We start from the raw sequence: 138,185 nt of genomic DNA, 5'->3' as shown, positions 1-138,185 counted from the left end.
AATGAGTGGTATACATGTATGTCAATGTGATAACAAAACAAATAAAAAATTTTTTATTGAATATATTTTTATAATCATGGAATTTTCAGAATTATAAAAAAGCCAATATTAGGTACAATCACCCTATCCAATACATACCATAACGACAGAGACCTTTCAAAGATCCTTTTATGTTCCAAAACTGTAGATTTTCATCTTGATAGATATGGGATCTCATATGAGTCTATACAGGTGCAATTACCATATCTTTATATTGTATTTTAATAAAATTTAACATTATTATGAATCTTATTGTTTGATTTTGAACAGGGCGATGCAGGCATTATACCTTGTACATTGTACATGTAATAGGGATTGCTTCACTTATCACATACACTATGTTGTTTATGTTATACTTATAAATAAATAAGCTTTATTTAGAGTCAGCATATTATACGCACATGGACGTCAGCATCAATTTCGGCTCTACCTTGACACCATTTGCGAGTATGGTCTTGAGGATACGATAATAGTCCGTCGGAGGGGACGATCAATGGCTGACCCGTGTTAAGAGAGAGCCATATCTGTTACATGTTAAATATACCCTTGTATAATTATAAAAAAAGAGCAGGCTAATGGTTCTATAAGACAGCACTCGCACCCGCAAAGTGGAAAGAAATTAAGATAAGTTCGCGTCTGGCGTATATACTAAATTTGGTCCTGGAATCTATGATGAGTTTATTTTCAATAACTTGTTTTCCTATCCAGTCTATCAATAAATATGTTTAAACAAACTTATAAGCTAGTTTATGTAAACATGATAATCGGATAACACACATGTAGAAGAAAAAAAAAGCAAAAACAGCTAAAAAGTCCGACTATTCCCATTATCTCAATAATATATTAGTTTTGAACAAGATGTAGATATACTGATTTGGTCAGTTCTACCTAGAACTGATTTGGACAGTTCTAGCTAGAACTGATCCTGACAGTTCTACCCTAGAACAGTTTTAGACAGTTCTAGCTAGAACTGACCAAATCTTTGGTCAGTTCTACTTCTAGAACAGTTCTACAGTTAGAATTGATTTCAAATTCTACGGCTAGAATTGATTTATAAATTCTACGGCCAGAATTAATTTATAAATTCTACGGCTAAAATTGATTTATAAATTCTACGGCTAGAATTGATTTATAAGTTTTAAGAAATATTTGTCTTAATATTAAGGCTTCGGCAAAATAGCGATTAATATTACATAGAGTTTTGCTATTTTGCCGGTTTTATTTCAGATTTATAATCGGCAAGAGAACCGTGTTTAACCCCCGCCATATTCTGCATGTATGTGCCTGTTCCAAGTCAGGAGCCCGTAATTCAGTGATTTTCTTTTGTTGATGTGTAACATTAAATATTTGTTTTTCTTTCATTTTTTGTAACGTAAATTAGGCCGTTAATTAGTATTAGGGGGGGGGGGGTGTATTATTTGAATTGTTTTACATTTGTTATTCTGGGAGTCAGGATGGCTCGTTATCACATAACAAAATTATCTGACCTCATTAAGTTAACCAAATGTAATATCTGTTTACGAGTAGTTTTCATATCTCGGACGGACCTGTTTAACAAAAATCTTTTGACCACATCAATCTAAACTGACATTATTTGCTCTTTCTTTCTGCAAATCTATATAGCTGCACAGTACTTCAGTTTTAATTTTAGGTCAAGAGGGACTGTACTATACAAGTTGCAGCAATATTGGAAAACAATTTTGTTAGCATCAATTATAGTGCCAGCATGCAGGGGCAGATCCAACCATTTTAAAAAGGGGGAGGGGTTCCAACTATATGTTCCCATTCAAATGCATTGATCGTCAAAAAAAGGGGGGTTCCAACTCCTGAAACAACCCCCCCCCCCCCCCCCCCCCCCCCGCCGCTACTTGATCTGCCAATGAGCATGTCCTCAGAGTCTTTTTATTCAAAATATTGAATCATAAACAAATATCAGTAGTTTTCATACTTCAGACTGAGTCGTATAATAAAATCTTTTGACCGCATCAACCAAAACTTACCATATTTGCTTTTTTTTATGTAAATCTAAATAGCTGCACAGTAGTTCAGTTATAATTTTAGGTCAAGAGGGACTGTAGTATATAAATAACTACAATATTGGAAATCAATGACCACAATTTTTTTTTCTGTCATCAATTGAGAGTGCCAGCATTTCCTATTTTTATTCAAAATATCGCATCAGAAACAAATATCAGTAGTTTTCATACCTCAGACTGACAGTAACATGTAATCATGTAACAAAATTATTTGTCTGCATCAATCAAAACTGACCATATTTGACAGCATCAACCAAAACTGACCATATTTGACCGCATCAACCAAAACTGACCATATTTGCTCTTTTTTATGTAACTCTTATAGTCGCATAGTAAATCTGTAATATTTTTATGTAAGGATGGATTGTAAAATCATGAAAATACAACTGATAGAAATATTGGAACACAATGCTACCTAATTTCATTTGCATCAATTTAGAATGCCAGCATGTCCTCTTTTTATTCAAAATATTGCATCATAAACAAATATCAGTAGTTTTCATACCTCAGACTGACTGGTATAACAAAATAATTTGTCCGCATCAACCAAAACTGACCATATTTGCACTTTATTATGTACATGATGTCAATCTTAATAGCCGCAAAGTAAATCACGTATATTTTTATATTAGGATGGATTGTTTAATATAAATGAAAGCAATATTGGAAAATAAAATTATGCTCACATCAGTTTATAGTGCCAGCATGTCCTCTTTTTCATCAAAATTTTGAATCGTAAACTAATTTCAGTAGTTTTGATATCTCAGACTGACTCATGATGAATATAACAAAATTATTTGTCCGCATCAACCAAAACTGACCATACATGTATTTGACAGCATCAACCAAAACTGACCATATATGTGACAGCATCAACCAATACTGACCATAATTACACTTTGTTATGTAAATCTTGATATATATATAGCCGCATACTAAATCACTTATAGTAATACATATTACGATGGATTGTATATTTCAAATGACAACAATATCAATGAATATTGGAACACATTGGCTACAAAAAAATTTCCACATCAATTTAGAATATCAGCAAGTCCTCTTTTTATTCAAAATATTGAATTGTAAACAAATTTCAGTGGTTTCGATATATCAGACTGAGTGAGAGTTGTTTTAACAAAATTATTTGACCGCATCAACCAAAACTGAACTTACTTACACTTTATCATGTAAATATACATGTATATGGCCTCATTGTAAACATGGTAAACCAATATTATTTCTATGTGAGGACGGATCGTATGATAAAAATGACACCATCTTTGAAACACAATACACCTTATCGCTAATCCTGGCTGACCCGGCCTCTTGAACTTTTGAACCATACAACAATGACTTTTCCATTGTGGCGTCAGATATTTTGTTTTATGACGTCAAAATTTTACGGGAACCTGTGTGATATTCAGTAATGGCAGACAAATAGCGACAAGGTGTATTTATAAGAATTTAGCGCGCTGTTATTTCCTCTCTGTATCCATAATAATGAACCGTCATTAAACATGCTAAAGTGACTTTTTAACATGTTTAAGTCAGTAGTTTGTGATGGTTTTTTTTTAAAACAAAACTATTTAATGGCATCATCCAACACTCACATGACTGATTCATATACTTTATTTCAAAAATAAAATAAAAAGTACATGTATGGGAAGTTCTCTTCTTGGAATAGTATACTGTTAATATAATTTGAAGAAGGCAAAGAAAAATGCATATTTTGTTTGTAGCCGAACGTCCAGGGGCAAATGTTTCATTCATGTTTAGATCCAGTATATTTTTCTGAGTTGCAGACTCCCAGATATCATTTATAATCGTTATGGATAAGTCTGGCTAAATTGACGAGATGGTGCAAATGTATATAGACCTATAGCTTTTTTACGTTGTACAACACCTTTTTCATTAATATCCCATAATGCATCCACTGTACAATTTTCGTTTGAACATTTGTCAAAACAGAATCTTAAATGAATGTAAATCCAAGGCGAACAAGGTAAATTACGATTAAAATTCCATTAATTAAATGCAGATCGAGTTTTATTTAGGAAGAGACTGTTAAAATCGGGGAACGAAGAAACGTAAACAATGATGTTTCCGTATGCAATCTTATAAAAATATTTCTCCGATGAGTTGAGTAACATTCTATTCACTTCGATATTTGTACATGTAACGTAATAACAGTCATTTGATCATTAAAAAATATAGAAAATCTGCTATTTAATATATAGCAAAGTAATTGGAAGTGATTTATTTCTTCTAAATTCTAAAGTGCCCTTACTGCAGTGACGTCATTTAGAACTGTTCTACAGTCCTGACTGATTTAGTCAGTTCTGCTGACAGTTCTACGGTTAGAAGTGATTTGGGCAGTTCTACCTAGAACTGATCCTGACAGTTCTACCTAGCACTGATTTAGTCAGTTCTACCTAGAACTGATTCTGACAGTTCTACTTAGAACAGTTCTAGGGTAGAACTGTTCTAGGTAGAACTGTTCTAGGACAGGTTAGAACAGTTCTATGACAGAATATTCTGACAGTTGAACTACTAAATTACACATATTACAGTGTTTTGTCGTCTATGAGCAACTTCCATATGTGAAGCAGGATCAACTAACCCTTCCTTCTTACCTAATATCTTTGTTTCTGGGGTTTGTGTTAAACAGTCTTATATTGTTGTGTCTTTATTCTATATTTTGTCTATTTGGTATTATATCCATAGTGTTATCAGTTTATTTTCAACTTTTGAGTAGCCCTTTTGTTATCTTTTACCTCTCAACTGCGTTCAGTGAACCGTTTAATAAAGTACAATTATTATATCAAAAGATGGAATAATTTCTGAAGGATTCACATAACAATGAACATGTACAATCAGAAATTAGTTGATTTGACTGTAACCTCCTGCTGAATTAACCTAACATAAACATTTGGCTGAACTAAGAGGGATTTACAGACTAACTGAAAGAAATGCTCATATGTAACCACACAATGAATGCCCAAATATTGATGACGAGGCATTGAAACTGATGATATATAACAACCTATATGATGCCTGTGTGCCTATAACACTTGTATTCAGGTAGAAAATTAAGTTGAACCTTGAAGCATGCGACTTTGTTGTTTATTGGCCAGAGATTAAAGTTAGTAACTATGTTACGAGTATACTCTTAATTACAAACTGAATGAATTATTAATTCTGATTTTGGAGAACGTAAATCTGGGTCATCGTAAAGTCTTGTTGACCGACGTACTGTGTCGTCTGTTAGTAAGTTTATATCTCCTGGACATTTCTCGTCCCATGCTCTTTAAAATGAAAATGTAGTCTTTCATCTAAGGAAATACGGTGTAATATAGATACAATAAACGATAGTACTGTTCTATAGTGTTCTTCTTATCTTTTTAATATTTGATTGCATTAAAATCTATCATGGGAGTGCCACTTCCTATATACGTAGTTTAGAACGTGCCGCTGGAATAAGTCATCTGTTTGTAAATAGGAAATTTATCAGAAATACATGATACATGTGATATGTCAATAAAGTTCCAATAACACTTCGTCGACTGTCATCTTTCTTGGGGTTTCCAAAACCATAAAGTGTTGAAGTGTCCCCATCCCCAACCCCAAACCTATATCGATTTAAAACAAAAATAAAGCTTGCCAAGATACCATGGAAATCATGTATAATTATTGTATGTGTCTCGAGTCTAAGCTTGGAAGAAGATGCTTACACATATTAAAATTTAACTGTTCTATAATGAATTATTTCATAAAATGCATTTCTTTTATATCGGTACCTATAATCGCCGAATACAGGATATAATTTGAGGAAATAATAGTATACCACTATTCAATACTCATAACTCGATTTAGTTGTAACAAACCGCTGTGTTTTAGTCACTATTGGAGGCCGTTCAGTTGTCTTAAATCGCTAGCATCTACTTCATTTATACTTTGGTGGATAGTTGTCGCATTGACAATCATCCAACATCTTCGTTTTTATATTGTAGAGATTGGAGGAATAACTGCCGTTGGTTGACAGATGAAACAAAATAAAGTCTCACCTTTTATTATAATAATAATTTTAGTGTATTAATTTTTGGTCCTAGGATAAGGAAAAATCGATCATTATAATAAAACAACGGCTGCATACACTTCTACGGACAGGTTTTCTGAAATTTAAAAAAAAACATGACAGTTTAATCTTAATACAATAATAAAGGTAACGTTAGCTCAAGTTGAAAAAGGCTTAATCAATATAATTGAGTGGTACACAATATATTCGAGTCAATTCAATATACAAGAGAGAACGAAAGATACCAAAGGGACAGTCAAACTCATAAATCTAAAACAAACTGACGACAACGCCATGGCTAAAAATGAAAAAGACAAACAGAAAAACAAAAGTAAACATGACACAACATAGAAAACTAAAGAATAAACAACACGAACCCCACCAAAAACTAGGGGTGATATCAGGTGCTCCGGAAGATTAAGCAGATCCTGCTCCACATGTGGCACCCGTCGTGTTGCTTATGTGATTACAAATCCGGTAAATAGTCTAATTCGGTAGGTCACATTCATGAAAGGGAAGGGGATTGTAGTTACGACGTAAGGAACATATCCAATATCATTTGTGAAACGGTTATTCCATAACGGTCAACCAACTCGTGATGGCGTCCGTAAAATTTACGAAGGGATGATTTCAATTTCACCATTTGGAACTCTTGGTTTAATAGCTTCCTTGTGAGCAGCAACCCTCTATCAAGAAAATCATGATAGGAAATGCAAGCACGGGAATATCGTATCAATTGGGAGATATATACCCCGTATGCAGGTGCTGCTGGAATGTTGCTACTTAGAAATGGAAAGTTCACAATTGGAAAGCTGAAATCATCTCTTTTGTCGTAAAGTTTTATTTTCAAACGACCCTCATTGTCAATTTCTAGATGTAAGTCAAGATATGAAGCCGACGTATTGCTTGAATCGTTCAGAGCATACCTTACAATGATCAATATGCAGTTTCATATATATATATGTAGGGCATACAAAACAGTTACAGGGGAGGTAATGACGTTGCTAACGTAAAATGTTATTTTCACGATCAAACTATGACATATCGGGAAAAGATGCATTTTTCGACTAATTTTTATCGTTCAAACTGATTTAATTTGAAAACGAGTGCATGGACACCTATTTTTTTAAAACGACATTTTGTTTCATTTTGCAGGGAGATTATGTGGACCAAATTTTATAAAACTGTTAATAGTGTTAATTTTTTAAGTTATGATAAATATACAGCCAAAAATCACGGTTTTTCTCAATTCATGACCATTTGATAAAAAAAAAGTGCATAATTTTTAGGATACTTATAAAATACAGAAATTACAATTTTTTTAACAAAAGCAATTTGTGTTTATCTTTTAAAACAAAAATGTTATTGGTTTCTTTCGAAAGGAAACATTCGTCCAAAATCCGAATGTTTAGCAAATAAACAAAATTTCGACCTCATTTAACTCAAAAAGTAGCACATGAAGGTATATTTTTTATTACATATTTGATTTAATCAGGCAAACATTAGATATATAGAAATTTTCTTCAAACTGTAAATACGGGATCAAAACTGTATCGTATGCCCTTAATTGATCAAAGACTTTTAGAAAAGAAATAAGTAAGATGTTGTAACTTATTTTAACATTGAATTCTTACTTTGTTTAAAATCATTGTAAACGAAATGCGCGTCTGACGTATTGAATTATAAGCCTGGTACCTTTGATAACTATTCACTCCAGGGTTGATGTCCCTGTTGGTGAACGTTTCGTCCCTGAGGGTATCACCAACCCAGGAGTCAGTACTTCGGTGTTGGCCATTTTTGATAAATTTCCTGTTTACTAAATTATGAATTTTTGAAAAACTAAAGATTTTTTTTATTCCAGGTATATATTACCTTAGCCGTATTTGGCATAACTTTTTGAAATTTTGGGTCCTCAATGCTCTTCAATGTTGTACTTCTTTGGCTTCATAACTATTTTGATCTGAGTGTCACTGATGAGTCTTATGTAGACGGATTGCGCATCTGACGTATTAAATTATAAGCCTCGTTTCTTTTATAAATATTTACACCACTGGGTCGATGCCACTGCTGGTGGACGTTTCGTCCCCGAGTGTAGATTCAGCCCTGTAGTTAGCACTTCGATGTTGACACGAATATCAATTATATCATTGACATTTTAATTTCCTGTTTACAAAATTATGATTTTTTGAAAATACTAAGTAATTTCTTATCACAGGTTTACATTACCGTAACTGTAGTTGGAATAACTGTATGGAATTTTTGGTCCTCAATGCTCTTCAAATTTGTACTTCTTTGGCTTTATAACTATTGTGATCTGAGCGTCACTGATGATTTTTGTGTATACGAAACGCCGCGCGTCTGGCGTATGAAAGTATAATCCTGTTACCTTAAGCTTTGATACCAAATCTTTTGCAAACAGTAAAAACAATATTACGATGATTTTGATTATTGGTTAAGCACGTACTTGAGTCAAAGGTACACGAGTCATCTTGCTTAAGCATGAAAAAATATGATACAAAAGATATACTATGCTTAAGCATGAAAAAATATGATGCAAAAGATATACTAATACTAACCCTTGGAAATTCACAAACAAATTGATGAATGTCATTACAGTCGTCATTTTCCCAGCTCCAGATATTTCTATTGTCGATAAATCTTATTTGAACACAGGGTTTCCCGATATTACCAGGTTCTACTGTAAAAATGAAAAAAAAAATATTTACCTTACCATTAATGTTTAAGGTAGTGCGGGTGTCTTTCGCCATCTTAGATTGTACGTAATAGAGAATCTAGCAATATTTGATGGAGATAGCTAATGTGGATTGTCATTTAAAAGAACAAACTTATAAGACTTAAATTATAGATATTAATGACTTTACGAGCGTGCAATGCAGATTTTGTTTCCTTGATTCTTAATGTTTTTGAATTGGAATTTTACCAGGTCACAACAAAAATCGATTTAATTGCTTGATAGTGATCAGTGTGCACATCTTTAATTATTCGAAAACCAATGAGCTATTTTTTTCACTTAACATTCATGCATGCGATTGATTCAATACCATGTGCATCTATCAAATATCTTCCGGCGAATTGCAAGAACTACATTTGCATTTGTGTTGTGCTTCTTTTATGAAAACAACTAGAACAAAGGTATGAGGGAGAATGACAGAAATCGACACTACATATGTTATACAGTCATCATTAAAAATTGAAAAACCGATACAACATCTCTGTAAATCAATTTACTATCAGCGACCTGTGTGCAGTCTTAGATCTAAATAAAACAGAATAGTCTTCTTAAATGTTATTTACCGATTGTTTCCTATTTCTTACTTAATTTTACTAATCTTGCTCCATTTGTTGTACGTTTGAATGCGTTGATTGTTACCTAGGCTTATCTTCTGAATCGTATGTGTATTTACTTTTACCCTAAATACTGATGACCCGTAACAGCCTGTACACTGATTTTCCCTCGCCACAAGTTCATTTGTAAGTCCGAGTCAGTAATTTTGTTTGTGGTTTTGTTTTTGTAATTCATTAAATGTTTTTCCTACCTTGAGGAATCTGCTGGAATTTACAGGTCTTTGATTCTCTCAAGTAAAACTACTGATCTACAAATCTGGGCTCTGGACGATTTATTGAAATTGAGATTTGGAATGAGAAATAAGTCAAAGAGACAAAAACCCGACCAAAGAGCAGATAACAGCCGAAAGACTGTATCCTTTGAAGACTAACTGTTGACCTTATTGTGTTTATTGTGTTTGTTTATATTGGTAATTGATTCTTTGACAAATTAATTTCGTTTTATCTTCATAAATATTAAAGTATTTCTTGATTACACATCCAATAACACACGCATATTTATCGTATAAACAGAAATACTTACATTCTCCAAATGGAAGATTATACAATAAAAATGCAGTATTTTCAACGGCAAATACAAAATTCTCGTCACGGGTAGAACTATATGCGCCAGTATATACAATGTAACCTCCTTAAGAAGAATATAATTGTAGTTAGTATCATAGGCAGATTAATTTTCAAGTGCGTTACACAATACAGAGTTAATTGGAAGACAACTTAATTCGACACCACATACAAGTAAGTAATCACGACCACAGATGTGTTAATCGGTACGATTGGTAGTTTATGTTTGTGTCCACTATCCAAATTGTGATATACTGTTAAAGCTGACTATGTGATATGGGCTTTGCTCATTGTTGACGACCGTACGGTAACCTATAGTTGTTAATTTCTGTGTCAGTTTGATCTCTTGTATAGAGTTGTCTCATTTGCATTCATACTACATCTTCTTTTTTTATATGTTAGCTTATATTTTGACTTTCAAAGGTACGTTATTGTATATATGTGTTATAAGAATTAAAACAATTTTATTCGTTAAATTAAACAACATCAATTTGTAAATAATTAATATTTCCATTCTCAATTTTATATTGTAGCATTCGATAATAATGATGAAAACGTCTTACTTTCTGTTTAAAATCTTGAAAAAACTGCAGCCCCTCTTTGTATTTTTTTATTGATACATATAGCTTTGGGAAGTATTTCTCTTACAAAACAATGTACTTCAGAAGTTCTAGTATATTTTATAATTTGGTATGAGTAAGTATCAGCGAATCCTCTCAAACTGTTGAAGGAACTGAACCTTTCAGAACTTTTAATTCATGTACAGACTTTCTAGTGAGCACCTACTATTTAGTTTCTATCTGTTGTTTCTGGACGTGTAACATAATGGACTAAGCTGTGTTTTGTAATCAATTTGTTTGAAAAGGGGTATGCAAATCCTTTGGAACAACCTAATAAAATTTAATGAAATTGTCATGGATTAGCTATTTATAGTCGTATTGTTCTTTTTGATCCGACAGTTGTTTTTAGTTGGGATCCTTGTAACATCATCCAAAGATTACGCACGTATTAATATTTTGCAATTCCTTTTTGTAGATCCCACATTATTCATGTTATTCAAGATTTAGGAACTTAGTAATTTTACAGCAAAATTAACAAAAGTCGATACTTAATATTGCCTTTCAACTATCCTAGTATTTATAAACAAAGTTTCTTGACACTTTGAAGAAAGTTTGTACCTTGTCTCCCTTGAATGGTTATAAAACACAGTCGCTTCGAGTATAAAAAAAAAAAATAAAAAAAAAAAAAAAAAAAAAAAAAAACACTAGCAACAAAGCTTAGAAGAGTTGCATCTTGTTTTTCTTGCAGTTTTGACACTTTTTTACTCTTTAAAAAAAATCACAATAAGTGAGCAAAATCTGATGTCCATGATTCATCTATATTTTACGTGAAAGTATGTCAGTCAAATAGATGACAAAAAACTATGTGTCTCGTTACATGTATTTAATTGATATATGCTTGAAATTGATACAGATTTTTTTAAGGGTGTTTGTTAATTAATACATGGCATGGTCGATATAGGTTTTGATACATAAATGGACAAAATATTTAAATTCTTTACTCCTAACGTACCGATATTAAACTTATTTCTAACAACATCAGCTTTTGCTCGTAAATTTGGCCTCCATAGGTAGGCTCCTGGTGTGTCAGTGTTTTTTTTTAAATTGGAAAAATAAGATATATATATTATGCTGTTTCTTAGTTTGAAAAATATATTTTTATTGATATCAGATAATCCTCGAATCATGCTTCATAACTCAAAAACTGCTAAGTATTATGGAACAAACATTTGTAGATAAACATTGTGTTCATGAAAGATGTTTGCAACTCAAAGATGTAGCAAAGGGATACTAGGCGTATTAAACTTGATCTCAAGTGTCTTATTGTGTGTGAATACTCCACCTGGACGAGTAACAGCTGTTACATCAAATATCAATAAGAAAGTTCAAATAAACATTCGAAATAAACTATCATTTCGACTTCTATACGTTGCAAAGGAATAACAGTTAATAAATGGCAGTATCAAACGTGTCTGTAATGGATAACCAAGACAATATATGCTTCAGACTTGTACAATGAACACGATAAGAAAGATCTGTCCATTTGTTTATTCTCCAATGGATGATTAGACGAGACCAAATTTCATATATATTAAATTCGTTATCAGCCAATCAAAAAAAAAAGCCTACTATAACTAAGGGTAATTAGTATTAGATAAAATCTGATACAACATAAAACATACTCACCAGAGCAGTAGACCATATAAGCTGTGGATTTGTGTGTAGCTGTAACAATTAGGACTAGCAGTTTGGTCATTCAACAAGCTATATCTTGCAGGGCAATTTGTTGGAACACATGGTGCTATTCATATGACACAAAATAAGTTATTGTTTCCAATGAACAGCAACAACATGATATAAAACTAGTACATAAACAAATATTACAAAGTTAAACATACGCAATTCACATGATGCAAATTAGATTTAATTAAATATCTCTAACATGGAAAACACATTATCTGCAATTGAATCCTCTAGTTCATTTGACGACAAGCACACAGATATTAATGTATATAAAATGATTGTATTAAAAAGTAGATAGTGCAATAAATAGCTTATATGGGTTCGTCACAAGTTATAGATACTGCATTAATTTTGTTTATTGCAGCAGCAACCGTCACTGTTAAATTCCTTATTAGGCAACTGTGTTGAAATGTTTGAGAAAACGATCATTTTTTATGTATCGTAATATAAGATACAAACTATAAGGTAACCATAAAATATCACTAACTTAATTGAACACCTGTACACATACAATTATATATATACATTTTGTTTGTAAAAATGTTTAATAATTGTCCATACAAAAACATTTTGTATATCAAGATTTTATATTTCTTCAAACATGAAGAATGGTATATATACATATAATTTATATACCATTCTTCATGTTTGATGAAATATAAAATTTTGATATTCAAAATGTTTTTGTATAGACAATTATTAAACAATTATTACAAACAAAACATTACGAAAAACGTTTGGAATTGCACTAATAAAAGATGCTGAAATGTCTTCTCATCCAATTCTTAGTTCCAAAAAAATCAAGTAATGAATTAAAAAATCATATTTAGTCTTTCAAAAAATTGAAATAAATCAATATTCTTACCTCGTTATATTTCATTATTTATCTTTCAGGCTTACGTTTTGAATAAAATATATGGACCTACTGAAAGTTGATCATTATATAGTGTGAATAAGCAGGAACACACCTTATGTATTTCAATTGGGTTTGATAATTTACCAATCGAATTACTTTTCTAATCATGCTGTAATAGTCCTTTTTGATTGATTATTTATTTTTATTGATGAACCGGAGGTTTTGGATACATTGAACCTTTACCAACCATGTTTAGTTTGTGTGATCGATTACTTGAACTTGTATTTACAGCGGTTTATCAGAATAAAGTACTATATATATAATAACCAAAGGTCAAAGTTCATAGTGTTTATTTTGGCTAGTTAAGGTTTACCTATAATTTCGACAATATCTATAATGATATCACTACATGCATATTTCTGTATTGGCCTTGGTACTTGTCCAAAATTGCTGTATTGGCCTGCGGAGAAAACCGAACGCCAATACAAATGGCCGAGGTCCAATAAAAAGGCCAGTACAGAAATACTCACGTAATGATATCTTTATTAATAAACTGCAGTGTTAACATTAACTTTTGATATCACAATAATTTACCATTTTTACATTGAAAGTAGATTAATCTAATTCTGAGTTCTCTTTTTAGATGACCAAATGCTCTGCGCTTGTTTCCAGGTACCGTCTAAGTTTTCTGGTGATTGTGTTACCCTTCCTGGTCACTGTAAAATGTTACATTTTATATTTAGATGCAATATACGAATAGTTATTAGAAGTGTACCTCAATTGCTTGAGTAATGTAAAAACAAACGGATTATTAACAAAAGTAGGAGTGAAATATGATTCAAAAACTATATATAAACCAACTGACGAAGAATGAAGGTTTCGTACAATCACAGATCACCCTTTTCAATTCGTATGCCTTGTGCTTGTTGAAAAATAAATGACGCTTACAAAACATGAGAAACAAAAGTAGGTACCAGGATGATATTTTAATATGCCAGACGCGCGTTTCGTCTACAAAAGACTCATCAGTGACGCTCAGATCAAAATAGTTATAAAGCTAAACAAGTACAAAGTTGAAGATCATTGAGGACCAAAAATTCCTAAAAGTTGTGCCAAATACGGTAAACAGTAAATCGATTTGTACCTGAAACATTCAGTTCTCTGTTTATAAAATGCTTTTTTGAATGAATGTCACCATCTTCAGACTAAAATATATGCCACACTGAACGTTTCGGCATGTTTTTGAGGAGAAAATAAAACGACTGTTTACTTCAAGTTTCTGGTTTTTTTTTCATGACTTTTGATAAAAAATCTAGACACGTTTTGAAATCTTGTATTAGCCGGATCAGAACTCGGCCGAGTTATTTTGTATTGACTGATCAATTGACACTTTTGTTTTGCACAGGCAGTTATCATCATATTCAGCTAAATAAGGCCAACTAAAATTAATTAGTAGATTTTCATCCAAATTTTTGAAAAAAATGGGGCGGGTGGGAGGATTTTATTTTTTAAATTTTATTTCATATGAAACCCTTTTGCATGTTTTGTGACGAGTTCTCCATATATGCAAGTGTAATAATAAGCTTATATCATGTATTGTTAAGGCCGTACAGTGACTTGTAGTTGTTAATGTCTGTGTCATTTTGGTCTTTTGTGGATACATGTAGTTGTTAATGTCTGTGTCATTTTGGTCTTTAATGGATACATGTAGTTGTCTCATTGACAATCATACCACATCTTCTTTTTTATATACACAAGTATGAGGAATCTTACATAATTTTTCCAATCCTTAAATGCATATATCTAATTGCGGCTTTAAAAACTTAACAACAAAAACGTGTGAGAAATACTCTCTTCAGTTAGGGAGCTACCATTTGATTTTTATGGGGGGCTAGGATGAAAAATTTTGTCCTGCATTTTTTTTTAGCTGTAATCTCTGACCTGCCTTTTTTATTTTTCACTCTGTTCGGTCCTGCCTTTTTTTTTTTAGTTTATCCTGACTTTTTTTTACCTAAATTGTCGTCCTGACTTTTTTTTTTGCAAGTGTCTCATCCTGCCTTTTTTTTTTTTAACTCAAAACTCCTGTAAAATAATAGGGTTGGTACTTTATATGCAAGATGAAAATATAATTATCATGTAAAACATGAACTTTATAATAAAAAAAAAGTTGTTGTTTAATGACTCTTTTTGAGTGTATTGGGACATTTGCTGTTTGTCAACATAAAAAGACAGCCATGGGTAAAATCAAAGGGCTTGCATAAATAAAATGCATATGTTAGTCGACTTTTTAAATTCAATAAACGGTCATAAATCTGACAAGTTCGTGCTTGTGTTTCAATATCTATAATCCAGTCATGTTTTCTGTATCAATGGTTTCCACGAATCTTGTGCTTTGGGTATCATTTACAGTTTAAATTTCCTGGGACAAAGTCATTGCATAAATAAAAAAAGTCTGCAGTTTTCTAATCACAGAAATTTGTGACATACCGCGATTTGCAGTCTTGGAAACAGCGTGTTTCTCGTAACACCAATATTTCACGTCATTCTCGTTATCAATCTTTACTCTCGGAAGATGATGTTGTCATCATAGAGCAGCGGAAAGGTCGACTTAATCATTTTTGTTAGATTTACTTGAGATACAAAACCGAAATTTGAAACAGGAAGCTTTGAGGATGAAACGAAATTTTAACGGTTACCGGTAACGGGAATGAACGAAATCCGGAAATCGTAAATTTTATAAAATCAAAAAATTTGGGGCGGGACGATTTCAGAGGGGCGGGCGGGGATGAAAATCTATCAATTAATTTTAATTGGCCTAACAGAGAAGTTAATTTATAAATAAATACCATTGACTCATAAATCCATGTGCAATGGCTAGTTTGATGTTGTTATAGATGCATGTTATATCCAAGCGAGCGTTGGCAAGATTCTTTAGAATGTCAAACAATTGTTTCCCATCATGTAAATATGAAGATAGGGTATGCTTGTTACTGAGATAACTCTCCATTCAAGTCACAATGTATTAGACGTTAACAATTGTTGGTAAACTAACAGACTTTAATATAGAACCACTGATTTAGAGGTGTTTGGAAGACTTATTAGATTCATCATATTAAACATTTTATTGTCGGTTTCAACATGTAAACGAAGTCTACATGTTTACACACTTACCAATTGAGACGAAAAGTATTCGATTTTTAGGGAAGATCGAATTCATTTGTTTTTGCCTTTGGTGTTTTCGTATAAATCATGTTTTCAGCTTTGACCTTTTTCTACTATCTTCTACAAGAAAAACATGGTTCGAAAGATTGACCTCTTATCGTTTATCTTCCTATTTCGACCAAAAAGGTCAAGTTCTTTTTCTACGAAGGTTCAATTTCATTTGGTTTTGCCTGTGGTCTTTCCGTTTTAACCATGTTTTAGTTTGTGAAAATTTGTCTGATGTTTGTATCAAGTAAAACACGCAAGCATACAACAGAACTCTTATATTTCCTCTTCCTATTTTTTTAATGTAGATGTCAACATCCTTAAACTTAACATGATATTTCATACCTTTAACTCAGGGGATATTGCATGCTTCACGCTAATACAAAATATTCATTTAACATTAAACGTTCGGGACAAAGAACATTTACGTTTGCTGGAACGAATATCTGAACGTATGTATCATAATACGAGTAGATATGATACTTTTTTGTTAAACAGATTGTGTTTGTGGTTGGGGCCAATATTTGTAGAATTTCCAATTTTAAATATTTAAGAAATAATTGATGCAAGCTATACGTATTGTAGTTTTAACATGTGTAGGCATTGTGATACCCATGGTTGAACCTCCACCAGCACTGGTATCAACCAACACACAATTTTATCATAAAAGTATTCAATCTTAATTTTGATTTCTTTATTCAGTTGGGCAAATGATTATATGCATGCCCTTCACAAGGAGTGTCAAATTGTACAAATTTATATTAGATTTTTAGGTATTTTTGACATACAGCTCTTAACGATTTTAGGTACTTATCCATCTTCGGATTTCAAATGTTTGGCTTTGAGCGTTCCTGATGAAGGTCAATCAAGAAAAGCGCTTCGGACGCAATAAATTATTAAACGTGTTGTTTTCCATATTTTCTAATATGTTATAGCTTTATTTTTTATTCGAAACTTGAAGATATCTTCTCAAAGTTCAACGGAAATATGAGAAAAGAACCCGGACAGAACCAATAATTTGGGTTGCTATAACCAAACAACCCGGATGTTGAACAGTTACCATGGTTTCCAACCAAAGAACCCGCTTATATGTTATACTCCAGTTCACAATTATTCACTGTCATGTTGACTTTTAACGCAAAATCATATTTTCTTTTTAAATGAAATGTTTCTTTTTTCAGTTTTATTGCACGTATAAGAGTTGATCGAAGTACAGTTTCTATGAAGCGCGTAAATGCTTCATCTAAAATCGTGTACACAAAACCAATAAAATCAGTTACAAAAAAATCCTGTAATCATCATAACCGTACAATTTTCGAATGATACAAATACAGAAATTTACGAGTTCATTCAATTTTCTAATTATTCATTTGCTTTAAAGGGAAACTTTGCAAAAAAATCAAAAATTGATATTATGTCCATTCTGTATAAAAATTCTCAAATTTATAGATATTAAAGTTTTATTCCGTTAGATAAGAGATCACCATCGATTTTAAATTTTGAGTATCAATTCTCTGCGTTCCGCCATTTTGTCATCTTCTACGATCAAAAATCACGATATGTCTATAAACCACAAAGGACCAAAACTACAGTAACCGATGTAGTCGTAATTGCGTGTAGATATCTTATCAATCGTACGGTTGTTTTATCTGACTAACTAACTTGATACGGAAAATGTTCTTATTTTTTTTTAAATAACCATAGTCTGTTATTTTTAAACTGTTAATATTGGAATTAATTAAAAAGTCAAAGTTGAAATCATAAATAAGTGTTCCGTGAAAATTGTTTTCGAAAATGTAATTCGTTCATAATTCTTTAAAGTAATAAACTTTATTCAAATAAATTCGGATCTTCCCTCATCTAATCACCAGCATGGCTTAAGGTATTACTCCAAAAGGTATTGTGAGGGGTGTGAGGTGACACGTCCAGGTATTCAAGCGATTTCCTGTCGGGCTTGCAAGTTCATGCATCGTTTCACTTCTGTAGGTATTGATCGGTGTACACGGCCGATAACTTATAACTTTCCATTTTGAACTATCAGGTTTATAATATACATCTCTATCTTGCGTGTCCGAAAGTGATATAATATACTAGTCATTACTTAACTCATACGCTTGTTTATAAATAACATTTCTGGTGTAAAAAATATTATTTATAAAAATTTAAATTATACAAAAAAAAATTAAGATTTGAAGAAATAAAAATCTATTTACATATTTTTTCCAAGGGTTAATTTAGGAAAATGTAATATAAACTCGTTGTCAATAGTAAAGGACAGATTGGAACATACCAGAAATATTGATTTTAAAAAATGTACGCATTTGCCGACGATTCGTTTATACGCCTGGATAGAAAGTTACGGAACTATAGCGCAATTTAAATTATATACATGTATACATTGAACATAAGAAAGAAACATACATTTTGTGTAAATTGGGGTAAAAGTTTTGTAAAAAGACTAGTCCACGTATGCCAACAGTATGTAATCAACGAATTCGATAGACTATTGTATACCAAAAGAAGAAGAAAAAGAACGAACTATACAAATCAGTTGAAAAAGGCTTTAGTTAACTTATCAGATGGATAAAAATACAAATACTATAAATACAATTGGAAGTTTTCGTTTTTGCAATTTGAGAGTAAATGATGTATCAAACGTTCAAGAATACGCATGTAATATGTGTCACTGGATAAAAAAAATCATCCTCAACACCTACTTCCGTATGGGACTTCCCCTTTCAGTGACCTGCAAATTTAACAAATGATACACTTTCTACGATTTATATGTCCAACAACGACCCATGCACTGCTCTACATGTGTTACTAACAGCCTAAGATAGCAATTTTTTTGATAGGTCAATTCTCTTTCGTACAATACCAGAAAACATGGAAAATAAGTTCATTAAATTTTGACTCTGGAATTAATACCATTTTTTCGTGCGACAACCTTTATTTCTGGCGATGAGCAGACATGGGCGGAAAACAATAAAAAGATAGGTTTAAAATTTGTTCATTCATTTAACATGTATAATATGAATATCATTTAGTACACTTCGGTCTATACAAATGCAGAATATATCATGATGGTTTGATTTCGTCAAAAGATATAAGAGATCTGACAAATAGATTATCACTTCGATATTGCAAGACACCCATTTATAACTTTGCACTTTTGCATACCAAACTTTCGCAAAAAGATAAGTCATTTGATTAAATAAGAAGTTGTGGTTTGTTTACTTGGGAGACACTTACCCAAATGAAGTGGACTTAAGCAGTTATATAAGTCACGGTATGGCCTTCAACAGTGAACAAAATTAAAAGTATATTGTATAATTCAACTAAATGTGAACATGGCTGTGAGTTAGTACGTCTGGAGCTCTCCCTCTATGGCACTTGTACCTCGGAAAACTTATACAGCTTGTTTCAAGAACAACTGGGTTCAGACAAACTGTTCTGAAATCGATATTGTCACTAATGCATTCACCCAATTCAATATTACCATCAAAGAGAGTAAATTCGGGGCAACAAAGACATTCCGTCAATAACGGCATAACTATGCATTTAGTACACGAACACCAATCCGGCTGTGTTAAACTGGCGAGGGTTGCTAAGGATATCTTGATTTCGAGAACTTTCTGCAGCTTCCATTTTATGGAGCTCTTCTTCGGTATACTCTGGCTCTAGTACGTACCCAAATTGACCATACTTGTCAAAATCTGCCTCTCTTGACCGGACTGGAACCACTGTTAGTACTATCAACCTCTTTTTTTTTTTTTACTATCAACTTCCGAACAAGACATTTTTAGTTACGATTTTATGATTAATTTTGGGACAATATATACACTGTCCTATAGAAACAAGCACGCACAAATCATGAGAGAAATATATGTGAGTAAAAGTTAATTGAATTAGCAAAGTTATATCCTTTGGTCTCGAATGTATGTTAACTAATTAATGTGTTTTTATAGGCTAGCTCAAATCCTCATCCAAATAATATAATCTATATGTAATAATCCCTTCCTACCACACCAAGATTTAATGCCGAGCGGTAGACATATTTAAGGTACTAATTAAGTATAATTAAATGAACAATAGATAACAATAATTAATCATAAATGTGCAAAGATTTAAAAACATTTTTTTTCTTTATTCGTACAATTATATTCCGCTTCGGGGGTGTGTCTAAACACTGCTAAGGAGTCCTTAGTGCACTAAGGACTGATAACATGCCACTAAGAACTAGATGGAGAGCTGTTACATGCAATTTCTTTTCATATTACGGTAGAAATTGATATTTAATGCATAAATTTCAAATTTTATAGAAAAATAATAATAAATTAAGGAGATATTCAACATTATTTAGACACGTGCCTGTTTTTCTTTGATATGCCGAAAATCCATGAACCGTTTGACACGTGTCAAATTACATATTAATTGATTACACGGGAATCCTTTTGGTAAAGTTGGATACTAATAAATGAATTGTTGTTGAAATTTTATTAACAAAAAAATCTGAATGAAGAAGTATTTTCTCAAGTGTATATTTCTTGTAAATGATAAATTTGTCACCAGAGAAATATATCTAATGTCGGATTTTTATTTGATGTTCATATTAATAAGTGACTGAAATACAAATTTTTATAGATATTTAATTCACATTTATATATATTTTTTTTAAAGTACGTGTTGAAGTTTGGATAACCGGCAGATGCTTGTTGCGTTTTCATTAAATTCATCTTGTTATTGGGCTGTGATAAGCCCGGTAGTACCGAAAATTAATCTAATATTTCGTAGCGTTCTTTGTCTCTTGAACCAATTTTATTTTTCAGGTGGTCGGACACATTATCTATAATGTGTTTTGTACCCGTATCTCTATTCTGTTTATTTTTTCTTGCAAGCGTGCTTTAATGTGGTGACAGGCGACGACGGACATGCGTTTGAACAATAGACTGGTTTGGAGTTGGAACACTTTAGTTTATTTCTTATGGTGCACTGTTCAAAATTTATTTTCATATATGAAGACATTTTAAGAAATGTATAACTGGACAAAACGAAACCAATAAGATAATGCATTTTTACTACATGCAACACACTAAGTTCATATATGCCCGTTTGAGTAATATATTTCGGGCCTTCAACAGTGAGTAAAGCGCATAGCACATAGTCATTATTTCATAAATTATTTCGTACGATATGTTAAGCAGACAATTTGTTAAAAACAATACAAATCGGATTTCCTTCTGACGTACTTGCCACAGGCATTTGTCTCAGAAAAAAAATTCCTATATACCTTTTCTGAGACAAGTGCCTGTGATACTTGTTCTTCTTTAAGAAAAGTAGATTTAAAGAAATTATAGTTGAAAATATTTCTGTCGGCTTTTTCTTTTTTTCGCGTGATATATTTAGGTTTAAATATTCTGATTATATTGCATTACAAAAAATAATTATTTACACATCATGTGGTAAAGGCATATTTTCAAGGCATTCATACGAAGCATTCTCTTTCTCTGTCAGAATTATATCTTTAGCTCTAAATTTACACATACTGAAAAATAATTCGTGAATACTGTACTAAAAACTGTGGAACATTTTTAAAACATTTGTCTCTTTTATATATTTGAAAATGAAACTTAATCTGACTTAAAATCGGGAAATGATTTTTTTAACTTCTTTTACTTTTAGAAGAATAATAAAATGTCGAAATATACAAACAAATAAGTACCGTATGAAGCCTTTGTAAACAAATATCAAGCTGGTTGAAAACTAGTGGTTTGGATAAACCCCAAGAACGACACATAATTTTCTCTCTCTCAATTCCATCGTATTGTTTTAGTGAAACCATTTGTATATATACACGCATCTTTGTCGAAATTAAAATAAAAACAAAACACTTATCAATATATATATTTATTTTGTCTTCATATCTCTTGCATAACAAGCTGACCACACTCTAACTTATTAGTCATTTAGTAGGCGCACATCAAAGTCGTGCACCTGTGGCAAATAACTTTGTCGGGAAAGAAGTAAAACAAAAACAAAATTATTTGTTCTGTAATCATTTTTCATAAGAATAACACATTTAATTATAAATATTAAGCATACATTTTTTTAGATACAATTGTTTATTACCTAAAATAAAAAGATTATGATTGTTTAATGAATTGTTTTGTCATTTGGCACGTGTCAAACGGTTCATTGATTTTCGGCATATCAAAGAAAAACGGGCACGTGCCTAAATAATGTTGAATATCTTGTTTATTTATGATTATTTTTCTATAAAATTTGAAATTTATGCATGAAATATCAATCTCTAACATAATATGTAAAAATAATACACACAACAGCACTCCTTCTAGTCCTTAGTGGCATTGTATAGTCCTTAGTGCACTAAGGAGTCCTTAGCAGTGTTTAGACGTACCGCCGCTTCGGTAGAGTTATCTTCAGATGGTTTCAGATATTAATTAATACATGGGTTTCAAAAGTCTAAATATAAGTGTTCTCGTACATTTTTTTGCCTATAATAGACAATCAAAATGATTTGGTAAAGCTATTTCTAATTTCTAAGTTCCCCTTTTTTTTATGAGACTTAAATCAAGGACAAGAGGTGTATATCATTTTATTCTGACACATGAATTAAGTTTCCCGTCTTTAACCGAAAACTGTTTATTTCTTAGTAAATTAATTTATTTGAATTCAAATAAATAATAGCACCAAATATAATTAAATAATTCCACGGCGATCTATTTTTATTTGTCACCTGTATTTTTAATGTGTGTATTAAATGCTCCCTTGTTTTATAATTCACTGATCCGAATAGACAGTCACACCTGGCAAGGTGTGCCCTAGAGGCGTGGTTAAATACCGAAGTGCAAATAACAATTTACCTTTAAACAAGCCATCTACGTGTCTTGCCACAGAACCGTGAATACACACATCGTATAAACCTAGTCATAGCAGAGATAGTAAAAGGTCAATAAGAGTACACCAACATATTGTCTTTACAGATTATTGTACTTTAATTTGTTCACCTTATCAGTCCGAAAATGCATTAATTAAAAATAATTTTATAACTTTTTGTGTTGTCTAAAAAAATAATTCGAATATATACGTTTAACATAGAAAATTTATCTCATGAATGTGTACAATTGCACGTCTGTGCGTTTTATCTTCTTATTATCGGCTGGTTATTAGATAAAGCATAAGTCATCGGCGCGCTTACGATTACGTTAAATATGATTAAAAACCAAGACTTTTAATGATTGTATTTTAAATCCCGGCATGCAAAAACCAGGAGAAAACGTCACGATCTACAGGAAGTAGTTAATATTTTTTCATTAGTTATTGAATTTCTCCTTTATTACTGCACATTTAGCGATAAAACTTTGTGAATATATATATTATGTCATTATGAACATATTTAAACCATGAGAAAAAAATCGCGAATTTTCCCTTTAAAGCTCCAATAAAAATTAAGGACTTCTGTGAAGTAAATATATACATGCATTCATATTGTATTGTCCACTGTGTTGCTTGTGTTTTCTAATTTGTACAATGGAAGTTACTTATAGAAAAAGATATAAATATTTTAAAAGAAACAGAAGGGAATTTTTGTTTAAATTTTGTTTGAAGTTTGAATGTCTTTAGATATATCAAATGATTTTCTTATGTATTGTTGTCAGTTAATTATCGATTGATTTGACACAGTTAACCAAATCGCAATGGTATAAATTTCAATTTACAAATGAACTATACAAGCAAAAAATAATAAACAATGACTTTCAAATAATAAACAGAGAGTTATCAAAACTAAATATTTAAATGTTTACTTTTCATTTTAAAATGGACATTTAATCTTTGACATGCATAGGATATTTGTTGGAATGATCTTCATTCATATAGCTTCTTGTCAAGGTCCAAAAGGTAAATACTTAGATTTCTTGTATGTTCACCATTATTGGCATCTTTAAAAAAAAAATGTAAAAACAAGAGAATAAAAAATCTATTTTAAAAAGCGAATATAATAAACCAACCAAAATAAAATGGTAATTGAACGACATATGAATAGTACTAGTTTTATCAAGTCTATGTCAATAAATATCATTTTTTTTTTAGAAACGAAACATTGAAATTCTATCAAAATCAATTAGCAACTTTTCGTCTTATCTATTTTACTTGTGTCTATTGTTATTTTAGCATTTCAGTTGCACCGATTATGTACTACTAGTAGATGAAATTTCTTTTTTGTAAGTGATACGAGTTTGTAGATCTTTATTCATTTGTGTCAAACTACTTTTCATAAGTGGCATAGTTCATAGGCATAAACACGTCTGAATTCTTCTCGGTGGGCGAGTATTCTTGTTCTATACGTGTGTCATACACTTATCCAGGAATTACTCTTAACCCAGAAATTTACCTTTACCCAACTACCCTTAACCAGGGAAGAAACATATTCTGTGATATTTTTTCAACAAAGCAAAATTTGTTAAGTATTTCTTTTTAATTAGATTAACAGTTAATAAATAAGTATTTATTGGTATAGAGTATTTCGATTATTTTGAATAATGCACTAATATTTAAGTAATTCTTCTTTGCAAAGGGAGAATATATTAAAAATTTAATTTCATGGAATGGGAGACAACTGCAACTTATTACTCTTAAACGGAAACGCGTTTACTCTTATCAAGAAAATGTAATGTTATATTAATGATTTATTGTTAACTCAGGAGGGCATTTCCAATATTTAATCAACTAAAAATAAATAAAATAAATGAACAGTCAAATCAAACGTAATTTTATTTTTGGGGGGGGGGAGGGGGTGCAAAAAGATTTAGAAAAATATATGCCTGGCCAAAACAAACATAGGGCAGGAAACAGTTGTGGTCAAAAGTGGAAATTTTTTTCGGCCAACAAATGTAAGCCTGCATAACTTTATTATCGACTCCTAGGAGTCGATATTAAGAATTGAACGATGCACAATTAGTGCGTGAATTTTTCTTGCTACCTGATTGGAAGATATTACGAGACGTGAATAATCAAAGTTTATTGATTGGTTAGGACAATCCAAACCTAGTAAATGTCTTTCAATCCCGTAGAGTATCGGATTTGTCCTCTCTATTTTAGCAATTAGATTTTGCCTGGTCAATAATCATGCATATTCATGATATTGGTACACAAGTAACTTTTATCTATAAATAGTCGAATCTTCTGGAGTTTCGTAAACAACAACGTTAAACGATATATACTACTGCATAACGTGTGACCTCACGTGTGTGGTAAAATTTGTTGATTGATGCACGTGGCTATTCTAGTAAATGACTTAATCTACAAAGCGAGAGCACTTTCCATTTTCATCAGCTAAGAGTCGACTAGCCCTTTTTGAAAGGCAAATGCTTGTGATAGATTACAATGAATAGCCAATCTGCAAATATGACCACTTAATTTGAACTTTAGAAGATGGCTGTCTCAATTGGCATTCATACCCATGGTCAGAATACCAATTTCTACTTATTTACCAATTACACCTAATAATCAGATGTTTTTTTGAATGACTCCTTTCAAGATTGTCCCCTAAAATGATGATTTTTGACTTGTTCGCGAAGTGTGACTTTTATATAGAAAATTATGATCGGTTGGAACTATAAACAATTAACAATAAATCAAGGCTAGTAATATAAATAAAACAAAATAAAATCTGTTAACACTCCTCACAAATTATTTTACGTATTCAACTCACAATTATATGGAAAATATACTATCTGTTGATCCTATAACCTCCGTTTAAAAATACGTTCGAAATAGGAAACAATTTGATGCATATATACATTTTTAAGACTACCTTATTAATATTTAGAATATACTTTCAATTGAATTAGTCTGGCTTAAGTGTACAATTTTTCTAATTTTGAATGTCAGTACTCTTAGCCCGTCAATATTACAGTAGAAAAGTACATCATGAATGTATGATTAAGTAAAAGTTGATAGTTTCTTTGCTACTGTTGTTTTTCTCTCCTTTCTTTCTGAATGAACCAAAGTCCCTGGTATACTTATGAAACTGCTAGCATCTTATAAATAAAGTAAATGCGCCTTGAACTGCACATTAACACTGCTAATTGGTTTTTTTACTTATCAGTCTGAAAAATCATATTTCGGTACTCTTATCCCGGAATATGTTATGATTAGAGAACTTGTGATGCAGCGAGAAGCGTGCTGTAACTGCGATGCTTTCGGATGTCATCACCTCTCTTCAAAATAACATGCTTGTATGTATATATTCATATAGTTGTACTTTAATAGATATTTATCTGAAAACTTTCGAATACAATTTCATTTAATATGTCGGTACCCTTATCCCGGAAATATGTAAATAGATAAAATATGCATATGCCCCTTTTTTTAGTTTTTGCTCTGAGTTCATGGCCTTACAGTAACTTTGAGATGATGCAAACTAAAATCTTACTCCTTTGCATTTTTTTTTCGCTTTGCACATGTTTTTTGTGTCTTTGAAAGGTATCCCACATCCTATACTTTCTATCAGGGTAGTATCTCCGATGTGTAAGTTGTTTTCTAATAATCAGGTGCCCACATCATACATTTTTGAATATTTGTACGTTCTAAACGGACATTCGAGCAAACATAATATATTATCATTTACCTCAAACTGTGTTTGCAATACACAATTAAACGAAATAGCGACGAAACAGTGCTATTCTTTTTTTTAATTTCACCATTTTCCATATCAGTCTCAAAAATTTAGTCGGTAATTTTATATCATATTATGTTGGTACTCTTATCCCGGAAATATGAACATGAAGGGAAAATATGAAATGCAGGGAAAAGTGGCTAGTAACAGAAATGCTTTAATGTTATTGTAACATGTTTAAGATGCAAATTCAATTGTTATGTCTTCTAAATTTGTATTTGTGAAATTACATTTTTGTGTTACAGCATTTGGTTTGATTCCCAATAAACATTCATAAGGTGATATTCCCAAAGACGAGTGAACCGCATTATTGTAAATACTTTGTAAACTAGGAAGATTCGTCACCCAATCGCAAATGCCTCCAAATTTTGAATTAATTAGATCAAAACGAATTTTGTCTTTCCAGGTCCCATGAGATCTTTCTATTTTCCCCTGGCTCTGCGGATGGTAACTTGAACTATATATCAATTTAATGTCCATATCTTTACAGAGGCGTGTAACAACACCTTTGAACTCTGAAACTTGGTCACTCTGTAATATTTTAGGGTTTCCAAATTCCGAGTATATCTCCCGTAGCTTAGCAGCAACATTTTCCGAGCTCTTATCAGACAATGGTCGCAACCACACAAATCTCGTGAACACATCCATTGTTGACAGAATATATTTATAAGAAACATCGTCTTTCTCCACTATGAGCTTACGCATGTCCACAAGGTCAACTTGGTGTCTTTCCATTGGTTTTTTGGCATCAACAGGTATAAGTGGTGCTTTATTTGAAAATAATGGTCGTTTTTGTCTCTGCATATCATTATTAGATACGTACTTTTGAATCATAGGCTCCCCAATTCCAAAGTAATGTTCTTTAATTTGATGGTACAGTTTTCTTGCCCCATCTGCTTTGCTTAAAGCATAAAACTTTTCTATACATTTTTCCAATTCCTCCCACGGAAGAACAATTTTTCCATCAATAGTAATCCTGTTCATTTGTTTGCCTAAATACGGATCAATTATCGATTGCGTTCCAAAGTTGAAATGACTTATCTTTTTATAAAGTCTTTTTTCCAGACTATTCCTTTCTTTCACTGGTTTAACTTCTCTCCTTGACAACAGACAATAATTTGGAGTTTAGTATGACGTCCATTTTCACTGAACTAGTATACATATTTGTCTTGTGGTCAGCTGAAGAACTCCTCCAGGTGTGGGAGTTTCTCGCTGCAATGAAGACCTTGGTGGCCTTTATCTGCTTTATGGTCGGGTTGTTGTCTCCCACGACACATTCCCCATTTCCATTCTAAATTTAATTTTGCATACACATAGGCGTTGAAAAAAATATATAATATCATTCACATTGATTTCCAATATGAAGTACAACAATAGGGGATAAAAAGTAACTTCAGAGAAAACAAAAGACTAAATTTCGTTCGAAGTGTGCCGAAAATTTAACAATTTGATATTTAAATATACAAACCATTCAAATGCGAACTTTTGCTAATTGTAATTTCAGAAGGAGCAGCAATAAAACGATTGTTTATCAGGAATTGAAACATAAAATATCTTTTTTTTAAGTAGACAACTTTGGGATATGTTATGATTTTTCTATAGCATTTACATAGTAATTTAAAAACTGGGTTTATAAATTAAAATTTCAAACTACTACAGAAAATTAAGTATTACAAAGTAACCTTGCAGGCGATTTTGCTAAACATTTACAGGAATGCATATTTAACACTGCGATGTCAACATAGTAAGATTATATAAGTACACAGAATTTAAACTTGACACCTGTTTTCTTTTCGGAACGCATAGTGTATTTAGTTTTAATTGTATGATAACCTATTGAAGAAAGTTAAAATAAAATTGAGAATGGAAATGGGGAATTTGTCAAAGAGACAACAACCCGCCCAAATAAAAAACAACAGCAGAGGGTCACCAACAGGTCTTCAATGTAGCGAGAAATTCCCGCACCAGGAGGCGTCCTTCAGCTGGCCCCTAAACAAATATATACTAGTCCAGTGATAATGAACGCCATACTAATTTCCAAATTGTACACAAGAAACTAAAATTAAAATAATACAAGACTAACAAAGGCCAGAGGCTCCTGACTTGGGACAGGCGCAAAAATGCGGCGGGGTTAAACATGTTTGTGAGATCTCAACCCTCCCCCTATACTTCTAACCAATGTAGTAAAGTAAACGCATAACAATACGCACATTAAAATTCAGTTCAAAATGTTTGAAACACGATGCTAGATTACAAAGTCGTTAATGGCTCTCTATTCACATTATTTATTTGAAGGCTAATTAGTAAAGACTGGTTGTTGACAGATTTATTAATTTTGTAATGGTAGGTTCAGTTGCATATACTGCTTATTTCGATACATTAAAACAAACAAGGGGGGTTTAGAGCGGTGGTACCTTTATAGCTTAGCTCAAAATTGTTTTGTAAACACTGTTAGTATAAAATATACTATTAAATTATTTGATTTTTATTCTAGGAAAATACGAAAGTCCATTAATATCAAAATACACTTTTAATTGAGAAAACACGTTTTTAAGTAAAAAACATCCGTCGTTTTTGTAAATTGTAGTTATTGAGAAAGGAAAAAATGAATAATATACTAGTATATGAGTTTACCAGAAAGCTCAAACAAATCGATCTGCTATTTTCTTTTAATGTATAATCATATGTATTCACGGTGTACCCTCTAAAATAATATTATAAAATCACAGAATAAAAATAGAAAATGTGATAATTTTGGTGTTGCTGTACAGTATTTGAGGCTGTACTTTCTGATTGATTAATTGCTACAACTGTTTAATCACCGGCAAAATTGTAATATCGAGTTGAAGGTATTGTTTCCACTCCTATTCTCTTATCCACAAAGAAAAAAGTTTTAAGTTACACATATTTCAATCCCCTCCCCCTTTTACACCCTCGCAAAATAAAATGATCATCCCATTGTCATATAATGTAAGAGTTTGATGTTAAAAATAATAGATTGAATTATTTATTAGGTTTAGAACACTTACCTATCTAAATCTTATAGCTAAGATATTTTACCACTTTTTTTCCTCGACAAACCATAAAGTTTTTTTCTTGGACCCTCACAATGTATTTTCGGTATTTGAGAACATGTCAATATAATCAAATAGTATAAGTTGGGTAATGGTTGGAGCGTTATAAGTTACAAAAATGTATCTTGTTTATCTCTAATCATTTGGATTTAATTATTTTGACACGAGAGAATTTTATTTTTCAAAACGATTTCGGCATATTACTTGCACTAGTATGACGATTAATAGATCTGAATTGTGTGTGCAAGATTTTTATCAATTAAAAAATATCCACAAATTATTAATACATACCTTTTCTTTTTCATCTTTTTGAGAGTTGTCATTTTTCATCAGTAGAAATAATAAAAAGTTAAACAGCATCAATATTGTTGAAAACTTCATCTTGATATTACGGATTTCGGAAGTAGCGCGAACTAAAGCTGGTTCCTATTTTAAGTTTTCTAAGGGGGTAACAGATACACGGGAGACATTATTTTAGATCTCGGCAGCTATTATTCCTATTTCGGTATTATTTAAATGAATTTGTAACAATATTAATAGTAAATGCTTGAAACATACAATTCATCAATATAACTTACGATCTCAAATAAAAGAACCGCTTGTTAATACTTTAAGTATATTTATTTAAAAAAAAATGAAATTTCCAGGATAAGAGTATTTCGTAAGAGTATATTTTCGGGCTAAAAGTAATTCCTGGATAAGTGTATAACATACGTGTATGTGTATTGATATTAGCAGATTATAGTTTAAAATTAATAATCTTTATTTTTCTTACAGATGTTGTATTTGTTCTTGATAGATCTGGAAGTTTAGATGCATCTGACGTCACCGATGCTATTGAATTCATCTATAACGTTACAACATGGTTGACAATTGGAGACAACAATACATTGATATCATTAGTGACATTCAGTGATGATGTCACAGAAGAATTCAACCTAGGAAATTTTCCAAACAAAACTGACTTACTATCTGCAATAGAAAGTTTAAGTAACATGACATCTTATGGCGGTACTTTTACTTTTGACGCTTTGGAATTTGTTCTTACGTCATCATTTAATGAAAGTAGCGATGGAAGATCTGGTGCTGAAAGGGCTATTGTTGTTTTAACAGATGGTGCTTCCCTAAACTATCTTCAGACTGTAACCATGGCGGATCGTACACGGTCAGAACTTGGTGCCGAAATATTTTCTATAGGCATAGGTTCGACACAAGATGTTGATGAACTTAACGCTATAGCCAGTGACCCCGATAATTACTACGCATTATCTGCACAGGATTTTGTATATCTATGTAACTTAGTTCCTACTCTGGTTATAAGACTTGGTAAGTGTAGTGCAATGTATTTACTATGTAAAACACTGATTCCTTACTATACAAAAATGAGAATATATGAATTGAATGTCAATTTTCTAACAGGAATGAATACTATATATTCACTACGTTTAATTTAAAACAACAAAGTTTAACGGTTACATAATAACTTCATAAAGGAGTAAATGTATCTACTAGTATGTTAATTTTATTTTACCAGATATCACAGTCAATGCTACCTTATCTGAGGGATGTCCTGTGTTTATACCAACAACACTTCAGACAAAAGCACCACAGAAAACTACTACACCACCAACAGTTACAACGACAAGTAAAGAAGAACTATCGACAACCGAAACATCAACTGTAATGAGAACAACCATGGTTGAAACATCTACTAAACAACAGATAATTACTTTGGATAACACAACCATCACAGAAACAACTACTTCATTAGAAACTACAAGTGGTGTTGGGCAAACAACACCTGCCGAATATACTATTACTCCTGGGAAAATACCAACTACGTCGTTAGAAAGTACAAGTGGTGTAAGGCAAACAACACCTGCCGTATATACTACTACTCCTTTGAAAATACCAACTACGTCGTTAGAAAGTACAAGTGGTGTAAGGCAAACAACAACATCTAAATATAATACCACTCCGGAACAAATAACAACTACGTCATTAGAAACTTCAAGTGCTGAGCAAACAACAACAGCTTTAACTTCCACCACTCTTAGACAATTAACAACTACATCATTAGAAACTGCCAGTACTGCCGGGCAATCATCAACAATAGCTCCATATACTACCGCCACTGAAAGAACAACTACCACATCAGAAACCACTTTAGGCAAAGAAGCTACCGCATCAGGGCAAGACATAACTACGAAACAGGCTGTGCATATGACGACTTCATTAACTGCTTCATCAACAGCCATATCAACATTTCATAGTATAAACAGCCAAGGTAAAACTGGTTATGTTGTCTTTAAAACACAAAAATAACATATCCATACATGTAATAATTTTTTATGAATTCAAATGTAACAGGTTTAATCAGGCATAACTATATCTGATTAGAATTTCACAAAATCACACTATTTTGCAGTTTTCCTGATTGTGTATTTCTTTCTAACTAGTCTACAGTTAGATGTTTCACTTAATGAATAATAACTGCATTGTACTGATTATACCAGAGTTGGCCACCTGATTATTAAACATATTATCTTATATCTGTTGTTTCAGAAAAACCAGAATCTATAAGTGACAGTTCTAGCAGTTCATTCAGCACCGGAGCAGCAATAGGGATAATCACAGCATTTCTGTTTCTTACTCTCTTGCTCATACTTTTATTTTGTTTGCGGAAAAAAATACGGTAAGTTCGTTCCCCTTCATTTGTAATAGGAGTTTTTTTTATTGGAGCAACAAAATGGACGTCCTTTGCTTTTTAAATTTCATTTATGTTACATTTATGTTCTACACAATCAAACGAATATTAAAAACTGTAACAGGACATGAACAAAATTCATGATATAACTATGTATTTCTGATACATGTTTTAATTTTAATTTTTAAACGCATCATATATACATGAAACAGGCTCTCAATTGTGTGAGCTAGACGAGCGTTTACAAAAAACTCTGATAACTGACGCTGAAATAAAGTATGTTAAAACGGCCATCTAAAGTTGAAAAGCATTGGGAACCCAAAATTCCGAAGGTTTTACTAGATATACATGATATACATTGTAGCTGAATAAATGTTATCAAGTTATTATCATTCATTTATGCAGTACTTCCTATAATTGAATAAGGAAATAAGAAAATAAGACACGAGTGCATTTCTTCTTTAATGCATGTTGGTTACACAGTTCTTTAAAAATATTAAAAATGTATTTCAGTTCAAGGAAAAAAGCCTCACCAATGAGTAAAGAAGACTGTATGATAAGACAATACACTCAAACCAGCCTAGGAGCTCCAAAACCGTTATCGTATAGGGAGGCAACATTTACTGGTAAAACTGATACGAATGGCCAACTTACTAGACAGTCTAGCAATTTATCTATGTTTGATGCTTATGTATAATGTCTTAGGTTTAATAAAATAATCATATTAAAATTTTTAATTTGTTTGAAAATATAAAGGATATCGAATTATTTATGCCTATTTCAAGCAGAATTAAACATGTTATGGTGTTGTAAATATGTATCATATGTTGTATGTGTGTTATGTTTATCGTTTATGAGTTGCCTTGAGAGTTTTAATATATAAGCTTTACCTATTGCCAAATCAAGTTCAACTTGTGTTCAATAAAACAGTTTTAAAGTAATGCATTAAAAGAAATGTTTCTGCATACTAGAAAGCTATATTTACTAACCAAGTCATTAGAATCTAATTGGTAAAGTTGACGTCAACTCTGTGAAAGTTTTACTAACGCCATCACTAGTCTAAGTCTTCTGAGTGGTGTTTATTTGGACTTCTTTTGTCTTTTGTGTGGTTTATTTTGCCATAGCGTTGTCTGTCTATATATATGTCTTTGATTTATTAGTTTGAATACTCCGCCTCTATTTTTGCATTTCGAAACTGTTTCAAATGTTGCCTTTCATCACAAGTGTTGAGTCTTATGTCGACGAAACATCGTCTTTCGCAACAAATTATACGCCTGACATCTTGATTCGTTTTTAAAACTATTTTATTCAGAATAATACATGTACTATTATAATAATTGATAATTTACCAACTGAATTTCTTTTAAACTAATAAATAAAAGTATAATCAATATCAATTCAACAATTAAGTTATGTGTTGAGAAAAAAAATCGTTTAACACTATACCGCAATATAAGAAACTATGTGGTTTGAGTTTAGTAGCTATATAGGATCAAACGTACAACCTTCCAAATGAGATAAAATTAAGAATGGAAATGGGTATAAAAGAACAAATCTAAAGCACTTTAACAATATTATGTGAATAACGGTTTGTTTCATCATTTGGTACGCCTAACTGTATTTACATTAGATATTGCATCAGTCACAGGGACTTGGTTAGTAGATTAAAAAAAAAGATTTGTCAGTATACAGATATGGAAAGTAAACGCATTGCTAGAAAAAAGGAAAAATCTATACAAAAATATAAAATATCTTTTTTTTTAAAACTTCTAACCAAGTCTCTCTAGACCACTCTACATTGAGTATGAGTTGTATCTAATTACTATTATAATTTTATCTGTGTAATATAATATAATGAATATTTCTACAATCTGATTATACAGTAAGGGACAGTATTCATGTACATATATTGCACCAAGGAAAAGACAAGTTAAACAAAAGGAAATAACTACTTAAAATGCATGCACTGTAGCCGTAATTATAAATACACAATTTGCCAATTGTATGATACAATTTAATTAATTTTACTTCCGTCTTAACGAGTTAAGTTGTTGTTAAGAACATTAAACATCCCTAACTTACAAATATTTTATTGTGTGCAGTTTGAAAATGAGATTTTAAAATAGTTAAATTTACTGAATATACTTTACGAGGTTAACATTTGCACTTAAACTACATCCTAAATGAATATGCTTGATTTTTTTTATATGAAACAAATCACACTGAGCACTCTAAATCATTGTACATACAAAAATATATTTAATTGTACATGTTATAATTGCACATGTATCCTATTAATCGCGAAATTAAATAACTAAAAAAAAATATGAAATTGACTACTTCAATTCCCATTAGCGTTACAACTTCAGTTTTTCTCTTAAAATGTTTTTACTAATGATGGTGCAAACGACAGATGTTCCAGAAACAAATGTCTTAGATGTTTTGTAATAAAATGAGCGAAAAGTAGCAAAAAATAAATGTCAATAATTGGCTACGCGTCTTATTCTATCGAAAATGCATACATAAAATGGCTGAAATGTATATATCTATATGTATAGATATAACTCTAATACAATTAAGTTAATTTGATGACATAGCCAAACTTTTGTTTGAAACTTGCACTCTGGGAAAAAAACTGTTTGTTGAATGGTACAAATGCGATCGAAATAATAAGGTTAAATATGTCTCCTTAGCAGAACAGACTAAATATCATAAGGAAGACAAAATGTCATACGAATCAACAAACAAATATAATATGCTTGTTTACGTTTCTCTCTATCAGTATCCACAACATTCTGAAATTTGCAATTCCGAAATTAATATCTGAATCTATTTATAAAGTCTAATGTGTACTATTTGTTGAACTCTATATTTATTTTCCAAACACTTTCTTTTGTTTTAGTCCTTTTGCAATAATGCATTGGCCCTGCATTACAGATGGATATTTCAATTCAAGGTGGTCTGTGTCTTGATGCTTGGGTTTCTTTGGCTTCTGAGATGATTTCTTTGTAGATTCTGGACTCACTTTTTCATTTAAGTCTATTTTTTGCTCACAGTCAACTTTAATACATTTATCATAGTGGAATTTCATTGGCGGACAGTATGCAACCATCGTCCAGCAAATGTCTAAGATTTTTTCGAAAAAAATGTCAGTCGTTCCTTTTATATCAGTTTCTGCATATTGTTTCTTTATATCACTATATGTTGTTGACAGGGTAGTTGAAGGTGAACTGTTGTCTCGAAGTTTCTGAAATTGTATAAAAAACATCATTTTAATCTCTAAAAGGTCAGACAATTTCTTAATTTTGTATCTGTCTAATATTGGTATTAGTAAAATTTGTCAATTGTATGGCAACCTGATTGATTGCAGAGTATACTATTCACTTATATTTGATTGGGTTTTTTTTATTTCTTTTGGTAACGATTTTCTTAACTGTTTCTCTGAATTATAATGTTTTCCTGAATTTATTATCTGAATGTAAATGTGTTCATAAAATGTTACACTATGAGCCTTCTGTCAAGAAAACTATTGCTAGCAGCACAAGTCAAAACAATAGCATAGTAGCTATGTAAGTAAGTACCTGTTTACATATCTAATGGCTTGGTGTTCTTATAGTACCTGTTTACATATCTAATGGCTTGGTGTTCTTCAAGTACCTGTTTACATATCTAATGGCTTGGTGTTCTTCAAGTACCTGTTTACATATCTAATGGCTGGGTGTTCTTCAAGTACCTGTTTACATATCTAATAGCTTGGTGTTCTTCAAGTACCTGTTTACATATCTAATGGCTTGGTGTTCTTATAGTACCTGTTTACATATCTAATGGCTTGGTGTTCTTCAAGTACCTTTTTACATATCTAATGGTGTTCTTTCTAGCTTGGTGTTCTTCAAGTACCTGTTTACATATCTAATGGCTTGGTGTTCTTCAAGTACCTGTTTACATATCTAATGGCTTGGTGTTCTTCAAGTACCTTTTTACATATCTAATGGCTGGGTGTTCTTCAAGTACCTGTTTACATATCTAATGGCTTGGTGTTCTTATAGTACCTGTTTACATATCTAATGGCTGGGTGTTTTTCAAGTACCTGTTTACATATCTAATGGCTTGGTGTTCTTCAAGTACCTGTTTACATATCTAATGGCTGGGTGTTCTTCAAGTACCTGTTTACATATCTAATGGCTTGGTGTTCTTATAGTACCTGTTTACATATCTAATGGCTGGGTGTTTTTCAAGTACCTGTTTACATATCTAATGGCTGGGTGTTTTTCAAGTACCTGTTTACATATCTAATGGCTGGGTGTTCTTCAAGTACCTGTTTACATATCTAATGGCTGGGTGTTCTTATAGTACCTGTTTACATATCTAATGGCTTGGTGTTCTTCAAGTACCTGTTTACATATCTAATGGCTGGGTGTTCTTATAGTACCTGTTTACATATCTAATGGCTTGGTGTTCTTCAAGTACCTGTTTACATATCTAATGGCTGGGTGTTTTTCAAGTACCTGTTTACATATCTAATGGCTGGGTGTTCTTCAAGTACCTGTTTACATATCTAATGGCTGGGTGTTTTTCAAGTACCTGTTTACATATCTAATGGCTGGGTGTTCTTCAAGTACCTGTTTACATATCTAATGGCTGGGTGTTCTTCAAGTACCTGTTTACATATCTAATGGCTGGGTGTTCTTCAAGTACCTGTTTACATATCTAATGGCTGGGTGTTCTTCAAGTACCTGTTTACATATCTAATGGCTGGGTGTTCTTCAAGTACCTGTTTACATATCTAATGGCTTGGTGTTCTTCAAGTACTTGTTTACATATCTAATGGCTTGGTGTTCTTCAAGTACTTGTTTACATATCTAATGGCTGGGTGTTCTTATAGTACCTGTTTACATATCTAATGGCTGGGTGTTCTTCAAGTACTTGTTTACATATCTAATGGCTGGGTGTTCTTCAAGTACTTGTTTACATATCTAATGGCTGGGTGTTTTTCAAGTACCTGTTTACATATCTAATGGCTTGGTGTTCTTCAAGTACTTGTTTACATATCTAATGGCTGGGTGTTCTTATAGTACCTGTTTACATATCTAATGGCTGGGTGTTCTTCAAGTACTTGTTTACATATCTAATGGCTGGGTTTTCTTCAAGTACCTGTTTACATATCTAATGGCTGGGTGTTCTTATAGTACCTGTTTACATAATTTTTTATCTAATGGCTTGGTGTTCTTCAAGTACCTGTTTACATATCTAATGGCTGGGTGTTCTTCAAGTACCTGTTTACATATCTAATGGCTGGGTGTTCTTCAAGTACCTGTTTACATATCTAATGGCTGGGTGTTCTTCAAGTACCTGTTTACATATCTAATGGCTGGGTGTTCTTCAATTACCTGTTTACATATCTAATGGCTGGGTGTTCTTCAAGTACCTGTTTACATATCTAATGGCTGGGTGTTCTTCAAGTACTTGTTTACATATCTAATGGCTTGGTGTTCTTCAAGTACCTGTTTACATATCTAATGGCTTGGTGTTCTTATAGTACCTGTTTACATATCTAATGGCTGGGTGTTCTTCAAGTACCTTTTTACATATCTAATGGCTGGGTGTTCTTCAAGTACCTGTTTACATATCTAATGGCTGGGTGTTCTTCAAGTACCTGTTTACATATCTAATGGCTGGGTGTTCTTCAAGTACTTGTTTACATATCTAATGGCTGGGTGTTCTTATAGTACCTGTTTACATATCTAATGGCTGGGTGTTCTTCAAGTACCTGTTTACATATCTAATGGCTGGGTGTTCTTCAAGTACCTGTTTACATATCTAATGGCTGGGTGTTCTTCAAGTACCTGTTTACATATCTAATGGCTGGGTGTTCTTATATCATTTTCGGATTTACCTTGAACCAACACCTCTTTAACTAAACTATGTGCATTCCATACTTACTTGTAGCAAAGACTTTGACGTCTCCCCTGAAAACTGTTTCTGTAGTTGTGATATATCTTCCGTTTCCCTTGGATCCTAAAATATAAGGTTTGAACATGAGACATCTATACACCAAAGACCAAATGATGGGGATGTAAACAACATTTACTGTTATAATTACACGGCCTTAAACAATTAGCAAAACCCATACCGTATGGTGATGCAAAAGTCTCCTCCATAACATAACATGAAACAATAATAAAAAGAAAACCTACTACCTAATTTAACTGCCACAAACTACAACCCCCTAAACAATAAGGGAAACCAATACCGTATAGTATTGTAAAAGTTCTATCCTAACATAATGTGAAACAAAAATAAGAGAAAATCTACGACCTAACTGAACTAGAACAAACTACAACCCCCTGACTTAGGAAAGGCACATACAGAATGTGGCGATGTTCAACATGTTAATATTTGGGAGCGCTCAACTCTTTTCCAACACGGTACACTGCAGTGTCTTACATAATGAGTACACACTATAAAATCCGCTGGAAAAGGCTTGATTTATCAGAATAAAAGCACCCTATCACAAAGGACACAAAGCACCTCTAGGTGGTACTTGCAGATACTGAATGCTAGTTCTTTATATACATAATCCGTTACAAAAACAATGTTGTTCGAATGATTATCAAGTGTCATAAAAAGTAATTTGATTTATCTGCATTTATGAACCCCCGCCGCATTTTTGCGCCTGACCAAAGTCAGGAGCCTCTGGCCTCTTTTGATCTTGTATGTTTTTTTTAATTTATTTAAGTTCATTTGTTTGTTTTTGAGTTCCGTTTGATGTCCATTATCAATTAACGTGTACATATATGTATCAGGGGCCAGCTGGAGCTCTCCTTACGGTGCGTAATGTTCTTTCTGTGCTGAAGACCCATGTATTTGTGGACTTCGGCTGTTTTCTGCTCTTTTTTTGGATTGTTGTCTCTTGGACATATTTTCAATTTCCATTATCAATTTTATGTATTATGTATCCCTAAAAGGTGTGTATGTAAATCTGATCTTCTTAAACATAATTTAAGATATAAACATTTCAACATTTAAATTTATAAAAATAAAACTCACTGGTTTTTGTGATATAAGATTATCTTTGACCATACTATCTCGATTGCTTTTATGTAATTTCTCACAATGATTATAACATTCCTGAAATATATTAAGTACTTTACAAAACATGGGTTGTCAACAAACAATACAAAGAAAAAAAAAGAAAAAAATCGGGAATATATGGTGCATATCGTCAATTGGGGAGTGATTAATATAAAATCTGTATGAAAGGGGAAATCACGAAAAAGACCATACTTACAGTTGTAGGACATAAAAAAATACAAAAAGTACTCGATGTTCCTGTAATAATTGGACAACTGAGCAATATCAGGAACAGCAAATGCTTGAGAAGAATGAGCACAGCATTGCAAGCATTGCATTTCCTTGCCTAACATAATAGTAGCATTCGCCGTGCCGATCGCAGCATTGAAAATAACATAATAGTAGCATTCGAAGTGCCGATTGTAGCATTGAAAATAACATAATAGTAGCATTCGCCGTGCCGATCGTAGCATTGAAAATAACATAATAGTAGCATTTGCCGTGCCGATCTCAGCATTGAAAATAATGGTAACTATGATTGATAACGAGAGAAGACATTTGTTTATTACTGAAAATCATATTGGATCTAGGTAAAATACAACTCATACTGTGTAGTTTGTGTCGGTAGGTGGCTGCAATATTGCCGTATTTAATTCTTTTCTTTTCATTCTTAATCTTAAATCACTTTTTAGCATTTATATTTGAGCCGGTTTTGTTATGTCGCCACTAAAGGATTTGTGTTTTCCTTTTTTTTTTTTAATTTAAATTAGCATGTGCTATATCCATGTTGGTCAATATGTTATATGGATATTTCTTTCTCATAACAGTTCATTTTGGGATCCCCTTTTTTTCATTCAGAGGCAATGCTTTGGATTTAAACACATAACGCTTTCTTACCGGAAAATATATACATTGTTGGAAATATAAAATGTATTTTTACTCGCTATGAAACAGGAGTAAAGTTTGGCGAGTCTAGCTTTTCGCCCTGTTTCTAAAGCTCGTACAAATATTTTTACATTTTCCGACAATGTACATAATTTATATCGAATACGTATAACTACCGTATTTTGGTCACATAATTGTATCTATCATCTCTTTTCTTTAACCTTAAACATAACAAATAATAATTATTGAACTTTTATTTCGATACTGTTGCATTCTTGACTTTCAAACATTTGGCTTTGACGATTTTCGATCGATATATTCTTAACACACTAAATGGATATATATATATATTGCCGTAACGGTTGCATTTGTACCACATGAAAGCTTTTTGTTTCTGGTGTAAGTCGAACAACGAATCAAGTTAGATAAAGGAACAGTAAAATTGATTGCTTCTTCAATGCAAAAAGATACCTTTAAGATTTCACATGTTTTCTCGGCACTACCAAGTAACTCGCACATGTGCTTTCTCTCGGTCGCACAGAACATGATGTATTTTTCTCGGAACTGCAATCTGTCGTCTGCTTTTGGTTGCTCTTTTGATTTCGTCACAGACTGAAGCCTTTGGTAAAATAAGAGGGAAATGTATAGACAATGGTGTGATTACAAGAAATGTCTGCAAAATGGCATTTTAGGCATATTCCTTTTTATATAAATGTATGATTGTCAATGATAAAATTTAAATAACGAGATTTGGTACGTGTACGACTGCCAATGATACATAGCCAGTCACCCGAGTCCAGTTATCGTCATAGTGGGTGAAACAGACTAATATCCATATACCATGTGAACATATAGAGAAATTGTTTTGAATTTCCTTAATTTGGATATAATTGGTGTTTGTGAAACCTTCTTAAAAAAAGATGATAATATTGAAATTAGTGGTTATCAATGGTATGGCCATAATAGAAAGTTTAAAAATGCAAAAATGAAGAGAGGATCTGGTGGTGGGGGTGTGTTGATAAAAGATGAAGTCATGTAAAATGTTTGCTGACATTTTGAATAAGCGTTTCAATAGATGGCTTAATGAAAATGAAAGTTTATGTGATGAACACAACGGTTTTCAAAAAGGTAGAAACTGTTCAGATCATGTTTATGTATTAGATAATATTGTCAAAAGCAGAAAAAATGCAAAAAAGGATACATTTGTATGTTTTGTTGACCCAAAGAAAGCATTTGATACTGTTGATAGAGACTGTCTACTATTTAAATTGAGAAAAAAATTGTATTAGCGGTATATTTTTAAATTTTATTACTTCTTTTACAGTAATGTCAATTGTGCCGTCAGAGTAAATAACTTTATGACATCCTTTTTTCCTGTTGCTCTTGGCGTAAGCAAGGCTGTGTTTTATCGCCGACTTTACTTTCTATCTATGTTAATGATTTAGTCTCAGATATTAAAGAAGCAAATTGTGGTATTCAAATAGATGAAATAATGGTCTCTATGTTAGTATATGCTCATGACATTGCATTGATTGCACCTGATGCAGAGAAACTGCAAAAGCAGTTTGACATTTTAAACAAGTGGTGTGAAAAGTGGAGATTATCTCTTAGACTAAATAAAAACAAAATTAAAATTGTATATTTTAGAAATAAATCTATACAAAGAAGTAAATTAAATCTTCAGTTCAAATGTGGTGAACTTTGTCTTGAATATGCAGTTTGTTATAAATATCTTGGTGTACTTTTGAATGAATGTTCGGATTATTCTATAATTGCCAAAAATTGTATAAATCAGCTAACAGAGCTCTTCATGGTATTAAAGCAAAATTTTGTAAAACTCGTGGTATGAATTTTAATGTATTTACTAAATTATATGACACTTTAGTCAAACACATTTTTACATATGCTTCCGGTGTATGGGGCATTAATATACATAATTGTATAAATAGTTTGCAAAACAATGCTTGTAATTTTTTCTTAGGTTTAAGCAAAAGAAGCAGCAATTTAGCTGCTAGAGGTGATATGGGTTTTTTGTCAGGTGATGCACTACTAAAAGTTGAAGTTTTTAAACTATGGAATCGTCTTAAATGTGACAATACCAGCAATATTTGTAAAAAGGTTCATACCTGGGCGATTAGAAGAAAATCGTCATGGGATTATAGAGTTTTACAGTTAGCTCGTAAATATAGTTTGCTTCAAAATGTAGAAGATGAAATTAATATAAGTAATGTATGGGACTCTATACAAACTTTTGAAAAAGAATCTTGGCACCATGAAGTATGGAATGATAAAAATAATGTCAATGGTGATAAATCAAGATTTTATAGATTGTTTAAAAACTGTATTGGTACGGAGCCTTATGTAAAGGTTTAATAATAGATGTCACCGACGTACTTTGTCACTCTTCAGAACTGGTTTGTCACAACTTAAAGTTGAAACAGGTCGATATGATAGACCACCAGAACCTCTACAAGACCGTTTATGTATTTTTTGTGATAGTTGCCAAATTGAAGATGAAGCACACTTTCTTTTAAATTGTTGTTTTTACTCTGATATCAGACATGAATTATATGCAAAAGCCTGTCTTTTGAATGTTGATTTTGAGTATTTATGCGATATTGACATTCGTTATCTTATGTGTAATGAGAATATGGTTCCTCTTTTGGCTAGTTCCCTTTATCATATGTTTTATCGACGAAAACAGGTTCTTATGACTTTATGTGTATATGCGAAAGCAAATTTACAGATCTAACATTGTTGGGTTGATGTTTAGACGAGTTGTATATATATATATATATATAGATATTGTAATGGGTGGTGACACTTTAATAAAATAAATCTTACCTTATCATATAAATATGTTGACAATATTTTTTATATAAAATTAAGACATGCATGTAAAAACGCAAAATAATCTCCAGATTTGTGATATTTTTAGCTTCTGTCAACATTTATAGATTTATTAACAATCCTTCATTTTTCAATTAATTTCTGCTTCACTAATTTTTTTCATGTGTTTTTTTGTTTTAATATTCTAGTAATTTTCATGAGTTTTTGACAAAAGAATAAAAACAAATATCAAGGAAGACAAGTGTCGAATAATATGTGGTTATATATAATTTATTATGTATATTTCACATGGTTTATCAAGTCCTTGACATATCTAACATACCATCATGGTAGATCGCATCACCGTGTTTATGAGATTAACTTTATAGAATTGTTATGAATTAAGTGGTAAAAATGTTAATTGTCCATATAGTTGACATATGAACTAACTTACACAATCTAAAAAAAAAATCAATTTTTAAAAACTACTTAAATTATACCTCTGTCGTATAGTTTCAATTTCCATGGATTCTTCAGTAATCTGTTTCTCAATGTTATCCATTTTTGTGGTTTCTTTTGTCTTATGGAAAATAAAAGAAACTAATTAACTTTAAAATAGAATGTTATGGTGTGGTAATTATAACCCAAAATTTTGTCTCTACATGTAATCTTTGTGATGCTGTCTACTGACAGCAGGGCAAACGTAAATTCTGAGAACATCTAGAAGAAAACGTAAATAGCCTAATGTATTCCCCTCAATTTATATTCAGATAAAAACTTTTCTGCGTATTTATAAATATCTGCCTTTCAAATATTTTGATTTGACCGTTTCTGATGATGGTAAGTCAAGAATAGCGCTTCTGACGCAGGAAATTTATATAATGTGTTTTTTTCATCACATGGTCGAAACAAATGCTGATGGACTGTCAGTCCTTGTGTGTATCATCAGTTTAAAAAAACTTCTTACGAACACGGCGACATGATATATACCATTCTTTTTTCTCTAAAATTTCCTCGTTGATAAAGTAATATATAATTTATAAGAAGTTGATATAAGCTAAAAAGTCCCAATTCTACCAGATGAAATTAACCTTAGATGAATTTGGCTTCTGTGTAGGTCCCGTCAGGTAATATAGCTTATGACATTTTTATTCACCCCTAGATTTTAAATGTTTAGATTTCAAATTAGAGTTCCTGATAGATGGTAAATTCAGAAAATCGTTTCGGGTGCAAACATGATGTATAAAATTGAGAGTGGAAATGGGGAATGTGCCAAAGAGACAACAACCCGACCATAGAAAAAAACAACAGCAGAAGGTCACCAACAGGTCTTCAATGTAGCGAGAAATTCCCGCACCCGGAGGCGTCCTTCAGCTGGCCCTTAAACAAATATATACTAGTTCAGTGATAATGAACGCCATACTAATTTCCAAATTGTACACAAGAAACTAAAATTAAAATAATACAAGACTAACAAAGGCCAGAGGCTCCTGACTTGGGACAGGCGCAAAAAATGCGGCGGGATTAAACATGTACCATTTATATTCGTCTATTAAACAGAAAAAATCAAAACTAATATTTGGTTATCAAGATGTTTTGTTTTCAAATTATTGAAAAATAAAAAATAAACGTTATATACATGTAGGAATCATACCACATCTTGTTTTTTATTTATAGAACAGAAATAAGTACGTATCGTACTATAAGATTTTCTATTGAGGAAACAACGTGTTATCAATAGGACAACAATAGAATGTGAAGATTTTTATTTGTTCTGTTACAAAATCAAGGAAACTTAAATTATATAATGATGCTTTTGAGAAAAAAAAACAAATACTTGTTGATTTATTTGATGTCACAGTGACAGAGAGGGTGTGGCGTTTACATTCTTTTAAATCTGTCAACTTCCTTGTTCATTCGTTTCTTAAGTAATATTTTTATAACATTTTTTTAAACTAGTGTACATCTTTTTGAAAAATGAATACATATACCATGCTGAGTTTCACCGTTTTGGTTACAAATTTATATTACTTAATATGTAATAAAAGTGTGCATACTGAAACAATTTCAGTTTTTTATGTTTTGTATTGTATTTATTACAGAAGCATTTTCAATCGGATATTTAATTCAATATTCAGTTGTCTCTTAGAATTAAACTCCAATGTTGTGTATAGCTGTTGCTAAAGTTTATGTTATAGTTTTAAAACTGTGTTCTTTTCCAGAATAAAAGAAATCCTATACAGAATAGTACTGTACCAATAACTCCTGAGTGATACAAGTTCAAAACAAAATTTATCAACGGCATCTTAAAAAAGTTTGTTAAAAACAAACGAGTATTGTGAGATCTGTACTTTGTGTCTTTTGTTTTTAAAATAGCTGTTCTATCAATCTTTTGATGTAATCCAAGTGAGTTTTACAATATGCAATTATATTCTGAGCTGTACACTATTGCCACATGTGAGCGATTTCAATCTGTTTAACCGTCCAAATATTTTATGCACCTGTGCCAAGTCAAGAACCATTAATTCAACGGCTGTCGTTTATGCATGTCTGTCATATTTTCTGATAAATCAGACCATTGTTTTTGTAAAATGAAATTATCTAAATTTTGGCATGTCGCGAGCCCTTTTATGTGTATCATTGTTGAAGGTCGTGGTGACCTGTACTTCCTTACTTCAGCGTTATTTTGACTCTGGTGGAAAGTATCTCATCGACTATCATACCAATTTAATAAAAATCCTTATTGTATAAGTTTTGGTCATTAAATGAATAGCTTTTGTCCTTATTCTGTGAAATACGAAATTATATAACGCTTGTTAAATTCGGTATTTGACATAAACTTTTTTGGTAATGAATGAATGCAACAACTTTTTTGCAGTCCATATTTGAATGCTTTTTTTTCTTATCTCTTAGGTATCTACTTTTGCACAATTTTGTAGTTACGCATGCAGGATTTAAATATTTTAAAATACTACAATCTAAGACGTAATTGATTGTATTCGGAACAAGGTTGTGTTCTTAGAAGTACGAAGACGGCTTGGTACAATGGCGGATGATAAAACTAGCCATGATCCTTCAAATACAATATTCCTTAAATGTTAAGAAACTTTAATCAAGGCTAAAGCCCATGTCAAAAATCAGTTCCTTTATTTTTTTACAGGATCACACCACATGTGTGTATGTACTTATAATATTTAAAAAAAGAATTTAAAAACATTAAACAACAAAACAACAAAACCAAAAACAATACCTTGATTTCCTTGATAAGCTTCTGAAGATCTGTTACTTGATTTAAAACTTGCTCATTCGCATTGTCTGTATCAACACTTGCCAAATATTTGTCAAACGATCTTCTGGCATGGTCATGTTTTGGCGAAGAAAAGCCGCCATTTAACTCTCCGTGTTTGGAGGAGCGTATGTCTTTCATTTCCATTTCTGTACTAAAAAGTATATCAACATATTAGTAATATATCAATATCAATATATCAGTAGAAAATCAAATAAGTTGTATTTTTTTCCACCACCTTTTCCTGGTCAAAATCCTCATCATTCCAAATTCCTCGGGTTATTCTGGTGTGGTTCGATCATTAAATACATGTTCTTCCAATTAAATATTAATATATGTACTAACCAATTAATAATGCTCTTGTTTGTTTCCTGTTTTTTTTTAAAGTATAATTGGTATTACGGCCTTTAAAATGTTATTATTGGATTCATTAATTTCAAAATGGGATTTTTCTATAATAGAGAAGAAAAAAAATCCACATATTTTGTACAGAACTACACTAGTGGAAGAAGGGGGAATTTGTAGAATTACTACATAGTTTGATATTGTTTTACCTAAATAAAGCCCAATACAGCTTTTAAACTGTGGCTTTTTTTTTATTATTAATAAACAGAATTGTGAATTATTGTAGGTGGTCTCTTAATGTCTGCAGTCTAACTAACAGTTATGAAAATAAATAAAAATAGAATGAAATTCAAAACAGTGTGGCTGTGGCCATTGATTGACACATTAAATTCTTCCATTGACTGGGACAATTTGGATGAACGTTTGTATGTAACGACCACTGCTCAATATGTACTTTTTAAAGACACTTAAACTATGGGGTCACCAAAGGTTCTCGACACCTTAATAAAGTAATTCGAAAAATTAATCAGAAATAACACGATGTTTTGATTTATATCAATTATATAAATCAAAACATAAAGGTAATTCCAGATTAATTTTTCGAATTGTTTTATAATTAAAGGCGTTAAGAAACCTTTGGTGACCCCACAGTTTAAATGTCTATCGTAGGTTCGTCGTGAACAGTGGTCGTTACAGACAAACGTTCACGTAAATTGTCCCAGTCAATGGATGAATTTAATGTGTCAATCAATGGCCACAGCCACACTGTTTTGAATTTCATTCTATATAAAAAAAATATTTGCAAGTCAAGTTATTATGGAAACAAAGTACAATATATTATAATTATATTCATCATTTAATTCATATGATCCAGTTTAAAGAGGGGTTATTATAAATATAATTTAAATTCCCAAAGATGTATTCAAACAACCATCCATAACAAAGATGTTCAATTATATAGAACATCTATTCAAAATATTAAATTGTAAAGTAACAATGCGTATGATGTTGTTAAAATACACACATTTGTTCTAATAATTACACATTATACAATAACATCGTATATGTATATTGGACAAGCTCCATTAAAAAAAATACACAAAACAAGGAAAATTATACTCACATAGTGCTACTGTACACTAATCTACAAGGACTAGTAGTCTTAGACTTAGCATTATCCATTGTCGTTTTTTACAATTTTGAGTCGGAAATAATAGCAAATCTATTCAATCATGTGTCAATACACATCCCTTATACTTCCTTATATAATAGTTTAACTATACAATACTTATAATGTGTATCCAGGACATTGAAACTAACAATATATCTATAGCTACAAATAGGTTTTATTATATATTTGAAAACTTGAATTGGTCCAATCGGTCTTTTTTACCCGGATGGTGCAGTGGATAGTCCTCTTACTTCTCACTGCCTTCATCTCCTTTCCCCTGTGTCATATTTCATTTCTTCCGGTCTTTCTTCACATTTCCCCCCACAGAGACAATAAAGAATTAAGCAATAATATTCCCGCCATTTATAATAATCATAGGCGGATCCAGTGGGGGCCCTGTCCCCCCTTTCGTGGGGAAAGTTTGGTTGATTATATAGGGAATCACTGAAGCATGACTGGAGCGGGCGACCCTGAGGTCAGTCAGTGGGCCCCTTATGAAAAGTTCTGGATCCGCCACTGATAATTATTCAGTGAGATATAGTTATATGTAAATTTAGAATCATACCAATAAACAGGAGGAGAAAACATGAATTAGTCACCCGTAAGAGTCCCGTAAAAAACAGAAATTTCCTACGACATAATCAAAGTGAGCAGGTGTCTTTAGTAGATGCGACTGATATAGTTTAGTTGGTCTTTATTGTGAAGCATATATATGCATGTTGCTCGAAATTACGTTTTCCGTCTTAGGCCGAGTATTGTGTATCCATTAGTCGTCATTCATCTGGCTTTCGTCTTCTATTATAAATAAGGGATTTAGAAACCAGACAGTGTCTTGTTATAAAATATGACTTTGATGTTTGCGTATGGTTAACGACAAGTTTATCTTCGCATAATCAGTGTCAAAACATGTCCGTCTTAAATCAGGGGCCTGTAGTTCTGTGGTTGTCGTTGGTTCATGTTTGTCGTATGCGTTTTTCGTAAATTGCTTTATTGTAAGTTTGGCCTTTCGTTTTGTCAATTGAAATATTTGATATTTTTCATTTAAGTGCCTTTTATAAACTACACAACTGTATGGGGTTTTCTCGTTGTTGAACGCCATGCAGTTGCCTATAAGTGCGTACAATATGTACATGCACTTCATTTGAACTGTAATGCATATGTGTCTTATTGGCATTCCTAGCACTCCGTCCCATTTTTTATATCTGTACAGATGAAACCAAACGTGAGTTTATAAAATTCTGCCAACATTTATAGAAGTGTGCTTCTCCTTTATACAGGGACTTACAAAGAAGCAGGATGCATTTGTCAAGCAACAGTAACAAGAGGCTGTCACAACGACAGCAAACCGGATTTATTAACATTTATTTGTGTCCTGGCAATATCACAAGAATCATTACTGATGAATGGTGAAAGTGAAAATCGTCAATATCAAATTTGACCTCCATTTTGTCATCAGTATCAACATATTAAAATTTGAAAAGCTTAGATTGAATGGTTCATGAGTAAATGCAACAACCTGAATGGAAACGCCATTTTACGATCTTTCAAGAACCATAACTCCTGAACGGTAAAAGTCAAAATCGTCATTATTGAACTTGACCTCTATTTTGTCATCCGTAACAACATATTAAAATTTCAAAAGCTTTGGTTGAATGGTTCATGAGAAAATGCACGGACACGACGTGAAACACCATTTTTCAATCTTTCAAGAACCATAACTCCTGAACGGTATAAGTCAAAATCGTCATTATTAAACTTGACCTCCATTTTGTCATCAGTAACAGCATATTAAAATTTCGGAAGCTTTGGAAGAACAGTTCATGCATAAATGCACGGACACGACTGGAAACTCCATTTTTCAATCTTTCAAGAACCATAACTCCTGAACGGTAAAAGTAAAATTCGTCATTATTGAACTTGACCTCCATTCTTTCATAAGTAACAACATATTAAAATTTGGGAAGCTTTGGTAGAACAGTTCATGCGTAAATGCACGGACAACTCCATTTTTCAATCTTTCAAGAACCATAACTCCTGAACGGTAAAAGTCAAAATCGCCATTATTGAACTTGACCTTCGAATAGTTGTCAGTAATAACATATTAAAATTTTAAAAGCTTTGGTTGAATGGTTCATGAGTTAATGCACGGACAACATTTGATTGCCGCCCGCCCGCCCGCCCGCCCGCCCGACTGCCCGACCGCCCGCCCGCCCGCCCGCCGTACATCCCCAAATCAATAACCGACATTTTTGTCACAAAAATCCGGTTAAAAATGAGTAACCCCTTCTCAACCGTATTTTTTAGCGTGTACAACTAACGTCCTAACTTCATGTATCTATACGTTTTCAATCGACCTAAATTATTATACAACTCGACACTGTGTCTAAACACACTCCACATACATATAACAATTAAAACAGTTAGTAGGGTCTTCCGTTTTAAGCCACCAACCTGATAAAATGACAGTGTTTGGTTTAATCTAACTAAGTGACAGTCACACACTAAAAGTCATACTGAAACATGCATGCGAAAACAGAGCCTCTAGCTAGCTTTATATTCTCTGACATAATTGAAAACTTCATTTTATAAGTTAGTAAAATTTAAAACATCTTGGACTATGTGAATTACATCATAACCAATTATGAAAATTATATTTGAGTGGCAAAATCGAGATTTTACTGTTTTTCGGGAAATTTTCGAGGGTAACTTATTTTAGATAAGTTTGCAAGACGCATTTTACCTCGATATTTGCCCTCCGCAGATTGTTCTCTGTCTATTTAACCCGCGAAACATTAACAAACCCTATGCAAATTTAACTACCCTTGTGCAAGTCAAAATTTCGAACAAAGGCCAACGCAAAATTATCCGATATACGGTCTATGATTTATTTGACGATCAACCATCAGTAAGACGGCTACCCATCATGTTATTGGATCAAGTTGAAATTGTCACATTTATTAAACAAATGGGTATTACGTACACATGTAAGCTGTAGATTCGTGTATGGAAAGCATACGGAGCCTAGCAATAAAAATAACAAATAATAAATTAAAATCACTCCGGACAAAAAATGTGCCATGTAGTATAAAGGATTAAAAGGAACGAGATATTGTCGGGACACTGCATTGTTTTCTTGACGTCTAAACTGCAATCTAGTTTTTTCGTTGGAACTTTTTTTAAACAATCATAATATGAAAAAGAAGATAAGGTACATACCTCAAAGAAACAAAACACTAACAGACAAACATAACCAAAAATCATCAAGGAAAAGTGTATTTTTTTTCATTCAACTCTTCATCATTGGTCTCAAGTACCGAACTTGCAAAACGTGCACAAAAGAATACAATATATACAATAAGATCAGGCCAACCTTAAAAATATGTTTGTTTGCAGTTTTCCGACTGTACCTTCAGACTGAAGGGTCGGTAGGTAGGAAAAATATTTTATTTTATCAGCCAAAATACAGTTTAAACAAGCAGTTACACTAAACCAAGTTTCTTGTGAAGAAAAAAAAAACATTTTAAGACAACAAACACTGGACATGCTGAAAACCAACATCAAATGAACAGGTATTTTCAGATAAAAAACTTTTTAACCAAAACTGCAACTTAGTGTCATTATCCAATTTATGACATAAAATATGGTATAATTATTAAATACTGGAACACTTATAAACAAGGAATGTCATTATGACTAGAACTGTTTTAAAGAAATATATTCAGACATGTATGCTTCTTGACTAGAATGTTTTCATGAGTAGAGTATTTTCATCAGAAAAATGTAGATATTAAAGATTTATAAGACAATGTATTAAAGAGTGTATTTTTAATAAAAAAAAATAACCATTGAATCTTCCTCAATTGAAAAAAAGTATTAAGACATTCGACTGTTTTCATATTTCTAACAATATTTAATTATATGTGATAAGGTTATATTTTTGCCAGGCTTTAATGAAAACCAAAGAAATCTAAAGTTTGGGGTGAAATCCATAGCACCCCATTAAAAGTAAATGGTCTGTACTGAAATGTTTTTAATGCATAAAAAAAATTGGCAGAATAGCTCCTAATTACATTTTTGAATTGAATTCACACAGGCCACACAGTTTGGGTATATTTAATATTGTAAGAAAGAGAATAATTGCAATGAGTAGGGCAGCCCCCCTTATCCTAAAGGAGCATACTCATTGCAATCGAAGATAGATTTAATATACAGAGAGTATATTTATTTTTCAAGCTAACCATTCATTTTCTCTACATCTTTGTGTAGTTAGGGTTGCTTCTTATTGATTTGGCATGATCTATATCCATTAACATTTCAAATGAGCCCTTCCTCCGTACAGGCGTGTTTACAGATATCCATGAAGATTTAAGTCACGGAGGAGTGGTTTCATCTTTGTCGTCTTCACAACGATTTGTAGAAAATATGCCATACTTCAAGCTACTGTCGAATTATTTAACCACTGAAATTGGTTCCATAAAGTCAGGCTCCACAGATTCTGTACCCGATTTGTTTGAGACAGAATGGTTATCGTGTCAGTTATGAATATCCGCTGCATCATCGTCAATGATATCAGCACACATCATTACATGTGCCTGAATCTGTATAAACAGTTTACTAATAAACTTTTTTGTTTGTTATTTGTCTTAAAATTGACACGAGACGACAGCGTAAAGTACTCCTCCGTGACTTCATGGATACCTGTAACAATTTCCATGTGCTTTATCATTAAATGGTCACTTGAACGCTTGACGGGAAGCTAAGAAAAACCGAACTTGAAATGCGTAATTGACCCAGACTTTAAATCATTTCCGGAAAGGACCCAAAGTTCCGGATCGCGTCAATAGAAGTATTAAAAAAAATTTCTTCAAATTTAAAGCAATAAAATTTTCACAGTCGGGAGGATTTTCAAGGGTTGGTCGGTAAACTGCAAACAAACAATATTTTAATTTAAGCCTCAGTACCGGAAATAAACTTTAAGGATAAAATAATTATAGATCATTATATAATACACTGAAAAGGCTTCCTTATGAGTTTTGCACTGAGAAGGACATTTATAAATTTATTGGTTATTATAAAGTAGTGTATGTTTCTTGTATTGATCAATTTGACGAAACGTGATTTACTTTTATTGTGATAGCTAAAATGATTAAATGTACATATGTGTGTGACTAGAAAAAAGTAGGGCCAATTTCTCCTTGATATTGCACACCGAGTATGTTTACAAAATGTCTTTCGATCTTGTAATACTACAATTAACTGCTTAATTATGATGGCTTCACCTATTTACTTTCAAAGTGGGTATACTGTCTTAAGTCAGGAACCTGATGTTTAGTGGTTGTTGTTTATTGACGTGGTTAATACGTGTTTCTCGTTACTCGTTTTTATTTATATAAGACCGTTGTTTTTCCTGTTTGAATTGTTTTAGGGAGCTACCATTTGATTTTTAGGGGGGGGGGGGGGGGGGCTTGGATGAAAAATTTTGTCCTGCATTTTTTTTTAGTTGTAATCTCTGTCCTGCCTTTTTATTTTTCACTCTATTCGGTCCTGCCTTTTTTTTTAATTAGTTTATCCTGACTTTTTCTACCTAAATTGTCATCTTGCCTTTTTTTTGCAAAGCATCTCATCCTGCTTTTTTTTTTTACTCAAAACTCCTGTCCTGCCTATTTTTTTCAAATGTCATCCTAGCCCCCCCCCCCCCCCCCCCCCATTAAAATCAAATGGTAGCTCCCTTACTCTAGTCGTTTGTTGGGGCCCTTTATAGTTTGCTGTTCGGTGTGAGCCAAGGATACATCTTGAAGGCCATATTTTGACTTATAGTGGTTAACTTTTACAAATTGTCACTTGATGGAGGGTTGTCTAATTAGCACTCATACCACATCTTCTAATATCTATTCAACAGTATCCTTTCCTATTTTAGACATAAAACAAGATTATAAATGTTCAAATGTTGGTTTTTTTCTGGTCTGCGCATGAAACGAGTTCTTGTCCAATTTATATATTTATATGTTCCCATCATTTCCTATCAACTCCCAAAATTGACTAAAATGTGGATTTTTATCATCTCTAAATGTTTATTCCAAAGGACTAGGTATATTAGAAGGTACTATAAATAAATCCAGAACTTGTTCGTAGATAAATCAAGTTTGCTAAATAAAGACAACCTTTCTGGTATGACATTTTAGTGCGAACGTCCTTAATGAATTTTATTAAATAAGTATATCATGTATATGATAATCAAAATTGGCTGGATACCCATATGCATGCATAATGCTTATAACAACATATGATCAAATTGCCGAAAGACCCCCTTCTAAATTATTTTAAATTATAAATCAGCAACAATATCTTGGTGTGAATTTTAAAATACACCCTTTTGTGCTAATGACCTCAACATTGCTCAAGGTGTATCTAACATGTCATATAAAAATTGATTAGCATATCAAATATATATATATATATATATATATATATATATATATATATATATATATATATATATATATATATATATCCACACGTAAACAATGTTGACAAATCTTTAAAACTAGAACACACCCGTGATATCGCGGGTCCGTGACTGAATTAAAGTATATAACTATGCGCAAGCCTTATCTTAGTATTAGTACAGTCATCTGATATAGTCATGCCGATTATAAGATACACAATTTTCTCTGCTTTCAAATCTTTCTGTTTGAACCCGTCGAACTGGAACTTATCAATTATTGGTAATATTAATTATTTGGAAAACAAAAGGTCCTGGAATGGAGTATTTTTTAATCAACAGCATTGTCCTATATTAGTTATAAATAAAGTTGAATTCTTTGATTCGCTGTTTTACGTCATGCCCGCTAACAAATTGAAACTTATTTTTAGTCCAGATTTTTAGTATTCGTATTGTTATCTTAGAAAGTGTTACGGATTAAAATAGTACAATAGGTAACAATTTGACAATTTAGTAGTGTCAACCCTGTGATTATGACCCGTGTATATAGCATATTAATCCTGAATACACCGTTTGGTGGTGCACCTGTCAGATGCGGAACGTACAGATAAGGTAATAGGTAACAGGTGGTTATACTATTGGTATCGGTATCGGACTCGACCCGGAACTTCCTAATTATTGGCAATATTAATTACGTGGAAAACAAAAGAGCCTGGAGTGGTGTAATTTTTAATCTACACCTTTGTACTATATTAGTTGTATATAAAGTTGAATTCTTTGATTCGTCGTTTTTACGTGATGCCGGCTGACAAATTGGATCTCGTAATTTTAGTATTATAGATATAACATTTCATTGATTATTTTCGGTAAAATTTATAACTCGATTTCATTCTCAAAACGGATCTGTCCCTTTGAGGGAAACGAGTGCAGTGGATACCATATATGATATACATAATTATATTCTTTTTTCTTTTACCATGTTTACTGTACCGATGGGAAATTGTTTTTCTTTTTTATAGGACAGTCGATTTAATGAGGTTAACATGGTTAATGCACAGTATTTATATCTTGGTCACGATCTTCTAAGTATTGACCCTGTCTGACCAACAGACAATTCACTTGCGTCTGAAGGCCGGTGACCCCATACCTACCCAATAATATACTCAAGGATACATAAATATTTCAAACAAAATATACATTTATGTCTTTTTATCTAACGGTTTCTATCTGTGACATCATTCCCAGTATCCATCGAACAAAATACAAAAAAAGATAATATTTACCTGATTCTTTAACCGTCCTTATTTACTTTCGTTTCAAGTATTTCCATATTTTGATGAATCACCTAGCTAAAAATGACACTTGAAAGACAATTCTTAAGTAACAGTATGTATTTTCTTAAAATATAGGCGTAGTTATTTTACTTCCGTGTTTCATATCGAACGTGAATACTCATGCCCCCTTATCAATATGGGTCACTGGTACTTGTTTTGTGGTTGACAAATGTTCTATTTTTAAATCATAAGATATGGTACGTCATATTTAAATCTTTTCAGTAGGTGTATAAATAAAACAGATTTAAAGGTAAACAAACGAAAAACAATCCCCAAACGGCGATAGAAATAAATTAAGGAACGTTTTCGTTTACTTATTCAAAAGATGATAAAACTGATAAGGCAGCAACCACTTAACTTCTAGGGGGTTAAAGTTTTTATGTCGGAGTCAATTGTAAGAAGTTTTCCAACGCAATCATTTTTGTTTTAATATTTAACACGCTAAGGTATGGGTAACATCTGGATTGAGAATATGTTTTTTGTCATCATTTATTTTATCAAATATTGAAGAGGAAATGTTTTTTACCCCCCCCCCCCCCTTCTTTTAAGTTAAATTGGCGTTCCCTAATACGTTTGTACATGTGCAGCTGATACAGAATCAATCTAGATCCAAGTATATAAATCACACATACTCTCATTTTGTAGAGCCATATATTTGTTCTCTGATAGATATCTTTATACATGTAGTGAGTGTTTTAAACACGCTTTGAATATTTGTCTATACACGTTATTCAAACAAGAATGATAACTGTTCATTTTTTTATAAACACACATGAATCTTACATGTTTCATTTGTCTTAGGTTGTGATATTGCATTTTTTGTTTACCTGACTATGATTTAAGACAAAACGTTTAAATCATACAAATATACAACCACAGTACTTAACGTTTTGTCTTAAATCACAGTGTAGATACTATTCTGGACGCTATCCGGAAGTCGCGATTTTCGAAGCGATGATTTCCAACTGGCTAACAGGACGGTTTTGCCTACGGTAACTTTTCTCATCATTTATTTACTCCTATATCTACAAAGTGCTTTGAAAATCTTCAAGGCATATATAGCATCATAAATATGAGTTACTGTAACAAAAACATGCATTAGAATATAAAATATACGTGTGCATCACATCAACTTGGTAGAAAAAAAGTGAAACCGATGGACAATTTTGCTCTCGTAGTACAAAGCAAATAATCTTTTATTGCAAATATTTGCATCACTTTACAGTTAAATATATACTGTTTCAATATTCTTTTCGTATTTAAGTAGAATATTCGTATTTCCCATAAAAAAATATGTTTTCCCTGAGGATCCCAAAATAAATTACTGTACGATCAGTCTAAAACTGACTGTATTCTAGAAGCGATTTCAGATTTTTTGACTGTATGACCAGACGTGATTTTGAAGAAAAAACAACAGCAATTTGAAGGTATATACGTGTATATGTGATATTATGAACTATCCATGGAACTATAACGTGTAATTACTTTCATCAGACAATACAAATATATTTCTGATGAATTTTTTAGATGGCAAAATAATTGTATTTTTGTTCCATCAGTCTTATTTAGAATCAAATGCCTAAAAAGTAATACATGATTCGCTTGTGGACTTTGTAATAGTGTATCGTTACAGTTATGTGTTTATAGCTATTACATTTTTAAAGATTATTTACACCGTCCTCCGTTGACCAATTGATGATAACACAAATCAAGCTTGTCTCTTTTAAAATAACAAAAAATGGATAAAGACAGCTTTGCGTAGGGGGTCAATTCATGTGATATAATTTTGGTAAGTTTACAGAAATAGAAGGTCCATAATGCATTAATCGAGTAAAAATGGAGCAATTTCAGAAAACTTAATGATTGGTTTAGAAGGTGTTGGAAATACCTGATGGGTGCCCCCAACGCAATGTTCAAGTCCGTATCCTATATAAAGTAACCCCATAATTTTTTTTTACTAAAATTCGAAATAGACGGTGCACACTACAGTCATTATCATTTATGATAAGGAATCCGAATAAGATTAATTAGTAGTTATATTAGTGACGGATTAAAAAAAAGGGGACTTGTTTAACTATCAATGCATTTGTATGGGAACATATATTTGAAATCCCCTTTTCACCTGAATTGGACCCCCTCTCCATTTAAAAATGGCCGGAACCCCAAATGTATATAAAGTGGTTTATGAGGAGATGCGCTTACAAAACCGGCGAAACATATTGTACCGGTCCAATGGACGAACGGAAAGACGGACTTCTTTATCACTATAACCCCCCGCTTAACAAAGTGGTGTACAATTGAGTGCCAAGGAGACAGATCTACATCTTAAACAAAGTGAAGGAACTGTGATCAATTATAGGCCACAGTACGGCCTCGAATGTGTGTAAAACATGCATTTTTATATAACAACTAAATCTGTGTGTTTGTACAATTTTAAGTATAACGGAGGACATTTCTGAAAATTATATACTAGTATACATCAAACCTTCCTCTTATTTTAGCAATATTTAAACATCCTAATACTTAATGTAGTAAGTCGAGTACACCCTATTAAGCTAAAAAATGTTTCATAAGTTTTCAAGATGTGAATGTATTGAAATATATTTGTGTTATTTAGAAAAATGCCACCTTCTGATGTATCGTAAATAACTTTGAAATCACCACTAAAATACAGTGACATAAAGACTGATCATACAGTTTTAAAATATACAAGCGAGACTGATCGTACAGTGAGAAATTCAAACAAGTGTAATTTTCTTATTTCTGGCTTCAAAGATCTGGTTGAAACTCTTACCACCACTTGAAATATACTTCATTTAGTTAATTAAGTCTGGTTTTTACGTTAGTTTGTACACTAAAAGGGTAAAAAGATTGTTTTTATGTTTGCCGACTGATTTTTCTTAGTGATGCACTTGAAAATCTCTTGATTAAGGCAAAGATACGAATAATGAATGTGCGGAATTTAATTTTTAACCATTTGAAAATATCGATGTTGGCTGAATTAATCATTAAGCAATGTACAGATGATCAACTTACTGTTTAATTCAGTATACCTATCAAATTTAAAATGTGATCCAAAAAGTTCTCGCTTCGAAAATCGCGACTTCCGGATAGCGTACAGAATAGTATCTACACTGTGTAAATGAACTGTTTTCCTTAATTTGGTAACTAAGACGCTTCAAAAATAAAACGAACAAAAAAAAACTTACTCAAGACATGATATCGTACTACTTTGAATGATTGGCGGATCATCAGTAGTGCTGAAATGAGCGGTTAATCAGCTGACAACAGTTTTAGTCAAATCGTTTTAGTGTTTGTCCGTAAACTCCGTATATTTGGTGTCATCCTGGTTTGCCTACTTTTAATTACATGCATATGTAAACATAGGGGGAATTGTTGTTGTTTAAACAATTATAGTTTATTTCTGAATTATAGTCATAATTTGTACCTTTTATTTTACCTATACATTTTTATAAATGATACAATTTTCTGCTATTAAGTCAAGGAAAATGTGCAATTTTTTTTTTTAATATTTTTGAGCAGGAAAATGTATATAATTGGACAATATACCTCTTATTTTACCTGTATTTTTTTTTTTATAAAAGATACTATATTCTGCTATTAACTCAAAGAAAATGTGCAAAGATATTTTTAATTTGATATAATTTTTGTAGAAAATGTATTGAAATATAAATATACAAAAATGTGTCATTACTTTAATTTACAACTTATCAACAAAATGTTTTAATTGTTGTTACGTTCTGAAAAAAAAGAGTAAAAAGTAAAATAATGAATTAAAGATTAATGTATATATATTTATTAATTAAATAAATACACTGTTCTGAAATTAATATAAAAGATATACAAATAGTCGTAACAAATAGAATATAGATCCAACTGCAGCTTTTACTGCGGCACAGCCTCGCATTTCCCCGTTTCTAAGCCTCATCCTTATATCGTTGATATGTCAAGTCAATGCACTATTATTGTCTATGTATGCTCATTAAACCTTTTGTCTTTTATTGTGTTCTTTGCCATTAGATAATTGGTAGAATTAAGAGTGGGCAAACCAGGAGTAAACCGTATATTTCTAGTTGCGTCATTTTAGTAATGTCAGACATTTCTGACATCATACTGTTGGCTAATTCCTTGGTTAAATCATAGCCTCGGTAGAGGACTTACAATTTGTTATCTCCGATGGGGTAAATGACGTATTAGCAGAAGTCCATCAATGTAAGACGGGAATCTTATTGACAATTTGAAAATTGTGACGGTTGAGAAAATGGGCGTATGACATTTGCGCCGATTTTGAAAATTTGCATTCTTTCATTTGCGCCGATTTTATATTTTCTACTAATTGGATTTACAGGTAAGTTACAGGTAAGTTTATACTTTTACATCTACTTTACCTTGAAGGTATATTGGTAAAATCTGGTTATAAACGTTGTTCACTTATGGTTTTAAGTTAGTTTTATTTCATATTGTTCTTGGACATCGTTGTAACACGATGGACATTTTGCACACCGAAACGAGCCGAGGAGTAAATTCGTTAATTATTGATAGCCATACATATCGGAAGGTCAGTGTCCTGAAAAACGGTAACATATCTTACCGATGTACCATCAAATCATGTAAAGCCAGAGTCACCACGGATTCTGATGGTATGAGTATTGTCAAAACACTAAACGAGCATAATCATGTAGCAGATGACAGAAAGACAGAAGCTAGAGAATTGCGTGTACGTTCTAGGAAAAAGTCTGGAGATGTATCCAGTAGACCTTCAAAGATAGTCAGGACTGAGTTACAGGTAAGCATTTCAGTATTTTGACCCTATTTTTTACTGTTATATAAGATGTTGAATTAAAATGAAGTTGACTAGCTGACTAACTTGCTTGTAATGTCGTTAAATTGTAAAACAGTAAAACTATAATTCATATCGACTTATCATTGATTTAATATTTCTTTTGAAGGGAATGAATGAAAGCCATCTTGTACCTAAAGATTTGAAGAATGCATCACTAGCTGTTTACAGAGAGCGTCGTAAAGATACACCTGTTTTACCAAAAACTAGAGATGACGTCCATACCGCTACTGGTTTCATGGTAATTGAGACAAATAAGTCGGAAAAGTTCCTGCTAGCCAATGACCGCGAGAAAGGTATACTTCTTTTTTCTTCACACCTGAATCTTGTTTGTCTCTGCAACGATATGTCGTCAATTTTTATAGATGGAACTTTCAAGTGTTGTCCTAAGTACTTTTACCAATTATATACTTTACACGGCTGTAAGAATGGCAATTATGTTCCTCTTATGTATGCCCTCTTGCCATCAAAAGATGAAGAGTGTTACGAAATCATGTGGAAAATGATTTGTGATCTATGCAGTCAAAAGCAACTTTCCTTTGTGCCTAATGTTATACATATAGATTTCGAGCAAGCAATGCATAATGCAATTATGCATGCTTTCCCACAATGTAAAATAGATTGCTGCCGTTTCCATCTTGCTCAGAGTTGATGGAGGAAAATCCAGACTGTTGGGCTGAGTACCGATTACAAAGACAAATCCACTGAGATAGGTAAATGGTTATCCCAATTTTTCGGGTTACCATGCATTCCTTCCCCCAAATGAAGTTGAGGACTGTTTCACGTTTGACATTATGTCCGATACTCCTTCTGATGACAAATGCCATACATTCTTAGACTACGTACTAAGTACATATATATGCATAACGTCACGCTATCCACCTCAATTCTGGGCAGCTGCACCCGTTGAGAACTGCAAGAGGACGAATAACGGTCCAGAATCTATTCATTCTCATTACAACGAGCAATTTTATTCTTACCATCCCAACATATATGTTTTTATGGATGTTATCAAGAAAATCCAGGCCGTAACATATGTAAAGATGCGAACTCTAGACATACCAGCATCTGTACGCAAGCCAGACAAAGAAAAGATGGACTTTGTTATCGACAAGTATGGCAAATACAGAAATGACGAAATAACAAGAAAGGAATACATAAGATGTGTTGCCTACAAATACTCTGCAAGAACAGACTTATAATTTTAATGTTTTCCGTTTTTATGGATTTTAATTCGTGATTTTAAGATAACAGAGTGATTTTACTTCTTCATTTTAAAGTATGTGAATATAGTGCTATTAAATTGACTTATCCTGCTCGAAATCCTATGTCCACCTCCCCGTGGTGAGCAGGGGACAACAGTTGTATACATGTTATGATTGACAATTCATAAAATGTGTACAACTGGCTAACGGAAGAGGTCTTTAATGAAAAATAAAAAAAAAGAGTTGTCTCATTGACATATTCTTATATATTTTCTGTAGTTTACCTGTATTTTACCTGTATTTTACCTGTATTTTACCTGTATTTACCTGTAAAAAAATCGGCGCAAATGAAAAAAAAAATCGGCGCAAATGAAAGAAAAAATCGGCGCAAATGAAGTGCAAATCGGCGCAAATGCAAAACGCCGGAGAAAATGCCTGCCTTCGGTAGCTCTTTTCTGTTTTCTTTTGACTACATTTTTACATTTTACTGCTTGTTCAAAACGTCTTGTTTGAATCAATCATCGACAACAAAAATGTAATGCTTAATTGTGGTCAGTTTCGTACGATTTTAATAGACGTACATGTAATACGTCCCTCAACTAGCGGTAATGGTTTTTTTAAGGGAGGAGGGGATGACGTTTGTCGATAAAAATAGTTAGATACATGCCTTGTACCCTTCTATATTGTCTACATTGCCAAATCATAGTAACTCAAATATATTGATTACCTGGATTACGACTTATAAAACTTGAATTCATCCGCCAATTTTTTGTATTAGTATTTGGACACAATGTGGAGGGGGTAGTATTGTCCAGCAATTACGAGCATGTGTTTTTTCTTGTGTGCTTGTGTGATCCAAAGTACTGTAGGTTGTTTTTTAACGAATTATTATCAGGAGGCCCGTTGATGGTAGTACCGTGCCTACACTTTGAACATATGGTGTATGTTCTTCGTGAAAACAAAGTTAAAGAAAACAAAATACTCCAAGGAAAAATTTAAAACGGAAAGTCCATTATCAAATGGCAAAGTCAAAAGCTCAGACACAGCGTCGAATTGAAAACAACTGTCATATTCTTAACTAGACACAGGCATTTTCTTATGTATAACATGGTAGATTAAACCTGGTTTTATGGCTAGCTAGACCGCTCACTTGAATGACAGTCGCTTAAAATTTCGTTATATTGGCAATAATTTGATAACAAAACATACAGACATAATAGGTAATAAAAATATCAAATATAGGGTTACATCAGTCAACTTTGTGTTATAATCTTAATCACTACAAGCACAAAAAAATTGATAACAAAGAAAAACAAAATGGATAAAGACAACGTACATAAGCAAAAATGAAAATCAAGAATTAACAAAAAGGCCATAACACATTAACACAATGGTGGGATGAATAAGATTCACATCACGCCTAGAGGATATTACCAAAAATTGGTCTAAAACATTAAAGATTAATAATTTACAAAGATTAGAACGCTAGTTCACAAACAATCTATTTGTCAATACCATCATGTATTATTTGAGAATTAGATAACAAATATTTATCAACAAGGTCTTAGTATCTTCCGATGAATTTCTATTAGAAGAAGATTGTCTTGATTGTAATTGATTTCTGGTACACAACTGACCACTAATGTCAAATTCGAGGTATAAGATCAAAAACGAGGCAGAAGAAGCCTTGTATGTTTTTCCTTTCATTTCTAGTTCACTAGGATAAAAATGGAACTCAATCCGAAAAAATATATAATAATCTGAATTTGATTTGGATTCTTTGATCTTCTTATTTTTGACAAATAACAAAAAATAAAACGGCAACACGATCCTCCTTATCATGATTGAATAGAAAAAGCGTTTTAATGTCAACTGATTTGCAATTGTTGGCTTTGAGGTAAACAACACATGCAGCGATAGGAAATATTCTTTAAAATATACTTTATTTTACATAATAAGACTAGACATAATACGACCGATAAAAGTTTATATAATATGAAAAGAAAACAAATGTAAATAAGAATGACTATATACAGACACGTACATCCATAATGAAACTTACCAGTTCACTAGTACCACATAAAATAAAGTCCATATGTACATAAAATTAGCTTCTTTTCTTATATATATATATATGGATAAATCTGTTGTAGAGTTGTCACCGACTCAGACGTACTTATATATATAAACATATATACAAATACAAAGAATATGACAGATGTACATGTATGGTCCCATACATCGTATTTGGTTTAACAATAAAATATCCGTTAAAAAAAAACTCTGATTTTGTTTTAATCGAATATAGTCTATTGCAAATCAAACAAATATATTGTATATTTATATGAAATGATAAAATAGCAATGGTTCTTTAATAAAAACACGTCAACAATTCTTATATACCTCTTCTAAAAACATCAGTTGAAAAAATTCCTTTTTTACTTTTAAGAACACAATTCTAATAAAGTAGAAAGATTATGATTAAGCAATCAGTATCTGCCAATATTATATATCCGGTTATCGAATGACACAAACATTTGTCTGTAAAGGTGAGAACCTCTTTCACTTGATATGGTTCCTTTATTTTTTTCTCTGTTTATGGTTTATAAATACATACTCTGGTTAATTTATTATAGTAACGGTGTATAAAGAGATCCATTTACTGACTTATCCTATGAAACCCTGCATATTGTAACTAAAAAATGTACCAACAAAAAAACCTGCAGTTGGTCTTCCAACTGTTTGTTACACACATTAATAGCGTATTTTCTGAATGTTTTTACATATTCTCATACGTAGGGGCCGATGTTGCGTCTGATGTCATTTGCGCAACGCCTTTGTACAGTACAGGTCCATCTTCGTGTAATAGCAGAGCAGGCCAAACCACATGATCAATGACGTCACCGGATTTTGTATACGATCGAAACAGATCTACTCTTTTAACATCAGTTACTATTACAACTGGTGGTATTTGTAAACATATCGACCAGCAAACTTCAAAACACTGATCAATATATAGTTTTAATGACTTGTGGTTCAAAACGTCTTGTCGCTTCTTGTCAACAAACTTCTTATTCAGCAAACTGTACATAGTCTCCTGCAACACAGAGATATAATTTAAAATTGCATTTAAGGATGTACTTAGATGAGGTTAGGTGAAAACTAAGAAATTAAGAATTTAAAATTGATACTATAAGCTGGTAGAGCATTCTTTAAGGATGAAAATAAGCTAAAAATATTGATAGGTCATGGACCTCCTTTTCGAGATATTTGAGGTTTAAAATATGGCGAGAAAAGTCGGACTCTGACTTTTACCTAACATTTGCATTTGTATTCTTTGGGTCTCAAAACAAAAGAAAGAAAATCAAGAATCTTCTTAAATTTAGGAAAATCACCTTTCATGAGCTATAAAGTCTTATATGAAAAAATAAATGGGTGTTATGGGGCAAAATATTTTACCTTGTATTGTATGGAAAAACACCAAGAAGTTCGAACATTTGACACAAATTCCTAAACCTCACCTTAGAACATCCTTAAGATTAAAACACAAATGAAAATTTAACCATTTGGAAATGGAAAGCGCCATATCTTCATCAATGATGACATGAACATGCAGTAAGCGAAGATTTTGAGTAAATACTCAAATAAGAAAAATTAAGAAAACATCAAAACCATATACTTCTAAATACAAACTAGGAAGCAGGAAAATCCTCTTACAAAATGAAAAAAATCTGAATTTCAAATATGATTTATTTCGATAAAGATGATAATTATTTACGTACTGAATCAAAACAGCACAATGCATGTCAAAAACACGACAAGGTACACGAACTATGTTCGATCTCACTTACGTCATCTAGTAGAAATACTTAACCTAAGTATATATTTCCTTTGCAAAAGCTAAATTTAGCAACTCTTCAGAAATTAAGAAAGTATTAAAATTATATAACATCCTTTACGAATCTTAATCATAACACTGAAATTCTATTCATTATCGCTACTGTATTGAATCTGTTATTGTGAGTCCAAGTTATATATAACCTTGTTTCGGCATATATATATACGAGAGTTGCCGTTCTAAAGAGTTATTGTTTTTAACTTGCTACGATTCAATCATCGTCATCGAGTAACTATGGCATTAAGATAATAATATGATTCCAATTGCATCACAAATTATTATAAAATTGTCCTGATGTTAAAGTGAACATGCAATTTAGTGGTTGACAGGCATTTTATACGAAAATAAATCGATTTCATTGGTCACATACATATTATAACTAACAGTTATGAAAGGAGAAACATGGTAGTTTTAGAGATAAAAGTTCAAATAAAGCATTTGGTTTTTTTATAGAAGAAAACATAGTACCTAAGGAAATACAGTTATTTGATTAGGGACTTTTCGATTTGAATTTTTCAATTCAGATCAGTATTTTTATGATTGTACATTTTTTTTTCTCAGTAATTGGTAGTCGTTGTATGACTATAATTAACAGTTAAAAAAATTGAAGTGATCGCAATTTTAAAAATTTTCATGCTATCATTTTAGTCACAGGAATCATCTATTTAACTTCTTAGAATACATCTTCTTGAAGCAAATATCTATAAATGAAGGCAACAGTAGTATACCGATGTTCAAAACTCGTAAATCGATGAAAAAAAAAAATCGGGGTAACAAAGTAACACTGAGGGAAACGCATTAAATACATGTATAAGAGGAGAACAACGACACAACATTAAAATGTAACACACACAGGAACGACCTAAGCATTAGACAAAATCCGATGAGAATAACAAATATAACATCACAACCAAATACATGAATTTGGGATAGAAAAGTACCGTGACAAGTCTTATAGTAATGTGAATTCACACTCAAATATAAGAGAAAACAAACGACACAACAGAAACACAACCTTAAAATGCAACACACACAGAACCGAACTATAATATAACAATGGCTATATTCCTGACTTGGTACAGGACGTTTAAAAAAAAGATAAAAATGGTGGGTTGAACCTGGTTTTGTGGCATGCCAAACTTCCCTCTATAAAGGCAATGCTAAATATAACATTAAAATGAAAACATGACATTACAGGACTACAATACAAATAAATAGGAGAACATATTAGACAAAGAAACACACGAATAATAGCTAACAAAAGGCACCAGGTTTAAAATTTAATACGCCAGAAGTGGGTTTCGTCTACACAAGACTTACAAAAGTTCGAAAGTCAAAACAAGTACAAAGTTGTACAGCACTGAGGAGCAAAGGTTAAAAAAAGTTGTGCCAAATACGGATAGTGCTTGGTATAAGAACATCCTTATTATTTAGAACTATTTTATTTTTTGAAAACAGTAAATTTTATAAAATGACTATATAAAAGATATACACATTCCAAAGATACTCAACGTACACCATTAAAAACCGATGCTGTTTAACGCAAAGTCAGAACAGAAGTATGTTAAGGAATGCAAATAAGGGACACGACTATTTCCGGTTTGAATGAAGAGTAGATACATGCAAGGAATTAACGGGTTATAAGATTGGGTGTTTAAGATGATAGTAGAAGAGAAGGGTCTAAAATGGCATATTTCTCTAAGATTGTTTTAGTCAATAGTAATTATAATTTCGGTAAACCTTTTTGGACGTCATTCACATTCTAATCAAAATGCATTAATAATTAAAACAACGTTCCTGACCTTTAATTTCTTCTACAAGAATGATGAGATTATTTATACATAAGATATATCTTCAACGGGACTACTGATTACTTTTTATAATTACGTAAAATATCTTAACAATGACACAATCATATAACGGAAATATCTCCGACGCCAATTGAAATTTAAATGGTTGATATATCAAAACAAAGAATCATATACATAAATTATTTAAAATAAACTCAAACTCATGGAAAAATATTTGTTTCGTGGTTTTTCAAAAGTTAAGAAGGAGATAATTGTCTAGAGTTTTCTCTTATATTGTAGTCAATAGTAATTAGAATACATTTCGGGGAAACATTTCGGATGTCATTCGCATGCTAATCAACATGCAATTAGAATAAAAAATCGTTCCTGACCTTTAATTTCTTCTACAAGAATTATAGGATTGTTATACATAAATAAAAAAAATATCCAAAGTAACCACTGATGGAGTTTCATACTTCTTCATGTCTTCATGTCTTCATAATGAACCAATCGGACAATGAACGTTATAACCCGGGCTGTTTGTAGACATACATGTACATTAATTGGTGAAATTATGTTAAGGATCAGTTTATCTGACTGAATAGGTATCAAATGATAGTTGCTGGTCACAATACTCATTGTATGATGTGTTGTTGCAATTGATGTTATGAATTCCTTGCCTTCCAAAATTATTCCCATTTCATGCTGCTGAACATTAACAATCTCAGTGTGCTAAAAATTGTAGTTCAGTGATTTTTTTTATTACTGGAAAGTACTTTTCCCCGGGAAAACATAATACTACAAGCAAGACAAGGATATGAAACATATTCAGAGACTAGAGGTGTCGTTATTTATTTGAAATTTTCTGCTAAAAGGAAGACAACTCGAATGTACAACCAGCTACTGCCAACGGCATTACATTTTGATGTGTAAATAATTCTTTATATGTAAAAGCACGTGTAAGACAATATACCTTGACGTGTTTATCCTGTGTGTAATTGATATCCTTTGCAGACAAATATCTCGAACATTGTAATCTGATGTCGTCATCCTTCTTTGTCGTTTTTGTTCCACCATTTTGACCCATTTCCACATTCTGTAAACACACAAAAAGGGTATAATGAACAACCTCAAATAAATGTCAGCTGTTACCACTACTTTAAAGAGAAAAAGACAAAAACATTTAAACATAGTAACTTGTCAATAAATTCTTTCATCAAGTATGTATATTGTTAGTGAATATTGCAACATACTTTTTCATAAGACCAAACGGTGCAATATATTCAAAAGTGTCATAAATGTCCTTCAGCAAACTTATGAAGTATACAAATGCACATTGTACGAAGTCAGGGATTTTTGCGCCATCGCGGTATTGGCAAACTTATCTTTTCCTTAGCTTCAACTAAATAAATTTGAGAAAGTTCTTTTCCACAAAACGATACAGTGTTGAATAATTTTTGGTCAATTGTATGAATGGTTTTATGGTTTACAATAAAATAGCTTGTAATATTTTGCATAGAGATCTCAGTTATGTTTTTTAATCTCTGTTTAAAAAGTAACACAATTTGCGTACTTGGTATATGTCTATGTTTTCGCCCGAATCGTGGTTTTCCTCCAGCTTGACACCCAGTACCAATGAGGCAAACGATTTTAATCTTTTCTCCCTTTGGAGTTTACAGTCTTCATATATAGCCTAAAATATATAATTTTACACAGACGCATTTATCCAACCATGTTTGATTTAGGATATTGTAATTAGGAATACATACTGTTTTTATTATATTTTTTAACAGTTAAAAGAAATTGTATTTTGAAGATAAAAAAAGACGAATTATAAGATCAACCCCTGTAACTCACTTTATTTCAATATTAATATATTAGGCAATTTTTAAAAAGCTAAAGAAAAAAAGTTGAGCAAATCCCATTTATGAAGTCTATAGTTGTTTTTGTAAGATTATAGATATGGTAGTTCTATAAAAACTTTTAAATAAATCATACTTAGCATAAAACCATTTTGCCAAATGGTCAGAAAGACCTTAATTATGCTACAACATGGTTAGACCATCACATATGGTTAAGAATTCATAAGTCACGCGCAATTCTAAAAATAAAACTGGCTGTATAACATGTCGAGTTCACATGAAGGAAACATTCTTAGCCTACAGGAACGTGTTTGAACCTATGATCTTTTTAAGTATGAAATATAGGCCTGGGTGTCACTAGATTAAAATAGCTAACACGAGTTGACGTCCTAAATATGTAAAATCTAAATTGGGATAAAGGTACGCAATCACCTACACACAATTCAAATTCATTCTAACAAATATAAAATTTTGAGGGCAACGAAATGAAAGACCGAATGATTAGATGTAGATATAATAAATATTTTGTTGTATATTCTCGGCGTTTTACGATACAGCTGATGATGGACAATATCTGCAATAATTACATTTATATATTTATTATTATTTTCGATCGAGTTAAAGGCGATAAAAAATCATTACTATTACATCCAAAAGAAAGATACAGTCTCGATCTATTTTGGTTTGAATTAAAGGCGGCAAGCAATACATATTATATAAAAGAGATGGTATCGATCTATTTATATTGATGCAAACACTAACGTTTAAAACTTCTAATAGCATCTCTATGCCTTCTCTCTCTTGGAATTTGTGTCCGTCTAAAGCTTCCATGGCGTCTGTCCAATGGTTGTCATAAAGTTCTGAGAATCGCTCACTTATCTTACTGGGTCTGTTGTCGTCTCCTAAGTTTGCAATCCCTGGGTTGTTGTTTGTCAGCCGCATACCTGCTTGTTCTGATAAGCTTTGTAAAATTATAATATTCAATTAATTTAAACTTTATGTCAGAATATTGATGACATTTACATCTACAAGTTCATTTCTGCTATGGATATTTATCACTTTTGCAAGTTTTTCGATATCAATGTTATTGGAAAATTGAAAAAAAAAAAATCATATTGTATATGCATGTTCCAAATCAGGAGTCTGAAGTTTTGGTGATTGTTTAACTGAAATAAATCTTGTCATCTCGGGGCCTTATATCGCTAACCACATGTATTCAGTATAAATGTGTTTCTCAGGGTTGAAGGACGTGTTTACATCCACGTTTTTAAATCCGTGACGAATAGTCTGCCTTATTGGCTATATAAATATGAAAAAAGAAGATGTGGAATGATTCGATGCACTGAGGCAACTACTCACAAGAGAACAAATGACACAGAAATTAACAACTATATGTCACCATACATATTTCAAAAACGAGCAAAGCCCATACCGCAGAGTCAGCTAAGTATAATTTAATTTAAACATATATATTTATAGTGGATTGGGAAATAAGTAATCCCTTTCCACTTGCGGGTGTGAGTGCTGCTTTGTAGCGGCATTAGCCTTCTCTTTCAAAATCTACAAGGGTGTCTTTTACATGCATGAAATATGGCTCTCTCTTAACACGGGTCAGCTATTTATCGTCCCCTTCCGACGGACCATCATCGTTTCTCCAGACCATACTCGCAAATGGTGTCAAGGGAGTCCCTGAAATTGTCTTCCCGTAGCAGGGATCGAACCAGGAACCTTTGTGTTAGTAGTTCGATGGACTATCCATTACACCACGGCGCTCCTATGTATATATACAAACCAAGTCTCCTTATTTTTCATATACTTACTCATTTAGTAGCCTCTTCTTTTCATACTGCAGTTCTTTGAGTCGTTTGATACTCTCGTCAGAGTTTGGGCTCTGAAATAAAAAATCGGAGTCAATAGAAATTTTTTCTCACAGATTCTGAAATCGACTATCAAAGTCAGTTCCATTCGCACCTTTGGTAATGGTAGTTTATAATGATGTTGAAATCACATCAATGTTAATGCATTACACAGTCATGTTACTTTTTGGGTAAATTCTTGATGTAATACATTTTGTTTACAAACCGAGATTCGAGGTTAATTGGTGATGGGGTGTTATAGTGCGAGCGGTATTAAAGCATTCTGGATATAACATTTTATATAATATCAGAACCCGGAACTCCAATTTACTGAGTTTAATATGGAATAGCATATGAACTAAATCACGAGACAGGGATTTTGCTTGTTTAATGTAGCCTAAATAATTGATGCTGCCTCCGAAAAAAATCCTTCTTAGACAAAACCTTTGATCGATGAATATGGTACCTAGTTGAATCGTAATTTATCTGAACATTTATTCTATTTACTTCAGAATAAAATATACAAATTATGTTTTAACAAGTTTATAGTCATAAAGATAATTGTTTACATACGTGACAGTTTTATATCTAAACACTTCATTTATTAGATAAAACATTAATATTTCTGTAATATAAATTAAATCATATGAAGTATATGTTAATAATATATTGTCATACTTGATAATCGTTATAAAAAAAAGCCCTACCTCATCGTCATCGCTATATTCACTACCGATAGACATGCTGTCAACATTTTTCTTTTCTAATTTTGCCTGCAATGACAAAAAATGGAATGGAAACAGTGAATGTATCAAAGAAACAACATCCCGACAAAAAAGCAGAACACTTCCCAGGGCCCCTAAGTATATTAGTTGTCAGCGAGGCTTCACGTTTATTTAATATGATTATTTTGGTGTTTAGTACGGAAGCATATTAGCTCCAAAGAATTTTTTTTAAATTTCTTCCTTCATTTGTATATTGAAATAAGGCTATGTGGTATGATTACCAATGATAAAACTATCCTTTAGAGTTGAAACGAAGTGGATAAAAGAAAGTATAGGCTATGATGTGCGCCATACGGCCGTCAACAATACGAAAACCTATACTGTATAGTCGGTAATGAAAGAACCCGACATGAAAACTGTGAAACAAGGCAAAGAAGAAAACATAACAGCTTTAAAATTACAAACAAAACAATTTTCAAACAGACAGTCTTGAATGAACCTGAACGTCAACCAACCAAGAACAAAGAGCAGGCTCAAGACTATAAGGACTAAAGACATTAAGAATATGACATAATTAATCAATGAAAGTTTGTGAGTTCCCAGTCCTCTTCTAACAGTAGGTTGCAATATGTGTCGTCTTCGCATTTCTTTTTCGCCTGCTTTACATTTATAACCTCCGCCCTACAATATCAGTTATACTAGTACTTTCCTGTCTATTCTATAGGAACAGAGAAAGCAGTTAAAGGGCTATAGCATATCTCACTTAAATAATGTCGATCAAAAAGACAGAAAAAAACAATAAACAGAAGAAAAAAATCAGAAATCTGTGGTCAAGAGCACAATACATCTTTAATAAATTTTAATACCTTTATTATCACAAAAACAGTTCGTCCAAAGTAAGAAACATGAAAGCAGTGTTTCTTAGTTCGCTGATAGAAACGTTTATACAAATGTCTTACCTTCAATACAATAAGTTGTTTATCAGCTTTCGATACCCATTCAAACAATTCCTGATTTGGATCCGCAGTGTTATCTTGTATTAACCTTTTCAATTCCCTGTTGAGCTCCATGTATTCCATAACCGTACTAAAGAGACAGACACATTAACAAAATATATACAATGAAATTTATAAATCAGCATACATGAATAATTAGACGTGTACAAGACTATGCGTTGTATAATTTTTTGAAGAAAAAACTTTTTAAAATACAAATATTTTATATGTTCACATTTTGTTTAAAACTGATTCCTGAAAAACAATTTTTTGAAAACAAGGAAATAAGATTTATTTCTCTACTTAAATTTGTCCTCATAACTAAGAGTCCTAATGTTGCCAAGCAGTGTATTGGATGCAATAAAATGTTGACAAAACAAAGATAAACAACGTCGAAACTTATAAATAATATACCTTGACAATTCGTTAAAATGTCATGTTTCAAGAAGGATTGAATCACACGAGTGAATCGCATATAGAAATACGGCCAGATCTAAGTCTTCTTCTGACCGTTAGTAAATCCCTTGCTAAAGTGGGACGATCGTTTTGGCTTTGTAGGATGTTTGAATTCGCAGCCACGTCCGATTAGAAAAGGGAAGTCCTCGTGTCAAGGGAGTGTCGCACCTTCTAAAGGTTAAAACCCTTTGCAACAATTATTTGTGAGGTTCTTAAGGAACCTGCTTCCAGACTAAATTTCTGTTTCTTAATAGTAAGCCCTCATTCTCCAGTTTATTATCCCGTTTGCCTCTTTTATGTTTGTTCCTCCACTGAATATACATGAAATATACGCCACTGTACATGCACGTAAAGCAGACAGCAAGCAACCAATAAATCAATCAATACAGAATACTAAATATAGTATTGCTGCTTTTAAGAATAGTGAACTAATAACAGAAGAATGAAAAAGAACTAGAAATTCGCCGTTTCAGAATCTAAAGGAGCATGGGTAATTTCATTGTTCGTACCCCAAAATGAAAATAACGTAACGTCATTGGTTGAATTTCCATTGTTTGTGACATTTTTAACCAATCACGACATTTTGGTGTACACTTTTGAAAATATTACCCAGGATGCATTAGATTCTGAAACGGCGAATTCATGAGGAACCACAAAAATGGAACAAATTAAATCTTCTAGATACAGATGTATCATGTGTCGTTGGATTGCTGTTCCGTTGACGTATATGTTCCAAATTTCTGTTAAGTCATCACAATACATTTGTTATATAGAGACGAGAAAAACAATACGAACAAGCTTATAAAAGATTTATAATTGGAAACGATGATTTCATAAAAACCCGTACTTTTAATTTTTTTATATTTTTTTATTCAAGTATTGCGGAAGGATATATTTACACAAAAAAGGTCATATAGTTGAGTAGATCGTATTATACGTTATTCAGTATCAATTTCTAGTTTCAAAATTTAACTGTTATACTGATCTAAATAATATTCTGTACAATGTATGGTCGAAAAAATAAAATTCACAAAACATGTTCCGAGCAACACTTCTGAAGTTAACCATTCATTAATATTATAGATTGCTCTAAGCAAGTTTGTTTCAAAATATTTCCTGTGAAGAAGATATAAATTATTACATTAGCTATAATTCATTTAAATTCCAAACTTCTATAAACATGATAAAGGATTTAACAATAAAATGACAAATCTTACTAGAAAACAAACAAAAATAATGGAATTGTCAGTTTTCAAACTGGAAGTGTAAATGAACCAAAGTGGTACTGAGAAATATAGCATCCACTTTTTATTTTTATTGTTTTCTCTTTAAGTATTCCCAAGGGTTCAATAAAAAGAAAAAGATCATCTGGAATATTGTTCTAGAGTGTGAAAAAATGAAAAGCAAAATACCATAATTTATATTATTATTTTTATTTTTTCCATTTTGAACTTAATAATATCCTACTGAACATTTAAGTTTTATTTGTATAAAATTCACTTTTTCTTTAAATGATAAAATATAATGATTTCCTGATGGTAAACGAGTTTCTCAAGGACGACATATATTTAGTTTCACGTTTATTCATTTTCAATTTTAAACATGATTGTGTCCTTAATTTTAAATTTGCATCTGGGCAATATTATTTATTTTCAGTTCTTACCTTAACAAGGTATAATTACTTACCAACCCTCCAACACCTTAAAATCTTATTGTAATCCAATAAATGTTCTTGTGCAGATATGTTTTATCCGTCCCTATTCTACCATTTTCAAACGGTTCCCCTCTGACCCGGATGTAATATGAAACTATTTAACCAATATTAATTTACTCACAAGGAGAGGTTTATAAAGTGTTATAAGTGCCAATAAGAAAGCGTAGTATAAAGATCACAGAACAATGATGTACAGACCGCATAATATAAAAATTTATAGCTGACTATGTGGTATGGGATTTGCTCATTGTTAAAGGCCGTACGGTGACCTATAGTTGTTAATTTCTGTGTCATTTTGGTCTCTTGTGGAGAGTTGTCTTATTGGCAATCATACCACATCAACTTTTTCATAATAACTAACATCACCTGAAGAGAGTTAAGTACATAGATCAAAGAACAATGATGCACAGACCGCAGTACAGCCTATATAAAGAAGCATAACAAACATCACCTGGTGAGGCCAAAAAGGCTCTGAAATAATCAAAAGTGAAAAAAAGTATTTAGAGAAAAATGATTTTTTTTAATGACGGACGACAGCTAAAGACTTCCATCTAACTGCAGGCTTTAAGCTAAGTACGGCGGAAATTAATGCTGTAGGTTTAAACATTTTTTCGACTTTCTCCCTATTGGGGGATATTGATGAAACAAAGCAACAATAGAACAAACTGTTAAAATATATTGCAAAAGTTTTGGCGTCTTGTTAAATTTACACTTAGCATAAAGCAACCAACGAAGTACTGATCTCCGAATTCTAGCAGTTGATAAAACTAGTCCAATGTTTAATTTCAATTTGAAGTGCTTAAAATTCTTAGGAACACTCAGTCTGTATTAAACTGAGTATTTCATCTATTAGTTGTGAACTAGTCCTTTTCACAATGAATTTTGAAGATTTTCAGATGTTATATAATGAGAGGGAAAAGGGTAGGGTGTGTCGATGAAATACATGTTTGTTTCATGCCCCACAATAAATGATAAAAATGGTAAACTGAGCAAAATATACATTGTAAAGTATAATTTAATTTGCATTACTAATGTAACTATAAATAGCCACCACTTATCAGAACTTTAATCTAATGACACAAGTTAAATTTCATTTATTGGTTTGATACTTCTCGAATGATGTTATCTACTTAGCTCAAACAATTATGCATTTTTATTTCATGTACATGTATCAAGGTAATTGACATAGTTTTTCGGTCAAAAAGTATATATTAATCATTTAATAAGAAATACTTAACAAATACTTATGTTGCCCTCTAAATGTAGTATATAATAGTTTTTGCTCGGTTTCATGGCATGTGTGGTGTGTCAGCAGTGGCGGATCCAGTGGGGATAGGGGGGAGGGGGGAGGGGGCTGAGCACCCCCTTTATTTTGGACGATCAATGCATTTGAATGGGACCATATAGTTGGAATCCCCCCTTTTAAAATGGCTGAATCCGCCCCTAGTCATAACAATATAAAGTCCGATCGAACACATTTATAACAAAACGCAAAGCAAAGAAACAACGCTTTTATTGCTATTATTACTTCTTACTTAAAGTGAGGGTTTCATCAATAATGAAACGCAACTACTCATCCATATATCCCAAATATAAGAAACATGCAAGACTCCATTCTTTTTTTTTCTTTCCCTAAATACACCACGTCGGTTGGATGCCAAGTGCATATTTTAACAGATATTGCATATTTTAGTCTATTAGGGATTTCCATGATTCGAATTAAAGTGTGTATAAAAGCAATCAAGAGTGAAAGTATAATTGGAATTTTCATTTAGTTTCATCAAAATTGCACGTAGACGTATTATTATGAAAATATGAAGGTACTAACCGCAACATGGTGATGTGCCATTCATTACCATAAAACAATTGTATTTATTACCGGAAATCATAACAATACTTACTCTTTTATGAATAGATAAATTTCTTCCGTGTTTAAATATGATATTGTCACATGACCACATACGTCACTAAGTACACTAAAGATATAGTAGATAATTCATTGATTATTTTCATTTGAACTTTTAAAGAACAGAGATGGTATGTGTAAAGTAAGAGATAAAACAAGTGTTCACAACTATTTTAAGCGAGTGACATTTTCAGAAAAGACGCGTAGTTAGTGACTTTAATGGGGTAAAGGGGGGTTGGGGTGGGGCTCTTGAATGCACCCACCTAACACACAGCTGAATTTTTCATATGTTATAGTATAATATCTGAACTTCCTTTATTGGTCGGTCGTAAAAAATTCGTACGGTGCAATTTTTTGTAAAATTTGAATTAAAATCGAGAAATAATTCCAAATTGAAAACTGACTAACAGTGTTGAAGCGTGAAAAATTAGCATGTCGCTTTATTTTCAGTTGTCACCATGCAAAATTTATGTACGTTATACATGCAAATCTATAAAAAAAAATACTTTTCAATAATAAAAGAAGAAATTTTTGCGGAAGAACAAAAAGATATTTGTTACATTTTGGGATTTTTTTTTAAAAAGTGGTGCCAATTTTTATTTTTTTTCATTTCTGAGATATTTTCGGCTTGAAACTAAAATTAATAATGTTCGTATGGAATCCACACATTTTTTCCTTTCGAATGATATATAATATAGCTGTGTGTTAGATAGGTGCATTAAAAATATTTTTTGATAAAGTATTGGATTATTGAAAAAGCAATAATCCGTTAACCCAAAAGAAACGAATTTGCCTGATTTGGTGGAAATCGTATGGCTTAAAACCGAACCGATATATGTATATTTGTGTAAGTTCATAACATACATACTCGATCGAGACTCGATCGGTATCTTGGAGGTAAACATGACATTATGTTCTTCTCTTTAATTTAAATAAAACCATTTGGTTTGTCCTACTGCAATTTTAATCTCGAAAGCTGGATGCCACACATATTCAAATTGGGATCCTAGAATACAGTACTGTATGCAAACACGTTTCAAATTAATTATGAACTCCAATGTTCTTTAGTTGCAATTGTAATGTGTTCAGAGTTGTCCACCTTTGCCTAGGAAAAATTCATTTAAAGTGGTAAGGTTAAACCAGCAGTTTCAAACACACACAGGAAAGTAAATGATGCATTGAGTTGCATCTTATTTTATCATATTTTTGTAATTAATTTCAAGTACTTGTGTCAGAAATAAACATTTAGATCATTGATGTCAAAAGATTCTTTGTCATCTTCCGTAAACTTTTATTAAAGGGAGTTTGTGAGATCTTCAAGAAGAAGAAAAAACATTACTCTTACAAATCAGGTTATAGATATTTCATATCTTTTGGACAGTTTTGTGGTGTTTCGTAAATTATACCATAGCTTTTGTTGGAACCCCTGGCAATAAACTCACGAGACGAAGTCGAGTGAGGTTGCCGAGGGGTTTCAACATACGCTCCGTGTTGAAGGGCGTAATTTGACTTACAATTGTCTACTTTTTACACTTTGAAACTTAAATGGAGAATTGGTTGTCTCATTGGCACACGTATATGTACCACATCTTCTTAAATATATTATGTATATTTTATATTCACAGCTAAGACGTAGTACTACCGTATTACGTCACTAGCACACTATGTAACGAATTTATCTTACCGATCATCTTAACGTGTGAAATTAAGACTAGTGATTTTCAAAATGAGCAAGTCTTCATTACTGTTAGCACTAAAAAAATACTTCCATTGATCCTACAAAACCAGATGCCAACAATAACGACTTGTAAGGTTTAAATATGTTTTATAAATTTATTTCAATCTTAATCATCAATTTCTTCGTCTGTTGGAACTTTTAAGAATTTTTTTCAGTACCATTTTGTTTTTTATAAAGGGACATAACACCATTACTAACCGTGTATGAAATAAGCCCCGCCCCCTTCTTACCTAATAAGGAATATAAAGGGACGTAACTCCACTACTAACCGTGTATGAGATAAGCCCCGCCTCCCTACTAACCTAATATCAAATATACATGGTTTGCACGCGGACGCTTTTAACCAATCATATTCCTGGAAATGTATAGGAGGTAAGATAATTGTATGTATCTGTAAATTATTTGTCACAGGGTAAAAGCATGGCCACTTGGTCTTTGTAAATAGAGCGTTGGATATGTGACGAAATATAATGTAACAAACCATTTATTTCACACTGAAAGTACATAATTATAATAAACATTTATTACAAATGTTAACTTGAAGTTTCCTTTTAAATTGAACTATGAATTGGATAGAAGTACATGCATGCTAATGCCTAAAAGAAAATGTGTTTACCTGAAAGTAGGGAAAAGGTTAGGTGTCCCTTACAAATCAATGGCAAATATAATTCTTAATTTGGACAATTTCTGTTGTTATATTATAAAGCTTTCTGAATTGAGTGTTTTTCAATAAATTATATAAAAAAAGTTTTAACTGGAAGTGTACAGTTTATATTTTCTAAATTATTATTAACAATTTATTTTAAGCAGATCATGATAATCACTTAATTGTTCATGCTTGTTGTTAGATTGCTGGCTTAATAACATTTATCCTATACCACAAACTTATATGAAATGTGTAGTATAATTTTTATATAATCTTGTATCTGATGTGGATATACTCTTTATTTTGTATTTATCATATGTTTAGTAGTAAATACAGTAGTTTTGCATATTTGATAAATAGCCTGCTGTTTAATCCATATCTCCCAACTTTGATGCGCACCCTTTATCGCATACCCTTTATCACACCCCTACCCTAACGGCCTTTATTGCATACCCTTTTTCTTCCCCTATTATTTTATTTTTTTTACATAAAGTCATTTTTATTTAAGAAAAATTGCCTCAAAATAGGGCCAATTTTGTAGACTGATTTTGAAGAATCACATCAACGACCAAGTTTCAGTTTCATAAAATGACGAGAACAGATATATATTTATTTGTACTTATTAAATTTTGATGAAACATGATAAAAAATTTAACAAATGATGATAACTGTAGCCGAATATTACCCATTATTCCTGACTATTAAGGGCATTCCTATCCACTTACTTGGAGACAGGACTTGCCCTCCCCCTTTTTCAAATATCATGGTTCAAGCGACTTTTTACTTTGTGGATAGCAATTGATAGTAAATAATTCACATCTGTTGAATTACCAGGATTTACTGTATACAAATATAACACAGATAAATTCATGGATAACATTGAAATAGCTGATTTTTTATAAAAAAAAAAAAGGGGGTGAGATGGAAAATATGTCCCGTTCCAAAGTGACAGTACTGTAAATAGGATAGTGAATAAAGTATCATCTAATCTAGAATATTTGTGTTATCTGCCTCAGTCTGTATTCTGCAATCTTGATGTTAATGTGTGAGGAATCTGATGGCCCGAACGAAGTGCTACAAATTTTATGTTGGGAAGCGGCTGCAAGGGAAATTACTCAAGATTGTTTTTTATCACGTCAAGGTCGCAGGAGTTATTTCCCTTCTGCCATTTGATAATCGCCTTAAAATGTAAGAAATATCTGAGACTATTTATTAACACAGTCATATAAAATGTATCGTAGCAAGGATTAATTTTGTATAGTAAATCCTTGATTATAGTATACATTGTGTTAGAAGAAGAAACTCGCATATGTACAAAATGTATGTACTTCGAGATTCCGCCAGTCCGCTAGCTGTGACTGGTATCGGGACCGTTCGCCCTAATAAGGGACTGTTCAATATTTATCAGATGGATGGGCCGGTGCAAAATGGGGCGGGGCAAGCACATTTTTTGTGGAAATATTTGGATGGGCGAGAACTTTTTTTAATATAAATAGTGGATGGGCTAGAACTTATTTTATTTGAAAAAAATTTGCTTTTAATTTTATCGGTGTGTAGGAAATTTTCTTTTACAGGCACAAAAAACATAAGGGACATGGTCTCAACAATAATTTTCAGTTTAGGCCAAATCCAGATAGTCATCTTTAAATTTTTTTATAACTTTTTCAAATCAACATGGATTTTCATAAAACTCTACAATTATTTCATTTATATATTGATCTTATAGAATACCAGGTTGTTTGGTAGTTTGGTGTATTGCTGTCATTCTATGGATTTAATAAATAGGTTAAAAAAAGCTAAAGTTTTCAGTTTTGGCTAAATCCAGAAAGTCATCTTTAATTTTTTTTATAACTTTTTCAAATTAACATAGATTTCCATAAAACTCTATAGCTATTTTATTTATATATTGATCTTACAGAATACCAGGTTGTTTAGTAGTTTGGTGAATTGGTGTCATTCTTATGGATTTAATAAAAAGGTTAAAAAAAAAGCTTAAATTTTCAGTTTAGGCCAAATCATTGGATAGTCATCTTTAAACTTTTTTATAACTTTTTCAAATCAATTCAGATCTTCATATAAATCTACAGCTATCTCATTTATATATTAATCTTACAGAATGCCAGGGTGCATCAAAGTCAAAAATATGTCTGCCTAAATTGCTTATAAAGACCATAATTTCTTTTTTGAAAAGATTAAAGGGACATTGGTATTTGAACTATATTTAACATGCTGTGTTATTAAGACAATAATTAGTAATTCAGCATATGATAATATTTTTACTAGTCCAAGAGTTATTGTCCCTTAGTATAAATTATTTCCTTTATTTTAAATCAATATTGTATCTGACGCTGCAAATATAAAATCAAATATATACATGTGTATTCATACTGGTTTTAAAAACAATAAAATGTATGGTTCTGATACACACATAAATATCTATATATAAATGGAATTAACTAGCACATTTTAAATTTTGTATTTACACCAAAGTCTATTCTTTGATTTCAAGACATAAACTTGCAAACTTTCAAATAGAAAAAGAACTTTAATATTTTTTTATTGTTTTAAGCTTTAGAGGGGCAAGGACTTTTTTTATAGAATTTTTTAGATGGGCGAGGACTTTTTTTCAGAATTTAAAAGGATGGGCATGAACTTTTTTAATGAATCAATATTAAGAATGCACCGGCCCATCCATCTGATAAATATTGAACGGTCCCTAACATGTTTGCCTTAGGTCCGTTCGCTCTGAGTTCGTTCGCCCATAGAGTCCGTTCGCCCTACTATAAAAATATTAATATTCAGGGCACTGAAGTTGAATAAACTTGTTCAGATATTGCTATTGTATATATATGATTGTATATTTTTGAAATTTATGGAAACATGGAAATATTTAAAAGTTTTTGGATTGTTTATGATAATTAATTTGTTCAATGACAAAATAATTTGGATCACTGATTATTGTGTTACTTGTCTTTAAATGGATTAATAATTAAAACAAACGTTTTGTTTTGATAAAATATTCAGCTGGAAATAAATAAAAGCATTGATGTACGAACTGTAAAATATGAAACGGATTTACAAGTTCATTTATTTATACTCTGAGACTAGTCATACATTACTGCATACATTTGTGATTGACTGAATACAATTAGTTTGTTAACAAATATCAAATAGAGATAAATACATTGTATTCCAGTATTCTACTCTGCAAATCAAAGATGACCACTGGATTAATGGAGATGTGTCCTTGCAATTTTAACCCACCACCAGAACAATCCCCATCCCAACACTGCCCAAGGGAGCATGTAGGACACAGGAAAGTCTGTTATTATAACACCAAAGATCACCTAGTTATGACCCCCCCCCCCCCAATTATATATGGACGTTTTTGAATAAAAACGTGAATTCTTGTCCCAGCCACTTTAAAAAAAATAATTTGTTTGATCTTTACAAGTATTTTTTTGCTTTTTTGTGCAGTCAGTACATTGAATTACATTTAACATATTTTAGCGATAAAACAGGGATTGATAAGATATTGCGGACTCCTGAATGGTCCAAAATAACAAAAATGGCATGTCCCTAGACCGCCTGTTCAACATTCGTACTCTAAAATATTGTAAAAAAGATAGAAATAAATGTTATTTTTTTTTACTAAATATAAGTCCTTTAATAATTCAAAAGTATGTTTAGAGGCAACATATTTTAATAAACAGCTTTTGACAAAGGATTTTAACTTTAGAAGGTGTGTCCCTGACAAAATGTCCACTACGAAACGAAGTCATTAAATTTTTCTTATAAACAGTTTTATAAAATCAATGTAATTGTGTTTGAAAGAGATATAAACATTAGGGTCTTAAAAAAGAAGTTATGCTTTTATTACGGTAGTTAAATTGTTGGTAAAAAAAAATTAGCACATCAAATGGACCTGAATGATACCGGCGTATTTTTGTTAATGCCCACTACGAAACGGATCAAATCGCCTACAGTATCTGGTTTTGAAATTATAAAAAAATATCAGTGTACAGCTTAATACTATTGCAATATAGGAATTGTGGGGAAAAAATAAAACATGTGAATATGTCTACTACGAAACGGTCATCTACAAAACGAGTATGGGAGAAAAACGTCTCATAGTGGACACTACCACTACCATGCACTGCCCGTCTTTTTTTTACTCTTTTTTTCAATTATATTCGTAAAAAACAAATAACAAGGGTTAGTTTCAATTGATGTAATTTTCAGTATGTTTTTGTTAACATATACTAGGGTTGATATCAACCACGAAACTTTTTGTCCACTACGAAACGGTTTTGTCAACAACGAAATGCATCAAAATGTCCACTAAGTAACATGAGTTGTACCTTTATATGTGAAATACTGTCTAACCTTTATTGATAATTTTTTTTCTCCAATTTAGAAAAAATTGAGATCTTTCTAGTATACAAAGTAAAACAAACTGGAATGTCTAGAAGCAATATCGTAGTGGATATCAACATTACGGCCGGTGTGTATGAATTTTGTCTTATGAATTGATGCACCATATCTGCTCTTTTCCGTGAGGTGTATATAAATGCTATATATCCTCCAGGTACTAGTGCATTGCCTGTTTATGACATTACAATAAAGCAAATGCTTTACGTATGGATCCTTTTGAACATCTCAGGCTTTTTAAAGAGTCACTGTATGAATTAAACTAAAGATGCGTCTGGAACTAATTGCGAAGATTCATATATCACTTCTTTGTTAAATGTTCCTACTATACAAATATAAGAATCCAACTATCAAATAACCTGCAATGGTTACCAGAGAATTCTCCAATAAATTTGTACATCTTAACCTTCGGAGATTCGTAATCAATTAGTGTTAAAAATGGAAGAATTCTAAAGAATGTATATTGGATGAAATTGAGAATGGAAATGATGAGTAGATCAAAGAAACAACAATCCGACCAAAGAGCAGGTAAACGCCGAAGACCACCAATCGATCTTCAATGCAGCGAGAAAATCCCGCATCCGTAGGCGTGCTTCAGCTGGCCTCTAAACCAAAATGTATACTAGTTCAGTGATAATGGACGTCATACTAAACTCCGAAATATATAATACAAACTAAAATTAAAAATCATACAAAACTAACAAAGGTCAAAGACTCTCGCAAACATGTGGCGGGGTAAAACATGTGTGTTTGAGATCTCAAACCTCCCCCTATACCTCTAGACAATATAGAAAAAACAAACACGCAACAATACGCACAGTAAAACTCAGTTTAAAAGAAGTCCAGGTCCGATGTCGGTAACAGAAGAAACTAAACAAAATTACAATGATACACAAATTATCAAAGGACTACTAGCAGTTACTGACATGCCATCTCCAGACCTCAATTAAACTGACTGAAAGCTTAAGATTATGTCTTCATCATATGAATATCAAGCACAATCCCTCTCGTTAGGTGTTTAGTATTATACCATCATAAAATATATGAGAAGAACATAACCCGTGTCATGCCAACAACTGGTTTTAGAATATGAATGTTTTAAAGTCAAAGAGGTTTCTAAATGTGTAATAGAGCACAATAAACTGCAAATACATGCACATTAATTGTGTCAAACCATTCACATCATTACACATCATCTTTTTACATATTTATATATATATATATAATCATGTATTGTTTTCATGCATGCTTTGTAAATATTCAAAAGTTAATTATTCATCGGAAAAGTCTGCATAAGTTTGGTTATCTCGTGTCTCATCCCTGTGTATATTTCAGCAAATGAAATATGTTTAAACTAAAACTATGATACTCGAAAATATCAGTTAATACTTTATTGCATTTTAAAAGGTTCTGGTATCAGTAAGCAAGCACAGACATTAAAATCGCGAGCCCAGTAACTATTTCACATGTTCAATTGATATTTTAAGTACAAGTATATGTATATATACGGAACACGAAGTACATGTGCATGGTTTCTGATATCATTTCCAGTTTTTGAGGGCACTGCTCAACTTTTTACCACTTCTTCGAATTTGATTATAACAACACATTGTAACTATACATTAGTTTAAACATACTCATTTATAGTGGCTTGGGAAACAAGTTTTGCAACTTATATTAATCCCTTTCCACTTTGCGGCTGCGAGTGCTGCCTTGTAGCGGCATTAGCCTGCTCTTTTTCGAAATTTACAAGGGTGTCTTTAACGTGCAAGAGATATGGCTCTCTCTTAAGGAAGATCCCTGACATTTGCATCCCGAAACGGGAATCGAACCAATAACCTTTTTGTTAGTAGTCCGATGAACTAGCCATTACACCACGGTTCTCATTTATACTATACATTGAAGGTATACATAAATTTTGGTTTGGGTTCGTAATGCATGGCTAATTTATTTAGTTAACTTGTGTTTCTTGTACAATTGTTGGTCATTTTGTAATTTTTTTTCTCAAGTTTTTGCAAGAGCATTATTAGTTTTTTTCGACTTATCGTCGATGGGCTTCTAAAATGTTGTAAATAACTAATTTGCAAACAAGAAAATCCACACAAACAGGCTTCGAAATTTGGTCGAAATGCATGCTTCAAATTTGTCGTATGTGATCTTTTTAATAATCAGTGAAATAAAATCTGTGACATTTCATGATTACCCCAAACATTAATGTATGTTCACAGAAATATAAAATGTACAAGTATTTGATTCCCAGAGCAATTATACATTCTATTATTTCTATTATCTATTATCTATTATTTGTATGTTTCTCTGTGTTCTCCCATTTATCTGTTTTGTAGTCCTGTCATGTAATGTTGTACTTTTGTATTTAACATTGCTATAAAAGTGGGAAGTTTGGCTAGCAAAAAAAATAATTTTAATTTCAACCCACCATTTATTTTTCTTAAAATGTCCTGTATTACTCAATTTATTTCACTTGACTGGGCGGAGTTTAACCGGTTCGCTCATTACAAACCAGTCCATCTGTAGATAGGTGTTTTAGGATAAACTCACCAATGAAGTGTCCAATCATTATTTTGTAAATTCATTTAATGACACTTATAGGTGATTGAAAATCAGTAATAATTATAACGGCAATCATCCTTATCACACACATCTTAAAACTGTCCTTATATGCAAAATAAAACATAAGCTCCGTCCGATCAGTTGAAATAACATTGGTAATACCAAGTCAGGATTTCCAGTACCATAGTTAGTTTCTAATTATTCTAATTACTAAGACAGATATAAGACGGTCTTAGTCCCAATTTACAATAACCTTGACAAATCTCACTACTAGTCTTGTTAGTAGTCTGCTCGACTATCTTCTCTACTACTTGATTGCCTATTATTGTTCTTTGTACCCCAATCAATTCTTTAGAAATTTATTTAGTAACGCTTCGAATACCGGGAAATTAGTTTGTTTGGTGTATATAGAGTCATGTAGCTCATCAATTACTTGATTACTCTTTGTTGCCCAATCTTGTTTGCTAATGGATCACATATAACTCTGAAGGCAAGTTTGTTTCGAGTTCAAGATTTTTTCGTTTGAATTGTTTCACATTTTTTTCATGTCGGATCCTTTCTGACTCGCTACAGGGTATCTGGTTTGCTTATAATGGTGTAGGCCGCGTGATTACCTATAGTTGCTGTTATCACATTTATTTTGACTCTGTATGTTAGGGGACCTACAATCACTTGATATTCTGAGGAGGGGTACAGAATTGTGAAAATTAATAGTCTGGCCTGTTTAGAACCTAAAAATAAATAACCTCGCCCAAACAGAATGGATATGTATATTTTACCAAACACAATGCAGAAAATATAGTTTTCAAAAGTAAAAAAGGAACGTTTGCACGCCAAAATCGTACAAAGTTGAAATTAATTTCCCTCAGAAAAAAAAATCCACCTTTTCCTAAAATTAGCAACTGGTTGTTAACTAAAAAATATATACGTAGACTTAGATTCATGATGTTTTTATTAGTTGTTAGTGGTTTTGAACTAGCTGTCAGTAACTGCAAGTACTCTCAGATCTGTACTTATAGTGTCTTTTTGTTGTTGGGATATACAAGTACCCGGACACGTCCATTCTGTGTAGTATTTCTGTTTGATCTGATGAGTTAAGCCTTTTTCAACTGATTTTTATAGTTCGTTCTAATTTTGTATTGTTACACGGCTATTGGTACTTTACGGAACGGAACGGAACGGAACGGAATTTCATTTAAGGTATCCAAAGGGGGCATTTATCAAAATTTCGAAAAATCTTTAAAACAAAACAAACTTTAAAATTTCTGTGTTTTACGGTTTTCCATATACAAATAACACAAATGTATACTTAATCTCATCTTCACAGGTGAAATGTGTAATAATGTATAACATCGGGAAATATTCTGTAGATGAATATGTCGGATTGTCCTGATAAATTATCATGAAATTAACGCATTTGCAAGTCATGCATGATGATATCTAGACTGACCTCACGTCGTCCTTGATTAGAGACAGTGATCAAAATGAATCTGATTTAAACTTTTTAATTTATTTTTCCGTTCCGTTCCGTTCCGCAAAGTACCAATTGCTCTGAGGAATTGGTATTTAACGGAAAAAACGGAAACAGACATCTTTAATGTAATTAAAGCAGTATGATAAAAAAAATTGTCTGACACCTCTTTTTGCATGAGTGGTATGTGTTTTAGATAGCATTTTCGACTTGATCAATAATAAAAAATTTAACACAAAGGCAGGTTACACAAAAAGTCTTTCTCCTTCCATCGGTAATTATAGATCTATAATGATAACAATTATCTTTGCTGTTTCTGAACACCTCAAATATATGTACACAACTCTTAACATGGGCGATCGAATATTAAACAGAATTTTAATTTAACTAAACACGTTGTACTATTACACCATTGCTCTTGAGGGGATAGAGCGCTCACGGCGACTTGAACAGCGCCTCATTATATAGATCAAGATCCGAAATCGGCAGCTTTTAATTATGCGTGTTATATTTGTTTATTGCTTTTTTTTCTTCTAGAAACCGGAAACGCTGTTTTTCTCGCTTTTTATTGGTTTACATTTAGTAGTGAGTGCAAGTAAAGGGGTCTCTTATAACTTACTATATTGGATGTGCTTTGTTCATTGTTGAATGCCATTAGGCATACGATGTTTTATTGGGGTATACATCTTTATTAGTTCGTCTTTTGATAAAAGTTGTCTCATTTGTAATCATACCCATTATGTCTGCTATGTTTATATAGACTACACTGCATTGCATCTGCGATTCCAGTTTCCTTCTGTCGTCGTCAGGCAAGTATAATATTACATGAACATTCCTTCTGTCATCGTTGATTGAATTTATTTCCAAAAGAAGAATCATGAAATTTATAGTAGGATAAACAAAGAAGATTAACACATAAATTTTTATTTATATTCAAACCAAATTGATCAAAATTCAAATCCCGTGTCTACTCTTAAAAAGTTTGCGTACAAGGATCTGACAACACTCCGTTTTACTTTCTGTCCTGGTAGTTTTTACATCAGCTAATAAAAATTTAAGCTTTCAAATTTTAAAAGTGTATTAATCCGACAAATTAAGAGAACCTCAAAAGATCTTTAAACAGAAAGTAAAATTGAGCGTTTTCAGATCCTTATAAGCAACGTATCGACACATTTTATATGATCTTTAGGGACGGACCATTTAACTTGCAGAGGGGGAGGCATGCGCGCATTTTTTTATATTTTGGGGGGAAGTGGCGCGACAAAATATTTTTTTCAAATTTAACATTATTTTTTATGGTAAATATCCTCTGTCAAAATTTGTTTTCTCCTTTTTTTAACGACCTTGACTAAAGCCCTTGCACGGTTGATATAAACCAAATCAATCTAGCAATACACAATGATGAATAATAGTATAAATATTAAATTACATAAACAAATACATGAACAAAACGGATTACATGATAGTGTTTTGAGTTTTATTGTTAAAATATATAATGATTTGTAAGTATACTTGAATGACGATACATTTTTTTGATTTTTTGATTTCTTTGGATAGTGAATTCCACACCTTTTGACCACTAAAAGAAAAGCTTGGTTTGTATAATTCTGTATTTGATTTTGGAACAATAAAATTGTCTGAAAATGAGAGTCGAGTACTGTATGACTGTTTGCTATTTGTAGTTACAATAAGATTTGACAAGTATTGGGGTACCAATCCATTGTTTTATTCATACATTAATAAGGACTTGTGGTATAATATTCTATTACATGTATTTACTGGAATTATTCCAGATTCTTTAAAAAGTTCAACAGATGGTTTTTGAAAATCGTGTTCATTTAAAATAATTCTAGCTTCCCTTTTTTGTAATTTAAGCAAAATGTCGATTAAAAATGTGTTACAAGTTGCCCCATATTGAACAACAATAGTCAAAATTTGGAAGAATGTATGCATTATAAAATAAAATTCTTGCATTATGATTTAAATATTTCTTGATCCTTTTTAGTAGAGCTAAAGGAAGAATTTACCTTAAAGTTTTTAATAACATATTTGATATGATCAGACCAAGACACAGTGGCGTCCACAAAAATACCAAGGACTTGTTCACGCTGACTTTAATTAATATATTGATTATTAATGAAGATATTAAAAGGTTCATTACACATGACAGAAAGTTTGTGTTTTGAACATAAACACATTTTCTTGTTTTGGATACATTGATTAACATTTTGTTTTCATCACACCAACGAGAAATATTTTCTAACACAGTATTTAGTGTCTGGCTATACATCTTTTGTTTTTACCAGTAACAGAAATAGTACTATCATCAGCCAAAAGATCACTGTTATGATTTGGATTACACAAAGGCAAAAAAATAATGAATAATAAGAATAATATGGGACCTTAAACGAACCCTTGAGGTACACCTGTTTTTACTTTTAATACACCTGAAAAAGTATTTGAAATGTATACAACCTGCTGTCTATCAGTTAGATATGAAGTAACCCTGTGTTATTCAAAAAAGATTTATGTTTTGTCACAAGACGACGGGCGTATCATGCGCTCATGGCGCAGCTGTTTATCTAAATATTGATCAAGTCGAAATGCTATCTAAAACACTTACCACTCATTCAAAAAAGAAGGGTCTGACTTGTTTTTATCATACTGCTTTAATTACATTAAAGATGTCTGTTTCCGTTTTTTCCGTTAAATACCAATTCCTCAGAGCAATTGGTACTTTGCGGAACGGAACGGAACGGAAAAATAAATTAAAAAGTTTAAATTAGATTCAACTTGATCACTGTCTCTAATCATCGTCGGAACGGGCTGTTGAAGGCCTCTTTTTTAAAATATAATTACCGATGGAAGGAGAAAGACTTTTTGTGTAACCTGCCTTTGTGTTAAATTTTTTATTATTGATCTGGTCGGTAATGCTATCTAAAACACATACCACTCATGCAAAAAGAGGTGTCAGACAATTTTTTTTTATCATACTGCTTTAATTACATTAAATATGTCTGTTTCCGTTTTTTCCGTTAAATACCAATTCCTCAGAGCAATTGGTACTTTGCGGAACGGAACGGAACGGAAAAATAAATTAAAAAGTTTAAATCAGATTCAACTTAATCACTGTCTCTAATCATCGTCGGAACGGGCATGTTGAAGGCCCCCTTTTTTTTTAAATATAATTACCGATGGAAGGAGAAAGACTTTTTGTGTAACCTGCCTTTGTGTTAAATTTTTTATTATTGATCAAGTCGAAAATGCTATCTAAAACACATACCACTCATGCAAAAAGAGGTGTCAGACAATTTTTTTTATCATACTGCTTTAATTACATTAAAGATGTCTGTTTCCGTTTTTTCCGTTAAATACCAATTCCTCAGAGCAATTGGTACTTTGCGGAACGGAACGGAACGGAAAAATAAATTAAAAAGTTTACATCAGATTCAACTTGATCACTGTCTCTAATCATCGTCGGAACGGGCTGTTGAAGGCCTCTTTTTTTAAATATAATTACCGATGGAAGGAGAAAGACTTTTTGTGTAACCTGCCTTTGTGTTAAATTTTTTATTATTGATCAAGTCGAAAATGCTATCTAAAACACATACCACTCATGCAAAAAGAGGTGTCAGACAATTTTTTTTTATCATACTGCTTTAATTACATTAAAGATGTCTGTTTCCGTTTTTTCCGTTAAATACCAATTCCTCAGAGCAATTGGTACTTTGCGGAACGGAACGGAACGGAAAAATAAATTAAAAAGTTTAAATCAGATTCATTTTGATCACTGTCTCTTATCAAGGACGACGTGAGGTCAGTCTAGATATCATAATGCATGACTTGCAAATGCGTTAATTTCATGATAATTTATCAGGACAATCCGACATATTCATCTACAGAATATTTCCCGATGTTATACATTATTACACATTTCACCTTAAGTATACATTTGTGTTATTTGTATATGGAAAACCGTAAAACACAGAAATTTTAAAGTTTGTTTTGTTTTAAAGATTTTTCGAAATTTTGATAAATGCCCCCTTTGGATACCTTAAATGAAATTCCGTTCCGTTCCGTTTCGTTCCGTTCCGTTCCGTTCCGTAAAGTATCAATAGCCTTGTTACACAACTGTCACAGGTTAGGGGAATGGTTGGGATCCCACTAACATGTTTAACCCCGCCACATTCTATATGAGCCAGTCCATGCGAAAAGATACAAAAAGTTATTTTGATAAACTGTACAGGACACGTTATCAAAGTTTGTTATAATATTTTTGAAAAACAATTCTATCCGAAAAAAAAATTACATTAATGTGAACATTCATAAGATTGTCAATTCTATCCTGAATTTGTCAATTAAAACAGAAAAAGACGTAGAAATATCTGAAATTTTGGTATTTGAGCAAGTGTAAAATCATTTGCTCCCCGGACTAATGCTATACCGACCAGAAACTTAAAAAATTACGACAATACAGAGACAAAAGTCAATAATTTCCGCCAGTTCTACAGATTTAAAGAAAGTAAGACAACATTAAAACATGCGGGAAAATACAAAAACTATGACATCTTGTGTTTTAGAAATTGAAGCTAAGTTAAGTTATTTAATATTATATAAATCAATCGTCGTTGCACGGGATTCGAACCGTTGCCCTGTTTGATTGCATTGATATCAGCATCGTAAGCGAGAGCCTTATCCCCACTGCTACCGGGGTTAAAATTATCAATTGGCAAATCAAGCTATTTAAACTTACATTGTAACTTTGAAAATGATTGAAATGTATGAAATAATTCATTTAAAATCTTAAAAAACTAAAGGGGCCGGGGGGGGGGGGGGGGGGGGAGGGGTTGGTCTCAACACTTGCAGGTGTTTGTAGCTCACAGCTTAATGATATGAGAAAAAGTAAATGTGTTTTATAAATCACAAGTCTACTACCAATAATTACGCACACTTTTTAGAATTTCGTAAATTTTTCGTTTTTGTACCTTTTCGCATGGAATGGCTCATATTTGCCTGTTCAAAGTCATGCAGGAGCCTGTAATTCAGTGGTTGTCGTTTGTTGATGTGTCATATATTTGCTTTTCGTTTTTTTTGTACAAGTATTAGGCCATAAGTTTTTTTGTTTGAATTGTTTTACATGTGTCATTTCGGGGCTTTTTATAGCAGACTATATGGTAGGAGCTTTGTTCATTTTTGAAGGCCATATGGCGACCGCTAGCTGTTAATTTCTGTATCATGTGGTCTCTTGTGGAGAGTTGTCTCATTGGCATTCTTACCATCATCTTCTTTTTTATATATATTAACGGACATTTAACAGTAGGGGACAAGGCTATAGAGGTACACAATATATGCGTCCAATGCCACTCACACGGAAAACCTCCATGACTGGCCATTTGGAATTGCATACTTCATTATTTTAGGTGGACCTTTAAATGGATTTCGTCTCAATTATAATGCGTTACATGCATAAATTGATTTGAAATTCGTTGTGGATGATTTTTTTTCAGACGAATTTTCAATTCACATAAAAAAGACGATCATTTGATGTTCAGTGGGTTGGGGTAGAGGGGGAGAAGGATTCTTTTACTTTCATCGATATATATAACTATAAAATTGAAAATGGAAATATGTTAGAGACAGCATCCCGACCAAAGAGCAGAGAATAGGCGAAGGCCACCAATAAATATATGTCTTCAATGCAGCGAGAAAATATTCAAACCTAGAGGTGGTCTTCAGCTGGCCCCCTGCATTTTGTGTTGCAGAATATCAATTTTCTTCCTGTCATGTCCCATATTGCTCTGCATTAGTTTTTTATTTGTATAGATACGGAAAAAGTTTATTGTTCCATTGAGGTATACGACCAAACAAATTTTGATTGATATGCGTGGAAAGTATTCCCATAGTAAATTATCAATCAATTTTACACAAAACAAAAAATGTATAATCATCAGCGAATGTTCCATGTACTGTTCTTTGTCTAAATATTTCTTTGTCTTGTTTTTCCTCTCTCTGCGAATATAATATCTGGATACATAAACGATGCACATGGGTATCAACATGCTCACAAGAAAAAATAGTATACATCAATAAACCAACACGTACATAAACAGCATAAAAAGAAAGAAATATGAAGGATAGCATTCAATTTTCCGTTGAGTCTTGAATGTAAACAGAGAACGATTTTGGAAACACTCAGACAAAACTCACTGACTGAAAAATAGTTAACATTTTAAGCTAACCTCACCATTAGATTATTTTCAATGATATGGAAGGAACACATGATGAATGAAATTGAGGAGACTACGCGGATCTTCAATAATAACAAAGTTCCAAACACATAAACAACGACTTCATTCAAACCGCTGAAGGTACATTGTTTTAAAAAAATGGATAACACTTATAAAACATCAAATCAAAGGAAAAATAACAGACAAATATACTCAAAAGGGTCATTTTGTAAATGAAAACGAAAGTGATAACGCATATTTTATTGAATATGATACATAAATATTGGCTGTTCTTTGTTAGCGATGAGCAAGGTGTTATTAGTTTCATCAAAATGTAGTGCTCTTGGCTTGTACAATCCATCTTTACGTGTAAGAATGTTTTTAAACTTCTTTCCGTCTGAGGACAAAACAATTATGGAATGGTGATAAAAGGATGCAATGTATACGTTTGAATTGTTGTCTACCGCTATTCCTGTTGGCTGCAATAAAACGAAATCTTCGAACTGCCACAAGTGCTTGCCTTCCAACGTGTAACAATGAACGGCAGGATAATTATAGCTGGTTACGTAAATTTTGTTTCCATAAACAGATATACCGAGTGGGTCAATATCGTATTGATATTTCACCAATGTTGATATCGTCTTGTTTGAAATCTGAATGCATTGAATCCCCTTTGATTTGACGCAGCATATTAATGTGCCGTTGTTGTGTGCTATTCCTCGACAATCTCCATCAGTTTTTATACTTTCTAAAACGGTTCCTGAATTAATGTTGATAATCTGAATGCCACTAGCGGTTGATATTGCCACTTCATGGTCTTTAATGTATGTGACGTCAAAAGGTCCGGTCCCAGTGTGACAAGATATGAATTTGTCAAGCCTACCATTGTTATCTACTATAAACAGTTTCGATTTGCCACTGTCTGCCAAGATTATTTTTCCGTTAGGTAAAACAGTAATTCCCCTTATGTCATTCGGTCGTTTCTTTACTTGCACTGTGAATTGCGATATTTCAGAGAGTGTCAATTCATCAAAAGATTTTGGGACAACGTGTGGAACAACTGACATAATTTGAGCTTGTTTATACTTTCTTCTTTTCAAAACAACAACAGGTGGTTTTGTTTCTGAAGTCACTTTTCCAAATGACTCTATTGTGGATTCTATGTTTAATAATTTTGTATCAATGTTCAGTTTGAATCGAATTTGATTAAAACTACCATCCTTGGTTAATGAATTTAAATACGTTTCCTCTGCTTCTACTTCGGCTTCCATCGATTTACTTCCAATGAATGACTGAAGATCTGAGGCATACTTTTTTATCACTAAAATTTTTTGTACAAAGTTGTTTGCCACATGCGTTTTTTCTGATAATTTTGCTATCAACCTCTTCATCTCTGTATTTGCTTTGTCTTCTGCATCATCTATTTCTTTTAGCATTTTTTGTTCCAGTGTGTCTATGTAAAAGTTTACTTTATTGCGTATTTGATTCACTTCGTGCTGATATATCTGTCGTTGGTCATGGATTGTGGTAATATTTCTTTTACGGTCTTCTATGATATCCTTAATATTACTTTTTATGTCTTCAATACTCAGTTCGATGGAGTCAAACAAAGCCGACGTCTTAGCAGTTTTAAGTACGTGTTGAAGTAGCTGAATATCAGTGCAGCTTTTATGGTCAACGTAAATACAAGCAGGACAGCAAAGCTTTTCATGATATGGGCAATAATTTGTATACTTCATGTCATGTTCGTGACAATAGGTGAGGATATTTGTTATAGTTGTTGGTAGCTTATTGTAACTTTCAATCGAAATAGCTTCGTGGTGCTTCGATGATTTTGAGATACTATGATGGGCATGGCATTCCATGCACAATCCTTCATCACACTCAGAACACCAAAACGTAGCTGCCTTTGACATATGACGGGCTTCACAAATTCCACAACACATATTATTTGAGGTTGCCATATTACCTTGAAATGAAGATTGAATGAAATTAATGGAAGCATATTGAAATTTTTTTATAAATACTAATTTTTTTAAATACTAATTTTTTTTAAATACAAACTTTTTTTAATACTTATTTATTTTAAATACTAATTTTTTTTAAATACTAATTTTTTTAATACTATTTTTTTTAAAATACTATTTTTTTTTTAATACTTATTTTTTTAAATACTAATTTTTTTAAATACTAAGATTTTTCTACCTCAGGCATAGATTACCTAAGCTGTATTTGGCAAATTTTTTTGGAATTTTTGTCCTCAATGCTCTTTAACTTCGTACTTTATTTGGCATTTTAAACTTTTTTGGATTCGAGCGTCACTGATGAGTCTTTTTCAGACGAAACGTGCGTCTGGCGTATATTCTAAATTTAGTCCTGGTATCTATGATGAGTTTATTTGCTTAAGGTACTAATAGGTAACTACAGTTGTCTGCCCTTAGTTATGGTAACTGGAAAATTTTGAGCTCCTGTTGTTTACAAAAGTTTATTGAGTTTACAATATATACATTGACTATACATTGAAGGCAATACGAATTTAATATATATAGAATGCATTGGAGTAGACTTGGGTTCACAAATCCTGATTTAATAGAGGTGGCTGACCCACTCGGTACAAACTTCGCAACAGAATACGTAAAAGAGGTAATGGCGGCAAACACCCCCCTTAAACCCGTATATGATAAAATTGAACACGAGGAACATTTTTTACCCGTCACTGCTACAAAAGCAATAGTGACACACTACGTAAAAAAAGCCGAGGTGAAAATGACCCCCCTCTTGAAACACACAAAGACAATATTCTAATCAGCATGATAAGCAAACTATCAGACAATTTAGAAAACGTTGCTTTCAGATTAGAGAAAAGAATTACTGACATTGAAAGTAACGAAGAAAGAAAATTAACCGCAAAATTCAACACGGTGATAACAGACAGAGTGAAAGGGGAGGTAAGCAAAGTCAGGGACGAGATACGGTCAGAAATAGATTCATTAAAGGACAACTTTAATAAACTTGATAAATCATATGCAGAAATTGTAGCAAATAATGGTAATACTAAAGAAAGAGAGCAGAGCTCACAGACTCATAATATAGTTATTAAAAATCTAGTAGTTGATCCCAGAGAAAAATCATGCAACACCGGTGCAGTGTTAACAGCGAAAGTAGAAACATTAATCAAGGATGGGCTTAAATTGACAAATGTAAAGGTAAATAAGGCAGTTCGTAAGGTGAGCCAACATAGGGATGTGAAAAATGACAGAAAACCAGATATAATTTTTGTAGAAGTTGACAATCTGGACAATAAACGGGCGATACTTAAAGCAAAAGCTACATTGAGAAGCTCTAATAAATACAGAGATGTATATGTAGAAAACAATATACCCCGTGAAAAAAGAATGTTAGATTTTAATAACAGAACCATTCTTCGTGCAATGGGTAAGGACAAAGAATATAGAACAGTCGGTGGAAAAATTACTCGTCTACAAAACCAAACTCCATCAAAATATAGGGACGACACAATAGAAACACAGCAAAATGATAATTTTAAAGGAAATGGTGGATCTTTTAATGGAAATACCAACAAAAGAGGTATGAATAATGGACATGGAAGAGGACATGTACGGGGACGAGGTGGTTTCCATAGCAATAAACGACCGTATTAGTACAGATGTGGGTTTTGGAACATCAATGGATGGACTCGCAATTTTAACAATGAAAAGAATATTTTAATTGAAGAATGTATCAATGAACTTGATCTACATATAATCGGCATAGCTGAAACACACTTGATAAATGATAATGATATATGTATGAACAATTATATATGGCTTGGAAACAACCGCAAACAGATACATGTACGTGCAAAAACCGGCTCAGGAGGAGTAGGCATACTAATCAAAAAGGAAATACTAAACATGCTTAAGGTAACAATAGAAAATGATTCGGAAGATGGAATTTTATGGGTCAAATTTACAGATATGGAAAATTCATCAAATATGTTTTATGTATGTGTTGTCTATCTACCCCAAGAATTCTCAGCAAGGTCTGTAAATGCGCACAACTTCTTTGATGTTCTAATGGAGCAAATTTATTCAATTCCTAAAAGAAATTCGTTCTATTTATGTGGAGACTTTAATAGTCGATTAGGTAATTATACCGATTTCATTCAGGGAATAGACCAATTATCTGAACGTAATATCACCGATTTTACAACCAATAGTTATGGTGAAATATTTAGTGAATTCTTATCAACAGTGAATTGTTGTGTTTTAAATGGGCGATATCCTATCCATGATGATTATACATATGTCTCTACTAAAGGATTATCGGTTGTCGATTACTGTGTTGTTCCATATGAAAGTTTGTGTCATTATAAAAATGTTAAAGTTATTAGAGCAAGTGTTTTATGTAATAAAAGTGCTCAACCAGGTTCATTTAGAGCAAATCATATACCTGATCATTCTGTATTATGTTGGGAATTTGAAACCAATTTTGATAACATAAATGAAATTTGTTCTATTGATTCATCACATAGTGCTCAAAATAGCTTGAAACAACAAAATAATACATATGTTTCATATGATGTGAAAAACATACCAAGTGATTGGATGACAAATAATGATATATTGGATAAAATTAATATGTGTATAGATAATATACAATGTTCTAAAGGGAGACAATTTGAGGTTGATAAATTATATAATAACTTTGTTGAAATTCTTCACTCTGAAATGAATGATAAATTAGAAACTAAGGTCAAAGTTCTGAACAGTACAAACAATCGAAAAAGACGAATAAAGAAACCATGGTGGAATGACAAACTAACAAATAATTGGAACATTGTTTGCACGGCAGAAAGAGACTATGTAACTTGTAAACAGGGTAGCTTAAAACAACAATTACGAAAAGACTTTGTTGATAAACGCAAAGACTTTGACAAGCTTACACAAAAATATAAGCGTCAGTATTGGTACCGCTGTCAGGAAGAGCTGGTTAATTTTAGTGACAATGATACGAATCAGTTTTGGCGTAGAATTGGTCAAATTGGTATTGGTAACGAGAGACAGATGCGTATTCCGAATGAAGTTACTTTGGATGATGGAACTATATCTAACAATTTAGAAACTGTTTTAAGTAAATGGAAAAACAGTTTTCACAGTTTATTAAACCCAAATGTAAATGCAGATTATAATAAGGTTGATAATTGTATTCTTAAAGAAAATATTATTTGTATTGATTTAGATAAGGAAATTACTATTGATGAGGTTCATAAAGTTGTAATGAATGCAAAAAATTGTAAAAGTGCAGGAATTGACCTTATTCAAGCTGAGTTTTGTAAAAATATCTCTATTATTTCTATTTTACATAAATTATTTAACTTATGTTTCAGTTCTGGTAATGTACCAAATATATGGAATAAGGGAATTATAACCCCAATACCAAAATGTTCTACATCAGATCCTAGAGACCCCTTATCTTATAGGGGCATAACTCTAGCTCCATTCACATACAAGATGTATTGTAGTATTTTAAATGAAAGATTAGTCAAATGGTTAGATGAAAGGGAGATAATTAACGACGAGCAAAACGGTTTTATGAAAGGCAAAAGTACAATTGATCAGATAAGCACTATAACATCAGGGTTGGCAATAACCCGGGTTTTATGAGTATTGCCCAGCCCAGTGGGAAATACTGGGAAAACCCAGGTTTTACTGGGTTTTAGTGGGTAATACTGGGCAATACTGGGTAATACTGGGCAATACTGGGTAATATAAAATATTTGTCTGAATTTTAAAGAGGATTCAGTGATAAACACAAATGCAATATAGTTAATAAGATATTTATACCCTATTGTGTTTGTTTAGCATTTGTCTAGATTGGCAAACTGTAAATAGAAAGCAAATAAATCATTTTTTTCAAATGAATATAGCTCCTATATTAAGAATTAACAATTACATGTATTAAAGAAACATCACATTTAAATAATGTATATGTACTGTCACTAATTAATAAGTAATTATTCAGATTAGAACACAGATTTGTTTATGTAACAATAATCAGTCCTTTCAATTTTATAAGTGTTAATGGCATGACCCTGTAGGGTGTTTATTCAGCAATATGAATGTATAACAATTAAAATTAACAATTCACTTAAACACTGCAATAAAAAATGCATTTTTTAAAGTTTGGATTATTGAAACAATACTTGGTAATTAAAAGGTATCTTTAAATGTGCAAATCTGGTATTCTACATATAAAATTAATAGAGAAGAGAATGAAATTGAATTTTCTAGAAATGACTGTCAATGGTTATCTGTATAAAAAGTATATATTTAGCTGTTATACTATGAAACTATAACAAGTCTTAACTATTTTGTGTTAAAATAAGCTTAAAAAACCATATTGCCCAGTAATGCCCACTATTACCCATTTCTGGGAGTATTGCCCAGCCCGGGAAAACCCGGGTTTTCCCGCCCGGGAATTCCCGGGTGGGTAATACTTTGCCAACCCTGTATAACATCAATAATAGAAACCAGGAAAAAGTGTAAATTATCAACATATGTAGCTTTTATAGACTTTAAGAAAGCATATGACTCAATTAATAGAGTTTTTTTGTTCAACAAACTAGAAAATCTAGGTATAAGTTCAAAGTTTATGTATTCTTTAAAAGCTTTATACTCTAATGTAGAATGTAGTGTACGTATTAATGGTAATATGACTGACTGGTTTAATGTTGATTCTGGATTGAAACAAGATTGTGTTTTATCATCTATAATGTTTAATATATATATAAATAATTTGGTTGATGACATTAATGCTTTGAATATTGGTATTAACATAGATGAAGAAAAATTAGCTATATTGTTATATGCTGATGATGTTATTTTAATGGCAGAGAATGAAGAAGATTTACAAAAAATGTTGAATGTGCTTAATACATGGTGTCTCAATAATGAGCTGACAGTTAATATAAATAAATCTAAGATCATACATTTTAGAAATCCAGCTGTTTTACAAACTAAATGCATTTTTTCTATTGGTGGTAATAGTATAGAATGTGTAAAAAGTTATCAATATTTAGGCTTATTACTTACTGAATATTTAGATTATCAGTTAATGGCTAAGGCAGTAGCGAAGTCAGCCAGTAGAGCATTAGGATTATTAATTGTAAAGAGTAAAATGCATGGTGGTTTCCAGCACAAAATTTTTTCAAAACTGTATGATACAATGGTATGGTCAGTTATTAGTTATGGCGCAGGTATTTGGGGAACAAGAGACTTTTCCTGCATAAATGCAGTCCAAAACAGGGCCATGAGATTTTTCATGGGTGTTGGCAAATACACACCAAATGATGCCATAGCTGGTGATATGGGCTGGAAACCTCCATGCGTTAAACAATGGTCAAGTGTCTTGAGACATTGGGCTAGGTGTTCCATAATGGACCCACACAGGATAAATTTTTAAATTTTTAAGTGGTCTATACGAAAGTGTAATACTAGAATTAAAAACTGGAGTTTTAGAGTTATAGAAATGTTAAAATTGTATAATTATGAGCAATATTGTAATTTTGAATCAAATGTATTAAACAAAAATTGTATTAAACAAATTGAGGAGGATGTATTTGATAATTTTAAATCAAACTGGTGTACAAGAGTTGCTGCATATGCAGAGGGAAGTAAATTAAGAACTTACAAATTGTTTAAAAATAACTATTGTACTGAAAATTATTTGCAAAATATTATATCTTTAAAGAACAGAAGTTCATTTGCTAAATTTAGATGTGGGGTAGCTCCACTAAAACTAGAAACTGGAAGATATGAAAAGAAAGAAGTCCACGAGAGGACATGTTTTAACTGTAGCTCTATTGTTGAAGATGAAATGCATGTCATTTTAAAATGCCCATTATATGTGGATCTAAGACAAATCATGATACATGAAGCTTTACATTTTAATGAACATTTTAACCTTTTATCAGATAATGAAAAATTTATATTTTTATTTAGTAATGACAATGTTGCTGCTATAGTTGCCAAAACCTGCAACAACATTTTATTAAGAAGAAATAGTATTTTATTTCACTAGTTTTTAAAGAAACAAATGTTTTAATATCATTTAGTAAAAATGTATATTTTGTCAGAATTTTTAATTCTAAATGTGTAAAAATAAGTTTATATGTATATAGTATATCTTAAAAGTCTCTCATAAATCTTTTTAAGATTGGTACATGCAATGCAAATGTTTTAATGTTTTAAATCTATGTATGTGAATCTCATTTTATGTTTGTATGTGGTGAGACTATAATAAAATATTGAATCTTGAATCTAGAAGACTTTGATTGAACACATGCATTGTACATGCATTATCTTAATCGGACGGTGATATTTTTCTGTAATTGCTACAAGTATATCATGTATGTTTTTAAAAATCAAGTTGGAAGATTTTGTCCTCAATTTTTAACGAGGTTGAATAATTATCATTTTTTGATGAACAGATATAAATAGAAAACAATTAGAAAAACTTTTAGCAAATAAAGTAATGTGAATTAAGATAAATAATAGTTGGCGTTGTTTTCACATGGATAAACAGTAAACATATGATAGGAATCATACAAATCAAATACATATGAATATTCCTCTGTTTTTATGACAATTGCTTTTAAACATTTTTGTTCCGTCTAATTTAACCTGGAAGATGTTTTACAACGACATAAAATTACATTGATACCATTTTAGATTCATTTTGACTGTTGTTTTCATCATGTTGAAAATGTCAAAGGCCGTTTTTGCACGTGTCCCATAATCCTTGAGAAATATTATGAAACCATTTACACTTATATTTTGTGTTTTTCAATTGCAGTTTCAATTCAATAGAAAATAAGATCGTACGTGTGTCAAACATTTTTACACATGCTATTGACATTTTCAGAATGTGATTGTATGTTCATGTAAATATATATATATTGGATATGTTTAACTTCGAGTCAAGACTTGATTATGATAGCAATAAAATTACAGAAATACTAGTTTATGCTACCATTGATAGATGCTATGATTTGTTTACAAAATGCAAGTGTAATATTCGTTTGAAATGATATTTCCTTTACCTGATGTTTTCGTTTGTGTTTATTCTGTATGTCAAGGTAGCACTTGTGTGTCGTACGTGTATATAAGCGTCTACAATCAGGTAGTCCAGTCAAAGTTTGTTAAGATAACGAATAAGTAAATACATTCAATAAATTGAACTTTACATTGAACAGTTAAAATGTGCACACCAGCTGGGACATGATATTTGAACTTAACCTGAGCGGAAGCGAGGGATAACAATTACACATGCCATGTGTACATTTACAACAAATCTATTGCTTCCATGATTTATTTCGAAACTAATAATATAGATACGGTCATAAAAAAAATTGAGGCCATGGTGGGTATGTCGTATATGTGGCTGTTCTAGTTTACCTAATGTTAAATAAATGTAAAAAAACCCAAATAATTCTGAAGATGGCATCATAATTTCTTTTATTTCCCAATCCCAACATTTGTCTTTTTCAATTCATATATTTTTTTTCTCTCTCCTGTAGATACTCTTATGTTTAAACAACTAAGAAAGAAACATCAACAGCCTTTTATGCTTATACTAGGTGATTTAGACTATCTATTCGTCGATAACAGACAAAATGAAAAAAATAACTTCCCAAAAAGAGAGTAGTATAATACTTGAAAGTTATAATATTATCAAAAGCGAAGGACCCAAACATGGTTTACTAAAGACCGGTAAAAGAGTTTGCCATTGACTTTTCTGGATGCAATGGATCACTTTTTCGCCACAATATATCGACAGGGAACCAGGTCAATGGATACATGTATGCTTTGGAAGTTTTTTTGTATAGAAAGACTAATGGATCACTTGCAAATGATTATCAGGCCCATAATCACATGGTTTTCTCCTTCAAACTATTTTAAAAAGCATGTCATCATTTCGAAGTTAACGCATCATAAAGAAAAGGACATAATAAATGACAGAAACAGCAAAACAATAAAGCAACACTTGTCTCTGTTTTCAGCTTGTCACTGATGAAATATCTTTAATTAAATAAAGATTGCTGGTAAACTCGAAATCAGAGACCTTATGGACATGGTACATGTATCATCATCTTAATCGCCACGTTTCTAGTTAAAACATGAATGAGTAAGTCAAAGACTAGCAATAAATCAATAAATACTAACATATTTTTTGTAATTAATTTGTTATTTACAGGTTGTTTATTTGAGATTACTAAAATAAACCATTAGAACCCTACTCAGAGTGTTATATGAATACACTCGCACAGTCATTTTACATTGGGTTAATACCTCTGCTGGTGGACTATCAGTCCCCGAGGGAATCATCAGCTCAGTAGTCAGTACTAAGGTACTGACATGATTTAACAAACTTTTCTAAAATTGTCCGTTTATAAATTTTGAAATTATTAAAAAACTCAGGTTTTAATTCCCTTAGGCAATGTAGCCGTTTAGATAATAGTGTTCTTAAGTGCATATTTCATGTCAAATGTAACTAATCGTGTAAGTAACGAACATGTATTGTAAACATTTTTTTTTTTTATGAAACGGCACTATCTGATATTCCGAAATCAATAGAGAACGGCAGTTCAATTTAGGTTTCTGAATTATCTTGATTATAAAGGATCAAGCAATCGTTTCGTAAAGGAAGAAAAGTCATTATAACATCAGTCGATATCATAATGACATAAATTTATTTTGTCAAACATTTATATAACAGATAACTTTATTGTCAGTATGTTGACCATTTATTTTTACACTAGTATTTTTTTTAAGGTAAGAAAAAGTTTTATTTTATGTCAATATTATAAGACTTCCACTTCTTATTTAGACAAATAGAACCGAAAGACCAATTAGATGATTACACAAGATACAATTATGATTACAAAAAAAGAACTAAAATTACTGAACTTCGAGGAAAATCCAAAAAACAGAAATCCCTAATCAAATCTCAAAATATAATTTCAAACACATCACACAAATGAGAGCAAAAAGGGACGAAAGATACCAGAGGGGCAGACAAACTCAACAATCGAAAATAAACTGACAACGCCATGGCTAAATGAAAAGGACAAAAAGACAAACAATAGTACACATGACATGTCATAGAAAACTAAAAAATAAACAACACGAACCGCACCAAAAATAAGGGGTGGCAACTGTCTTATTCTTATATTGGAACATGTATTCGCTCATCTTGAAAATGGTAGATTAAACCTGGTTTTATAACTAGTGAAATCTCTCATTTGTATGACAGTTTCATATTATTCTATTTTAATGACAACTATGTGTGAACAATACAAACAGACAGAAACAGTAAAAATGTTAAAAATTTGAGGTACAAGTGTCAAATTTGTGTTCCTTTTTTTAATCACCGTAAAGAAAACATTTGTTCAACGAAGGAATCAACCAGGTAAATATACAAGGCAAACAAGCCAGGATAAAGAAAGACAAGAATAAAAAAAATACCATTTTACAATAAAACAATGATGGGATGTATAAGTACAGAGTAACGTCAAATGGATATTGCCTTAAACGGAACACTAAACAGTAAGATTAATAATTTATGAAAGCAAATAAAATTACATTATAATACGGTATAAAGATGGCAAACAACTTCAGTACTCATAATCTATACATTATGATCATCGTATGTTATATGTTATTTGTGAAGTTAAAGGAATATTTATTAACGAGATCTTGGTATCTTCTAATGAACATGTTTTTCAGAAAAATGACGATATGTTCCTTGACATATCCCTGGTTCATCAAATTTCTGCTCAGACACTGGCGACGTTTTACAAAGTCTTAGTAGCAGCTGTACGCTCTTTAATACCGCATGCATGAGGAAATAAATATCCCATATGCAGGTTGAGTTAGTATATTGCTATTAAGGTGGGGTAAATTGATAATTTCAAAATTAAATCATTTCGGTGTTTATATATTCTAGTATTTACATGATGGCTTATGTCAAATTCGATGATTTAGTGTAAAATGAAACAGAGAACACCATGTCTGTTGTTTCTTTAACTTCTAGCTCATGAGGATATATAAATAACACCCAGTCAGAAGGTTCGAATTGTTAATGGAAAGAACATCATCATTATATGTGAAAATGAAATTAAATGAACATTCTGCAAAATATTTAATGTCTTTTATTTTAGATTTGAATATTTTAGTTCCGAACAGAATCTTTGTACAAGATTAAACAAATTTATACATAAAGAAAGACGGTTTTTCATTTCTTATTGTTAATATTCATTCTGTACATTTTTGTATCTATCGTGAGAAGATTCATTTTCAATTGAAGTTTTTACCAGAAATATTCATTTGTTTTTATCGATCTTGAAAGACGTACGATAATTACACAACAGCTAATATTACAGTGATGTGAATAGTGGTAGTTAATCGTCTTATTGGAAATCATACTTCATCTCATTTTTTTCATATCATCATTTATAATAAACGAAAATATATTTATTTCGATCTAAACCGTAATAAAAATATAGACACTGATCTGAAGCCTGGCAATTGCGTAACTACTATAGCGTTCTACATGTATGTAAAAAGTCTCAATGATAAACACTTAAAGGGACACTAGATGTCAAATTCATTTTAACCGATTCTAATCAAATTCTCATATTTGATTTATGACAATGCAAAACATGTATCCAAAATATATAGGTCTAAATAAAACAATAAACAAGACACAGGCATGAAAATGCGTAGCTTTGTTTCATGTGTATTTGAGTATAGACGCCATTTAATTATTTATCGAGTTGATCTCTATAGTCATCTGATGACCATATAAGCGATGTAAACATAAATATAGATATCGATAGATTAAGCAAACACATGATGTTGAGTTATTCAAGGTCTATCTTATTTTATATTACAGATAAAAATAAACGTTTATCATCGTTTCTACCTGTATTAGAATATTTATTTGTGGATAGAATCAGTCAATCAAATGATTTATCTTTGTTTCAATTTCAATGTTGACATTCCCCTCCTTTAAATAATTTACACAAACAGTTCACGTGTTATCCATCTCAAGCTAAGGGATTAAATTAAAGTTCACATGAATACGGATTCAATGAGGTCGAATCATTCACTTGCAAGTGAATAATTCATAATTCATAATCAATTTATTGCTTATTTTGACAAAATTGAACCTTATTGGCTACTAAAAAGGAATTATTATTTCACTATTTGTATTTCATTACTGATTGAGCCAAAAAAAAATATTCTAGGTTTTTCATAAATCTCGTAGCTAGTGCCCCTTTAAAGTACAAAACCGCTTTTCTACGTATTGCCTGTAAAAATATATTATATCTTTCATTAAACAGTTATTAAATTCAATCTCCATTTGTTTATCATAAACAGTCATCTTACCTTAAGATATACAAGATTAATTGTTTAGTCTCCTCGTAGATTGTGCACACACGGCAGTGAAAAATGAAGGTTAACATATGTTACATGAAAATCAATCGGACTGTAGAAATCAAATACAAAAAACCGTATACAATGTATAACGTTTGTTTAACTTAGTATACTTGTATATCTTAAATTGACCGGTTACCAGCTGTGCAAGCCATTTATCATAATATCAATCGATCGAATTAATTGACTTGATACTTGATGTCTGGGTCTTTTTGTTCAACGTTTAAAGATGAATAGAACGATATTTTTTCAGCTATTTCATTCAAAGTGTTAAAAAAATCAAAAATACACGAAATTCTAAGAGATGTGTATACTTGTTGGTAGTATATCACGTCATTTGGGGTCTGTTAAATAATAATTGTCTCAATAAAAACCAAATTACATCTCCTTACTTTATATTGTTAACAATAAAACATCTTTGTATTTCCTTATACGTGTCTGATTACGGAGTAATTGATACGCCGTGTTTAAGATTTACACCCCCTTGTATTCAACTTATCTTAATTAATTCATACAAAGCATTATTATTTTATTTGCGACAACATAATTATGTCATCGCACAAAACATAACACATGTGATGAAGTTGTAGTCATAGTAATCTGAAACTCAGTACATATGTTCCTGATACGCTTAAGTTAGTATGATGACATATTGGTGAATTGCAATTGATTTTAATTGCTTGATGTTTCAGTCAAATATTTTGATTAATGGATAATAATATATAAGTGTGTACATCTGCATTATATACTCATGGTTCCTCGGAACAGAAATATTAAACAATTGCTATATTCCTCTGAAAGTTTTTATAGTTTGTATCCCTTTCATCTAATGGCTAAAACTAGAGTATTACAAACTTACCGAACGCAAAAGTAGATACAAGCTATCAAAAGCAACTCTTAGACTACAAGTATATCAACCAAAGAAAAAACAAACAGCCATTTTTCTGTCTAAGTACATGCCTTTTCCGTAGAAATTTTTGTGTCAAACTGATTGCTTATATCTTGAGGTCAGTTATTTTAAATGTAAGTAACTAGAAACAATATCGACGCTATTATTACCCTTTAACGGTTACCAGCAAATAATTACATTAGATGTATGTTTCATTATAATATTTTATTCTGATTGGCTAACTGCACATCACGTGTTATTCCGTAAGCAGTTGCAATGCTCAATACAACTTTTCACTCATGATAACACGTGCTCCAACAATAAAGTGCACAGGTGAATTAAATAATAAAATATATAAAATTCGTGTTTTCATGATCATAGCTAAAAAATGTAATTATAAGTATTGAATGCTTCTTTTTGTAACTTTATAGGGTTGTAAAAGCGTTGACCGTGCGTACATTTTTAGAATGAAGCGCTTCCGCGCTTCATACAAAATGTACTTCGGTCAACGCTTTTACACCCCAATATATTTACAAAAAGAAGCATTCAATTCTTAAATACAATTGCAACTTCTTCGTTGGAACTGGAAATTCATTTTTCCAAGTGTTTTTCAGGGTGAAAATACATTTAGTCCTACTTCTTCATTTTGTTATTATCTATGTGAATTATTGACCATAACGGAATATCCCTGTTTCTTGTATTTGAATCTAATTTCTCGAATGTTTTCTTAGGCATGGGACTTATATTTCAAATCTCTGTTTTTCAGTTTGAAAGTCTTTTTGTTCCATCATTATTGATGATAATGAGTACTTGAGTTCGTTTCTGTGTGCTATAATGTAATCGGTTTTCTATTCGATCGACCTTTAAGTAGTTCTACCATCAACGAATCGAAAATGAATAACAAACCAACTTAAACACACTTTCTTAAACATAAACAAACTATTGATACAATTGTTTACAAAAACAATATCCTCTAAAAAGAATCTTTACATTCGTTAAACTATATATCGAATCGGGAGTCCAACATGCCAACAGAGATATAAATTCTTCAACAATGGTAAAGTTTCAATTTAATTTTTTAAACTATCAATTGAATTATGTATACATAACCTATAAACAGACTAGCAACGACTTATATAGATCTGCAATTACACGTAATGTCTATGTAGAGTCCAAATGTGGCGTAAGCCTTGTGACAAGTACTAAATACCTGTTGGTCACCAACATAAAAATGGCGTAAAATTAACGATACATCTTTGATGTAAGGTTTTTATTTAATCAGCAGAACTTGTACAAGCCCTTGCTATAATATAATGAAACTCGTCGCCAATATCACCATAAATACTTAAAGAACAGATACAATCTTATCCTAAATAGTTTGCCATCTAACAATTTAAAAAGAAATTTTGAGTCGAAACTGAAGTACCAAATCTTTTTAAAAAGAATCACCTTTTTTTTTGTAACAGTATAGACGTCGAAATTTAAACTCTATATATATATTATTTTTTCAAAACTCCTGAAATAATTTAAAATTATCTTTAGACAGCTTTCATATGCAAATCTTTTTAGAAGTATGTGAGCGTATTAACCCCCCCCCTTTTTTTCCTTCTATAAAATTTATTTGTTAACGAATTTTGTGTCTTAATTTGTGTTTGCTAATTAACTGCGGTTCATGCTGTCAAAGGTAAAAAATGTCTCCTTGTGTATAAGTTATTGATAAAAAAATATTTGAAGCCGCCAGAAGAATAAATCATTTCCTGAACTTAAATACATTTATTTGTAAATAAAGACAATTTGCCTAAAACATTCTCTCATATATTTAAACAATTGTAAAATAATTAATTCAACGACTTTCTTTTACTTTTTACTTTTCTTCATCAGTTTTTTTTTTTTACCCATTGCTCTTCAATTACTGATCACACATTTTTCGGATGCTTTTTATCCTATTTTCGTATCGAACTTACATGTTAGCAGTTGAACGGAATTACATTGTAAGTACATTTTTCAGGAATTTACAACTTAAATTTTCAACAACAAAATTCCACACTTTTTTACTGGGATTATTTTTTTCTGTTTTGAAGGCGCCACCAGTGACCCCGTAGCACACATAACCAACACCTCACATGGCGTATTCACGATGTTAAGGTATTGACCTACAATCACATTTATCAATATACAGCAAGTAGGTAATTTGGTGTTGAATGCCAGTAGGTCAGAATTTGTTAATTGAATTTTACCTGTAAAAGGGTCACTAGCTGTCGAATTCATGTTCATCGATTTTAATCAAATTCACATAACATGTGGTGTTGAATTGTTTATTAAAATTCCACGCACAATCTTGGCTGATATGCATAAAACCATTATTTCATGAACCTGCATGAAATATTGACTTATCACAGAACTAAAAAAATAAACCACCGAAAGTCCACACAAGAGATCATGAAATTGGGGTCAAAATTATAATTTGGAATTATAATTAGAAGGATCATATCATAGGGAACATGTGTACTAAGTTTCAAGTTAATTGGACTTCAACTTCTTCAAAAACTACCTTGACCAAAAACTTTAACCTGAAGCGAACGGACGGACGGACGCACGGACGAACGGAGGCACAGACCAGAAAACATAATGCCCCTCTACTATCGTAGGTGGGGCATAAAAAGAAGCCTCTTGCATCATGATCAATTTGAGGAATTAACCCAAAATTAATTTTACGGCGGCTTATTTTATTTTGGATTAAAAATAAACACTATTGACAAGTTTCCTTCCCCTGCATTTTCGATCGCACATGTAAATAGCACGTTGGTCTCAAATAAGACACTGATACATTACAACACTTGCCGTCAGTATTTGAAAATATTAATTAAGAAGGTATAGAAAATTAATGCACGCACACTATTATCCACCACAGGCCTAAATCGTTAGTCCGCAAACAACGAGGGTGATAAAAAACCCAGCACTTTGAACACAGCCACCGGCATGCTATGAATTTGAAAGCTTCCCAAATTAGTAACTATCAAGTTCTATTAACCATAGAAAACTTTTGTCCTTCTTTATCAAAAATGAAATTTAAATCAATTTATTCATATATTTGACCGACTAGAATTAATTGGGGAATTTAAACCAATTCCTATTGTAAGTGATAAAACTATCAGATCATAATATCAGGGTGATTGAAATGAGGAAAATATATATATATTCTTGAATGGGACAATAAAATGAATCAATTAAAATTAAAGGGAAGTCCCTGGGGGGTCACCCCACCCCATTCAATTTGAGAATGTGCTATTATCTTGTAAACGGTTTAGATCCCCACCCCTAAACAATATAATTCTTGCATGGGACTATAAAACAAATCAATTAAAATTAAAGGTTAATAGTCCCTGGGGGTCACCCATCATGCCCATCCCCGTTCAATTTGAGAATGTGCTATTATCTTGTAAACGTTTCAGATCCCCACCCCTAAACCATATATATTCTTGAATGGGACGATAAAACAAATCAATTAAAATTAAAAGGAAGTCCCTGGGGGTCACCCCGTCCCGTTCAATTTGAGAATGTGCTATTATCTTGTAAACGGTCAAGATCCCCACCCCTAAACCATATATATTCTTGTATGGAACAATAAAACACATCAAATGAAATATAGGGAGAGTCCATGGGGGGTCACCCCCACCCTCACATGTTTGAAAAACTTTTAAATGGTTGAGATCCCCAGTAATTAAGTGAAAAAAATTCCATGTCACAGGGGGAGGATTCTAGGGGTTGGTAGTTCAACTTGGAACCCCTCCTTTTTTTTGGACACTCAATGCATTTGAATAGGAACATATAGTTGGAACCACCCCTCCTAAATCTTGGGTTGGGAACAGGGAACCCCCTTTATAAAATGGCTGGATCCATCCAGGCATACCATCTAGCTAGCTATTAAGGCTTTAAAAATATGAAATAAATCAAACAAGGAAATTAACGGTGTAGGCAACTGTTTTGAATTTTAAAAAAAAGCCTTTATTAACAATGTTAAATTTTGTGTGCATTTATTTTTGCTTATTTTCAATAACAAATAAATAATGGACAGAATTGCATGATTGATTATTGTAATTTACGAAAAATCTGCATACATGTTATAAAATGGGAAGTAGAAACTGGGAATTTGTCAAAGAGACAACAACACAAGTGACAACCAAAGAGCAGACAACGACCGAAGGTCACCTATGGGTCTTCAATGCAGTGAGGAAATTTTGGCACTGGTCTTCAGCTCATAAATATGTCTCAGAAATGAGAATGATATACACCTCTCATTTGCATTAATAAAAACCTCACAATATGTTCTGAATATCAGAATATACAGTATTGCAAGATACTCTCATATTGTACACATGGAGTTGAGAAACTGTAAAATTAATCATGCTAATTTAACATTTAAGTCCTCGGAATCAATCTTAATATATAATAGTTAATCTAGAATTATGTTTTTATCATTTTTTTATGTTTAGATCATGTAGATTGTCAGCAAGATGAAAAGAAAAAAAAATATGCAGCTCAAAAGTCAAAATGTGGATAAGCTGAGGTTCAAGGTCCTACTTTTGCAGATTTTCATATTTTGCATGAATGAATTTAAAGTTTATACCATGGACAGCAGAGAAAGAAAAAAAAACTTTCAATTTTCCTGCTTCTGAAGGATAAATGTAAAACATCTTGTTTTTGGTAAGTTTTATGCTCTGTTTTAATAGTGTTGGTGCATTCATCTGTCCAGTCCTTCCTCTAAATTGTATCCTCTTTAATTTCAGTAAGTAGCCTGTGGATTTACATATATACTCAAAATTTAGTACTAATATTAAGGGATTTTAGCATGACATCCTGTCGAATGCTTGTTAATCATGTTTATGTTCCAGAACATATGAGTATTTAGACTACGCGTACAGTCTGCCCAATTTTAAGAAGTTGGTCAAGTTTATTAGAAACAAATATACATTACAGATCAACATAACTGAAATCTTTAATAGATTAATACAAAAAGTTTAATTGCAGTAGAAATAAAAAGACATGTTTGGTTGAGCTCTGGTATTAGACAGTACAAGTACCGGGTATACTCAAATGGTCTGATTGTATGCATATGCATGATATGGTTGGACTGTAAGAGTATACTTATATGTTTCGGACCATAAACGTACGGTCCAAATACTTATATGGTCTGAAACATTTATACATGTCTTAAAATAAGTATCTGACAAACACGTTGGTGTTTGTGAACTTGGTAATAAGTTATTCGATAGAAATATAATGTTTTCAGATTATAAAAATAAAAATATCCCATATTTACTTTTAATAAAGAAGAAGATTATTGATGTATGTATAACTGTAAAATGAGACAGCAAGCCAACAACACAAAAAATAAGTATGAAACAATATATTTTTTTGTATCAATGTTATAATCATGATAATTTCCAATATGTCCGAAGATTTCAAGGTATTTTGACATTGAAATAAAACACAAATTGAACTCTGTCAGAACATCAAAAGCTTAAAGATATACTGTTTCTGTTGTCTGCATTTTGTATAATATATTGAAATTCTAGTGAATAATGGAATATGTTATTATAATTGCCTAAAGTTTTAACATTGATCTTTATATATGATATAAATAACTTGGGAAAATACCCAAACGTTATAAAGAAGAATAAATTAATTGATTATTATATACCGGTAGTATTAGAATAGGAAGATGTGGTATATTGCTAATTTGACAACTCTCCATCAGAGACCAAAGGATGTAAGAGGTTAGAAACTGATGACATTGGACAACCTTTAACAATCAGTAAAATCCATACCGCATAGCTATTTTTATTAAAAATCATATTATTGCTACATGTATGCAAAATTTTTTATATAATACTTCAGATTTTATTGGTTCTTTTTCAGAAGGATTGAAATTCATCATCTAGAATAAATGGAGAAAACATAGAAACAAGACCAGAATAAATTCAAAGACAAAAGTTGGATCAGCTATTATTTTCATCACTCAGTCAATGATTTGAAGTTCTTTTAAATACCAAAGATATTGAAACCACAATAATGTCAATGTTCTGTGCGCTGAATGACCAAAAAGTGGACTATAAGATCACACAATGCTGGATGATAAGAAACTATTAATGTTTTGTGTGGAGGGATATTGTGAAAAAAATAGATTTACTTAAATAGCTACTGTAAATTCAAGAATTGTTGTGAGGGTTTATATTTGCAAAAATTGCAACACAGATGTAAACGCAATAATTTAAACTCCCATTTAGAAATATTTTATATGAATTAAACTGATCTCAAAATCGTAAAAAATTAAAATCTCATATTAGTCTTAAATGACAAAAATCCAATAATAAATGCACGCAATTATTTCTGAATTTACAGTACTAGTATGTTCAGCCTTATATTAGAGTTTTTCATTGATTTCAAATGGTAAATAATAGTGTTTCAAGAAAGTATTCTATAATTCATAAATAAACATATATTGATACTTACATTATCTACTTTGTTGTTTAAAAGTTTAGTTTTGAACAGTTATAGAACAATATGTTGAATTAACATTTCCAAAGAAAAAAGATATTCAATTAAAAAGATTCATCTTATAACAATTTACTACCAAATAGAATACATTGTAACATACACATTACTGTATATTTATATCTATATATTTATAATTTGAATCCCATAGGATTTTATTTTGTCCCATGGGATATTAAAAATCCCATGGGATAATAATAATCCCATGGGATTTTTTTTGTCCCATGGGACAACAAATATCCCATGGGACTACAATTATCCCATGGGACCAAAAAAAATCCCATGGGATTTAACCAAAATCCCATGGGATAATGGTAAATCCCATGGGATTTTGCCCTGTCCCATGGGATATTGAAAATCCCATGTTTTTATAAATCAAATAGAAAAATAAAAATAATAGTAACAGTAGAAAACCAATGAAATTATTGAATCCCATGTAATTCCGCACATTTTGGTTATATTCATGACATTGTAGCTCTTATTTGAGGCGGCGGCGGATTTGCAAATGAGTGTTTTGCAAATTTAAAGTGTCCAGTGTTGTCAGTTCGTTGCTTGGTATTAACTATATATCTTATCGGAATGAGATCAACAAAAGCGTTGAATTGAAAATTGAATTGCAAATAAGTAGTTGTTTCGGAGAATTGACTTAGTTGTCAGGCAACACGATACACAAATACTGGCTGGCCTTTATTTGCGACAATCAATTTATTTTTTGTGCAATCAAAATATAATGCTGTAGGGTCTGAGAATCCATCTTGGGAGGCCTCAAATTTTTTACACTTTTTGATCTCACCCAGCATACTAATATGCCATTACTATATGCTATTCCTCGACACTCCCCTATAGTTACTATATTACGTACAACGGTTTCTGTGTATGTATTTACAATTTGAACGCCAAATGAGGTAGAAATGGCAACTAAATCATTTTCGATATATGTGACACCAAAAGGTCCAGTCCCAACTTTTGTGAATGAAATCGACTTGTCTACCATACCGATATTATTGACAATAAGAAGTCTCTTGTAATAACTGTCTGCCAATATTAGTTTTCCATTCGGTGAAGCACTGATTCCGAATCATTTTTTCATTGATATTCAGTTTAAGCAAAATTTGACTTAAACTTCCATCCTCTGTTAGGCCTTGTAGGTATTTTTCTTCTTCTTCTAATCTGATTTCAATCGATTTACTTCCAATAAATGCCTGAATGTCTGAAGCATGCATTTTAATCGCTGAAATGTTTCGTACCAAATCTTCAACAACTTTCGTTTTTTCGAACAGTTTTGAGATCAATTTCTCTGCCTCTCGTTTTACTTTATTTTCGTTTGCATCTAAATATTGAAGGATATTTTCTTCTATGGTGTCTAGATAAGAGTTTAATGTTGTTCGAACCTGTTTTATTTCGAGCCTGTATCTATTTCGGTGGTCATTGATGATTGCCAGATTTTGTTTGCGATCTTGAATTATATTTTCAATGTTACATTTCATATCTTTTATATCTGATTCAATAGAATCTAATAAAACCGAGGTCTTTGCAGTTTTTAATACGTCTTGGAGGAGCAGAAGACCAATGCAGCTTCTGTGGTCAATTGAAATGCATGCAGGACAACAAAGCTTGTCATGGTGCGGGCAATAATTTTCATACTTTCGGCCATGATTGGTGCAATAATTGACGATGTTTGAAATAGAGGCTGGCAATTTATTGTAACTTTCCATTGGAATGACGTTATGGTTTCGTGATGATTTTGAAATACTGTGATGTTCATGACACTCTGTACACAGACCCTCATCGCAATCAGAGCACCAGAAATTTGGTGATTTTGTTATATGACGAGCATAATATATTCCACAAAACTCTTCACTATAAATGTCCATAGTTCCTTGAAAAATAAAACAAAAGAAATTAAGTGGAAAAAAATAAATTAGATAGTTCGCCTTCTTGACTCGACTTAATATCATTAAAATGTAAATTAACGAAATGCAGGTCCCGTGAAAATTTTGGAACTTGTTTCCCCTAAAATTGTGAGATGACGTTGTTTGAATCTTACCGATAATTAACTGTTCTTATTATATACTTCTTGTATAAATATGTTTAAAAGATTGTTAACGCTAAAACTTTTACAATCGGAACATCTGTGAATTGTTTACTTCAAATGACGTACAATACAATGACGTCATTAGTTCCAGTTTTGGTAATTTAGGTATTTTTCGAAAGAGTAAATGGTAAACCAAAATTGTGCACGGTAAACCAAATCGGTAGATTGGTTTACCTAAGTATAAATACGGAGGCGGGAACGGATTAGACTTCAGTGCGACTTACCCTAGGCAATGCAAGTAACACACGCTAATTCCAAGCGATTTTGATATAAACGTACCGAAACCATTTGGCATTTACCAGACTGAGTAGTAACCAGACTTATTCAGTATAATGTGAGCTTGTTAGTTCCTTAACAAGTTGCATTTAGAGAAGAACTTTTTGAGAAAACGTTATCTTTTGACATTCAATTTGATTTACCATTTGCCGATTATCAAAACTAGAGTTAGTAAACTTTCGGGGTATAAACATATTTCTGATATCCATTTTCTTAAATTCACGATATTCTAAGTTAATAAAGTATTTAATTGTTAGACTAGAATACTGTTAAGAGATATACTATTTGTATGTATTGTTGATATTTAATGCATCTTAAAGTAAATACAAGTGGATTTTTATTTAACGAGTCTGTAACACATACAAAAACCTATACAGAACCAACCTTAGATCTACCAGAATACCACTAAGTACAAATGTACCACAAAAACCTATACAGAACCAACCTTAGATCTATCGGAATACCAGAAAATACCACGATACCAGAGTACCACGCTACCCAAGAAGGATCGCCAGTTATAACTTTAGTTCATATATATATACCATGTATACCTATGCATTGTTATAAAACAAATTATTATAGCAACACACTAAGTGTTACACATTTATAGTTTAACACCAAAGCCTGACCGCTCGCTTTTCGTTACAGTGGTGGCAGCGGAGGCACGTACCTACATTTTTATATTCTTACACTAAGTTTAATTATATTTAAGATAAGGCATAAATAAAAATAAGTAAAATGGATACCGAGGAAAATAAATTTAAAACACCTAGGTTAACTGCCCAGGGTAGACCAGTGCTGCCCCGATCTCGGTCCTGTGAATATATTTCATGATCTGACGCCGACCGGAGGGATAAGCATAAGAGTGAAATAAGATCAATGGCCATCACAAGAGAATACAGATAGATACGCAAAGGATGGCATACATCATACTGACAAAAGGCCATTGTCAGGAGGTCTATCACCATCAACGAAAGTGGCCATTGACCTAGCAAAAAAAAGGAAGTTTCAAATAAGGTAACGGTTGTGAATTTGGAACCAAATGCGACGTGGACGGTAAAACAGAATCTTGGTGAAGAGTCAAGCACTCTTTATAACCATGCTGCCAGGTCTAGGTATGGGTATTGGAGTCAGAAAGCAGAGGGTTCTACTATAACAGAGGGTACTGCTATATCAGAAGGTTATGCTGGAGCAGAGGGTACTGCTGAGGCAAAGGGTTCTGATGAGGGAGTTCAAGACGAGTCATGACGTCTTGTGAATCGAAAAGGGATTCGGGAGATTAACCGAGGACTTTTGACCGGGGCGTACTCAATAATATGGGGGCTACGTACCAAGCATTGCCGTTGACGTCCCGCGAACGATTCAGAGTTTGGGTTACAAGGACCGATCATTAACACCGAACTGATGAAATGACTAGTAGTTTAAATTATTCTGGCATCAGCAATAAACCAAATTTTGAGCGTGAATATGAAATAAACTTACAAAATACAACTGTTACAAAAAGAAACTAGCACTCTATGAAGGGGAGGGTAATTGGGAAGACTATTTAGTTCACTTTGAATTAATTGCAGCAATTAATAAATGGTCTGACCTAGAGACAGCTTTACAATTAGCTACTAGTTTGAGAGGTACTGTCCAAAGTATTCTAACAGAATTAAGACCAATTTTGTACAACTGACTGCCGCTTAAGCATCACGTTTTAAACCAGAAAACCAAGCAGAAATGTACAGAGCGCAAATGAAAAGTAGAATACGCGGACGCACGGAACAAATACCTCTGTTAGGCCAAAACATAAAACGTATAGTAAGATTAGCGTATCCATCAGCTCCAATGGAAGTTAGGGAACATTGTAAACACAGGGCCCCTTGTGTATTCTTCCCTGGGTTATACAAGGAAAATTGTATTCAGGTGATTTTCAATAAATGTATTTCAAGTCTTAAAAAAATTGTCAGAGTTTGGAATGTGACATATTCTTTTAAAGTTTAAAAAGTAAAACGTTTTGATATTATTGCAATATGGGTGAATCTTGTAATGGTTATACTTTAACATATCTTTTGAAATTCAAAGTATCCACATCTGATTAATGCCATCTCTAGAAAATGTAGTGTTTAACAATATCTATAAAACCGGGCTTCGATTGGTGCAAAAATTGATATTAATTATATAGAGAGGCATTTTGAAGCACTAGGAGGACCCAGCAATATACCGTTGTTTGTAATGAAACTTATATAGGTTAAGAATCATATACAGTAATAGAAGGTCCAGTTGTTCATTTTTAGTTGAAAATCTAAAAAGAAATTTTCTAAATATTAATTTATTACAACATCATAACAGCCCTAATTTTTTTTTATCGTTCCGTTTTGAAATAATAAGGTTCTAACTGACTCCCAGACATGCTGAAAAGTCAATTCTTGTTCAAGTTGAAAGTTTTGAAGAGAATTGGCAAAACAAAAAAAATTATAAAAATGGTCATTTACACGAAACACTATTACAAACATAACATTTTTATTATGCTATTTTCAAGGAAATTCAGATATGAAAAATAAATACTCTTGGTTGACGTAAGCATAAAAAATATAACCACATGTATTGTTCTATGATTTGACTTTTTCTTTGATAATTTTAGGAAAAAAGCATTCCATGCATTCGATTTGATTGTTTTTTTCCCATCTCAATCATAATTATTTAACGTTCCCTAGATTGACAAGAAAATTTGTGTATAAAATGTATCTTCATCTATCAACCTTTGTCACAGGGTTATATACTAGTAACCAGAGCACTATGGTGCAACATTTGAAAGAATAACTTATCTCTTATATTTAACTACGAACCATAAAGATCAAAAGGTTACGACTACTTAACAATAGACAAACTAAATGAATTTACAGTTGGGTACAACTAAAACATTTAATACACTATCAACATGACTCCAATTGAAGTTAAAACAGAATATTAGAAATTTGTTCCATTGTCAACTTTTAAAAATCTTTCCCTACAATAATATAGAAGAATGAAGATTGTATTTTTAAAAGATTAAACATGTTAATCAAGCCAGACTGACACCTTAGATCGTGTCACGTACTACAAAGAATAATTATTGTACACAATGCATTGTGGAAAATGTCGAAACAGTTAAATATTAATAAGTATTGAAATGTGCTTTGTTATTAAATGCAATATTAGTATTTAGTTGAAATATATAATTTTTAATCAATCCTAATTCTATCTTTAAGTTATTCATTCTAATGTGACGTCATTTTTCATTTTTTGATGATCTGTTTTACAAATTCAAATGACGTCATTTTTTCGTCATTTTTTACAGTTTCAAATATGACGTCACTTGGCGTTGAGGTTTAAACTTATTCGGATGTGTCTACTTTTGTGTTTTAAATGTTTGGTTATGTTATGTATTTCAGTTGTTTCCTGTAATTAGTTAATATGTCAGTTTTATCATGTACATCTTTTGTATAGTCATTTTATAAAATTTACTGTTTGCAAAAGTATCAATTATTTTAAATAATAGGGATGTTCTGGTAACTAACAGAAAACTCTTGCCGTTTTTGGCACAACTTTTTTGATCTTTTGGTCCTCGATGCTGTTCAACTTTGTACTTGTTACGGCTTTCAAACTTTTGTATCTGGGCGTCACTATTAGGTCTTGTGTGGACAAAATGCACTTCTGGCGTATTAAAATTTTGAACTTGTTGCCTTTTGTTGGGTGTTGTTTGTGTGATTCTTTGTTAATTGTGTTCTCCAATTTATTTATATTGTAGTCCTGTGGTGTTGTGTTGTCATTTTGATGTTATATTTCACATGGCCATAAAAGTGCAAGGTTTGGCAAGGCACAAAACCAGGTTCAACCCACCATTTGTTCCTTTAAAAATGCCCTGTACCAAGTCAGGATTATGGCCATTGTTATACTATAGTTCGTTTCTGTGTGTATTACATTTTAACGTTGTGTCATTTGTTTTCTCTTATTTTTTAGTGTAAATTCACATTGCGATAAGACGTGTCACGGTACTTGTGTATACCGAATTCATGTATTTGGTTTTGATGTTATATTTGTTATTCTCGTGGGATTTTGTCTGATGCTCGGTCCGTTTCTGTGTGTGTTACATTTTAGTGTTATGTCGTTGTTCTCCTCTTATATTTAATGCGTTTCCCTCGGTTTTTGTTTGTTACCCACATTTTGTTTTTTGTCCATGGATTTATGAGTTTTGAACAGCGGTATACTACTGTTACCTTTATTTAAAAACCAAATGCGAACGACATAATAAATAATATCATACCAAATGGGTAATTTTACAACACAAGTTAATCATGGGTGAAAGCCAGATACATTTATATTGAAGTCCTTTTAAGACTATTGAAATGTGTCAGTTTGATCAATAGTTGTATGATATTCCCTTTGTATAATTGTTTTACAATTAAAACAAAATATAAATAGTCAATTGTTCTCAATTGACGTCGACATTTAAAATCAAAAGGTGAAACCAAGTCTGCGTATTGCCGTAATAAATTCATGGATTGATTTGGCCATAAAAAGACTCTAACATTTTTCGTGGATGCATGATAGAGTATAGTACAGTAAGTTTTCGGTATATTAACAACAGTGATTTTGGAAATTAGTGTAAATCGGAAGAATCTAGGTATAGATCTTCCTTTATATATTTAATTGTTCAAATGTGAAATAAATCCCTAAGTGTATACAAACATATTATGTAATATACAAATCGTTAAGAGAAATAAGTGTGTACGTTTATTCCGATTACACACACGTTTATTGATAGACATGAACTCACCAAATTGGTATTGATATCATACTTTCTTGAAAAAAACAATCAGATTGATATAAAACACATTATAATTAATTAATTTGAAGATTAAAATCATGATGCCAACTAATTAATTGTGTCAAGTCATATGGAATGGTTCGGAATAAACAGTTAAAAATCCAATTTTAACCATTTTTGCATTCGTTGTGAAATTACCAATAAAGCATGACTTTTCTAGCTTTGAAGAGTAATTCATCTCGATCTGCTTGAAATTTCTTGTTTCTTATTAACTGATGTAAATAATCTTACATCACACTCCAAAATATACTATGTTATACGAACACGATATGTTTATGTACCTTTTACTTACAGACTATTGTAAGTTTTCCTTCCCAGTAATTCGAAAAAACTTGTGATAGTTAACTTGATGTAGTTAATTCTTTTCTTCGGAAAACTATAAATATCATTGGAATATATTTCTTGTGGACAAGGAAGAAAGTAAAACCATGAACCATACTGTAAGGGCTAAATGTTTGGTTAAAATATTCCTTCAAAATATATATCAAATAGTATTTGAAATCATAAGTATTTACACATGTATATCCACTTTTCGACGCCTAGGCCACACACCTACATGTATTTGTAATCATTTGAACCTACCAGATGGATTTGAATCAAACTAATTTTTTTTGCAACAATTTTGCGAATTGGAATCGTATACTCTATAAAACGGACAAAAATCAAGTTACATTATTTACAATCGTTGGTGTATATAATTTAAAACATTAGAAGAGACAATGTATACATGTCGCCGACATAGCATAGCATACACCTTAAACATTTAAACACCAATTTACATAATTATTTCTTTTGTTTTATTTAATGCATGCATTTACAAATAAACTATAATCCTGTAAACAAAATCTTAAATGAAATTTGTGTTGTCTAGCTAATAAAAAGAGATAAAGTTTGATGTTTGAATTTGTACACACAAGGTCACTTTCTCTTTGGTTTAAACACTTTATACATTAATGGTATCTGTCATACACTGATGTATACAAATTTTTATGTTCTTGAAGTTTCAATTTTCCATTTATCTAAGTAGAATCTACTGATAAATTTATGTTAGAAGCACGTTATACACATTATTCGGTGTTTTTTTATGAAATAAATCGCAAATATTGAACATAGTGATTAAGCTCCTGAGTGTATTGTGGCGTTATCAAAACAATGGCTGTTATAATTAATGTATAATTTATCAAATCTAACTAAAGGTTTAGAAAGACAAGTAGCTCCTATGTTTGCATTACTGTATCGGCTTACATTTGAAGCCAATAATTTAAAAAACAGACTGTTCTTTCTAAGATGTTTTTTACAATCAATATTCATTGCATTTTTTTTAATAATCTTATTTAAAAAATACATATTGTACTTATATTATTTTTACATTTATTGTCAGAGGTTTACCACACGTTTAAAGCAATGAATAAAACAAAATACGTGGACGAAAAAGCACTAGCACATTTTGACAGATTTTACCGAAACCATGAAAAGGAAATAATATCAGCGCCAAAAGGGATTGATATTGTATTGATTCATCATAAAGTTGAAGATGGACCCAAGAGCAATAAGGAAAATGAGGAAGAAAGAAAAAATGAAGTCCGGGTAAAGCTTAGAAAAAAATTTAAAAATAAGTTGAGAATTGAAGGATTTGATGTTGAAGAAACTGTGCTTAACGACAAAGTTTATACGAAACTTCACTGTTCTTTTAGAAGACTCTGTATTGAAGCAGAAATGACACATCTACAAATGCCATTACTAGGAGTAAGTGACTTTCATTCATGTTATTGATTTTGTTTCTGACTGTTTATATGATGTTAAATGAAATTGTATGAAATAACTATTTTATGAAGAGTTTGAATTAGAATTTGGACAAAAGTAGTGAGTTTGTGGAATTTAATCTAAATAATACATAACAGTATTTTAAATTCAATACATTGTTAATTTATATTTATTCGCTAGGTAATTATTCTGCTACGTGCTGTGGTGATGTGAGTGATACTGAATGAACAATCTTACTTATATAATTTGAAAACAAACCGACAATGTCATGACAGAAACACGAACAAAAGAACTAACAACAATATAGTCAACACACCATAGAATACTAAAGATGTAACCTATTAAAACCGGGATTAATCTCATGTATTCCGAAGGTGTATGTGTAACCTACTCGATCTGTTACTTCTGTAGAGATAATTCCAGTCATACTCCCATATCAGCATGCAGACCACTTTCGACAATCGCACTGTGATTACGACTTTTGCCCCTCCCAAAAAAACCCTCTTAATGATGTCCTTAAGGGTTTATCTAAACATTACCACTAAGAACTCTTGGTTTAAAATCTGTCTTGTAAGCTGCAACTCCTGTCAACGAAATATTGATGGAAAATGCAAGCTCTAGAATATGGTTTCCCCTTGGAGATAAATACTCCATATAGGTGCTGCTGGAGTGACGCAAAACAGTTCACAATTGAGAAGCTATAGTTAGATTTTACGTTAACTTTTGTTTTGAACAAAACCTCGTTGTAAATTATATACATGTATTATAGTGCCAGTAATGGCTGAATGCTAATATAAATGTCATATAGAACTTTATGAATACTGAAGAATAAATAATATTAAATTAATCAATTGTATATATATATTTACAGCTGACGTATCCAGTTGAAGATCAAACCAATATGTGTTCCAAGTTTATATACAAAACGTTTGAAAAAGACAAAAGTAAGTCTGCAAACATCAAATACACAAGCTGATTTCAATGAGATACACAAATGAAGCATAAAGTTAATATGGCATTTGTTGAATTTACGTATTGTTTGCATTTGTTTCATTTGTTAAAAAGTAAGTTGATTCATTTCAAAATCACACAAAGAACAAATTTTAAGTGACCTGCTCGCTAGCAATTGATTAACCCTAAAGTATATATCTATCAATATATATCATAAAGTCATACATCAGAACATTATATTAGAGTGGTATCACTTTGATTCACTAGCTTCTGTTTTTTTGTAACTCTCAACTGCTCAAATCTAATAAGAGTACTTTTGGACTTAAAACAACGTGTATGATACTGTCTGATTATTACATTTGTTAAATTCATAATTATTTTTGACAATAAATGAATAATTTGAGATATGTAGTTATTATTAATTCAATATCAACACACAAAGTCTAACAGATACCTAAAATTAAAGCAAATGCCTTTACAAGATGTCAAAGTACTAATTCTCAATACATATTGTATTCTTGCACACAATATTAAATTGTATTTGCAGATTATTGGGCTTGAGGTTTTAAAGGTTATAAAAATACTAATCTTTTTAGACAATTGAAATGGTAATTCTTCGTCGCACTTGTTAATTGAAAGATAAATCCTACAAACGCGTGAGCATTATATTAGAATGTGATTTTGCACATACTCATGATTGCTAGATAGGCTATAGCCCATTAAGAAGTGCAAACGTCGCACATGACTTCATTTGTTTTCACTCTTTATTATACTTTGACAACGAAACATTTTACAATGCTTAATGTACCTGTTGTAGTATCTATGTTTGGAGTCTATTCAAATAAATAAAAAGGAAAATAACCAATCAAATTAAATCATTTTGTGCATCAGTTATCAATTTCCCACACCGTTTGTTTTTAAGACCTTGAAAATGCTACATCAACTTTATATAACGTCAACAGCGTTTGAGCACAAAGTGGACGAACAAGGGTTATGTCAACGAACGTTTTTATCGGAAAATATTAAAACATTGATAATAGATATTCCTTTTCAACTTCACAAATAATGCATTATCATCTTGAAAAAATACATTCAAGGTACTGACGTTGTTGATAATCTTTTCACGTTTTGCATTGTTCTATTATCTGTTTTCGTAAATTATTCGTTTTTATTGTTTAGTCTTTATTTGGTTATATCAGTTTGATGCTGCTCGGCACTTATACATCCTGTCATTGTGGTATGGTGATTTCTTGTATTCTGTTCGTTCATGTTAATCTGTGATTTGTATATGTTGCATTCCTCTGTTGACATATTTGTTTTTGTCATTGTGACTTAGGTCATATATCTTTATGTTGACTACTGTACCCCTTATTGACTTATTTACATATTATTTATGTTTGTGCACACTATGTGGTCAATATAAGTGTATGTACTGCCAAATAAGCGATATGTTAAGATAGCTATTTAACAAGGTTGAATTCACATCTTCTACACAAAGAACTTCAGGTATCTAGTTACCAAAATATTATAACAGAGATAAAAAGCTGTATAAACTGTTCAATCCGAAACTTTTTTATTTAATTCCTAAGGAAATAGTTTTACTAATATCATCATTCAAATATTTATGTTTTGGCCCCAGTCATCGTGAAAAAAGTCTTTGATGTCTGTGATGTATATTTTGATATAATGTTGATATAATGTTGGCAAATTAAAACTGTTACAGTAGTATATAGGTTAATAATGAAAGAAAGGGCAAATGTGGCCTTTAATATGTTAGATATTGATAGGGCGTCCTGGTAAGGTAACTCTTTTATCAAGTTCTTGATAATCTTACTTTTGTATGTTTTAGCTGTTCATCCAAAATCTACCAGATTCAAGATGAAGAGAGTACATCTATTCGAGAACCATTTAAATCCTTCCAAGTTCTTTAGACCAGCAATCAGGACATTACTGGTATGATTTAAATAATGTACATTCCAAAATGCTCGTTGATACCAATTTGCATGGATACAAACATATAAATTATCTTATGGAAATGTCTGATGTCGTGTCTTTGACAACCAAAATATGCACAACGAGTTGTTTTACTGTAATTACAAGGGGTATGTTTCTATTATATTAACCTTAATCCCGTAAATATGTTTTGTCAATGTGACCCACCGAACAAGCTATTCACTTGATTTGTGCTTACATGATGAACCCTGCGACGGTTAAATCTTTTCATCTTTTGCATGCGTCTTTATCAATTATAGTAACGGTCAATTGTGACCTGTCATCACTTATTCAACTGTTCATTTTACATAAAAATACCAAAGTAATGACGAACACGTGATTTATTATCTATATATTTACTGTGATGATGTGGTTACTCAGTTAACTCCTTTGTTATAAACAGTTTTGTAATTGATTGGTGTACTTGCAACATGACCCAAAGAGGAATTAATTTTGGAGTTCAGGTACCATAAAAGAAAGTAAGGTTTTACTCGATAGCAGTAAATGAAAGGGTTTATCAACATGATCAATACAAATGGTTTCATTGTGTTCCTTTTCTCAATTACCGTGATACTTTCTATATTATACGTGGAGCAACAACTCTCATCTGACTAAAGATTCAAAGCGACCACTAGCACTGGTTGAAAGGTGTTCGTTTTCTTCCAAGTTCGATCATCCTTTTATATATGTGAATTAACGAACAATAACGCCGGAAATATTTAATTAAATCGGGCAACGACATCTTACAAATACCATGACAGTCTTAGCTGTTCTGATAGTTTCACTGTTGAATACAGAAACAATGCTTGCATTTAGCCAGCAAAATGTTGCATCGAGCTTTATCAAAATACGGAAGTATGTACAAATAAGGCAAATAAATAAGATGGACTACACATATATTTAGTTTAGTTAATAATAAAGAGTTTAAGTTTGGTTGCTTTAGTTTAACGCTGTCAATTAGATTGATAGTTAAAACTACAATACCATGTATATGTTACAAGTACATAACTATTAATAATACCTAAAATAAACAAAATGAACATTTATTATTTTAAAATAATGCATGCAATATTCGCCACTAGTAGTACGGTGACCAAGTAGGGAAAAGTCGCTTATTTAAGGATTTTAATCGTCATTCGGACTATACGGCTATAAATCACAGTATTGGTAGTTCAAAGGCTAAACTTAACAATTTGACTTGTCGTCAAAAAATCGTAACGTGTAATTTTCGTAAAATGGGCTTTGAAGTACGTTAGTATACTTGAACTAAAAATCGACTTAGAAAAGTTTTGAGGTCTACGTTGTAATATAAAATCCGTGATATATATAAAGTTTAGCAAAATTAATCCGTTATTAAAGAGTTTATGTAAACGATTTACACTACGAATATTTTGCATTTAATAGAGTACGTTTCAATTCAATTTCAGCATTTTTTTTTTAACGCAAAATGTAAAATATTTAACATTTATATGATATTTCATACCTTTGTTAATCAATAATATCAAATTAATTTATCTCAAAAGCATTACTTTAGCAATTCAAGCAAGACACAAGTCCCAACGCTCATATGACGGAGCTATTCGAAATTCTTATATATGTACATACATATAAGCAATGGGGATGTGCTGTTTCACTTACATTCAAATACTGGGATATGTTCCTTGAAGCAGTAGACATTTTTGGCAACTTCGTCGAGATCGTCATCTCAAATGGTACCTTATGTTTTTTGTAACCAACCGTACCAATTACTGAAGGTGGATGCCAGTTTACATACTCAATATGCTACAACTTTCTGAGAATATTCGATTACCTTTTATAGATGGCTTCTTTGCTTTTAGACAGACTCCACGACATTTTAACGGTACATCGACCAACATGGCAACAGAAAAGACCGTTATAAAAGCTTAAAGGGGATCAGATGGCAAATCGAAAGTCTGCTCTTGTTAGATGGACCCTTACTAGACATTTCCTAGAATTCTTTAGTCTTTAGTCGTGTAACGCTGAAAAGAAAAGAAACAAAACCAACAGCAAATAAAAGAGATGAAAAACATGTTATTGCCATTGTTGACCATCTGAATGATCCATGATTGATACCTTTGATTTCTTATCAATATCTTTTCTATAATGCATGCTACAAGACTTTGCTCACAGCTGTCGAGGAAGGCTTGAACATGTCTAAAAATTTTATCACTAGTGCTCTTTCTTTAGATCAGTCAAGGAGTTTTCATAGTCCAATATCAAAGTCAAAAATAAAAACGTTTGATAACATGACCACAGAAACAAAACTGAAATATAAATCAGGGGAAATACTTTTAGGTCACATAAATCCAGAACTTGTATTTATACGTGCACTGATTTTGGCAAAATGTATGATGTTACCTTAGAACATGTGCTGTCGCACACTGTAGGTCCTATTCCAATGTCCCTTTTTCAAGATGACGGCACCATGAGATGTCTGATTTCGTGAAGCAATTAGAATCTGAAGTCATTTGTGCACTTTCGCTACCTTCCTTTGTACCATCACTGACAACTTACATCAGAGATGGTACGGCATTGGTTCAATGTATTGATGTTTAGAAAGGTAAAAAATTCGGTTACCTTGTAGCTGACTTTTAAAAAAATATGTCCCAATAAATTTCTATGGCTCACACAGCACCAGATATTTTTGAACCTACGACATGAACAACTCTATAAAGTCTGCCGAAAGGGAACACCAAACAAGACTACTGCTTCCATCAAAGTGTATCAGATTATTTAGGGGAGAAGTATTCCGGACTGGAAAAAAATTGACAAATCCCCTATGATTCCACCTGACGTGAGCTTTACATAGCCAGACCGTTTGTAAATTCCGAAACTGTTAAATTTATTTATACCAACACAGTTAGTGGCTGTCGTAACTTGTTTAGCACTCAAGAGGAGGCCGATATTTAATGCCTTAAACTTTGACACGAAGTTTAGAAAATGGGAAAGAGCGGAGGAACAATCATACGGACATCTAATACAAATGTGATTGTCCTGTTTGTTCACTACTATAAATATGTAACACATACAAGCGAGTGGTTGGTGCAGATGGGGAACATTATCAGTGTAAAGAATGAGCGAATATTTTCACCCATTCACTAAGTATGTATCTGTCTTTCCCCAACAATTTGTAAACTATTGCCTGCTGTACACGCACTTACCCGGATGCGACACAACTTCGTCTCTGTTTGTGGTAGGTTGACAAACTGTCTACGAAACTTCGATGGACAAGCACAACTATTTCAGTGGTTTCGGTAATATTGACAAAGATGAAGCCCTTGTTTGGGCATGAAAGTTAATTTCAAAGCTTTATGATTAGAAAAAACTCTTTAAAACCATTCCATCATAATAATTATCCAATACGCGTCAAGCTTGCCACTAGTAAAGACGTAAGTTTAATCAGCTACATGTAACCTCCCTCCTGTGAGGCGGCACTGAAACGGCATGTTTTACGTTCTTCGATTCAAACTAAAAATTTGGACCGAATTACACATTGCTAACCCCCCTATTCCGTCAATTTTACAATACAGTTGGCGAGAGTTTACTGATTCATTACACCTTGCATATTTTAAAGGGCATATGTCAATAGAAATCTGTAGGATCTTGTGTTTTCATTGAAGGGAAAATCTTCATGTGTTCACAACAAAACTTTACATGTCCGGAGCCTTGCTCCTGTACAGGAACATAATTATGTAGAAATTTTAAATCATGTTCCTTGACAGATGAACCAGAGGATACTCTTGGCATAATTCTGTTGTGTTGATCTCTTTGATTGGATTTTTGAATTGTAACGGTTTTCGAGATAAAGACTGCTTTTCAGTTTTAAAGAATTACATGAATGAGCTTATGCAAAATACGCCTTCATGATTGTAGGCTTCAGGTAAAATAATAATATTATCCTTTATTGCTTAGGTTGAATGTCAGCCGGCAAGGTAACTACTGTAACTATAACAGAATATGTGTATAATAGATCAAGTGTTTGAAAAAGTCAAATTTCCGGAATAAATCGGTTTCCTAATTCATTTTTTTTTACATTTTCGAGATATTTCATTGTTTACCGATTTGAAAAAACGTATGTATCTGAAATTTTACCTAAATTGATGTATATATCTTCAAATTTCAAAAGTATGGAGGAAAAAAATTAAAAACAAAATTTGATCTTTGATCTTATTTTTTGCAAAACCGTTACCATATTTCTTTTTGACGACATCGATATTTTAAAAGTAATCATTTTTCCGAATCCAATGATAAATAATATAGCCATATAGTATGTTTGACGATTAAATCTTAAATATTTTGGGTCTGGTCACCGTACTATAGATGCAAAGCAATAAAAGTCAATTAGTTTTTTTTATCATTGACAGGTTAATAATATTCTTATCCATATGAACCTCATTAATGATGTTAAAAAAGATGACATTAAGCTATTGGATAAAGATGTTGATGGGAATTGTTTGACAAGAACATTTTTTAACACAGGTTTGCTTTTTATTTTTTATGATAAAATCATAGTCAGTTTGGATTAACATTTCTAATAAGCGAACTTGATAAATGTCAGTTATTGGCTACATCCCAGAAACCTTACTAACCTTAAGGAGGCTCGTGGGTATACGATTTTCATAAAAAAATAAACATTTATTTTTCATAACAAATTTTATATATTACCTTTAGCAGTTGTTACTTTATCATATGGTACAAAAATCATTCCAAAAAATTAATTCGTGTGACTTTTAAAATGTAGAAATCATTGAAAAAGCGCCAAATTATCTCTCTTTGGTGCAAAAATGCCATTTTTTGGCATTAAAATTGAAAATCCTTTTTTACTCATTGGTGACCTATATTTTTTATTGTTGTTTTCGAATAAGCTGTACATAAACTAAATAATTGTAAAATGTTAGCGATTTTTGTAATTTAGTTCATTTTTTATTTCGATTTTACCGCTAGTTCTCCTATTAGTTCAACAGAAAAAAAGGACATTAACGAGGACCACATTTTTAGCTCACCTGGCCCGAAGGGCCAAGTGAGCTTTTCCCATCACTTTGCGTCCGGCGTCCGTCATCGTCGTCCGTCGTCTGTCGTCCGTCGTCCGTCGTCCGTCGTCGTTAACTTTTACAAAAATCTTCTCCTCTGAAACTGCTGGGCCAAATTAAACCAAACTTGGCCACAATCATTATTGGGGTATCTAGTTTAAAAAATGTGTGGCGTGACCCCGCCAACCAACCAAGATGGCCGCCATGGCTAAAAATAGAACATAGGGGTAAAATGCAGTTTTTGGCTTATAACTCAAAAACCAAAGCATTAAGAGCAAATCTGACAGGGGTAAAATTGTTTATCAGGTCAAGATCTATCTGTCCTGAAATTTTCAGATGAATCAGACAACCCGTTGTTGGGTTGCTGCCCCTGAATATGTAATTTTAAGGAAATTTTGCTGTTTTTGGTTATTATCTTGAATTTTGTTATAGATAAAGATAAACTGTAAACAGCAATAATGTTCAGCAAAGTAAGATTTACAAATAAGTCAACATGACCGAAATGGTCAGTTGACCCCTTTAGGAGTTATTGCCCTTTATAGTCAATTTTTAACCATTTTTCGTAAATCTTAGTAATCTTGTAGAAAAATCTTTTCCTCTGAAACTACTGGGCCAAATTTAACCATAATCATCATTGGGGTATCTAGTTTAAAAAATGTGTCCGGTGACAAGGCCAACCAACCAAGATGGCCGCCATGGCTAAAAATAGAACATAGGGGTAAAATGCAGTTTTTGGCTGATAACTCAAAAACCAAAGCATTTAGAGCAATTCTGACAGGGGTAAAATTGTTCATCAGGTTAAGATCTATCTGCCCTGAAATTTTCAAATGAATCAAACATTCCGTTGTTGGGTTGCTGCCCCTGAAATGGTAATTTTAAGGAAATTTTGCTGTTTTTGGTTATTATCTTGAATATTATTATAGATAAAAATAAACTGTAAACAGCAATAATGTTCAGCAAAGTAAGAACTAAAAATAAGTCACTATGACCAAAATAGTCAATTGACCCCGTAAGGAGTTATTGCCCTTCATAGTCAATTTTTAACAATTTTCTTAGAATTTGAAGATTTTCAATAACATTTTCCACAGAAAGTACTGTTATAGATAGAGATAATTGTAGCAGAGCCTAAAGGAAGACTGAAAAAAGATTATAATTGTTTTTTCCAATGCTTATCACGTGTATCGTTGTTTTAAAAGAACTTTTAAGGAGAAGTGAAAAAAAAATTCAGATTTAAAACTAAATAATTATTGTGGCTACAATTCCTGATATGACTGCTCTGGTATCTATTATGTTTCAGTTGAAAGGAATAGGTTCAGTAAGACCCCTTTTTGGTCGCAAAATATAGCAGTTTTACAAAATTGTTAAAATGTTTTTGACAATACAATGCACATATATCCTGTACTAGCACCAGTAAATCATGCTAAATTACTGAAATCGTCACAATTCAAGCATTTTAGTTCAATTTTAGACGGTTTTCGTGTAAAACGAAAGTGGCCACATTCGTGTTCATCCTTAATATTGAAATATAAGTTGTATTTGGGGATAATACATAACATATATATTAAAGGATGAACACGGATGCGGCCACTTCCATTTTTTTTCAAAAACATCTGAAAGTTACATTTTTCGGCATACTTGGTAGATTTTTCATATTTGAGCTTGAATCGGATCGTTTTTAATGACTAAATCAGTTCAAATCTTTCACATAAACTTATTAATTCAAATAAAATAGACACTTAAGTGTTTAAAAAGTGGTCAAAATCTTTTGTCAGGTGAACCTGAAATTTGAGGCCAAAATCGGTCCTTACCGGACCTACTCCTTTGAGAAATTTAAATAACCAACATAACATCTTCTTCTTGTACAGGTGCAAATTCATCTTTAGCAACGGACAGATTCGAGAACATAAGCATGTTAAGTGAGTATTTGCTTTGACATTACACTCTAAATAAAGAATGTTAGTAAGTATATCAAAACTATTGTGATAATAACCTCATTTATATGAAGAAGTCAATCATAATTAACATAGAATCCTGTAAGAAATATACACAAGGAAGTGTGCATAATCAGGATCGATTATAGCAGGATTTCTCATGGAAAAAAACTACTGATAAAACTGGATTAATCATGATTGTTTGTGCATGAAGATGGATTAAAGACCCATTGATGGCCTTCAAATATTGTCTTGTTTTTAATCTTTTTTTTTAATTTTTTTTTTACATATTCACCATTTCCATTCTAAATTATAATGAATCTTTTATCAATGTGTAAAAATGATGGTAGTTGTTTGACATTGAAATTTAAATTGAATATTATAGATTTTCCTAACTTGAAGAAACTTGCTGTGTATACGGACATTTTGATTTTACATGAGCCATCAGAATACAGCAAACGTTATGATGATCAGCCTGAGCATACAAATAAAGAAAAGCAGGATGTTCAGGACAACGAGAGACCATCGTCAATAAAAGATGTTGAGGGAGATCCTAGAAAAGTTCTAAATGATGAATGGAAGACTTTTTTCAAATTTCAGCCATTGACAAAAATTCGTAATTATTTCGGGGAGAAAATTGCCTTTTATTTTACCTGGTCTGGTTTGCTAATGACGCAATTATGGGTGCTAATGATATAAGGTATGGCTATCTTCATATTTGGATTACTATATAGGTAATTATATTTTTTTTATTTTTCTTATCACTTTTATGTTTCTTTTGGTTCTTTATTCCCGCAGTTGTAATAATTTTGTTTGACTAATAAACCTGTAGCTAGTAAGCACAAAATATAACAAACGGTCCTTAAAGGGGCATTAACTGTCCAATTCATGTTCACCAATTCTAATCAATTCCTCATATTTGATCCATCATAATATAAAACATATATCAAAACTTTTAACAGTCTAAATAAAACAATAAACAAGGCACAGGCATGAAAATACGTAGCTTCGTTTCGTGTGTATTTGTGTCTAGACGCCATCTAAATATTTATCGAGTTGACCTCTATAGTCATCCGATGACCATATAAGCGATGTAAACATAAATATAGATATAAATAGATTAACCAAACACGTGCTGTTGGATTATTCTAGGTCTATTTTTTCAAATAACAGATAAAAATTAAATGTTTATCATCGTTTTTACCTGTATTATAATGTTTATTTGTGGATTAAATGAGTCAATAAAATAATTTACCTTTGTTTCACTTTCAATGTTGACATTCTCTTCCTTTATATAACTTTACATATACAATTCACGATTTAACCATCTCAATGAAAGCTAAGAATGATGACCATATAAGCGATGTAAACATAAATATAGATAAAAATAGATTAACCAAACACGTGTTATTGAATTATTCTAGGTCTATTTATTTTCATATAATTACATTAGATGTATGTTTCATTATAATATTTTATTCTGATTGACCAATTGCACATCACGTGTTATTCCGTAAGCAGTTGCAATGCTCAATACAACTTTTCATTCATGATAACACGTGCTCCAACAATAAAGTGCACAGGTGAATTAAATAATAAAATATATAGAATTCGTGTTTTTATGATCATAGGTAAATAATGTAATTATAAGTATTGAATGCTTCTTTTTGTAACTTTATAGGGTTGTAAAAGCGTTGACCGTGCGTACATTTTTAGAATGAAGCGCTTACGCGCTTCATACAAAATGTACTTCGGTCAACGCTTTTACACCCCAATAAATTTACAAAAAGAAGCATTCAATTCTTAAATAACAGATAAAAAGTAAATGTTTATCATCGTTCTTACCTGTATTATAATGTTTATTTGTAGATCGAATCAGTCAATCAAATAATTTACCTTTGTTTCACTTTCAATGTTGACAATCTCTTCCTGTAAATAACTTTACACAACAATTCACGTGTTATCCATCTCAATGCAGGCTAAGGGATTAAATTAAAGTTTACATGAATACGTATTCAATGAGGTCGAATTATTCTATTGCAGGTGAATAATTCATAATTAATGTTTTTGACAAAATTAAAAATCATTGGCTACTAAAAAGGAATAAATATTTCACTATTTGTATTTCATTACTGATTGACCCCCAAAGAATAATATATTAGGTTTTTCATATATCTCGTAGCTAGTGTCCCTTTAAGAACAAACCTTAATTATGGATTTTTTTCAGCGAAAATATAGAGAAAAATAAAGACTTTCATAACTAACATGTGAACAAAAGAAATACAATCAAGCCTTTGTATTTTGATTCCAAATATTTTTTCTTTTCTTTCTATTTCATATATTGGAACGCAATTATTTATTGAAAGGAAATTTAAAAGTAAAGATAAATCTAATGTTTATACGCAATAACTGTATTTTTAGAAATACTATGAGACAATTCATGGTTTAAATGATCGAATCGGCAAGTACAGATCGATGTGTCGGGTTAATCATTTTATATATTTTAACTTTTTTTATACAGTGTCATTAATGAAACAGATAATTCAAGGTAATACATGGTCGTTTGTTAGTTTGTGTGGTTGTCTTCAATATCACTGTCTGCGATCGTTATTATATCTTGGCTACCAGCATTGTAAGTTGGATTAGACAGAAATACATAGAAAGTACAAATAACTTTGACGGGAAAAATCCTGAGGTCAAGCACATACGATCAGGGTTTGAAGGAGTAGGTTAACATAAAGATCTACTCTGTAGATAAACCACTTTTATCATTTAGGCACCACACATTAAATTATAAAAAAATTAACAAAAGGGGTTCTTAAACTTTTTGTGAGGAATATTTCTTTCGTTTTTTTCTAATTGAATGCAGCATGATATTTTGATGTCTTCAACATGTTCAAAGAAAAAGGAAAATGCAGATAAATCAGTAAATCTAGTAACTAAATATAAACATTAGATGTCAGAATGATAGGGCAATGCATTGTTAAAATAATCGTGTTTACGAAATTGAAGATCGATTTGATTTGGTTAAACTGTTCATATTGTACTTTCTTTTATACAGTGCCATTAATGCAACAGATAATTCAAGGTAATACATGGTTGATGGTATGTTTGTTTGTATGTATTCGATGTCTATGGTAATTGTTATATGTTATCGGCCAGCTTTTGTTTAGTTTGTTCATTCGGAAACACATAGAAAGATAAACGACGTTTTTCAAAATCCAAATTACTAAAAGCTGGTAGTAAGCACACACGAAAAGTGTTTGAAATTGACACAAACAGGCCAAATTTTACAGACTAGCGAACCCTGTAGATAAAATAATAAAATCATCAAAATACTGAACTCCGAGGAAAATTTAATCGTTAAGACACCACGTCTCCCTGTAAGACATAATGGAATGCTTTATATATTTTGAAATTCAGAAAAACAAATTAAGTAGACAAAACAATATAATGACTAAGTAGTTTTTGTATACAAATGATCTTTAAATTTTGATCAGATATGATTTTTCCATAATTTTCAAAAATCAAATATGCAGATAAACCTAATCATTTTTTTTAAGACGTTATTGGTAAAATTAATCAAATTCAGTCAATTATTGATTTAATTTTTTGTTCAGGTTAATAATTTCATTTTTTTTCTTTTTTTCAGTGCCGTGAATACAACAGATAACTCCAGGTAA

The 138,185-nt window shown here is 31.9% G+C and overlaps 4 protein-coding genes and 2 long non-coding RNA genes across 9 annotated transcripts; 3 read left to right on the top strand and 3 right to left on the bottom strand.

The window, feature by feature from the left end:
• The first annotated feature begins 24,264 nt into the window (after positions 1 to 24,264).
• On the top strand, positions 24,265 to 33,662 carry LOC143042131 (uncharacterized). The gene is made up of 5 exons (XM_076214385.1): positions 24,265 to 24,369; positions 31,000 to 31,548; positions 31,757 to 32,509; positions 32,788 to 32,917; positions 33,443 to 33,662. The coding sequence occupies exons 1-5, from the start codon at positions 24,309 to 24,311 to the stop codon at positions 33,624 to 33,626; spliced, it is 1,677 nt and encodes a 558-aa protein (XP_076070500.1). The 5' UTR covers positions 24,265 to 24,308; the 3' UTR covers positions 33,627 to 33,662.
• Positions 33,663 to 34,215: 553 nt separating this feature from the next.
• Positions 34,216 to 56,424, bottom strand: LOC143042132 (uncharacterized). 3 transcript variants are annotated; one of them, XM_076214388.1, is made up of 7 exons: positions 56,242 to 56,424; positions 46,965 to 47,149; positions 44,215 to 44,294; positions 41,357 to 41,504; positions 39,977 to 40,057; positions 38,870 to 38,944; positions 34,216 to 36,176 (listed from the first exon to the last, which is right to left on the bottom strand). In XM_076214388.1, the coding sequence occupies exons 2-7, from the start codon at positions 47,145 to 47,147 to the stop codon at positions 35,802 to 35,804; spliced, it is 942 nt and encodes a 313-aa protein (XP_076070503.1). In that variant the 5' UTR covers positions 47,148 to 47,149; positions 56,242 to 56,424; the 3' UTR covers positions 34,216 to 35,801. The 3 variants fall into 3 exon arrangements, with proteins under 3 accessions (XP_076070503.1, XP_076070502.1, XP_076070501.1); XM_076214387.1 differs by having other exon boundaries at positions 46,965 to 47,154; positions 56,242 to 56,423; XM_076214386.1 differs by lacking the exon at positions 56,242 to 56,424 and adding an exon at positions 48,469 to 48,621 and having other exon boundaries at positions 46,965 to 47,154.
• Positions 56,425 to 64,485: 8,061 nt separating this feature from the next.
• On the bottom strand, positions 64,486 to 77,679 carry LOC143042130 (uncharacterized). Of its 2 annotated transcripts, none has more exons than XM_076214384.1 (8): positions 77,556 to 77,679; positions 73,449 to 73,575; positions 72,472 to 72,537; positions 71,729 to 71,799; positions 70,671 to 70,869; positions 69,620 to 69,739; positions 69,020 to 69,142; positions 64,486 to 65,455 (listed from the first exon to the last, which is right to left on the bottom strand). In XM_076214384.1, the coding sequence occupies exons 2-8, from the start codon at positions 73,566 to 73,568 to the stop codon at positions 65,138 to 65,140; spliced, it is 1,017 nt and encodes a 338-aa protein (XP_076070499.1). In that variant the 5' UTR covers positions 73,569 to 73,575; positions 77,556 to 77,679; the 3' UTR covers positions 64,486 to 65,137. The 2 variants fall into 2 exon arrangements, with proteins under 2 accessions (XP_076070499.1, XP_076070498.1); XM_076214383.1 differs by having other exon boundaries at positions 77,483 to 77,560.
• Positions 77,680 to 94,890: 17,211 nt separating this feature from the next.
• On the bottom strand, positions 94,891 to 96,609 carry LOC143042129 (uncharacterized). The gene has a single exon (XM_076214382.1). It carries the CDS (start codon positions 96,606 to 96,608, stop codon positions 94,905 to 94,907), a length of 1,704 nt encoding a protein of 567 aa, XP_076070497.1. The 5' UTR covers position 96,609; the 3' UTR covers positions 94,891 to 94,904.
• Positions 96,610 to 111,797: 15,188 nt separating this feature from the next.
• Positions 111,798 to 115,549, top strand: LOC143042127 (uncharacterized). Its single transcript, XR_012967887.1, has 3 exons — positions 111,798 to 111,906; positions 113,529 to 113,739; positions 114,955 to 115,549. It is a non-coding gene; the product is annotated as an uncharacterized LOC143042127 (long non-coding RNA).
• An 8,654-nt stretch (positions 115,550 to 124,203) lies between these two features.
• On the top strand, positions 124,204 to 132,022 carry LOC143043350 (uncharacterized). Its single transcript, XR_012968329.1, has 4 exons — positions 124,204 to 124,559; positions 125,449 to 125,521; positions 127,378 to 127,481; positions 131,906 to 132,022. It is a non-coding gene; the product is annotated as an uncharacterized LOC143043350 (long non-coding RNA).
• Positions 132,023 to 138,185: the final 6,163 nt, after the last annotated feature.

This window comes from Mytilus galloprovincialis, chromosome 8 (assembly GCF_965363235.1).
Source record: "Mytilus galloprovincialis chromosome 8, xbMytGall1.hap1.1, whole genome shotgun sequence".
Lineage (NCBI taxonomy): Eukaryota > Metazoa > Mollusca > Bivalvia > Mytilida > Mytilidae > Mytilus > Mytilus galloprovincialis.
The sequence above is the reverse complement of the archived record's forward strand: the minus strand, read 5'-3'. Positions and strand labels throughout refer to the sequence as shown.

What these genes read in the sequence shown, in the direction of transcription:
- LOC143042131 (XM_076214385.1), top strand. Translation starts at nt 24,309, where the DNA reads ATGCATAGGATATTTGTTGGAATGATCTTCATTCATATAGCTTCTTGT. An exon ending in TCATAGTATAAACAGCCAAG is followed by an intron (nt 32,510 to 32,787) that starts GTAAAACTGGTT and finishes CTGTTGTTTCAG; the next exon opens with AAAAACCAGAATCTATAAGT. An exon ending in TGTTTGCGGAAAAAAATACG is followed by an intron (nt 32,918 to 33,442) that starts GTAAGTTCGTTC and finishes AATGTATTTCAG; the next exon opens with TTCAAGGAAAAAAGCCTCAC.
- LOC143042130 (XM_076214383.1), bottom strand. An exon ending in AAGAAGAGGCTACTAAATGA is followed by an intron (nt 70,870 to 71,728) that starts GTAAGTATATGA and finishes AATTTTACAAAG; the next exon opens with CTTATCAGAACAAGCAGGTA. An exon ending in AAAACATAGACATATACCAA is followed by an intron (nt 69,143 to 69,619) that starts GTACGCAAATTG and finishes GTGTGTTTACAG; the next exon opens with AATGTGGAAATGGGTCAAAA.
- LOC143042129 (XM_076214382.1), bottom strand. Translation starts at nt 96,608, where the DNA reads ATGGCAACCTCAAATAATATGTGTTGTGGAATTTGTGAAGCCCGTCAT.
- LOC143042132 (XM_076214386.1), bottom strand. Translation starts at nt 48,527, where the DNA reads ATGGATAATGCTAAGTCTAAGACTACTAGTCCTTGTAGATTAGTGTAC. An exon ending in TTAGTGTACAGTAGCACTAT is followed by an intron (nt 47,155 to 48,468) that starts GTGAGTATAATT and finishes TATACTTTTTAG; the next exon opens with TACAGAAATGGAAATGAAAG. An exon ending in AGCTTATCAAGGAAATCAAG is followed by an intron (nt 44,295 to 46,964) that starts GTATTGTTTTTG and finishes ATTTTCCATAAG; the next exon opens with ACAAAAGAAACCACAAAAAT.